Source organism: Misgurnus anguillicaudatus, chromosome 24 (genome assembly GCF_027580225.2).
Source record: "Misgurnus anguillicaudatus chromosome 24, ASM2758022v2, whole genome shotgun sequence".
NCBI classification, from domain to species: Eukaryota; Metazoa; Chordata; class Actinopteri; order Cypriniformes; family Cobitidae; genus Misgurnus; species Misgurnus anguillicaudatus.
The window spans coordinates 36,758,925-36,903,103 of NC_073360.2; the positions used below are offsets into that span (position 1 = coordinate 36,758,925).

Sequence of the window (144,179 nt, forward strand, 5' to 3'; positions counted from 1 at the left end):
TAAGTAAGAAATAATTGACGACGGGCCATTGAATTAAAAGAAAATAATGCACACCCAAGGTGGTAATGTGGCACAACGCGAAGGTTGTTATGCATACCCACGGAATATTTCTCAACCAATCAGAATACAGCATTCAACAGACCCGAGGTATAAGAGGTTTTATAAAACGGCTCGTTCTGGTTCTTCATTCTGATTGGTTGAAACGCGTTCTAAGCCGTGATAAAATACCCCGGTAACGCCACGGTTCAGACCGCATTACAGAAGTATCACTGCGCCACTGTTGCTGCGTACTGATTTATGAAAATAAACACCACAGTATTAAATCATTAGGGCCCGAGCACACCGGGGTGTGAGGACACTATTGTTCTTCAAGGAGTTATTATTATTATTTTTTTTTCCTCCGACTTTAGCGGGACTTTAGAGGGCCTAAACATACTCGAAAACTCATGAAATTTTGCACAGATGTCAAGAGTGATGAAAATTTACATGTGGTGTAGGCTTTAGAATTAGGCGTGGGAAAATGGCTCTATAGCGCCACCTACAAATTTTCAACGAAGCAGCCCTCGGACTATGTTTGACGTACAATTACGAAATTCGGTACGCTTCTGTAGCATGACAAGACCTACAAAAAAGTCTCTTGGAGCGAAGCCGTAAACCAAACAGGAAGTCAGCTATTTTGAATTATTTCTCAGATTTTGGCTCAGTTTTTCTCATTTCCAGCAGTCATACTTTAACTAACTCCTCCTACAATTTTCGTCGGATCATCATCATATTTGGCGAGTTTCATCTTAAGGCCTTTGTGATGCTAAATTTTGAAGGATTTGATTCTATATTAAAATTTGTGTCTGTTTCGGCCAGCCAAAGTTTGATGTTTCGCTATGAAACAGGTTGCTGGAACTCAGGCATACAGTGTCCGATCTGTCCCAAACTTCACATGATTGCTAAGAGTCCTGACCTGAACACATCTACATGTCAATAGTCACTTATGGTTATAGCGCCACCAGCTGGCAACAGGAAGTGACATGTTTACAATGATTATGCAATGTTGATCAATCCCTAACTTCACATGATTAATAAGAGTCCTGGACTGAACACATCTACATGTAAATAGTCACTTATGGTTATAGCGCCACCAGCTGGCAACAGGAAGTGACATGTTTACACTGATTATGCAATGTCCGATCTTTCCCTAACTTCACATGATTAATAAGAGTCCTGGACTGAACACATCTACATGTCAATAGTCACTTATGGTGCCAATAGTCAGTTATGGTCATAGTGCCACCAGCTGGTAACAGGAAGTAACATGTTTACAATGATAATGCAATGTCGGATTTGTCCCAAACTTCACATGATTGATAAGAGTCCTGGACTGAACACATCTACATGCCAATATTTACATGTAGTCACTTACTCACACACACTCACTCACTCACTCTCTCTCTCTCTCTTTCTCTCTCTCTCATGCTATCTTACACGATGCTACCTCGCTGTCATTTGTAATTAGCAACAGGAAATGTGGCACATTATACTACACTTTTAAATGGTTCACCTATGTTTACATGCTTAACTGCTTATTTACTACTGTTCCCTTTAATTCTTATGCCACGGCGTGGCGGTGTCATGTGTGCGAGGGCCCTTCCATCACTGCTTGCAGTTTTAATTTTTTAATTGTTCTACATTTGCACAATTATGGCGATATCCAGATAAATGTCAATAAATATTGTTGAGTCATTTCGTCAATAAAGAGAAAACATTCTCTGAGTTGTTTTTGTCTTAAATTGATATTTCCGCTATTATCCACTAGATGGCAATCTTACCCAACTTAAACACTGACGCATTCACTCGACACAACAGCGTTGTGGTGGATTTAGCGTGACGTGTAAGTTTTGACGGCTCTGAATCTGATCTCTTACAAAAGTTCTTCACAAAAATGGAATTATCTCTGCTTTTAGCTGAAAATTTGAGAGGTGATAAGAGAGCAAATGAAGGTAGGATGAAACTTTTTTGTTGTTGTTGTGGTCTGTTCTTTCATTTGATATTTTATGTTTATTTAAAGAAGATAATTTTTCTGTAAGGCATTAAACTAAAACTGGGTGGAAAAAATGCTGACGGGGAAAGAGTTAAGCATGCTTCCAAGCATATTTGATCATCACTTCAACAGTTGCACGATATAAATATTAAAGCAAAACTATGTAGTTTCCATGTAAAAATTATATGCAAGAAGTATATGTCTCTTAGATCTGTCAATTTCTCAGATAGTAAGTTTTAAGTAGGAACAAAATGTAGATGCAGTAGTAGAAAGAGTTAATTAGATCAACAAAGAATAGATGCAATAGTGAGATTTGTTTTATTAAAAAGATAAAATCAGGCCTGAACAGAGAAACGGGTAAATATCTAGATTTTTGTGGGTGTATTACACACGGCATCCGAATTGCTCCACGAGGTTTATCTTAGGCTGGTGATGGGGCAGTTTTAGTGCTCACACCTCGAGATCTTTGTCTTCATCTAAACCCAGACCAGCAGGACTGTTACTATTCCAGATACTTTACCCCGCTGTCAGAGAAAGCACAATCTTCAACACCTGTGTGCATTGGATCAATGCCTTTCAAACATTACCACAGTTAATCCAACTAAAGCCTTAACTGTGCATGATTATGTCTTTTTTTTCCATTAGCATTGTTTCTGCCTGCTGTCAGCGACCATAACAGAGCAGACGCTGTGAGTTTCAATCTGTCAGAGAAACAGTGTGTTAGTATTGCTGCTTACATCCTGAGACTGATTGAGTTGGCACCCGGATGGTCCGTGTGTGTGTTTTATTCTTTCTTTTTAATTTTCTTATTTGTTATTTGTACTCTTTTCGATCTCATTCATTGTATTTTGTCATCGACTTAGCAGTTCCCAACCTGAGTAGGTCTATAAAGCATGAACTGACTTCAGATCAGCTCTTAAACAAACCTCATCTTGGCTTTATTGAGTGTACCGATGTTTGAACCTGACCAGAAAGCCTCTAAACAGCTTAAGAGATAAACATAATGTGACAAAAAACACTTCATCCTCTACAGAATTTAGGGATAAAGATAGACCTGTGTCATTTAAACCTCAGTGATGAATCCTAATATCCTTCTTTACTGGATTCACCTTGGGATTACATTGTACCCATGTTCTCTAATGAAAGCAAGTCGGGGTCCATGACTTCAGAGCAGTTTAACGTCTCGGAATCAGTGGAGCGTCAGTGAAAGATTAATGTAACATGAAAGACTGGATGTCGGATATTTAGACCTGATAATGAAGACGGGATGTGACAGCGTGGAGCAGAGCTGACAGTTAACACATCAGTATGGTAATGAACAGGTGACGCAATATAATCAGGTTTTCTGGGGTGCCCAATGGGTGTTTGCATAATTTAAGAATGAATATCATTGGACTTGATACAAAATATAAACTATGCAACACAAATGATGCTTAAAACTAACTTTTTTTATTGCAGCTGATGATGCTATTCTCATTTTAAGTTTGTAAAGTCCGTTCATTCATGCATTATGTCTTAACATAGTAGCCACAGGTATAGTTCATTATTATAAATATTAACCAACTATTGGTAAATTGGTGTAAGAAAGGTTTCTGTGTGGAGTTTGCATCATAAACTCTTTTATTATTTTCATTACATATCCGTGCATACATTTGGAGGAATATTAAATTTAATTATACCATGATTCTGTCAAATGCTGTATTCTGATTGGCCGAGAAATGTTCCATGGGTGTCAATTATTTTTCTGTAAACCGCACACCTAACTTGTTAAAAGTCTTAAAAATAAAGCAATGTTTGTGGTGACTGGTATAAGAGAAATAATTGAATCTGGTTCTTTGAATTATTTGAAACATTGCATGCATTATTTTCGTATTATTTAACGGCCCGTCGTCAATTTTTCCTTACATATTAAGTAGATTGTGGTCTCTTCCTGTCTAGCGATGTGTGTTTACAGTATGTTAAAACTAAAACAAACGTTAGTCTTTTCAAAAGTTTCATGAAGTTTATTGATTTGGCTCGATTGAAGGGTTTTAGAAAAGGTTATGTGATTTCCAGTAAGGTAACCTAGGGACCATCAATGCTCACTGTTTTTGCGTTAAATTGTGGTAATTTTTAGGAAACTAATGTTTCAGTGCACCGGACGGATTTTGCGATCGAGACCTTAAAATGTCCGACTCCCTGATCAGTGCCCTGACTACTGAACAAGTGAGCTGATTGAGATGCAGCTAAAGAATAGGGACAATGCATCACTCAATATGGCTGCTTTGGCGATAAAAGTTCCTCCTTCCAGTTAAAATAACCAATTATAAAACAATAAAGACTGACAAGTCTCTGGGGGAGGGGCTTGGCAATTTGTACGTTTTATATGGGCGATACCAGTTATTTTCTTTTCAATCCGATACGAAGTCCTTTAATAATCGCCGATACCAAACAACTTCTACGAAATGTTTTAATGTACGTGATTTTTTTGCTAGCTATCGATTATTAAAGGTATTGGAGGATTTTCTTTTTCTGGGTGGGTCATCAAGACTATTGGTCCTCCTAGTTGTCAATCAGGAGTGTTGCGCAATTGCATTTTTTAAAAAGTGGAGAAGGCGGTTCTTTTCTAAAATTCGAGAAAATCCTCCGCTACACCTTTAAAGGAACAGTATGTAAGAAATGTATATCAATTAATCATAAAATGGCCCAAATATGTCACAAGACATTAAAAAATTATTTTCATTTCAAATATTACTGACAACATTGGTCTGGCCAGGATATTGTCATTTAAAAAGTGGAGTTGCAGCCGTCAACTGATGTTTATGTTGTCATTTTGTGTATTGGCCACCAGTTGTGTGATTGCAATACCAGTTTTGGCCACAATCCTACATACTGTTCCTTTAAATAAAATAGACATGACAACTTTTTGCTACATTTATTATAAATCTCTGATTACTATTACTATTGATGGGCGATACTCCTTTTTTGCAAGCGATATAATGCTGATACTTTTTTATACTTTTAACGATATCAATACTGTTTATTGCATAACCTACCCATCACAGAAAACTTACGTTTTTTAAAAACATAATTTTGTATAATTTATATGGTGCTTCTCTCATGGAGCCCTAAAAATGTCCACAGAAAGTCAAAATTTGATGATATTACTATATTTATTTTGTTGAGACATTTTGGTCCCTACCAGGACACACACACACACACACACACACACACACACACTTTTAAATTTTTTCTAATTTATCTAATGGTAACAACAAAGAGAGGGAATGCAGTTATTAAGTTAACTATGTGCTCTTTGTACTAGTGATAGGACAATATATTGCAGAGGCCAATATATCGACCAATATTTGAAGTTTTTTTATCGGCATCGGCTGGTAAATCTTTTAAATCGGCCAGTAAATTTCTCTATTACTTAAATTTGATGTTTGTAATAAAAGACACTGTCACTCAATGTAAAGCCAAAGTCTGACAGACAGTTAAATAACCATCATTGTTCACTTTTTAACAAGACGTTATGTTGTGTTCACTAGTTCAACACACTTACGGTGGGTTCACACCAGCCGCGTTTGAGGTGTCAAACTCACGTCTACTGCGTCTAGTTTGTCACTTGAACATTTTGAGTTTACTCGCTTCATTCGCGTGTGAAATTCTAGTCATTGAGACATTCACGTGGAAATTCGCATGATGGGAGGGGCTTCTGCGACTCCGCTCGCTTCCTGTAATCACGTCACTACTAGAGAAAGCTCCTGATTGGTTACCGTGGGGCGTTTTTTCCGCCAAAGTTCAAATTTTTCAACTCATGCGTTTGCGGCGGCAACGCTCAATTCGCGGCATTTGCGCAAACTAGACAAACGAATGAGGCAGAATCGCGTCTATTTTGGCCACTCAACCACTATTTTGTACCTGTATAGGGTTTCCCTTCCTAAAACAATCCTGTTAAGGACAGACAGCAACTTGTTTTTGTTCAGCCTCTTTAAATGTTTTAGGGTGTGTTGTTTGAAAAATTTTAAATAGATGCTTGTATTGCATTACCCCTTAACCATTGGTTTAAACAATCAAGCATTTTGGGTTGAAAAACCCAGCATAGGTTAACCTAAACCTAAACCATTGGTTTTGTCCATAGGTGGAAACAACCCGGAATATAGTATGTGGGAAAAGATGATAATTTTTCCTCCTGTATTGAAGATCTTACATCTCCCACACAGTCACAGACACACGAGTTCTTTCACACGTCGTACAAATTAAACTAAAATGCATACAGACAGTGACAAGCACCGCCGCTCTCAAGAGGGTTTCCTACTTTGTGACATCAAAGCGAGGACTCTCTCGCTCAAAAATCAGACGCCCGTTACATAACCCCCTAATGAGCCATGCGCTCAAACTATCAGCCCGTACCCATACAAGCACCCGGCCAACAAGTCACAGCTAGGGTTTCCATGCAGTAAACGCCTCTCTTATTCAATGTGCTGATGTAAAAAATCCTAATCGTTCAAACACCGACCTCACATTGGAATGAATCAAGTAGGCAGGGTGTTATCTGTTGCTGTCGAACCGAATGGATGTGCATCCCCCCAAAATTGAGGCTGCGTGGTGGATGCCATTGCTGGCTTGCAGAGATAAAGCCTCGCGCCAGCTAACATCACCAGTTCTGTTCTGTATCTGAATACAGGAAAAGATATACAACATGTACTTGATTGTAAATACTATTGTGGTGTTGTTCGCATTGTGGCATCCATTAATTAAAATAAGACAATAAAGTATGAGGCCTTGTAGTGGGATTTTTTTTTTAATGCATGTGTCACTTTTAGATAAATTCCACTTTTACTACACTGTAAAAAATTTCTGTAGAAATTACAGTATTACTGGGTATTACTGGCAACTAGCTGCCAGTAACTTACCATAGATTTTACATTTATGTTATTTACTGGCAACATTTTGTTCAAAGTTAAATGAACATGAAACATTTTTAGACTTTATCTTCTACAGTAAGTTACTGGTAACCAGCTGCAAAATTACAGCAATTTTTTTACAGTGTACCCTAATTTTTTAGATATTAATATAAATTAAATGATAAATAATATGTATTTAAATAACTTTATATGCACTGCCCAGACTTGGCACCATTAAGAGTTCATTTGTCTTTCATAATGAGTGCAAAGATTAGATTAAACCACGCAGAGGGAACATTTATTTGGTGAATCTGTGATATGGCTTTATATGAGAATATAGTTCACTTTCTGGAACTTCTTTCCAAGCAGCAAGAAAATATGAAAGGTGAAGCAGGGTTGTGTTAAGCTGGGATAATCTCTCTGACTGTATGTGTATGTATGTCTCAGTGAGTGCCTGGCAGGGCAGATCCTGGCAGACGTGATGCGAAATTGGGGTGGATTGGGCCACCGCTCTGCACAAGGACATAAACCCTGTTCATCTTAAATGAATTATACTTCTCTACCATCTCTCACTTTGGCTCCTATCTGTTTTGCATGATAGAGGTAGGTTAAAGGTCATCCAATGAAATGTCTTGACATGCTAAAAAGGCTATATTTATAATTGCGTAACTTTGTGATTCCCAAACACTTCACTGGTACTGTGTTGGGCCTGTTGGAATGAAATCAGCCTACACATGTTTTATATTGCTGTCTTATGTTTGGTTGGAGGTAAAAGTATTTTAAAATTGAACAGATTGTGAATTACCAAATTATGCACATGAATACCATCTATCACTGCTATATAGTGTATTTTAAATAAAAACAAACCTCTTAATAGTCATAATTAATCATTATAATATTCAATCTCAAAAAAATTTAATTCTTCCACTTACATACAGTTGTGATATTTAATGATTTAAATAAATTAAAGTATATTATTTTACGCTAATAATTACTAGTCTTTGGGTAGTTTAATTACATTTATTTTAGTCAACAAACTGGGGTGTAATCAGTGTAAAAGCTGCGAGACGTTTAAAATCAACCGCGTGATTTATAACAGGACGCCCTCACGTGCACTTGCGCGCTCTCAGAGCAAGTTCAGACGCACGCGGGGGCTCCAAGCGCGAAAGTGCACGGGGCAGCGGTGGCGGGTGCTCGCGCACACACAGGTTTCGGGCTTGTCTGTGACAAGTCCAAGGAGCGCCGTCTCTCCAGCCGCCGTTTAATTTGAGGTGACCGAAAACTCACGCGCACCAGGCGGAAAGCGCGCTCCATCGCGACTCGCGTTGAGGCTCGCTGAGGGAATCGCTTTGAACGGAGGAAAACCCCAAATTACTGACTTGTAAATCATCATATACGTTTAATTTTCTCGTTTAACGGCAGCTCAAACGCACAACAAAAGTAGATGAATTATACACGAGTTATAACGAGTTTTTTAAACGACACTATGGTGTCAAAACCCTGTCATCCCATTCACAAAGATTACGTTCCTTGGGCGTGTATATAAAACCGGATTTGATTCTGTCGCCACCGACACTGAATTAATAAATAAGTAGGTCTGACTTGCTGGGCATACGCGAAATAACGCGTGCACGTTTGACAGGTTTTTTTTTTTGGGGGGGGGGGTCTCTATATATCTGGTAACCGCCGGAGCGTCAATGTGGTGCTGAACGCAAAAGAAGAGGAAGAATTTAAGGAGGAGTAAACGCACACCTGCGCGTTCTTTCAGGTTACCGATCAATGGGAAATACCAGAGCGCACGCCACAGGCACACATAGCTCAGAGGAGCTCGAGACCAGCACGCGCTGTCACCCTGAGTGACTTTGAAGAGCTCGCGACGTGGAGATCTTCATGAGCGGGACCATCATGAAAAAGTTGAATATATGATTCATCAGTCAGAAGAAGAAGAAGAACCGGGCGGGACGTCTGTGTTTTATATGACACGTTTATGGGGAAACAAAACCGGACACCGAGCATCCAAAAGCTGTTTGAGAATATAAGACATGTGGGCTTGTGAGTCGTTAAGGAAGATGATGATGGAAACAGCTCCGTGAGAAAAAAAAACACCGTTCTTCGTTACATGGTGAAGTTTGTTCGACATGCCCGAGAATGTCTCCATCATCAGGAACGGGTCGGATATCGGGGACGGTCGCGCGTGGGGAACCGGAGCGGGCGCGCGGCCGGTGTGGGTCGTCACGGTGCTGGCCAGCGTGCTGATCTTCACGAGCGTAGTGGATGTGCTCGGAAACGTGCTGGTCATCATCTCGGTGCTCAGAAATAGGAAACTGAGAAACGCGGGTGAGTTTACGCGCGCGCGCTATTTTTCCAACTGAAAATAAAGTGCATGATTTTTGCGTTTACAGCTGTGTGCCCATGCGTGTTTGTGCGTTAAAGGGACTGTTCACACAGTAAGGTTATTGGGTTTAAAACAGCTGAACTGAGCGCAACGCAATCAACCACGTTCCAAGACGCGCAAATAGTACTGTATGCTGGGTTGCTTCAACCCATGGCTGGGTCAGATGTGGACAATTATGTGTATAGGCTAAGGTAATGTATGTAACTCATTAATATTTTACCCAACCATTGATTTTAAACAACTCGGAGTGCACTTTTAATTTAGCTAATTACGCGTATTTCTCGAGATCCTATACAAATACGCGCAATGACCAAAGACGCGCGTGGCAGGTTAGACCACCAATGAAAAGTCGGAACTTAAAGCTCATATTAAATAGCCTCTCATATAGTGAATGTTCATCTTTAACAAGCTGGTACAGCTGTGAGACAGGATTTAGCTCGTATGACTCATGCGAGGGTCATTAATAGGCTACTGTTAAACGCTTCACGTGCCAAACTGAGAAATTTAAGAATCGAGTGCAGCTCCATTCACGCCGAATGCGACCATTCACGTGCAATATGACTTGTGCATGAATGACTGGATAAGATCACGAGGCTTTTCAGTACGATATAAAAGTGCCTTAAGTATTTTTAACGTCCAGATGACAAAACTTGGCTATTTGAACACTAATAGGTAGTTAATTCCTAATGAGTCAATTAAACACATGATCATTTTTATAAAAGCTTCTTGAAACTGCTGAACTTACCCTGCACTTTAATATTTTTCTTTTATATGATTTAATCTTTCCTTTTTTACATTTTAGTAACAGTAATGGTTTTGCTTGTTTGTCTTTCTGTGTATCCATTGTTAGGGCTGCATGATATTGAATAAAAATTAAAGTAATTAAATAACTAAACAATGCTTTAAGTTTGTGAAATTAATGTATACTTATTCAAATATTTAAACACTGAAAATCATATAAGAAACACATTTTAAATTCTTTCTGATCATTAATCATCTTTCACATATCAAAGTACAAACAAGCACTCATTATTGCAAACTATTTCGATATGCATATTGCCATATGCACATTTTCGATATTTCACCCATTTCTGTATATTATCCAGCCCTACTCATCGTCAGTGGCGGCCCGTGACTGTTTATACGAGGGGCGCAAATTCAAAATAAGTGTTCGGAGGGTCATGTGTGTTGGTCGTGTTTTCAAAGTATGTGTTTGTTGTGTCATGTTCACTATGTGCATCACGTGTTTTGTCAAAATAAGTGCCTGCTGCACATGCCTCTAGACCGTTTATGATAAAAGAGACGCTCACATTCACAAAATACACGTAAGACACTTACTTAACAGTAAACTCTGATGAGATTATGCGAGCATCTGGCAAACGCGAGCGTCTCTTTTATCATAAACCCCTTAGACGCATCTGCAGCAGGCACTTATTTTGACAAGACACGTGATGCACACAGGATCACTCGACGCGCAGAACACATATTTTGAAATTACGAACCACACACGACGGGCTACATACATGTTGTGACGAACTTCGCATCGAGCGCCCTCAATAAAAGAAGTCACCGCCTGGCACTGCTCATTGTACAAAAAGAGACAAACCCATCCGCTGTGATAAATTAATCCAGAAAATGTTTATATTTGACCAACCCAGCATTTTTTAAAGCTATTTTTATTAGCTTAAGAAACCAGACAAAGCATATTGACATTCATTCATTAATTTATCATTCATTCAAGCAAAACAACAGAGCGTTCAAAGCTTGACCTAAAATAATATATGTTTAATATACACAGTAGGCTTTGACGTTACATAACACACACAGATATCAAAGACAGTCTGCGAGCCGGAGAATAATGATGGGGCACTCCAGGCAAACTGACAGTGATATATTAACAGACATTTGAAGGCAGAAAATATGAACTCGTGAATCACAAAGTATAGACTGTTTATGAAGCATAGTTGTGTGCATGTGTTTGCTCAATTCTATAAGCATTTGTTGTTAAAACGATGTGATGACTGTGGAAATGTTTTTCTGAAATGCAATTGCATGTACTCTTGCCTGTGTGTGTTTGCAATACAAAGCGAAAATGCAAATCAATTCCAGCTTAATCCACTCCGAATAGTGATTTTACTATTTAGCACCTCATTCGATAATATTAAGGGCCATGTGGTTTCGATTTATGAATCTTCATTTGCATTTTTATACCCTGGCAGTGCTTCCATGTTTTAAGTTTATGATGTCTGGCTGGAGTATATAAAGCAGTAATAGAGATTAATTTTAGACACAAAAATAATCTGTGATTTATTCATAAAAGCCGAGACAAGCAAGAAGGTAAGACATAAGTGAAAGAATGAAAAAACAAAATAATGATATAGACAGAGAGATATTACCAAATCCCATTGTTCTTATAAATTGTCTAGAAGTGCTGATAATGTGATGTTGTTCCTGTCTTTTGTGATTTCAAAGACCGACGGGGCAAAAAATTATTAAGGTTGATGGCAGACATGGTGCGAATGCATTTGGTCTGCTGTTCAGTGGAGCACATGAAAAGCTGTCGATGGGGGTAAGACATGAAAGAGATATAGTGAGTAAACATTGATTTGAACGGCAATATCTCTAAACAGACAGGCTGTCAAAGCATTTGTTAGGGCTTTTATATGTCAGAGTTTGATATGTCGGCTATGTACTGTAATAGTCATCAGTAATGTGAAAGTGGATGAATTTCTATGCATGTCATTCTGTCTTTGGAGGTTTTTGACATTTTCTTATCTTGAAACGTGCATGTGGCATCATCCCATTACTGTATTAAAGCCATGGTCATTGCGCTAGTGTGCCTGTTTACAAGCACAACCATGCCCTAATTTAAAACACAGAGATGGCTAAAGACAGATAAAAAAACAAAGGACATTTCTGTCTTTTAATCTTTTTCCTCAAACAAACTCTATCTCCGTTAAAGTCCCAAAACTGCTGTTATATGTAGTTAATGTTAAAATTGAATCTGCTTGTGTGTGTATAACACAAGGTGACATTCAGCATCTTGTATAGAATGATGAGCTTGTGTTGTGTATAGGCATAGATGCTCAAAGGCCATGTGAGAAATGTTGTGTTTTTGTCTCGGTGTGTATATGCGTCTTTCACACTTGACTGCACCTTTCACTTTAACCGGTGGCGATTAATTTTCATTAAGGATACACCGAAGTGTTGGAGTACTGAAGTGATGACATTTTCATTCTTTTATATGCCTGCCGTGAGCTGTGTCCAGATTAACTAAGGGAGCAGATAGCAGGACCTGAAATTTGTCACGGCAGTGCTGACATTACACGCTTTTAATAATTCCTGCAAGTTTCAAGTTTCGTGTTTATGTGAAAATATCCTTTAAACATTTATTTACATGAGAATTGATCCACATTACCAAATCTAATACATACTGTTGTCCAACCCTATATCACGCAAATACGTGACTATTTCACGTATGGACCAACGTGAAAATGTCACGTTTTGCCGGTTTTGAACGTGAGCATGTCACGTTTTCTGTTTGTGTCATTTTCACGTTTTGGTTGCTCAACTTTTTTGTCCTGTTTTCAAACCATTTTCGCTTCGGTTTAGGGTTAGATTTGGTGCTTGTGTTATATGTCACTTTAAGTATTTGTCACTTTAAGTATTGGTTTATAAAAAAAAAGATACAAGACTTATTCTTTTATATTTTCTAAACTTTAACCAATTGTCGCCTGACGTTGGGGTTAGAGTTTGTTTAGGTAAGGATGTCATTTTATGCAAATCTAACCCTAAACCGAAGCGACAATGGTAAGAAATTAGGACAAAAAAGTTGAGTAACCAAAACGTGAAAGTGACACAAACAGAAAACGTGACATGCTCACGTTCAAAACCGGCAAAACGTGTCATTTTCACGTTGGTCCATATGTGAAATAGTCACGTATTTGCGTGATATTGGGTTGTGTTGTCATACTTTCAGATTTTAATTCAGAAGTGAATCAGCATCAGATGTTGACAGTTTTGTTTCACGAAATCAAAGCTCTCATTCGCTGGACTTGATATCTTTATATCTTATATGTAATCTGTTGATATCTTCAATGCATTTTAGAGCTTTAAAATCTCGTGAGAATACGTGTGTATTTTTATTTAAAGTGTGGTTGTACCATACGTACATTTACTTACGTTTTAATTCACACTGAAACATGCTAATTATTACGTATTAACAGCTTTACAGATGTACACATTTTTACATATTCCTATTTATAAATATTAAAGTCAGGGGCATTGGTGACTTTAAGACAGTTTAAGACAGAGGGGCATTAAGACAGTTTAGTCATTTATCGAATGAAATGTTCATGACTTTCAGAGAATTGCATAATATTAAACGAGAAAACACATTAAAACGAAAAAATTAATAACATTTAACCATTTTGTAATATTTTGTTTGTTTGCCATAACACACAAAAGGCGTTTTCTCCTATGCAACAATAATTACACCAAAGCACAACATAAATGTTAAGTTAATTTTATAAAGATATGTGTGTGTGTATGTATATTCATTCGCTATAATCCACATTTAAAAGGGACAGAGAATAAAAAAACATTTTTACCTTGTCTTTGCTGAATAATGGTAGTCTACCCGCATTCACGAGCATACAAAAAGTGCTAGACATGCTAAACATCTCAGTCTCTTAAAAATTCCTCTTTTAGAAATGTCAGCCAGAAACCAGCCCAATCTGAAAAACTGATGCTTATGACATCACAGGCATCTAACTGCCCTTCCACTTTAAAATAATTGGCTACATTTTTTGAGTGGCAGCAAAGTCAGCCAATCAGTAATGAGATTACAAGTAGGGGGAGCCAAATAGGTGCAAAACCACTTGTTTAAAATCGCCCACCCTAATAGAGCTATCTGAGAGAGGTTTTTAGGAAGCTTCTAAGGCATTACAGACCCAAACAAAAAAAATTGTCGACATGTCACATCACAGAACAATGATAAATACCCCGTTCAATCATTCTATGTCACCTTTAAAATTCATATGGTTGCAAGGAACAGATCCAAATTTAGCCCTTTATCCAGCGATCTTGAAGCCTCCAGGGGCCCCATTTATAAAATGCTGCATAGAAACCATCCTACATTTGATCTTGCGATCATTTATCAAAAATGCATACGTGTGATTCATAACGAACGAACGTACGCACAGAAAATGCACATACCCCTTTCTTTCAGATGTGAAACATATAAATCTCAAATGATCTTGAACTTCTGCGCAGCTGAGCAGTTTCAGATCTCCGCCTTTAAATGATGCCTAATTAATGTTACTGACATATAAAAGAGTGTCTGTCAATGTTTAAACCCTTTACGAGCAGCAAGAATGGCAAAAACTTGCAGCAATCGGACAAGCAAAAGTGCGTACGTCTGCTCAGACCCTGATGTGGCGCAAAGCATTTATCCACGTCAAAGACAGTTTTTTTTATAAAAAAAGACTTTACGATCAAATCTGTGCGTATGCAGAATAAGGCCCTAGTTCTCAGCACTGTGGGTCATGTGTGCTATAAAAAAGATGCTATTAAAAATACATTAAATTTTTTACATTTTTGTATAAAAAGGGTTTGGGTTTAGGGTAAGGTTTGGGGCTGGGTGGTAACATTATCGATAAAATGGTTAAAATTGCTGGAAATTATACAGCAATCTTTATGGTATACATTTTGTAGTAATAATGGTAGGATTAAATGTTGCAAATACGTCTACTTTGTACGCTTTAGCATCTATTTAAACATACAAAAATATGTTTTGTGTTTTTGAAAGTTGCGTATTAATACTACGTATTAAAGGGGGGTGCATGATTTTTCGGGCCAAGTACCAAAACACACTTGTAGCCAATCAGTAGTAAGGGGCGTGTCTACTAACCGACATCGTTGCCTGGGTTGCGTATGTGTGGGACAGGCCTATCAAAAGCAGGTCTAGATTCTATTGGGGTAGGGGCGTGTTTGTTTTGGTGATTTCAAATATCAACATTGACTTTCAGAGATCGTGTACCCCGCCTTTAACAGTGAAACCAGGCTGTTGACACAACTACGTTAAACATTAAGAATGGCAAATTCTCATATGTATCGTTTGTAAACCATTTTATAAATTTAAATAGCACAAATCTATCTTCAAGATCTTCGTGTAGAGTATTACATACTGTACAACTTGTTTACTGGAAGATTTGAAAGCATTATTATTTATAAAACAGGTTTGCCTGCGTCCCAAATGGCGCACTTCATTTGGACTTGTGAAAGACTGTAGGGTGTCCGATTTGTTATTTCAGGTTTCAGAAGGGTGCTCATGGGTGCCCCCTTTTCTGTTGATGTGTGCCCTTGATGCACACTTTTAAAAACTTAAACAATGTTTTATGTCTGCAATTTATTAAGAAATCACCAGGACCTTTGTTTATTCTGTGCATGCTACGTCTTTAGCTTGCTACAACATGAAAATGCTTTTAACATTGGGGTCAAAATTTCAGTATTTATCAGTATCTGCAGATGTCATTTTAAGTAATGATGCGGTATTGGCAAAGAAATTTTGTATTGTGCATCTTTAGTATCAACCTTTTATTTTCATAGAATAGCATCAGATGGAGAGGTCAGAGTTCAGAGCTATACGCATTGGGTGGATTCGAAAACCGTAGAGGTCGAAGTGGTAAAGGTCATTCAAAACTGGCATCAGTGTCACTGCAGACTGTCAACGTCAGCAACGCACAATGTAATGTGACCTATAGAGCTGACAAAGACAAAAATTGTCTGTTCTGCATTTGTGTGTATGTGTGAGGCCGGAGTAATTATTTTACCCTTTACACAAACCCACATTCACACCCACTAAAATTTCCTCTGATACAGGATTATTGATGCCAAGAGATTACAAGTCACCTGGGATTTTGTTGCTATAACACGAGGCACTTTATACTCCCATTTATTTATCTTAAACACACACAGTAAGGTAGGTGAAGAAGAGACGTGCTATTGTGGCAGAGCACTCAGTTTTTACCCTATGAAAGAATGATTGAGTTAGTGAAGACCTTGTTAGTGTAGGGTCATTAGAGATTTAATTAGCGCTCATGTTGACTAAGCACTACACTTCATTGCTGTCATTAAGTGTGTGTTGTTGTGCGTGCATGCTTCTTTGTTATGTTACTGTTAATTAAAAGCTTTGTAAGTGTATGGTTTGCATGAGATGGGATGACCCTGAGGAAGACTGTGCTCAGAGGTCCTTTCATAACTCAGGAGACTCGAGATCATGACATGCTTTATAAAGTGATTTCATTGTCTTGGGTCCATTTACAACATTAGTAGTTTTTTGCACAACCAAAACAAAATTTGCACTCAAAAATGCTCTGAATAAAACTTTTTTATAGTATAATCAAATCTAATTTGTCAAAAGACCATTTTTATTACTCATGATCCTTTTAATACAGTTTTCAATTAGGTCTTATTTAACCTTAAGCTGGCCCTTGGCTGGCGTATGTTTTTAATTGTATGCAATAATAGCGCCATGCTTTTCGAAAACGGCAGCAGTCGGCCACTTTTGTCCACGCTTAGTGCCGGCACTCTGCGTTTTTTCCGCGCTCATCGCTGAATGCCAAGAGTTCCAAAAATTTCAACTTTGGGTGAACAGCTTAGCTTGTCAATGTCACTTCACTTCATATCACAGTGGAGGGGCGGGACAAATATCACAACAACCAACCAGCGCATTGTTCAACGATTGATAAACAAAGCAGAAGTACCACAGCACCAAAGCGCTCAGTTAAAAAAGCTGGCAAGGGCCTACAGTTGGCATCTGCCTGCCGCTTTCAGCCGCGTTTAAACGCTTTGGTGTACACGGCCCCTTAAGGGTCAACGACAACCATGGCTGTGCGCTATGTTGGATTTCTTCTCAAAGCAACAGCAGTTACATTTCAAAATACCCCATAATTTATGGTCATACATATGCTGTGTATAGATATAGAGGCGGTTTCCCAGACGGGGCTTAAGTCTAGTCCCGGAAAAATGCATTGTTTTAACTGAAAACAGCTTGCACTGGCATATCTTAAAGAGCCCCTATTGTTCGATTCATGTTTTTACATTTCCTTTGGTGTGTAAGTGTGTATTAGTACATGTTAACGATATGCAGAAGGTACAAACCCAAAAATAAACGATGACGCGAGTTATCATCTCCGACGTAAATCTCTTTTCTTCGAACAAACACATGGATTGTAGTCAACAGTTTACTTCCTGGGATTGGTGATGTAGACAAGACCGACATTATCATAATTCATCGACATTATCATAAATCAGACTCACAGCCTGTAAGTTAAAGGCGCTCTAAGCGAATCTGCGAGACGTCACTTTTTGTTGATGTTTGAACTGTTTTCAAACAAACGGAGCGTAGCAAACTCCTTCCGTGCTTTTATGAACCTGCCCAACCCCCAAATCCTTCTTGTCCTTTACTGGCTGGAACACTTTGTTATGTTTCGTGGCGCTGGGTTTGGCCACTGTGTTTTATTGCAGTTTGTGGAGCCTGGGCTGTCTGAGATCGCATTTTTTTACAGTTTGCAGCAAACAGATAGTGAGGAGATGTTTGCTGTATGTAACAAAAAATGTTTTATGGTCTAAAACGCGTGAATTCGCTTAGAGCACCTTTAACACCTGTATTGCATTGTGAATGAGTCTTTCAAACATGGTAAGGAGCATAATGTTTCCGGCTGAGGTCAGAGTTATTCAGGCCAATCACAACGTACAGATTAGCTGGCCAATCAGGGACACAGAGCTTTTCAAATCCGTGCGTTTCAGGAAGAGAGCGAAATCTGCAGCTACAAAAATGTACGGTACATGGAAAATATGTTTTTTAGCCATAAACCACACAAACACATTGTATTATTCCAAATACAGAAAACAACGTTGTTTTTAGCAATGAAATTGATGCTCTTTAAAATATATCAGTGCCATTGTTTTATCTCAATACACTGTACACATTTTTGCTGTAGTTATGCAGCTGTTTTCCAGTAACTTACATTTACACGGGTCGTAAGCGTTAACGCTTCCCATTTACTTTTAATGGGTGACGTCATGTGTTGCCGAACTGAATTGTGTATCCGTCGAGCCGTGTCAGTGGCGTTGCTTGCGTCAGCTCAACTTTTCAAGCGGCAACGCGTGCGTCAGCTAATCAGATCGCCTTATGCAAATAACCTATGCAGAGCCAGCCAATTACGTTTATGGAAGACCGGAGCATGTGTTGCGGCCACTGTAATTGGCTATGCTTCAGACAAGCCTTCCGTCAAGCGTTAACGCTTTCCCCCCGTGTGAACGTACGTTACTGTAGATATAAATTTACGTTATTTACTGGCAAAAAGTAAAATAAAACAGACTCATGCACAATGTTCTGGGAATCAGAAATCCCCATCAACCTTTTTCTGTTATTTGCATGAGGCTGGTATTTTAGTTTTATTCTGTAAAGATAAAGACTTATTGTTTAATATTCATTTGAATCTATACAGTAAGTTACTGGCTTAATCTAAACCCTGTCCAGGAAACTGCCCCATAAACTTTGGGGCAGTTTTTCTGGACAGGGCTTATTCTAAAAAGCATGTTTTAACTGCCTTAATTTTCAAACATCCTGCACTGATATATCCTAACATATATCAGTGCCATTGTTTTGTGTCAGCTGCGAGGCACACTGCCAAGTCGCAGGAAAGTGAACGGGTATGAAAGTCACAGTGGAGGGCCGCGACTGATGCCACGGGCGTGTGTACAAAACCTGTCATGAGAGAGAGGTACTGTAGTGAAAAACGCACTGTGCAAATCTATTTGTAGCTGTCAATTTTGATATTGTAGCGAGCAATCAAACACTGCATACACAAAGCAGATAGCTACTGTATACAGATATAAATTCAATCCCAAGTTAATTTAAATGCTATGAAATGATGCATGTATTCTAAATACTTTGTGTTTGTTTATTCATTTCAGACGTCTTGCACTTTTGAAACTTGGATGAATAGTCATTAAAAGTTTAACATCACTTGCATGACGACTTCTGCAGTCAGCGTGTCATCTGCCCACGATCTGTTCAACTATGATTTGAAACAAAATAAAAAATGTAACTTGTATCTTGTGTGTGTTGTGGTTTAGATATATATATATGGACTAGTTTCTGATCAATAGATTACACCTAATTTCTCTCTTAATAGGACTTTCGACAATCCAATTAAACGCGTCCAGCTCTAGAGATACTTTACTTTCCTTTTAATCTTCTAGTGAGAAAAGAGTGAAAAGAGGCAAGGTGAAATGAAGTGTAAGCCAGAGGAAAACAGGATCAGAATACGCCTACAGAAATCGACAGCAGACACTGACAGACCCAAAAGACAAAATGAGGAGAGAAATAATTAATGATGGATGAGGAACGTTCATCTTAAATGGTCTTTTATGTGTAGACCTGAATTTTTATTGTATTGAATGCAATTTTCAGCTTAGATGTTTGGGCTGTGTTTTGATGGCTATTAGATGTCTTTAAAATGCAAAATTGCTTGCAGGGTATGTTTCGAGGACTAAATTTACTAAGCAATAAAATGGAAATACAACCTGATTGAACAAACCAACACACAAACACATGCAGACCTAACATGCACTGGTAAACTAGCCACAAACACGCAAGCATATCCTCTGTAGAGGTGAACTCCGGTGTACTACACTCCGTCTAATGGCTTGGAACTTGATGTGAACCCACCGGTGTCCTTACACACAAGTGATGTGAAGACTGCAGTTAATTTTTTCTTTTTTATCATTTATTGGACTCGTGTGTATGTGTGGGCCTTACTGATTTTGCCACATCATTTTTGACCAGCTGACTGATTGGTCAATGATTGGTTGGTTGCTTTTATTTTTAAAAGCAGTAGACCCCGGGGCAAACGTTTCTGTACCGGATTAGCAGACTTCGGACCAGATCAGGGGCCACATTTATAAAATGCTGCCTAGAAAACATCCTAAATTTGATCTTACAATAATTTCTCAAAAGCGCGCATATGTGATATATAAAAACGAATGTACACATAGAAAACATGCGTACGCCTCACTTCAGACGTGAAATCTATAAATCGCAAATGAGCTGGGAATTGCGCACAGCTGAACAGTTGCAGATTTCCACCTTTAAATGACACCTAATTAATGTCATTGACAAAAGACAACGTTTTTATAAATAAGGACTTTGCCGTGGATTTTTGCGTATGCACACCTTACGATCAAATTTGTGCATATGCACACTTTATAAATGAGGCCCCAAATCCGTACCGGAGCTCACGACTTTGGACTAGATCAAGGGCCTCGTTTAGAAAATGCTGTGTAGAAAACGTCCTAAATTGTATCTTACAATCATTTCTAAAAAGCGCACACGTGATTCATTAAACGAATGTACACATAAAAAAAAATGCTCGTACGCCTCACTTTAGACATGAAATCTATAAATCGCAAATGAGCTTGAAATGTGCGCAACTGACCGGTTGCAGATTTCCACCTTTAAATGACGCCTAATTAATGTCATTGACATATAAAAGATCACCTGTCAATGTTTAAATCATTTTCGAGCAGCAAGAATGGCTTATTTCCCAAAAACCTGCAGGAATCGGACAAGCAAAAGTGCGTACGTCTGCCCAGACCCTGACGTGGCGCTAAGCACTTTTCCACGTCAAAAGACGAAGTTTTTATAAATATGGACTTTGCCGTCGATTTCTGCGTACGCATACTTTACGATCAAATTTGTGCGTATGCACTCTTTATAAAGGAGGCCCCAGATCCGTACCGGAGCTGATGACTTCGACCTAGATCAAGGGCCTCGTTTAAAACGTCCTAAATTGTATCTTACAATCATTTCTAAAAAGGGCACACGTGATTCATAAAACGAATGTACGCGTAAAAAAATGCACATACGCCTCACTTCAGACATGAAATCTATAAATCGCAAATGAGCTTAAAATTTTGCGCTGCTGAACAGTTGCAGATTTTCACCTTTAAACGACGCCTAATTAATGTCATTGACAAATAAAAGATCACCTGTCAATGTTTAAATCATTTTCAAGTAGCAAGAATGGCTTATTATCCAAAAACCTGCAGGAATCGGACAAGCAAAAGTGCGTACATCTGCTTAGACCCTGACATGGCGCTAAACACTTTTCCACGTCAAAAGACGAAGGTTTTATAAATATGGACTTTGCCGTGGATTTTTGCGTATGCACACTTTACGATCAAATTTGACGACTACGGACTAGATCAACCCTTGTTTAGAAAATGCTGTGTAGAAAACGTCCTAAACTGTATCTTACAATCATTTCTAAAAAGTGCACACGTGATTTATAAAATGAATGTACAAATAAAAAAATTTGCGTACGCCTCACTTCAGACATGAAATCTATAAATCGCAACTGAGCTTGAAATTGTGCGCAGCTGAACAGTTGCCGATTTCCGCCTTTAAATGACACCTACTGTAATTAATGTCATTGACATATAAAAGATCACCTGTCAATGTTTAAATCATTTTCGAGTAGCAAGAATGGCTTATTTTCCAAAAGTCGGTACATCTGCTCAGACACTGATGTGGCACTAAACACTTTACCACATCAAAGACAGTTTTTATAAATATGGACTTTGCCGTGGATTTCTGCGTACGCACACTTTACGATCAAATCTGTGCGTACACACAATTTATAAATGAGGCCCCAGATCCGTACCGGAGTTGCCGACTTCGGACCGGATCAACGGCCTCATTTATCAAATGCTGCGTAGAAAACGTCCTAAATTTGATCTTACAATCATTCCTCAAAAGCGCGCACGTGTGATTTATAAAATGAATATAAGCATAGAAAACGCGCGTACGCCTCACTTTCAGACATGAAATCTATAAATCGCAAATGAGCTTAAAATTGCGTGCAGCTGAACAGTGGCAGATTTCCGCCTTTAAACGATGCCTAATTAACATATAAAAGAGCATTTGTAAATGTTTAAATCCTTTTCCAGCAGCAAGAACGGCTTATATTTTCAAGAACCTGCAGCAATCGGACGAGCAAAAGTGCGTAGTCTACTCAGACCCTGACGTGGCGCTAAGCATTTTTCCACGATCAAATTTGTGCGTACGCACGCTTTATAAATGAGGCCCCTGCGGTGCAGATCCACCCCGGAGTCTATTGCTATCTTAACTGAAGTCGTGGTAATTTGTGTAAAACTGGAATTGTCAATATCATTTTAATGTGTAATTACGAGTTTGGCAAAGTAACGTTTCTTTCCACTTCAGAAACGTAACATGAATGCACCAAATTATTTATTTTATGCTGTTGTTTGACTTTTCTTTGTGTGTCCTGCAGGTAATGCGTTTGTCGTGAGCCTGGCTTTCGCTGACCTGCTAGTGGTTTGCTATCCATACCCATTGGTTTTGCATGCCATGCTGGATGCTGGCTGGTTGCCGGGGGAAATGGAGTGCAAGGTGAGCGGATTCCTGATGGGAGCGAGCGTCATCGGTTCCATATTCAACATCACCGCGATAGCCATCAACCGCTACTGCTTCATTTGTCAAACCAACACCTACGAGAGAGTCTACGGCCGGGCGGGAACCCTGGCACTGCTGATGCTGGTCTGGGTCTTTACCGCCATTGCGATCCTCCCAAACCTGGCCCTGGGCTCACTGACGTATGACCCTCGCGTTTATTCGTGCACCTTTAGTCAGACGACGAGTGCGAGTTACACTATAGCCGTGGTGACCGTGCATTTTCTGCTTCCCATCGGCGTGGTTACGTTCTGCTATCTGAGGATTTGGGTGCTGGTGCTGCGCGTAAGGAGGCGAGTCACCAGCGACGTCAAGCCGCGGCTGCGTCCGAGTGAGCTGCGACACTTCCTAACCATGTTCGTCGTGTTCGTGCTGTTCGCCGTCTGCTGGGCGCCGTTGAATTTGATCGGCCTGGCTGTAGCGGTGGACCCGCCCCGTGTTGCACCCTTGGTCCCCGATTGGCTGTTTGTGGTGAGTTATTTCATGGCGTATTTTAACTCCTGTCTGAACGCCGTGGTATACGGACTGCTCAATCAGAACTTCCGCAGGGAATACCGCAGAATACTTCTGTCAGTTTGTAGCCCACGCCTCTTCCTGCAGGAGACATCAAGGGGCGGGACTGAGCGCAGCAACAGACATTCACCTGGTGTCAACAACAACAATGACCAGCCTAAGGCTAACACAATATAACTTGGTCACAATGCGTTTAATTGTTAAAATATACGCAAGAATGCTGCAAATGATTTTAAACTTAGTACACTAATGTTTTGAAAATGTTTTTTACTACTCACTTTACATATTACTGTGTGCAAAAAAATACCTCATTTGTTGGAAATCCATAAAATAATAATCCTCAGTGATCGAAAAATTAATTACATCTCATGAGTGTTACAGTCACTTTGAGTTAATGCATGCTAATGGGTGCATCCCAATTCAAAGGCTGGATCCTTCGAAAGTCACAGACTTTGAAGGTGGGAACCGATGCAGCCTCTCAAGTCCACAAAGCGAACTAAAATGAGACTTCTAGCCTTCGTTGGAAGTTACATCACCTGCTGTTCCGGCCCAGCGAGCCTGTCATTGGGACACAACAGCAGAGACGTTTCAAACTTTAAATAATAAATATGAAGCCAAGAAATGTATTCACGCTGCAAGTCTAGCATGGAAACTATGGACCTTTTTTCCCCTGAAATAGGGAACCAATTACAGAACAGGGAGGGGGCAGCAAGACGATGACGACATCTATGCGACACACAGATTGGCTATGAGCTACGTACAGACGCATTTGATAGACATTTGTAGCACCCAATAAACGGCATAGAGAACCAATCACAGAACGGGGAGGGGGCAGCAAGACCATGACGACGTCTATGCGACACACCGATTGGCTATGAGCTACGTACAGACACATTTGATAGACATTCGTAGCACCCAATAAACGGCATAGAGAACCAATCACAGAACGGGGAGGAGGCAGCAAGACGATGACGACGTCTATGCGACACACCGATTGGCTATGAGCTACGTACAGACACATTTGATAGACATTCCTAGCACCCAATAAACGGCATAGAGAACCAATCACAGAACGGGGAGGAGGCAGCAAGACCATGACGACGTCTATGCGACACATCGATTTGCTATGAGCTACCTACAGACGCATTTGATAGACATTTGTAGCGCCCAATAAACTGCTCTGGGCATTCATAAACCACTCCTCAAATACGAGAAAATGAACATGTGGTTCTTCACGTCTTATTCTCTATGAGACTGATCTGGTGTTAGCCAGGCTAGCAGATTAAACTTCCCAACAATATATCAAATTTAACAACCTTAAACTTGTTCGGCACAGTGAATTTATTGGCCTTCGAATACGGCCTTTGGAGGATGCAGCCTTCGAATTGGGATGCATCCAATGATTCAGAGCAATGCAATAAGTCATGACTAGAGGAGAGGTGCTTAAGAAAGATATAATTTTTAACCCACACAGTGCAGAAGATCAGCAGTATTCCTCTCCAAGCATCTACCCTGTAAGACCTGCTCTTCCCTTACCGTCAGAGATAGTTTTCTCAAACCATCCATAAATACACACCTAACAGTTCTCAAGAGAAATTGCAAGTGCTTCCCTAAAGCTAAAACTATGCTTACAGTTTTTCTTTGACCATTTAGCACTGTAAATTATTTCCCAGAGCTCCAATTTCATTAGCACTTTTGGCATTGTAAGTACACTACATCCTTCCCTTGTCCTATGCAACCAATTCATTAAACTCAACAGAGAAATAGCAGGGCTCCCTTAGGTTTGCAGCAAAGGTTTCTCCCAAAACACTGCAGCAACGTTCCTGTGAGACTCCCCTATTGCTATGCAAACTCAATATGAGCACTCCCACAGCTGCACTTAAGAAAACACTGTGGCATTCTTAGTATAACGTTCCCATAACATTCCTCGGAGAGGTCTGCAGGTGCAGCCCCGTGGGAATATGCCAAATTACTACAAGCATACGCATTATTGTCTGTGGGTTTATAAAACACCATATGCTCTGAATGTGCACCAGCAGAACACATCTGTGAATGTGTTGCGACAAACAATTTACTTAAATTATGAAAATTGCAGTAATTTTAGCCTAAACGATTGAATGATGGATGCATGGGTTTAGCATTTGAGCCATAAAAGAGTGAAACTGATTATCACAGATTAATTACATGAAACATTTTCAGTGTCGAGTTTGATATTTTAATGTGAAAATAGACTACATCCTTTCTAAAAAAACAAAAATGCTGGGTTATTTTCAACCCTGTGTTGGGTCAAAAGGGACAAACCCTTTTGGGATGTGATATGTGACCCTGGACCACAAATCCAGTCTTAAGTAGCACAGGTATATTTGTAGTAATAGGCAAAAATACATTGCATGGATCATCACTTTTTCTTTTATGCCAAAAATCATCAGGATATTAAGTACAGATCTTATTTCATGAAGATATTTTGTAAATTTCCGATTGTAATTATATCACAACTCTTATTTTTGTGAGTGGATGCTGGACTTCATTTGAACAACTTTAAAGGGTATTGTTTTAATATTTGGCACCCTCCGATTCCAGATTTTATAAATGTGGCAAAATATTGTACTATCCCAACAAACCATAAATAAATGTATGCTTATTTATTAAGCTTTTAGATGATGTATAATAGTGATCGGGTCGTATGATAACCCACAGGTCCCATGGGTAATTTGCATGTCGGGTTGTGGTGAGGAAAGAAATTGTCACTTTGCGGCGGGTCATTAAAAACTAAATAGGAAGGTATTTATAGGAATACAAACGCTGCTTTGTAAATGTTACAATTTTTATTATTATCCTATATTGTTATGTAGTGCTGCAACGGATCGGAGTTGATCCGTACGGATCACAACCCATGGTTCGGCTCGCATGTGATTCGCAAATTAATACGTAAATTTAAATAGGGAAAGTTTATCATTTGAACGTGTTTCAAAGGTTTAAATTTTAACATTCAAGTGATTTTAAACAATTTACCCACAAAAAGGCGCTAAAATGAGCGGTTTACTTTACGCACAAACGCACGTGCAGTTGAATGTGTCCGGTCCAGCTCCAGTCAGACGTGATTGATGATCCCTATGCCCTTTAAAGATCAGAACTCTTGAAGTGTAAACTTTAGAGAGTTGCGTCACTGTGTATCATACTGTAGTGTATTAAAATACATTTGTCGAATACAGCAATGAAGAACAACGTAACAATTTTATGTGGGACAACTGTTTATGTTGTGCTGTTTGTAATTCACCCTCTGTCTGTGTGTGCGCACGCGTAAGGGCGCTAAGTAGTGCACACACGGAGAGATGCGTTTCAAAAAGCAAGCAAACATAAAATCTTTCTGTTCTTGACAGGGCACATACTAACAAAATGATCTCCAAAGTATGCTTTTTCTAATAAAAACATTTGTTTATGTCTACAGTGTGTGTATAGATTAGAAGCAGAAACCAGTCTGTGCCTATTTGGTCTTAAAGAGACAGTAACCTCAATAAACCTACTCAAGTCTGTGCCATTAATGTTAATCAAACAACCCAAGACAAAGAGAAAATTACTTCTGTAACTCTAAAAATAATAATTATATTTAATTTAAACAATAAAGATTTTAAAGTTATTATTTACCGTGAGTTTTGTGATTCGTTGCACCCCTATTTATTAATATGACATGAGGTTTCTATGGTTTATAGGCGTATGTTTTTGCCAGTGTACAGGATGATGATATCTAATGGTTTCCATGCAGTTTTAGGCTGAAATAAAGCCTGTTTTCATTTACATTACAATAACTAGTATGTCTATTTAATGGGCAGGTGCGGTGGTAAAAATAGATAGAGTGGTGTGGAGTGGCCTGGGTCGTGCCAAATAATTTTATAAAAACAGGACCCGCAGGTTGGAAAAAACCCTGACCTGAGCATCACTAATGTATAAATCTCAATTTCCAAAATGACCGTTATGGTTTTGTGGTCCAGAGTCACATTTAACCCAAATTGAAACATTTACTGGGTTAATTTTAAGAAAATAACCCAGCATTTTGGTCACTTCATTCTGATGTTTAATCATAGATGTTACTTAAATAATATTTTTTTTGTGTTTTTCAAGTGCATAAACAAAGTAATCATTTCTTTTTGTTCTTCCACTGAATGTTATCATACTGTGTGTCTTTAAAATTGGCATCAATGCCTTACTTATTTTCATTTATTTCTGACGTTTTTTTACACCTTCTGCTTTTGTCTGTGCAGGTTAATTCTTTCATAATGAATCTCCACAACCTGTTCTCACCTCAGAAAAACGTTCTTGTTTAATGTTATTCATAGTCGGAAAAGTTTCGAGTTATTTATGTTTTCCCTCATTACAGATGTATTTAACCTTCATTGGACTTATGTGTGTGTGTGCGTGCGTGCGTGTGTGTGCGTTGAACTGTGAGCTTAATAAGCCTCAAATTTAAAAAAAAATCTACAGTCTGCCAAAAAATACAAGGTTTACTTTGATAAACTAAACTCATTTTTCACTTTCTGATCAAATTTAAGTCTTTTAAAACTATGATTTACAGTAGCATAGCGAGATTTTGGTAATATATGAAGAGTTTCGTTGCAAAAGGAGATAACCACCGTTTTTTTAATTGTTCAGAAATCTCGTTTTTTGGTTGTGCATTCCAATTAATTTCAATGCAACTGCAGTTGGTTTGTTTTGATTTAAACCTTCATAACTTAAAAAATACAGCTAAGTAGCACCATAAAACAAAATAATAACATGATAACATAATAATAAACATGTTTTGACAAAAATGTTAAAAAATGGATTTATCTCGTTTGCAAAGAAACTCTTCATATTGTAAACAGGTTTGTGGCTTCTTTACAGAAAGAGCTTCAGTACCGATTGTTTTAATGATGTTTTATCAGGGGCATTTACTGAAGGCTTTTATTCAAATTGTTAGTATAATCATCTAGCATTTTAAGACTCATTGTTTTATTTTCCAATGTGGTGAACTACTGTGAATTAGGCAGTTTGTTAGCTCTTGGCACAAAAAACATTGCTAAAAGATTTTATTATTTTGCATGGTTAAATTGCTGTCCAGTAAAATTTGGACCAATGTTTAAAAAAAAAAAAAACGGTTCAGAATACTCTTAACATGCGCTCAAGTTTACCTGAGTTTGAAGGAACAGTAATCTGGTTTAGCTGTGAATTTGATTGTGAGCCATGTTTAATTTTAGAAACACAAAACACACTAAAGTCACAGAGAGGGACAATTAAAAGCACAATAAAGATGTCGTAAGAGCGAAAGCGGCATACTTGTTTTGTTTACAGCAGTCACAGTGTTATCTTAGTAAAATGGAGTTTAATGTCACTCCATATGTCTCTATGCATTTGAAAATGTCACACGATCAGCCACTTTAATCATCATGTCACATACACTGAAAAAAAACTGATTCATTCAATTTACATTAATCCAATTTGTTTAAGGTAAGTGGTTGCAATCAATTTATTTTAAAATTAGAAATAAAATAAAAAAAAACTTTTGCTTAAATGTAGCTTAAATACATTGATTGCGACCACTTACCTTAAACTTACCTTTTCTCTCATGGGTAACCTGATCTTAGTAATTATACAATGAGAGTAAACAAATCTTAGTAATGAAGTATTTTCATCCGACTTATTACTGTGATGAGATCACATGCTCGGTTCTCTTAGATGACTAATGATGAATAATCTCTGTATTTATGACAATTGCTTGTTTAATAATCTTTTTGTCTTGTTGAACTTGGACAATTTAAACAAGTGTACAGCGGTCTTTTTTGAAAATGTGGGCGAACTGATGTGTTTTTAATTAATGTGAAATGAATGTTATTTTTACGTATTGTTTATTGTATCTATTTACCAGACACTTTATCTAAGTTTCCCAGCATTATATTTGGGTTTAAACACTGCATTTGTACTGTATTGTATTTGACCCCATCTTTTTAACATAATACCAAGAGGACTTTGTTTACACAACTGTTATTAATTGAATTTACGCAAAATAATCATCTTAAAGTTGTTTAATTCCAGTTTAATTTAATTGTGTATCCTTATAAATAATGCAAAGGTATTTTAATAAACGTGAAGAATTAGCAATGCTGCTGTGATGTTCAACATGAACTGATGTACTTGTGTTTTCAAATATTCACATTGAACATTAATGCGGGTCAAACTGTTTCATCTCCAAACACTTGTGATATTTCATACTGCAAATGAATGTGCATGAACGGTGATTGTTTTCCTTTTTTTACTTTTCAAAATATGAGTACTAAGACAGCGATTTTATTCAGACTCTAGAAAAATGACCACATGTGTGATAAATCAACATGTGGACAGATGGGGTGACAGGGGCCAAAAGGGTCCTAAAAATTATGTATTACTGTGACGGTCTGAATTTATTCCATCAGATGGTAAGATTTTTCATGTTAATAAAATTTTTATTTTTAAGAAGTCCATTTTGTGCTTTACTCTGTCTCAGCTGAAGGAATCACACAGGGTCAAAAAGTAAAACTAGCATCAGGACCAGTGGAGCGAAAAATCTGGTGGAGACAATCTTTCCCCCGTTCCTTTCATTTTCTTCTCGCTTTACATCTATCCTCCAGTGGGCTGCTTTTCTTCTGAATTCTTAAATAAAGACCTTGTATGCTTCTGTCCTTTAAACTCCTCCTCTTGGTCTTTTCTTAACATTACTCAGTTATTTTTACAATTACTCACTATCATCTCTTCAACACATGACCAAATACCTTCGCTTCTAATCCGATTAATCCCAGCTTAGGCCATTTAGAAATACTACTTTTTTCTGTGGCAGAATCCGCTAAACACCACATAAATTTTCAGCAAAGTCCTCTAAGTGCATAGAAGATAAATGAATAAATGACGGCGCTAGAAATTACCATGTATCACTTTTAAACTTTGTGTGTACTTAGACCAGAATACAACCTTAAAGGGGCCATGGCACAATACTTTTTTTAGATGTCAAATAAATCTTTGGTGTTCCCAGACCACATATGTGAAGTTTTAACTAAAAATACATCACAGATAATTTATTATAGCATGTTAAAATTGCCACTTTGTAGGTGTGTGCAAAAATTTGCCGTTTTGGGTGTGTCCTTTTAAATGCAAATGAGCGGTTTGTTGCAATTGAAACTCAATTGTGCTGTGAATTATTTTCCCTCTCTCCTTTTCTCTGCACTAAATGGCAGTGCCGTGGTTGGATAGTGCAGATTAAGGGGTAGTATTATTATAGCCATAGTCCACGACCTTCAAGTCCAAAAAAAGTGCGTCCATCCTTCACAAATTAAATCCAAACGGCTCCAGGATGATAAACAAAGGTCTTCTGAGGGTAATCCGTGTGGTGTTGTTGTAGAAATATCCATATTTAAAATTTTATTAACGTAATTAACTAGCTTCCTGTAGCGCCGCCATCTTAGACTCCTCTGTATTCAGGAGAGAGTTTTAGCGTAGTGTACGCACTTTTCTTAGTGACGTATGACAAATTCGGAGGGCGGGGGGACAGAGCAGCAGCAGAGAAACCTCTGTACGCTGCGTAAGCTCTCATCCTGAATGCAGATGGCGGCGCTACCGGAAGGTAGTTAATTACGTTAATAACATTTTAAATATGGATATTTCTACAACAACACCGCACGGATAACCCTCAGAAGACCTTTGTTTATCATCCTGGAGCCGTTTGGATTTAATTTGTGAAGGATGGACGCACTCCCATTGGACTCGAAGGTCGTGGACTATTGCTGGACTCCGTAACTTCACAATTAATCAACTGAAAGATCCAAAACACCTTCCAAAATACCCGAAAATGTGTCTGTCTGAAAAACGATGGCCATACGCAACTCGGACAGCTTGGGGTTGAGTAAATCATGGGTTTAATATCGTTTTTGGCCGAACTATCCCTTTATGTATTAAATTTATATATAATATAGAATATATTAAAATATAATTAAATATATATACATATGTAAAGTTTCTTAAATACATACATGAATGTGTGTGAATTTATATAGACGGTTTCAGCAGTAACAACATAAACAAGCGGCGTTCGTGGTCTACACGTAACTTCCGGTAAAAAATAAATAACAACAAAGAACTTTAAATGTAGTTTATTTATATAACAAGCAAAATAAACAACATGTATATTACCTAGGAAACCAAAACATTTGTTATTTTCGACGGGGTATTTGTTCAAGAGTACAGTCGGACAATTAAAAAAACTGAAACCGGAAGTAAAGTTTGATATACATAATAATTACACACAGCACACACTCATATATTTGTATGCGATTAATCACAATTAATCTTTGCCCAGCACTAATAAAAACATTGAATGACCTCAAGCGTACCTTGGATTTTTTAGATAGACAAAGTTAAATGAATAAATCAGTCCCTTCAGTGCTTAATCTTGGCTTGGTTCCTGCATAATAAGTACTTCAGTTTCCCAAAAATGACAGTATCAACTGTATCCCTCACAGAAGTGTCTAATATTCCCTTTTTAGGAAAAAACATTGCAAGTAAAAAAAATGTTGCAAACAATTTATAGTTAATGCTGTGTTACCATAAAGCATTGTTCCTGTCAATTGAATTTGCGCTGACAGAAAAATTGATCTAAAATGGTCCCAAGCTGTCAGTGGAGCAGCACTCCTACTGTAGGTACAGATAAAACATTTGGTAACAATAAGTACCTTTGAGGTGTACCCTAATTACCCATCACCGCCTAACACACGCAAGCATCTTTCTTTGCAAAACGTAAACGTTTTGGTCCCCTTTTCATCAAACAAATTCAAAATCTGACTGGCTCTCTACTGGCTGCATATGAACAATTGAACGTTTCTCCATTTAAATGAGGCAGAGAAATAAAGAGGCGTGTTGTGATATCCGAGGTGTACAGACAGACAGATTTTAATTCCCAAATAAATCTTTTGATTTCCCCCACACTGATTTAAATGCAAATAAAATCTGTCAACAGTTGATCTCTTTCAATTGAAAACCGTGTGTTTGATGTGTTTGTGTGTGTTGTGTGTTTATGCATAAGAGAGTGAAAGCAAGTGAGAGGAACTCATTGCAATTTTACAAAAAAAAAATAATTTATACTTATTTCAAATAGATGAAGCTTTTTGTTTTTTACAGCCTTTTGTAGGTCACTCAGATTCTCACAAACAGAACATGAAATCCGTTTAGCTCACTATAACTTTATATCTCAAAAACAAATGCATGGCTGATGTTAAATATTAAACTTATCTAGCACTCAGGAAGCTGCTAAATTTCACAATGTACTGCTTATTGATACCAGGGGTCCACTGGACCATACAATAGATATTACAGTGATTTCACCTCATCTCACAAGGGCCCAGGAACATAAAATGCGCTTTTTGAGCGATCTATAATTTCCCCTGATGGAAAATAAAAGGGACAATAAAAATAGACTAACATTGCTTTCACATTGAAGTGAAAAGCTTTTACAATGTCCTAGAAAACACTTACTGTAGCAACTGCGTAGCAATGCATCGACAACCACCCAGAACACTCAGTTCAAATTAAATCAGCATTGTTTTGCAGTACAACTTTGTACAGTACATGCATAATAGTAGCAGGGGTGTCATGCACCCAATTTTTTCAAATTAACTTCATACTGTAATCATAATTATCAACTTTCATTAATAGAACACTGTACAAAAAATGAGTTAAAAACAACTCGTTTTGCAAGTCGATTCAACCTACTATTTTAAGTTTTGGCTTTTAAAAAGTTGACATAACTTATAAAATCAAGTTGATGATGTAACACGGCTGCAGCAAGCATAGTGATATTACGCAGTGCCCGAAAATAGTCCCCTTGGTTACTTTCAATAGCAGGGGACTATTTTCGGGCAGTGCGTAATATTATTACTTCTGCTTCAGCCGTGTTACATCAGCAAAGTCCTTGATTATCACGCCAGTTTGAGAGTATAGTTCCAAGCCATATCAGCCTAAAATCACAAATTTTAATTTTCTGTCGGCCTTAGTACACAATGAAACTACAGAAGAGTCAAGTTCTAAATAGGAATAATATCAAAAATCTTTGGTTATTTTTTTGCGTGATGCTAACGGTCTAATCCGATTCAATGGATTATGCTAAGCTATGCTAAAAGTGGTACCGCCAGGCCCGGAGATCACCTGAATGGATTCCAAAATGGTAAAAATCAAATGTTTAACTTTAGGGGAGCTGGAAAATTAGTATATTTTCAAAAAAAGTGTAATGTCCCTTTAAACGTTACATTGATGCGCTTATCGGTCATGTCTGTAATTGGCTGTAATGAGAGACAACACTTCAAAAACAGGAAATAAAAAGAAACATTTGATGGAACACAAGCAGAGCTTAATGTATTGCTGTAATTTTTCATTTATTTTCACTAGGGATGCTCCAATCGATCGGCCGATGATGCTTGCTATGCTTCTCAATGAATTACGGTGAAATGTTGCTACATCCAAAAGCCAAAGGGCGCTCTCATGCAGAAACTCAATATGCGCTGCAGACGAAGAACCATACACACGCAGCTATGATACGCAGCTCCAAGAAATGGCTTAAGGAAAATTCATATTGCTGTTCTTCAAACCTTTTCAGGTATTTTCATGATAATTAAGAATATGTATAATGATTATGTTTGACGATTTCTGATTTCAGATCGATAAGAACATACTGATCAAAAGCCATAGTACATGAAATAGCTGTGAACAATATCGGCTGTGTGATTCAGAATAGTTAGCTATCGCCGATCGGCCACATAATATTAGTATATATATCGGCATTTTTCGGGCACCCCTAATTTTCACATTTAAATTGAATTGCATTGACAACATGCAGCTTAAAAATCAGATAACAAAATGCAGCACCGGTAGCAACATGTCGGTGACCATCCACAATGATGGCACCAGCGCTGTTCTGTTGCATCTGGATTTGTATAATTCGGTAATTTCATTGCGTCCAGAATGAAACGTAAATGAAACAACGAAAATCTCAGATGAAAAGATGCTTCATTGATTTTGAGGTTGCATGCAAAATCCACTTGGCACAAAAATCCAAGGGGGCACGTGCCCCCTCAGTTTGAATGGGCATGACTCCTCTGATAGTAGCCCTTGCACAGCAAAGTACAAACGGTCACCCACCCACGTAGGTTACTGATAAAACTGTACTGCAGTGTAGGTCACATTGAATAAAATCATCGGCCAAATGCATGAATTTCAAGTAGCACACTCCGTAAAAAGGTACAAGACGGTACAAAAGATGTCACTGGGGCAGGACCCTTTCAAAAAGTAGGTCTAAGAAATCACTGAGAATAAATTAGTACTGGATTAACAAATACTGTCGAATAGTTGTGCATTTCCCTAAAAATGTAAAAAAAAAAACACACACAAGGGTTTCCTGTTTGCAATTCCACAATCCCACCTTCTCTCTGTGTGTGTGTCCTTGTCTGTTTTTGTTTCTCTCTAAACGTTCTGAATTCAACACCGCCTGTAGGTTATCGATTTCAGCGTGTTACCTCCCATAGTCATAATTCAAAGTCAAGCTCTTGACATGTGGCCGTTTACTCTGCGTCAGATGAATGAGATTTATGAATTTCTCTCTCTGAACTCTTTGAGATTATTATGGGGCTAAAAAATGTTTATCGGCTTTCTATCTGTTGCTCAACTCTCTTTCATGTCTCGTGTCGTGTGCGTGTATGAACCTGCTCCTCGAGTGACCTCTGTACCATCATCACAGATGACATGGTTATCATGGGCTGTCTGCTGCATGTGCTGTGAATGATGACGCCATCGCTGCGAAAGCAAAAACGTGTCCTCCGGTCATATTTTCTGATAGACGCTTCAACAGGCTCATGCCCTCATCAAACCCATTTTCTGTCTCTAACACGTAGCGTTGTCAAAATGTGCTCAAAAAGATGAAAGCGATTGTTTTGTCATTCAGTGATGATGTTGTGGTGTAACTGCCTAACTCAGTAATATTACAGAAGCTCAGCTTGTTTTTAAAACAGTAAAGCTTTTCTAGTTAACAAGTAGGCCTTGTGGTATAGACGTTTCATTGGCAATAACATAAATAACAAACATAACATAAACAAAAAGACGTCTGCAAAGAATCAATATCAACAGAGTCCTCCTAGATTAGATTATTTCTGATAACAAGCTAAATAAATTACCTTCATTCAAATCATAGATAAAGTGTATCAACTACTACGCTGAGCTAACGTAACTGTGGATCAAAGTGAAACTAAAGTAATTTTAGGTGTTACCAATTATAGTAATTTTTTAAGTTGATCCAACTTTTCACTTTAACAATGTACAGCTCGAGAAAAAAGTTTTATTAACAGTGGTGGGCGGTGACTTTAAGGGCACAAGAATGGAAAGCTCGACACAACATGGATTTAGCCCGTCGTGTGTGGCTCATCATGTCAAAATATGTTCATCACGTGTGCATCACAAATACATGCATACACTTCGAAGGGGTTTATAAGAACGCATTATATTTTGACATGACGCATGATGCACATATATTCACATGCCGAACACATATTTTGATATGACGAGCCACACATGACACGCCAAACTCATATTTTGACATGACGAGCCACGCATGACACGTCGAATACATATTTTGACATGCCGAGTCACTCACATGACACGCAGAACACATATTTTGACATGACAAGCCACACATGACACGCCAAACTCATATTTTGACATGACGAGCCACGCATGACACGCCGAATACATATTTTGACATGACGAGTCACTGACATGACACGCAGAACACATACTTTGACATGACGAGCAACACATGACACATCGAATACATATTTTGACATGACAAGCGACACACAACATGCCGTACACATATTTTGACATGACGAGCATCACACGACATGCCGAACACATATTTTGACATGACGAGACACTCAACATGTCGAAACACATATTTTGACATGACAAGCCACACACACGACACGCCAAACACATATTTTGACATGACGAGCCACACACGACACGCCAAACACATATTTTGACATGACAAGCCACACACACGACACGCCAAACACATATTTTGACATGACGAGCCACACACGACACGCCGAACCCATATTTTGACATGATGAGCGACACACGACATGCCTAACACATATTTTGACATGACGAGAGACACGCGACACGTCGAAACACATATTTTGACATGACGAGCCACACACGACACGCCGAACCCATATTTTGACATGACAAGCCACACACACGACACGCCAAACACATATTTTGACATGACGAGCCACACACAACACGCCGAACCCATATTTTGACATGACAAGCCACACACGACACGCCGAACACATGTTTTGACATAACGCGCTGCACACGACACACCAAACACATATTTTGAACTTGACGAGCCACAAACATGACACGTCGAACACATATTTTGACATGACGAGCCACAAACATGACACGTCGAACACATATTTTGACATGACGAGCCACACACGATACTCCGATACATATTTTGACATGACGAGCCACACACGATACTTCGAATACATATTTTGACATGACATACCACACATATGACACGCTAAACACATATTTTAAAGTCACCAGCCGCCACTGTTTTTTGTTTTATTTACAAGCGTGTACGGAACCATTAAACATCTTAGTTGCATATTAGCCCAATCATTCACATGACTTTATACAATGTTAAAAATGATATCATGTCAACACATATTTTTGTAACTTTAACTTAACAAATTAAGTTTTCTACTTCAACTTGTGATAAGTTGATATAATTTAGAAAAACAAGTCAAAGCTTAAAAAAAGTTGAGTTAACTTGCATAAGTATGTTTTTTAAACTTCATGCTGCATTTGTTTCCCCAGTTAATGTAAATCATCTAAGGATTTTAACTATGTCCACAGTTTCTTGAAATTCCCTAATTATTTATTTTAAGACAATCATGTGTGAAATTCCATAAAAACGTCTGAACATGGGATCCATCAACAAAACAACTAGAAAGAGAGGCTATGAATTTTGCTTGAAGAAAATGCATAAAGCATCAGGCATTTTTCTATTGTTGCCCTTTAAAGATTTGTTGGATCCACAACGGCTTCAGGTTTAAATAGAATCTCAGGTGAAGTAATTAACTGAACACAAAATGAATGGGCTCTCAGTGCACCCTACACACTTCACCTCCAATATCACTACAAAAAAGTCAATGCGGCTGCTGGGTGAGGCTTTTGCTGTAAGACCTGGGAATTCAGCCTGGTAAAAGACTTTGTAATGATCAATGGTAAAACAATCAAACGCGCATGAATAAGCTTCTATTTCAGAACTCAGGCCTGGTTTCATTTCGATTTCTCACAGGAATTTAATACATTGCATACATAATTTTTGAAATTTACATCTTCTGAAGCAGTGGGACGTGTCCATGCTAAACTTGCTGTTGTGGTGTTACAGTGTGCTAGGGCATTGCTGTGCTGTTTCTATGTTGTTCTGATTGGTTTTTAGCTTGTTACTCATCTTCAATTCAGTAAGATAATTTGGTCTCTAGATAATGGTCAGGTTTTACTCTTAGTACAAGTCAATTGGATTTTTTGCCTTCAGTTGGTCATAAATACTAATCACATACTGCTGAACAAGCAGCCCGATTTGAGATTTGTTTGTTTAAATTCCTTAATATAACACATAAACAGGTAAAAAAAAGCTGTCCTTTGGATGGTACCCTTTAAAAATGTCTTAATATGTACTATTTAGGTACAGATACAGACCCTTTAGGTACAAAAGGTGTACTTTTTAAAAGGGTACCGCCCTGTTTAGACTGTTTTCAACTTGAAGTCCCTGTAAAGTCCAATATTATATGTGTTATACAAATGTGTTATTAACCACCCAACCAAATTTCAATGATGGAAAAGCGCCAAGTAAATGAAAAAAAAATGTAATCTTGGAAATTTTATAATTATGAGATTAAATGCTGCCCTCAAGCTGTGGGGGTTTGTCCACTGTCTGTGCTAAAACCGCACCCACTCGCAAGAAAGCTGCCATCTCTCTCAACTTTCAAATACAGTGCAACCTGAATGGATCAAGCTTGTCGCACAAGCCCTGAAAAGTGAAGCCAAAACCTCTCAATCGCCCCCCAGTGACTGGTCCTAGTATAGGTCATAAACCCACCTCCCCAATGTTATTCAATGGGACTTGAGACCAACTAAACAATTTAATTACACTTCAATGTTCTTTTTTCTATTTTTAGTTTTTAGTATTTAATGCTATAAAAACGGTGGTGTGACGTCATGATTGACAGCTGTGTTATGCCCATTCTCCGAGAGCGAGGGCGGGGCCTTGATTTCGCTGCTTCACTTCCTGCTCACTACTGCGCAGGACTGGTCCCGGAATCGCTAGCCTACTTCGCAGACTCAAGACCCAAGATGTCAGCGCCGTATCGGGACACTGACAGCTTCACTTTTTACCAATGGAAGAGAGCGAACAGGCGTCGTCCATCTTTTTTTACAATCTATGGAATGGATGCTCACCATTGTATTAGGGGCGGGGCCATGCGTGGTGGCTCAAGTGCCCCATACAGCAAAAATATATATTTTTTTTAAATATAATTTTAAATACATTTCAAAATATACAAAAGATGTTCAAAAACTACATTATAATATTATAAAAATAAATATATTTTAAAGCATTTATATTAACATTGCATTGGAAGAAAAACTGTGTATGTAACAAACCTGTAAACATAAAAGGTTTTAAATGATTAAAATGAAATAGATTTATAATATTTATAAAAATATACTTATAATTTATAAATTTTAAACTTTTATAAACTTTTATATTTTGTCCAGGAAAAATAATTTTTTTTACTAATGGGTTGTAAAATTAGAATTGTATTTGTTTTAAATGTGTGTTAAGTTAAAACTAATATAGTTCTAAAATTAAAAAATATATTTAATTAAGCTTTACTTTCTACAAAATGTATTTAACAAATTTTGGGCCAGAGAAATGTATTTTATTGCCGTAGGGAGCGTCATTGAGCCACCCTTTTAACCCTGCCCAAATAGTCCTGAACACAGAAAAGGGGAAAACTGTTTAATGATCCAATTCTGCAATTCAGTACTACATAATTTACAATCTTTGTGGCGTGTTTCAGCAATACATTTTTATTTATAATGTATTTAGGAACAATTTTCAAGATTAACTTTACAGAGACTTTTAACATCTCATTGAACAGGATTTTTTAGCATTGTGTGATTACTGTACAGCTTCTGTTTACAGAGAATACACTGACAGCTCTCGTCATCTACTTTCAATTGAACCAAAGCTTTGGCAAGTCACCTCTGACCGCTACGAGAGATGCAATTGTTGTCATGAATAGAAAAATTGCAGTTGTGAACTTTGATCACATTTGTAATAGAAAGAAGTCGAAGTTATGTGAGTTTGAGAAACGTGAAGACACTGCAGATCTTCAGTTCAGTTCCCTGCAGGCTGCCTCTGGAAAGATCTGTGACTTCCCGAAATAACAGCTGCGTGTTTGAGAGAAAAATTGAGTGCATGGTTTTTATTATAGTATGTGTTTGAAACAGAAATGAATCTGTGGGTGCACATACAGCAGAGTCCACCTTGAAAATGAGATTCGACATCTATCGGAAATAACACAAGTTGTGGGACTGATGATATATAAATGTATATATAATATGTACAATATTTTTAAATCAGTTATCAAATATCATTGTAAGATTGCAATGTAAGCACTAACATTGTTGTCTTTGTTTAGAGATCAGAAGATATATAACAAAGATCATCAGGTTTACTGTCATAGGCTGTGAAGTCAAACAGCAAATCTTAAGAAATATGTTTTTTACTTTTCAGTTCAACTTTTCCCTCAAATTGCAAAGCTGATAATATAATTTTTAATTTATACTTCACATTTCTTTCTCTTTCATCTCAGATTAATCTGCTTCACTAAGGTGTGCAGTTATATGAATTATTACTGGACACCTAAAGAGCCAAAACAGCAAAGATGTTCATCCTTTCATACATTTCATCAGTTCGTTTGATAGTTCAGGTTTTTGAAGTATCTGATGCAACCTCCTGTATATGAAGGACATGGTTAAAGATGAGACTTATTCATAGACGGTAGAGGACAGCAGCGAGAGTCTATTTATAATGTATATCTGTTTAATATACAATATTATAAAAAGAGCTCAGATGCAAAACCTCTACACTGCAAAAAGTGAAAAGTTGGATCAACTAAAAAAATAACTTTAATTGGTAATGCCTAAAAAAATTATTTCACTTTAGGTGAAAAATTTAAGTTGAATAAACTTAACTTTTTAAGCGTTACCAATTGAAGTAATTTTTTAAGTTGATTCAACTTTTCACTTTTGACAGTTTAACTCTTGTTGAATAATCCAACAAATCTGCGTTCAGTGGATTCTGACAACAATGCTTTATTTCTGAATGGCTTTAGACCGGAAATAAGCAGATTTAAAGCAAATGGCTTTTGCATCTGAGCTCTTTATACTGTACACTCACCTAAAGGATTATTAGGAACACCTGTTCAATTTCTCATTAATGCAATTATTTAATCAACCAATCACATGGCAGTTGCTTCAATGCATTTAGGGGTGTGGTCCTGGTCAAGACAATCTCCTGAACTCCAATGGGAAAAAAAGGTGATTTAAGCAATTTGCGCGTGGCATGGTTGTTGGTGCCAGATGGTCTGGTCTGAGTATTTCACAATCTCCTCAGTTACTGGGGTTTTCACGCACAACCATTTCTAGGGTTTACAAAGAATGGTGTGAAAAGGGAAAAACTTCCAGTATGCGGCAGTCCTGGGCGAAAATGGGCCGACTGGTTTAAGCTGAAAGAAGAGCAACTTTGACTGAAATAACCACTCGTTACAACTGATGTATGCAGCAAAGCATTTGTGAAGCCACAACACGCACAACCTTGAGGCGGATGGGCTACAACAGCAGAAGACCCCACCGGGTACCACTCATCTCCACTACAAATAGGAAAAAGAGGCTACAATTTGCACAAGCTTACCAAAATTGGACAGTTGAAGACTGGAAAAATGTTTCCTGGTCTGATGAGTCTTGATTTCTGTTGAGACATTCTGATGGTAGAGTCAGAATTTGGCGTAAACAGAATGAGAACATGGATCCATCATGCCTTGTTACCACTGTGCAGGCTGCTGGTGGTGGTGTAATGGTGTGGGGGATGTTTTCGTGGCACACTTTAGGCACCTTTGTGCCAATTGGGCATCGTTTAAATGCCACGGCCTACCTGAGCATTGTTTCTGACCATGTCCATCCCTTTATGACCACCATGTACCCATCCTCTGATGGCTACTTCCAGCAGGATAATGCACCATGTCACAAAGCTCGAATCATTTCAAATTGGTTTCTTGAACATGACAATGAGTTCACTGTACTAAATTGGCCCCCACCGTCACCTGGGGCCTCATTTATAAACGTTGCGTACGCACAAAAGGCGGCGTACGCCACTCTCTACGCAATAGTTGTTATTTATAAAAAGCAAACTTGACGGGAAAATGTGCGGTCCGTCACGCAAGCTCGGACCCAGGCGTACGCACAAAAACGGGTGAAATGAGAAATGGCGACACCGACGGCAGATGGAAGAAACACGTGAAAGTGAAAGTAAAAATGACAACACTACCTCTCATAAATAACATGAAGACTTCTGTTGTGTCGAAGTCTGTTGCCACTATGTTCCCCCTGTTTTTCCCTTCGGTGTAGTGTTTTTATGGCGTTTTTATCACGTTATAGGTTTTATTATTTATATATTTAAAGTTTTAATGGCTACTGAGATGTATATGTGTGCATTTCTGTAATGTATCTGTATTGTTCTTAATGTTAATTCAATTATTTTTACAGTTTGAATCATATTATATGTATAATATTTATTTAACTATGTATGCAAACATTACATTTTTAAAACGACCAGTAAAGGAAAAAAAAAGAAAAAGACAGACTATATTTTAAAAGAAATACCCTAATAGAAAACTGTCAAATGTATGAAATATTTAATAAATTGTATTATAAAATACATGATATTATGCCTTTTTAGTATAACCAATTAAAATCTTTAATCTTTCTAAATGTAACGTGATGAAAACGCTATAAAGCACACTAAAGGGAAACATAGGGGGAACGGAGTTCGACACAACACTTCACAAAGCAAGTCTTCCAATTAACAGCCTACACGAACACCCGTTTGATCGATCAGCAGTGAAACAAAAAAATAAATCAATCGAAAATTCGAATGAACACATATTTGCTAAAAGAAAAGTGAAATATGTTCTGCAATAATATTGGCATGTTGTTCAATTCATCCTCAAAGAATATCGTTAACAGAACGAAATAACGTACAAAACTGATATTCTTGTCAATGTGTCCGTCTGGCGGAGCATATATAGATGCAATTACATAGACAGATAGATAGATAATTAAGGAGATATATAGTTAGATAGATAGATAAATAAATAGATAGATGTATTAATTGTCCACTGGGGAAAGTTGTTTTCATAGTAAACCATATCTTCATAATCTACGGAATTATGGTATTCATGCATATGCCTTTAGTGTGTTTATTTTTGATAAAACAATGTATGGCGTATGTCTCAACCATTCAGGAAGCAACAAGAAATTACATTTGCGCTGAACAATGTCCCATTTCCACGTCGATTATTACCGACATCTGTAGCTTGTCAGATGCAATTAAATGAATGGAAATAAAATGCCCCATCACAATGCGTAATGCCCACACTGTGCCCTCCAAACAACGTTTTTCCACCTCGCCAACGATAACTTCTACTTCACATTGAGTGAATTTACGTTTTTTTTTATTTCCTCTATGTGTTTGCCATGATTTCGCAATCAATGCATATTAACTTGTGGGCGTTTCACGGACTATTTATGGGCAACTATGGGCGTGTCATGAAGCCGCAAAAGCTGCGCTACATTTAGAATTGATTGTGATTTATTAAGGGAAAAATGCGTAGGATGTGCGTGCGCACGGTTTTATAAATCCGAATATTTCTGTGCGTACGCACGTCCTATGTTTCATCCGTACGCCACTTCTGACGCAAATCCTACGCAAAGTTTTATAAATGAGGCCCCAGATCTCAACCCAATAGAGCATCTTTGAGATGTGGTGGAACGGGAGCTTCGTGCCCTGGATGTGCATTCCACAAATCTCCATCAACGGCAAGATGCTATCCTATTAATATGGGCTAACATTTCTAAAGAATTCTTTCAGCTCCTTGTTGAATCAATGCCACGTAGAATTAAGGCAGTTCTGAAGGCGAAACAGGGTCAAACACAGTATTAGTATGGTGTTCTGTATTAGGATTAGCAAGATTAAGATTAGTGCTATCAAAATTCTTTCATCAAGTAAAATGTTTAAATGAATGTATATACATAAAATACTATGCATGACCATAAAATGGTCCGAATGCCCAAATGCAATGATAGGATGTTCTGCTTGCCTGTCAGACAATCTCCCATTATTAGCAGTGTTGTCAAGTCCGCAAACTTTTGTCAATGAGAATGACAAGTATTTCCGGCTTTCCGCAATACCGCTATTATCCACTGCAATTTATAAAACCCAGAAGTTTCGCCCTAGGGCAAACAGCTGTATGTCCATGTCCATGTGAGGATCGCTCTGCATCTGATCTATATCATAAGTCCTACACAAATATGGAATATCTCAGCAAAATTTTGTGTTTTTTAAGAAACCTACCCATATTTGAGAGGTGATAAAAAGAGAACAAATGAAGGTAGGATGAAATTTTCTGGAAGGCATTAAACTTTTGTGAAAATCATGAAAAATGGCTGGCAACTTCTTTTCAACTTCAACTATGTAGACACTTACTGATGTACTCTTTCACTACTTAACTACAAAAGTTTGCACTTTCCCATCACATAGTTTGAGTGCACAGAAAAGTATGCAAATACGGTATGCAGCTAATGATACTTAGCCTTATACTCTTTGATCACTACAGAGATGAGAAATGATGGGAAATTGTCATGGTACAGAAATACCAAGGCCTTGAAACAGACCGTGAGATATTATAGAAGCACTTGTGATGTCTGCGTGTTTGGATAAGTGTATGGGCTATCATTGCATAAGTGGTCTGAGGGTTTATAATGAAAGTTATGTAATAGGTCTTCTTTTGTGACTCATCTTATCCTTTCATGCACACGCTTAAAGAGTGAACTGCATCCCAGATGTTTTTCCTCGGACTAATTTACACATTCATGGCATTTGCTCGGTACGGCAAACATTTCAAATGTGTCACCAATACTCGACGCTAACGGCTGTCCAAACATGATTTTACACGAAAGATTTGGAGCACATGGAGCACATGGTCGCGTTATAAAGCCAAATCTAAATGTCTTCAAGAATACATTCAAGAAAAGCAATCTGATCACTTAGACCTTGACATTTTTATACTGGCTGAGGAATGTGTTTTATTTTGTTGTCCTGTCTCATCACATCATCACAGAAATCATATAGCACAAAGCATCACAACTTTATGCAAAATGGGAAATTTAGAAAGCAATCTGGTTGACTCAAACACATGAAGTGAAAATACATCAAATAGGTGTTTAGGTCCATATAAAGGAACCCAATAGATGATATAATGCAAGATCATCTGAGCAGAATTCTGAACAGGTTATGATCAGACAAAATGGCGATTTTGCCATTAATGTGAAATTTAGAGGGATATTTATGAGAGATTAATGGATGTAGTAGACATAATGATATTTTCACAGTATAGCGAGACATTAGATTAATAATGGATTTTATGATCCATTTGGTAATTCAGTTACATTTGGTGTGTGTGGGTACGTGCGTGAAAATAAAGGTTTGTTTGTGACATCTATAGTTCAACAAAGAACCTTTTTATCAACGAAGACTTTCTTACTGTACTGTATAATGTTGTTGAGTTAGTTGTATGGCTCTTTGGAGATGAAATAAGAATAGCTTTCTCACATCAGTGTCAGATGGTTGCTCTCGTGGTCTTGAATGGAAAAGGGAAGCAAAGCTTTCTTGGGTTCTTTGAAGCTTCAGTAGTTTTATTTTTTAAAGAAAAGGAATATTCTGGGTTCAACACAAGTTAAACTCTTTTAAACTACAGCACATGTGGACCCCAATTAACACAGATTAATTACCAAAAAAAATATTTTTAACTTTTGATAACTACAATGAGAGAGATATTACCGAACATTACCATACGACAAAAAAAATTCTGGCCAAAAATATGTTTTAAATATATCTGCCCTACAAAGGCTAAGTGCAGTAACTAGGCAAACACTGAAACCGAGAAAAATGCCGTTAAAGTTTTTTAAACCAGCCAGTCAAACAAGTTACTGCAATTTTGGCACACACGTTTCTCTGAAATGGGACAAAATTGAATCAGGAGACTTTGTCACAAGACACAACAGATCTAAGAAAGCCCATTTCAACTCAATTTTGACCAAATGCCTAGTTACTGCGCTTTGGCTTTGTAGGGCAGATATGCTTAATACATTTTGTAGAAAGTAGTTTTTAACCTTTATTAAAATGTATTTAAAAACGTATTTCAATGGCAAGCAAATCAATTTCTAATTGTACAACAGGGGCGGACTTACCCATTATGCAAAGGTTGGCAACTGCCTTTTGGTTATTTTTGTATATTTCGAAAGAGATTTAAAAATATTTTTTTGCCGTTTGGGTTTACTGGGATAAATGTAGAAATTGGGGCTGTCACAATATCAGACTTTCACTACATGATTATTGTGGACCAAATAATTACAATAATACATTATAGCGATCTATAGCTTTTTTACTTTTTGTTTGCTTGTTTATAGTCATTGAATTATACTAAACTTACTAAAACAAGGTACTTGTATGTTTTTTGGTTAGTCAGGAAAGTTTTCTTTATGAAAATAAAATGTTATTTTTACATTTTTTGAAAAAAGCACAATGCAATGTTTTGGGAATGTCATTTTTTGTGTTTGCATAAATTGTTTAAAATTCCATGTAATACTTACTTTAAAAAATTGATATATTTTTTAAGTAAATTCAGCCTTTCTTTTTTTCAATGTATAGAGTATCAGTATATGTTGTAATGAAACTGATACATTATTTAAAAAATTTTTGTATATATAGCATCAAACTATGAAACTCATTATGCACATTCCCATTTACGTTTGTGTTTTTCCTTTTCATAAGCAATTAGTGACAGATAAATCCAGAAACAAATACAAACAAACCCTTAAATCTGCTGTTTTGTGTTTAATAGCTTATTAACCTCCAAATCTCTTTCTCTGTGAAACCAAAGTCATTTTTGTGGGTGTGTGGTTTCTCCGGTAATTGGTTATGATTTATAAACTCCATCTGTTAGAAATATGTAATTTGTGTGTGTGTGTGTGTGTGTGTGTGTGTGTGTGTGTGTGTGTGTGTGTCAGGGTCGCAAACACAGACACACCGTTAGAAGTGTGATGACACCAAATTTGTGTAAATGAAGTGTTTTTGGCATCCTGTTTGTTCGTTCTCACCTAAATGCCATTGAGTTTAAGACCTGTGGAATACATTATTTTGTAAGCAACAAGGCAATTTTCAATTTCCTAATTCTTTAACAGCCTAGCAATGCAATTATAACATTATGTCATTGCCAAAGATCACTGATGCCATGCCATAAAACCACACAGACAAAACCCTAACAATAACATAGAAACCACACATATATCACCCTAACAATCCTATAATAGCCTAACATAACACCCTGCCAACCACACAAAGAACCTTAGCAATGCCATAGCAATCACATAAGTCACCCTAGCAATGCCATAGCAACCACACAGAACACTATAGCAATGCAATAGCACCCACACAGAACACCTTAGCAAATGCCATGGCAACCACAAAGAAAACCCCTGCAATGCTATAGCAACTACACAAACACCTTACCAGTGCCATAGCAACCAGACAGAAAACCCAACAATGCTATAGCAACCAGACAGACATTCCCTACATGTAGCAATACCATAGAAACTACACAGACAATACCCTTTTAATACCATAGTAACTATACAGACAATACCCTAGCAATGCCATAACAAACAGACAGAAAACCTCAACAATGACATAGCAACCACACAGAAATATTCCTAGCAATGCCATAGTAACTACATAGACAAACCCGTAGCAAGCAATGCCATAGCAACCAAACAGAAAACCTCAGCAATGTCATAGCAACCACACAGACAGAACTTTAGCAATGCAATAGCAACCACACAGACAAAACCCTAGCAATGCCATAACAACCAGACAGAAAACTTCAGCAATGCCATAGCAACTACACAGACAAAACCCTAGCAATGCCATAGCAACCAAACAGAAAACTTCAGCAACGCCATAGCAACCACACAGACAGAACCCTAGCAATGCCATAGCAACCAGACCGAAAACCTCAGCAATGCCATAGCAACCACGCAGACAAAACCCTAGCAATGCCATAGCAACCAGACCGAAAACCTCAGCAATGCCATAGCAACCACACAGACAAAACCCTAGCAATGCCATAGCAACCAGACCGAAAACCTCAGCAATGCCATAGCAACCACAAAGACAAAGCCCTAGCAATGCCATAGCAACCAGACCAAAAACCTCAGCAATGCCATAGCAACCACACAGACAAAACCCTAGCAATGCCATAGCAACCAGACCGAAAACCTCAGCAATGCCATAGCAACCACACAGACAAAGCCCTAGCAATGGGATAGCAACCACACACACAGAACCCTAACAATGCCATAGGCAACTAGACCTAAAACCTCAGCAATGGCATAGCAACCACACAGATAGAACCCTAGCAATGCCATAGCAACCAGACAGAAAACATCACCAATGCTATGGTAACCACAGAGAGAAAACCCTAGCAATGCCACAGTGTAGCAACCACACAAAGCACCTAAGCAATGCCATGGCAACCATACAGAACACCCTAACAATGTCCCTGCTCCCATACAAGGCACCTTAGCAATGTCATAGCAACCATACAGAACACCCTTGCAATGTCACGGCTCCCAAACAAGGGTTGTTCAGAAAGCTGTGAACCATATAGCACCGCCTTGATAACCAAATGTGTTATGCTGTTTCGTACCAATCTTCATAGCTAATGTGCAAATACTTTGGGAATATGAGAGATAGAAAGAGTGATCGAGAGATAAACATCAGATAAACAAAAATGTGTGTGTGTGTGTGTGTGTTAGAAAATCATAATGAATTAATGAAACCAAAATGATATCATACTGAGGACAAGGACAATGACTAATAACTTTTCAAAAGATTTGAATCGCAATAATGAGTGAACGATTGTGTCTGACACTAAAGGAGACGTCTGCTCTATAAAACCTCTGGTGTGTGTGCTTCACGTTTACATCTGACTCTCACAGTTCCTCTGTTTCCAACATTATTAATATGTTTAATATTTTTGTTCAAAAGGTTCAGAATGTTTGAAATATATTAAAATGAATGCTGCTAAACACAAATGTGTTGTGTGTGTGCATGACTTTAAAGTGCTTTAATTAATTTGCTTAATTATATTTTAAAGCTTCTAATAAAGTAAGGCAGATTAGCATACACAATAAATCCATCACCCCAAACAGTGACAGACACACACACACACACAGAGAGAGAGAGAGAGAGAGAGAGAGAGAGAGAGAGAGATTAAAAAAAGCTGTATGTCCTCTCTCTTCTTAGTTTTGACCTCATGCATGGGTTCGGTGTAATTAACTGTTATCTGGAAGGACACTGCTGATACTACGCTATATGAACATCTACATACCCCTCGAATCACAAACATCTCCAGTTCACTGTGTCCTCAAATTCACTCTTTTACAGTCCTAAAAATAAAGGTTCCCTAAAGGGTCTTTGTCAGGCTGTACGTTTCCATAAAGAACCTTTAACATACACACAGAACTTTCTTTAGAAGTTAAAAAGGGTTCACACACTTTAAAAATGTGAGAAAGAAATGTTTATTTTATGGCATAACCGTGAAGATGTCTTATTAGGATGCAAATAACCTAGGCAGAGCCAGCCAATTACGTTTACGGAAGACTGGGCATGTGTTGGGGCCACTGTGATTGGCTGTTGGCCACGCTTCAGACAATCCTTCCGTCAAACGTTAACGCTTCCGTCCTGTGTGAATGTACCGTTATTTTCATAGCTATGTATAATAAGGCTAGATGTGTCTCCCGCGCTGCTGGCCAATTGAGTGGAACGTCCGCATTTGGCGGCCATCTTACCACAGGGCGCTCGCTCACTCGTAGCATTGCATTTAATGAAGCACGTACGTTTAAATGACCGTAACTTGCTAAATTTTCTACCGATTTTTAAACGCTTTGGTTTGTAATAAACGTCAGAGATGTACCTATAACACTGCATACTTAAAGGAATAGTCTACTCATTTTCAATATTAAACTATGTTATTACCTTAACTAGGAATTGTTGATACATCCCTCTATCATCTGTGTGCGTGCACGTAAGCGCTGGAGTGCACTGTGACGCTTCGATAGCATTTAGCTTAGCCCCATTCATTCAATGGTACCATTTAGAGATAAAGTTAGAAGTGACCAAACACATCAACGTTTTTCCTATTTAAGACGAGTAGTTATACGAGCAAGTTTGGTGGTACAAAATAAAATGTAGCGCTTTTCTAAGCGGATTTAAAAGAGGAGCTACATTTTATGGCGTAATAGCACTTTTGGGAGTACTTCGACTCGGCGCAGTGAAACCCTCCCTCTCCCATTATGAGAGGGAGAAGGGGAGCGGACTTTTCAGGCGAGTTGAAGTACTCCCAAAAGTGCTATTACGCCATCAAATATAGTTCCTCTTTTAAATCCGCTTAGAAAAGCGCTACGTTTTATTTTGTACCACCAAACTTGCTCGTATAACTACTCGTCTTAAATAGGAAAAACGTTGATGTGTTTGGTCACTTCTAACTTTATCTCTAAATGGTACCATTGAATGAATGGGGCTAAGCTAAATGCTATCGAAGCGTCGCAGCGTGCTCCAGCGCTTACGTGCACGCACACAGATGATAGAGGGATGTATCAACAATTCTTAGTTAAGGTAATAACATAGTTTAATATTGAAAATGAGTAGACTATTCCTTTAATAAATTATTTTCATGGATCATGTTAAAGCATCTAGAATTATAGACACGTTAATAACGTTTGTAAGAAACCAAAACGTTTGAAAATCGGTATAAAAGTTATGGTCATTTAAAAGTACCTGCACCATTAAACACAATGCTACGAGTGAGCGAGCTGTCTGAGGTAAGATGGCTGCCAGGTGATGATGTTAGAGACTCCGCCACAACACATCTAGCCTTTATTATACATATCTATGGTTATTTTAAAGAGTGTGGATTCATAAAAAATATATAAAATTAAAAAATATATATTAAAATATAAAATGTAAAAAAGATATATAAATAACATTTTACCTGAATTCATACATTCATACATTTACTAAGTACAGTTTATTTTGTATGTTATTAATCACGATTAATCTTTTGACAGCCCTACTACATTTATAAAATGTGTCTGAAAGAATAAACAATTGTGCGCTATATAAATGACATTGAATTTGATGTGTGTTTTACATGCTGAACAGCACAGTAACAGATGTGGACTTTTATTGATGGGTCTTACCAGCACAACAAGGAGGACTCATGGGAGATAAGGAAGGTTGTGGATGAACGCTGTTTGTTGTTTCGTTTCCACACAGACTCTCTGCTGAATGCCAACATCGGCCTGCGACAAAAGATGAAACGCAAACAGAGACCGGTAAGCTGTGAAAAATGACACAAATCACTGTACAACCAGAATACATTATCAAAGAAACAACGAGAAAATCGTGAGACTGAAAAAAATTAATAAACAACCACGGACGAAATGCGAAGATGCGTTTACGCCTAATGTAATCTGTTTGTGTAGTGTGATGCTATTCTGGGCAAACCTGCTTAATAAAAATCTGTGCGCTCCATCACAAATCGCCTTTATGTGGTAAACAACTTCATAAATAACTTTTTTTTTACATGAAAAATGTGAAATAAAGTATTAAAGGGGACATTTCACAAGACTTTTTTAAGATGTAGAATAAATCTTTGGTGTCCCCTGAGTGCGTCTGTGAAATTTTAGCTCATAATACCCCACAGATAATTTATTATAGCATGTTAAAATTGACACTTTGTAGGTGTGAGCAATAATGTGCCATTTTTGGGTGTGTTGTTTTAAATGCAAATGAGCTGATCTCTGCACTAAATGGCAGTGCAGTGGTTAAATAGTGCAGATTACGGGGCGGTATTATCCCCTTCTGACATCACAAGGGGAGCCAAATTTCAATGACCTAATTTTTCACATACTAACTAAGTTATTGGGTTTTGCTTTTACACATTTTCTAGGTTGATAGAAGAACTGAGGACTCAATTATAGCACTTTAACATGGAAAAGTCTGATTTTTATGATATGTCCCCTTTAAGTCTTTTTCACATGCAAAAGCGTTCAAATCCTGACAGTAAGGGTGATACGAGATGTTGGTTTTGTGGTTGTTAAAGAAGTTAAAGTGCTATGTACAGTGCATTTAGTAGCATACTTCTATTTTGCATACAAAAGTAAAACAAAAACCTCCATAAAACAAACTCACATTTAACAGCGGCTAATGGTCCTCTCACCTCGACCAATGAGGACATCTGTGACCCACATGCTGACCTGTTGATGACAACAAATGAGTTAATGCATGAAAGCAAAAGCTAAATGAGATGTTGTGTAACCAACTCTTCACCTTTAGTGAAGAAAAACATGCAGCTCATGAATTTAGTGTCGTGTTTGTGTTTATTTCTTTGCATAAGCATTGATAACCACAATCCAGCTAACATAAAGGTCACACAAGTTCATGAAGCGATGTATGGTCATATTCAGATATGTGCATATTTAATCAACCCTGTAATGTTATGCAATGACATTTGCAAGGAACGGCTGATAATAGGCATCTCAAAATCTTCGTTGTACTTAAAGGTGATGTGTGAAAATTTTGATTTTTGATTTTGATTCGCAACCAACAGCTCACCCCTCAATTTCAAAACGCATACGGTAGACAAAATTTAAGGGACACTTCACTTTTTTAAAAATATGCTCATTTTCCAGCTCCCCTAGAGTGAATCATTTGATTTTTACCGTTTTGGAATCCATTCAGCTGATCTCCGGGTCTGTTGCTACCACTTTTAGCATAGCTTAGCATAATCCATTTAATTTGATTAGACAATTAGCATCGCACAAAAAATATACAAAGAGTTTCAATATTTAAAACTTGACTCCTCCGTAGCTACACTGTGTACCAAGACCGACAGAAAATCAAAAGCTGCAATTTTCTAGGCCGATATGGCTGGAACCACACTCTCATTCTGACGTAATAATCAATGACTGATGTAACTGATGTAACATGGCTGCAACAGGCGTAGTGATATTACACACTGCCCGAAAATAGTCCCCATTGGTTACTTTCAATAGCAAGGGACTATTTTCGGGTACTTTGGTCTTTGGTTATATTTTAGTGCGATGCTAATGGTCTAATCAGATTCAATGAACTATGCTAAGCTAATCTAAAAATGGTACCGCCAGACCCGGAGATCAGCTGAATGGATTCCAAAACTGTAAAAATCAAATGAGCTAGAAATGAGCAGATTTTCAAAAAAAGTGGAGTGTCCTTTTAGGTTTATGGCTACTTCCATGCAAGAAGATCTGCGGTGTATGTAGATAAAAACGGCTCACTCTAAGGTAATAAAAACAATACAGTTCATAATGTAAGGTCTTTATACACCATTGATAATATAGTTAGGTATATTATATTGCATTTCTGTCAAAAGGATCCTTCTAAAAGTTACACAATGCACCTTTAATGTAGTGTGAAGTATCAGGCTGATCTCTCGAGAATTTGTACATATTTTACGAGTTGGCTAATTCGTATGAATTCATACAAAGTAAATCGTGCAGAAAAGTACAATTATCATGAAAAAACAACAACGAAACCAAACCCGCACCTAATCCCAACGTCACAGGGGTCAAGGCAAATCATACAAAACTGTACGAATTTGGTCTTATGACTGAATTTGAATTAGCCAACTCATAAAATATGTAGGAATTCTCGTGAGAAAGCGTTGGAAGTAGGGTCGTCACGATTCTCCAAATCCTTCATTCGATTACATTTACGATTCTACGGTCACAATTCGATTCTCGACTTTTACTCTTTTTTTTTGGAAAGCGCAAAAAATGCCATGCCATTTTTATCCTAGACTTTTATGAAATATAATATTTGACCTTGAACCCGGAGATGCCCTGCCATGTTAGTCGTGCTGCCAGTGGAAAAATATGGCACACGCTAGGGGTGGGCGATATGACCAAAATCTTCTATCACGATAGGATTAATTTTATATCATGATAACGAAATGTATCACGGTAGAGGTTTTTTAATGTTTTAATAAGGTTTAAATCTTTAATACCATAGAAATGTTCATACTTCTCACAAAAAACATATACAAGCATAGAAAGAAGATAAAAAGCAAACAAAACTCAAGCTCTCTGAAGATAAACAGTCATATAAGAATGATAATAAATAATTATGCATGTATAATAAGCCTATACATATTTTTATTTAAGGTAGAAAAGTGATTTAATCAGGAGCAGTGAGAGATTTTCTCTCAATGCTGTTTGATTAACACGAGTGACAGACGGGAGCTAAATTAGGTAACTTCCCCTTTAAGACCAACGTCCAGATCCAATACACTGTCACACATGCGCTTTCTGTTTTAGCTGTTTACTTTCTCTTAAGACCTGACTGGTCGTGTTTATGAGGATGCTTGCAAAGACGGGAATTTTGACGCATATGTCTATTTAAGGCCAATAAAGCGGGAAAAATGCTCGCGAGCTTAATGAGCAGCAGTCGCGCGACTTGCCCGTTCCTCACAGACAGAAAAAGCAGCGGCTGCGCGACTTGTCCGCTCCTGACACACAGAAAGAACGCACGCATACAGATCTGTTGTCTGTGTTTCAATGGCTTAAAATAACTTGTTTTAAAACTGCAGTGCTTAAATACGTGTACAAACGTTACGTTTTCGCGATCACGCGCACAGGAGCGTGTCGTGGGCACGTAACCTCGATAGAAACGATAGTCCAAAATCTCTACCGGTTGACAATTTTCTACCGGTTAATTATGTCTACCGGTTTATCGCCCACCCCTAGCACACGCACATACGAAACTTCCTGTCTTCCTTAAAAACGCGCTTTTATTACCGTCAGACGAGATTGTGAGACTATACCCCAATAAGTCATGTTTAAATGCTGTTTTCATAACTCTTAAGCAACTGAAATAAGTTGTTGTGAAACGTAAACAGATCTCAGTTAAGAGAAACGACCGGTCCTGTCACAGACGCCTGCTGTGCACGTGCGCGTGCTCTGATTGAGTTCAGCTGAAGGTGGGATGCGATTGCTGTTTTTTGTTTCCCATGTAAAGAGCAGCTCGCATGGTGTCTCCTGCATCTGCCATGCTATCTTTAAACTAACTGTAGCTAGCTAAGCTAGAGGAGGTTAACTCGCAGCACTCAACATGTGTTTTTTCCGCTTGGCAAGCTGATCGGACGTGACAGGGGGGCGTGGCAGCATCAACGATTCCATTTTTTATGCGAAGTTCGAGGTTGTGACTTAATTTCGATCGATTTCGATTTAAAATTGACATGATTTACTCTGCTCTCTATACATATTATTGTAGGTGACTGTGTAACAGGGTTGAAAAATATATCATATACTGAAAGTATACAGTTAATATGGGAAGCAGGTACTGTAGTGATCTCTCTGGTACTGGAGAGTTATCGCCCTGGTACTTTCATCCTGAGGTAGGAAAGTTACAATTTCATAAAATAATAAAAGACCTGCTAAAATTTTCAAGCTCACACGGCATCATTTCCTATGAATGACCCCCACACATCCTTAAACAGTCGCTAACGGTGCATTGTGTCCGTCTCTAGCCAATACACCAGAAATGCATCTGTCACCAAAGACCAGCAGTCTTTTCTCATTGGAGTTATTTTACAAGGTCTTCCAGATACATTTGGCAGACCCTCAAGAGCATGACAGCACATTCAACCAAGTGTCACAGAAGTGTCACCCAAAAATTCAGTCATCATTTACTTATCCTGACGTTGCCCCAAACCTGTACTCCATGACTTTGACTTTTTGGTGCATACAAGTCTCTTTCGAGAACGAGGATGAATACATTTAATAAAAGTCATTTTGTGTGATTTACTGTTTTCTACATAAATCATCATATTGTAAAAAACATTCTGTATAACCTTGACATCTATTTATTAAGATCATGATCATCAATGAGTAAAACCAAACGCAAAAAAATGTCCTAATCTCATTATTAGAATATGAGATTAGCATGGATCCAGACATGGGTCGCAAATAGTTTTAATAGCCATATAACATGCATACCTGCTATCATTTATTGGACAATCCAGCTTTTAAATCTGGAAAGAAACAGGCATTCTTCATCTGAACTGGACCCTGGAGAGAGATAGAGAGAGAGAGAAGCAGTCAAACAGGTCGATCTTTCAGCTGTCTGAGCTTTAACTGGCATCTCTGCACACACACACAAACACAAACACTGTCAGTAGGGTTCAGTCAGCCATCTGCTGAGACACCCGATTAATTAAGACACATCACCCAGAAAACTATGACATCACTCTTTGTCTGTACAGGTACACACCATGGGCCTGACAAACAACAGTGATGACAGTTTACACAGAATTTGTGCTTATGAATTGTCCTTGGATGTGTTTCCGTACGGAATAAAACATTGGCAAACCAGAAAAAATGTTGCTTTGATGACTTCATGTAAAGCTATTTGGCCTGTTCATTTTATTGAAGAAGACAAATGATGACAAACTAGAACCTAAATGGGTCTGATAAAGTTTCCCTAGCCTAGACAGCAATAAGACTACACTGAGAGCAAAATCACTATTCTTAAATAAAGTTAATTCAACTTTCTAATCCATAATCGAGAAATATGTATAGAATTATGTATATTCATTTGAAAGGGAATTAAGTAAGGGATAATGTATAGGCAGCAGGTTGGTATCGCAGACGCTTCGCCAAGGGTCCTGATCACACTGTCGGGGCTTATTTCACGATAACCAGTCCTTCCAGAAATTTTTTTTGTGATTGTTGCGGGCAAAAATCCTTGATCTTGCAGCGCGTTTTCTTAAAAAATGTGATGGAATTTGCGGGATATTTATGCAATTTTATGCAATGAAAATGCGGGAACTTGCCGAAATTGCGGGAACTTGCCGAAATTGCGGGAACTTGCCGAAATTGCGGGAACTTGCCGAAATTGCGGGAACTTGCCGAAATTGCGGGAACTTGCCGAAATTGCGGGAACTTGCCGAAATTGCGGGAACTTGCCGAAATTGCGGGAACTTGCCGAAATTGCGGGAACTTGCCGAAATTGCGGGAACTTGCCGAAACTGTTTGCAGCTTTTCATTGATGTTCACGTTGCGTAATTACGTCACTTCCTAACATTCCCATGACAACAGGGGACATGGCTGCGCATGTGTGAAATAAATGCAAAATTTTTCAGCTTTCTGCTAAGATATATATTACTTTTTGATACGAAAATGCGGGGATTATGAAATCATGCAAGCCTGCATATTTTGCGAGCAGAAATCTGCAATTTATGCGGCAAAGTGCGGCGCATTTAAAAAAATGTGCAGACTTTGGCTGATCAAGAATTGAATCAAGCGATCGCATAATCGCGTTTTTCTGGAGGGACTGGATAACATCAGGTTGCTTGTACTTTATCCCTCTTATTACACGGCTATTTACCATATAAGTAAAGTAAGGAACATTAAATATTGATTTGAAATATTTTACTTGCTCATTTTTAACGAATGCCGACCTTCCGCAAGAAAAAAAATTTCTTAAAATGTGAGTAAACAAAAGTTTCACAAAATGCTTTCCAGGAAATTTCTTTTAAAAATATATAAACGTATCAAATGAAGGAACAGACCCTCTGCTTTCAAACAAACAATAAACAAACAAACAAAACGGGGAAAAAAAGTTTTTTCCTATCTATATTTTTCTCTGCTTATAAATTTTAATTATGGGTATTTTTCCTTAAAAATAAAATTTTTTTAGCAAAAGCTGAAATAATTGCATTTTTGTGAAGGAATTTCATTTTAGATCAGATTCAGAACGATTACCAAAACATACCAGAGCTTAAAATTAGTTTTTTTTAAATTGCTTACGTTTTTCACGTAATCGCGATATTACAGATGAACATAAACTCATCAGGAACACTTTTTTATGCAAATGTTTTTTTTATTGACGAGATAACTTGGCGGTGAAAGAGTTAAGATAAGACAAGACGTTTAAATGTCACAAACATGGTATTCATTTGTAATGCCATATATGTTTTCAAAAAACATATTTATATTTATTTTTGTATTGTTTAAAACTCTACCTGTAAAAATGATTTGTAGCATTTGGGTTACCATGTTTTATTCGTATTAAGCAGTTGTTATCTGGGAATAACAAACCTGCAAATTGGATAGCTATCCAATTAGAGAAAGCGCATGAAGTGACCAGGTGTAAAAAGGCACTATGATTAATATTTTACCCAGAAACTCGAAATCCATAATGAAGATGCACCTGGGCAGTTCAATGAGAAATTACATAATTACATTTCTCAGAGGATGCTTTACTTGGCTAATAAACAAAAGGTAATTTACTCTGTAATTGTTTTGTTTTTTTACCTAGGTTGATTTAGAAAAACACAGATTATTTAGGTACAATTAGCACATCTTTACCATTTATCTAATCTCTATAGAGAAAAAAAGTGTACTGTCTGAATTGTGCTTAAAGCTTAAACTTGTGCTATAGCTCATTGACAGAGCATTGCGTTAGGTCATGTGTTCAAACCCAGGGAACATATGCTGATAAAAATGTATAGTTTGCAAGTCGCAAGGATAAATGCATCTGCCAAATGCATAAATATAAATACTGTAAGTCAATTAACAGTCAAATATTACAACATCAAGAGTATGCAATACACAGCTCTATACTCTTACAGTATATCAATAATTATATTACATTTAGTTGTGCCGCTTTAATCGGTTTGGACAAGCAGCTGGGCGGACACCTGTCATTTAATTGATATTTAAATTGATATGGCTAAACAAGCTGTCGAAGATATGAAATCTTACTGTTTTGTATGGAAAAAGAAATTTGAAATGAAAAAGATGTTTTGCATATCACAACTAATTAGATTAAAAGACCTCATATGCTGGGCTGAATTTTTAAACAGATGCTAATTGCAAGTTTCAGATGTGGTTTAATTGCCAGCCGGCTGTATTGCTGACGTTTGTGTCTGAGGTCCACACAAAACATCTAACACAGCTCCTCAGCACAGAAATACATTAACTAAACCAATGTATAACGCTAGTTTAAATATCCATACACTGAACCACAGTCCAATGTATAATGTGGATTTAATATAATCCGTCTACATTCTCACAAGAAACTGAGGCCACAAGCGATGTTGCTCGTAAACCAGGACAAAACATATGGTGAGGGAAGAGTTTTTACTGCTCGCCCCAAGACGAAAAAAAACCTTTAACAGATTATCTGAGGACATCAGTGAGATTGAATGCATTGCATTTAAATACAACTAAAAGAAAGAGATGTGCAGAGATGTTAAATACACAGATGGGTTTTTAGAGCAAACTATTTTGGAGCGACTCCGATCTGGAGGGACAAATCTGCAGCCACTAAATTCTGTGTTTTACTTTTAAAGTGTCTTTAGAAGACACCATTAGAGGTTAAATTGTATTTTTAGTGGTTCTGGCATCTTCTGTGCATATCTTAGCAATAACATCGCACATTCTCAGCAACTTCTGCCGGTAAGTGCCATGATTTATCTGATAACTGCACCTAATTTGAAAGTTGCTTTGCTTTAGAAATGCACCAGCTAAAAAAACATAAATGATTCTGTAAATTACAGTACCTGACCTTCACTGTATTGCAATTACGGTAACAATAGCACTTAATTTGTTAACATTAGTTAGGTGTTTGGTATTACGGTCTATAATTATGAGCTGCATTTTTATCCATCTCAGTTAATGTCAGTTTAGAAATACACTTTAACTCTCTGTTAATTCACATTTGATTATTATACAGAGAGAAGATTTCATACAACGTATGTGAAATGTGTGAAATAACGTAACATTATAGAGGGACGAACCCCTGTTGGGTTGTAAATAACCAAGCATTTCTAAAGTATTTACTTATGTTATCGAGTTAAACGTGATTGTAAAGTGTTACTGCAATTATTGTGGCTCACCTAAAGTAACAATTTGCTCAAATATGATTTTTATCCTAAATCAAAATTAATGTTGTTTTCAGCACAAGCCTGCGAGTTGTCTTGAAAATGTTACTATTTCACAGTAGTTTTGAATAATTACATCTGTTGTTATTATAAACAAATGAATTATTTGTATAAAGGAGGCGAGTAAAATCTGGACAAATATTAAATCTGTTAGCATTCCCACCACCTTTTCTACATAAACATTTCATGCTAACCAGTCAATCAAAAAGTTAGCCAAGTAAATTTTGGTTAAAGGGATAGTTCACCCTAAAATGTTTCCCAATGTTTCTCACTCTTTTTCAAAATCCAAACTTTTTTACATGTGTTTTTTTTTTGATACTATAGTATATAGACCTCAATCACCATCCACTCCCATTGTAACCAGAAAACCCTTCAAGCTTCAAAATGACCCAAAAATGTTAAATAAATAACTCCACTCGACTTGTGTCATATATATATACTACTCAACATTTATAGTGGATCAAACTCTTATTATAAAAGTTGTCTTAATATTTTGAACAATAGCCGGGGCCATTCCACTGAATCGGTGCCATTTCCGTCCCCAGGACATATAAAAATGCAAGAAAACTAACTTTAAAGTACATTTTATTAATCAGCAAAGTATCCTGCATTTAAAACATTTATAAAAACTACACAGAACACTAAAAAAACAGCTTTTTTTATTCATCTCTGCTCTTTATCTCTATACTTTACCTTTAAATATAAAGCATAAAATTCTTCAGATATCTTTATTTGCATTTTTGTCCGAGTCCAAATCCCATCTTCGCTTTAAATTTTTTTTTAACATTGAAAAAGTTATAACAGATAAAAAGCACATTGTAGTCATGTCCCCGATTTCACTCAGTCCTGTTACCCATAAAATTTGGAAGGGGGATACAGCCTAAATCTCGATGGAATCAGTACAGCCTAAATCCCGTGAGATGTTGGATTTAGGTTTAGGTTTGGGGTAGGATTAGGATCAAATAGCACTCATCTGACAGGATTTCAGGACATTTTGCTGTTTGCTGTATTGTTTTGACATCTTGTTTGGTTCTGTGTGATATTGACAACATCAAGTTATGCCCCTGTATCAAGTTACACCCTGTCCTGTTACCCTCCTGTCCTGCCGTCTACAGACAGACCCATCTCACACATTCACCCCTCTGAAAATCTAGGAATATTCCACAAGTCACATTTTTAAGGAAGTCACATTTTCAGGAAGTTACATCATCTGAATCTTCTGAAGGCCACGTAAAGAACAAAAGTCACTTTTCTCATTTTTTATTCTGTATATTTTATGATATCGATGCTATGACTGTGAATGTCTTTATGTTCAGTCCTATTTCCTATATATATTTTTTTGATGTTATCGCTTTATTTTAAAATAAAATTGGTAAATTACTAAATTTTACTCAATGTCTTCATGTTTTAGCACATATGTAATGCAGAACATTAATTTTATGTAATATATGCTTAAAAATCAGTCCTGTTACCAAAATGCTTCCATCCACCATTTAGTAACTATGTTAAAGAGCACCAATGGTCCGATTCACGATTTTCCATTTCTTTTGGTGTGATAAGTGTGTATTAGTACATGTTAACGAGGCAAAAGGTACAAACCCCAAGGTAAACGATGACGCAAGTAATCTCTTTTCTTGGACTACAACAAACACACGGATTGTAGGCAACAGTTTACTTTCTGGGATTGATGATGTAGTTAAGACCGAAATTATCATAATTCCTCCCGCTTCGGACTCAAAGCCTGTAAGTTAACTCTTGTTAGCAACCAAATCTTTCAAACATGACAAGGAGCGTCACATTTCCGGCTGATGTCAGAGGTATTCAGACCAATCACAATGTACAGATTAGCTGGCCAATCAGGGACAGTTTTGTACAAAATTTGTGCGTTTCAGAGAAAGGGCAATCTGAACCATAAACCACGCGCAAACACCAAATCCCCAAATAACGCTGTTGTTTTTTAGCATTGAAATAGGTGCTCTTTAAAAATTAAACTAGTTACCTGAGATTGACCAATACTAATTTTGAAAGTAAAATGTGTGTGCTATTAGATTTAGTGTTAAAAAAAGATTTTAAAAAATGAACTTCAATATTGACAAAATTGCAAATAGCACCAATTCAGTGGAATAGTCTTTGGACAATTGTTTTGATCCACATGTTGACTATATTTTAAGTGTCCTGAAGACATGTAGTCCTCTCTACTTCCTAGATATCGCTTCGCTTTTGTTACACATATTTTAAAAGTAAACATCCACAAACTGCCTTAACAACAGACAGTTCAGATGCAAAAAAGTGCACGAAAAGAGAGACGAGACTAAATATGTTCGTCACTGACTTCTTTTTCCATGACTAAGACAAGACGATGACGAGACTGCACAGATGTCCAAAAACGCTGACTAAAACTAAATTAACATGCTTTATTGTTGACGAAAAAAGACGAAACTAAAATGTTTCGAAGCTGCCACACGAAACTACATCCAGCAAGAACGCAACCCCCATAGATAGCGAACAAGAGCTGACATCATTCGTGAATGTGTCTCTTAAATTATAATTAATTTGTTACATTTATATAGTGTTATTTTCTCAGTACTCAAAGCGCTTTACATATGAATGGGGGAATCTCCTCAACCACCACCAATGTGCAGCATCCACCTGGATGATGCGACGGCAGCCATATTGCGGCAGAACACCCACCACACACCAGCTCATAAGTGGAGAGGAGACAGTAGTATGAGGGATATAGCCAATTAGTATGAGGGATGATTAGTAGGCCAATGGGCAAGTTTGGCCAGGATGCCGGGGCACACCCCTACTCTTTTTGGAATGACATCCTGGGATTTTTAATGACCACAGAGAGTCAGGACCTCGGTTTAACGTCTCATCTGAATGACGGTGCTTTTTTGACAGTATAGTGTCCCTGTCACTATACTGGGGTGTTAGGACCCACACAGACCACCTGCTGGTCTCACTAACACCTCTACCAGCAGCAACCTGGTTTTCCCAGGTGGTCTCCCATCCAAGTACTGACCAGGCTCAGCCCTGCTTAGCTTCAGTGGGCAAGATGTCTGGGGCTACAGGGTGATATGGCCGCCCCAGAAAACCACACATTTAACAAAGTTGCATTCAACAAAAAATATTCAGCAAGTGTATTTTGTCAGGTGATTATGACATTTAACCAATATTTGAGATGTGTGAAACACTATTTGACTGAAATGGTTATCAGAAATAATTTATTTAAAAAAAGACAAAATTGTTTTAACGAAAACTTGATTAAGATATACTGTGTTTTCTTTTGACTAAAACTAGACTAAAATAACGAGACTTTTAGTTGACTAAAACTTGACTAAGATACCTTGAGTTGTCTTTTGACTAAAACTACACTAAAATGATAAGACTTTTAGTCGACTAAAACTTGACTAAAGGGGGTTGCATACTGGCCGCACAGCTCAGCACGGCCCCGTTCTAAAAAACTCAAACACATTGCTTTCTAGTATACGCACACTGGCGCCGACAGGTGGCGCCTGTCCGCACCGCCCAGCTACGACTCAGGAACCTGCTCAAATCCGTCGCGCCACAGAGCGCCACTCACGTAGTTTAACATTAAATAACATCAATTTTGTCCGAAATCATTAACGATTAACATTGCCTGCTAACTTATATTTTGCATTTTGAAGTAGACGCTATCTGACAAAGCTCGCGCTATGTAATGTGCACTTCCGGTTTACAATACCTCCGAGTTGTCCAAGACGCGACTCTACGCGGCACGCCGCTGAGCTGCGCGGCAGGTGTGCGACCCCCTTAAGATATATTGAGTTTTCTTTTGACTAAAACTTTTTTTTTTGAGACTTTTAGTCGACTAAAACTTGACTAACAAAAAAAGTGAAATATGTGAATGACGGAATATGACTAAAACCAACAAGGACATTTGGCTCAAGATTAAGACTAAATTAAAAATAGGTGACAAAATTAACACTCATTTTGCAACAAAAATCTGCATTTGGGTTCTGAAGGACAAGGACAAACATTGGGTGTGCAAACAACATAATGGTGAGTAAACAATAACAACATTTCCAAGTCTATACACTCAAAAAAGGTGCTAAATGGAATTAAAAGCTTGTATGTAGAACACAGGTTCTACATAGGTGATGTTTAGCACAAACGGTGCATTCACACAGGGCTTGACGGAAGGCTTGTCTAAAGCGTGGCCAACAGCCAATCACAGGGGCCGCAGCACATGCTCTGCCTAGGTTATTTGCATAAGGTGATTGGCTGACGCTCGCTTTGCCGCTTGAAAAGTTGAGAAATGTTCAAATTCTGCCGACGGATCCACAATTCAGTTCGCCAACACTTGACGTCACCCATTAAAAGTGAATGGGAAGCGTCAACGCTTACGCCCCGTGTTAATGCGCCGTAAAAATGGTTCCGAGCTAGCGACCACTTTTAGTGCTATTTAGCACCATTTGTTTTAAAGTGTAAGCTTAGGTTATTGATTTCTGCATATGGTTTATAGATATGGATTACAGTTCTGTCATTTCAGACATGACTTAAATTCCTTAGTCTTTTCCTTTCAACATTATCTAAAATTTGACTTAAGAGCTGTGAGGGCTTGATATCTCAGGAAAATATTTTACTGATCAAGCATTTACATTCCTTATCTCAATGCTATTAAATTAATAGAACCTCAAATACTTAGATATTGTAAGGTGAACAGGTTTTCAGTGTTTTTTCCTACCATTTGTAATGATGACACATCTGGCAGTCACAGCCGACCTGTCCATCACCACAGGCTGTGTGTCTCTGCGTGTTTAGATAGACTCGTCTCTGTCCATCCATTACTCTGAACTTTAAGCAAGCCTGCAGATCATTTATTACTGATCACTGTGTAAACACATCTGTCTCACTCAATCACCTGTAAACACACAATCACACACAAAAACTTAAAAACTTCTTAAACAACAAAAAATAAGTAAAATGTGCATTCAGCATGTATGCTCACCATGCCCGCATACACACCCTACTGGCAAAAATATTGATTAACTGTTGGTAATGAGAAATGCATTGGTTTACAATGCAAACTATAAATGTCTCTGTGGGTCTGTAATGTGTTGAGTTTTATGGGTACGATGTTATCTGGCAGCGGGGAACCAGCAGACATCTTTAAATCCTCCTGGAATGAGTCCCAGAACATAATAGGCTATATATTGGAATTTTATAAAGATTTTCATGTTTATATTGGTATTTTTAATTGAAACCATTTGTCTTTTTACTCAGCATGGCACCTACAGCAAACACACGTGTCAGACACAGCGACGTTAGAAAGAAACTCTAAATAAACTTTTGGCACGCGGCACCTATAAATAAATACATCTCACGTCAGGAGTCTTTAAATAATGCACGTTTTTAAAGTGAGTCCTACTGCTCTCATTTGATTGGTAGACGTTCGATTTCACGAGCTCGTGGCTGTGGGGGCGCGCAGCTTCTGCGATCTATCCCAAAAGAGCGCACGAGTCCTTTCTATCTCCATCTCTCCGGCTCTGTGATCCGCGCTCTATATTTAGCTCACAGAAGTCTATTTCGGTCCTCACGTGCCAGACAGAATCTCCTCGCCCTCGTGCCAAATCCTCCACCTCCGCATTTACTTCTCTCTCTCCTTCTATGCCTCGCTCGCTCCACACTACACCCCCCTCTATTTCCAGGCTTCAGCTTTCTTGCGTTTTGCTTTTCATATTCTCTCTCTCTCTCTCTCTCTCTCTCTCTCTCTCTCTCTCTCTCTCTCTCTCTGACTTTCTCTCGCGCGCGCTCACATGCCAGTTGTCAGGTGTCCAGCTTTCTGTAGCGAGAAGTGCAAGCATGAGGAGAATACAAACAGGACCCCACTAATGAGCCAAAGCTGGAGATAGAGAGCGACCAGGGCCGTGCACAGGGGGATGGCCCGGTGGCTAGAGCCACTGCCCCTCTGCCCTAATTGGCTTAGGTGCCCCTCTCACCAACCGCCAACCCCGGTCAAATTCTGTTACCGCTCCACTGTTTCTAGTAATCCACTTCGTGATTTCCCGCCCGCTCCGCAGCATCTCTCACAATCTGTGTCCACTCTTGGCGGAGAGGACAGTTTGTTGTATTGACAGATAGATTCATTACATTTCCTCAGTTGTTGAGCTGCTGAATAAGTATTTTGGTAGTTTGAAGCCGAGAGAGTTCGTGTACTATATTTATTTTTGCTTGCTTGTGTTCTCGTGATCACGACTTACTTTTCTCGTTATCTCAAGACAACAGTTGTTTTCTACTGATCTCGACATAACAAAAGTTGTATTCTTGTATTGTGATTAAAGTTACGTGTACTCAATAGTATGTATTTTGTTTGTAGACAGCAAAATCATATTTTGCTAAATTAGCGTGGATGAACAAATAAGATTTTACTTTGATAAGGAATTTGCTAAAAAAAAACAGATTTGTCAATAATTGACAATTTTATAGTGGTGAATTTAGGGAGCGTCTTTAAAGTAACTAATATATACGTTTCTACTTTAACATGCATTTAAATTGAATGACTTAAAGTCAACAATCAGTCACAAAACCAACTGTAAAGTGTTCATGTTGTTGTCAACTATAATGCACACTTTAACATTTTTGATATTAATTTAAAATAAACTGTTAAATACTATTAAATATAGAAACGTGTACATTATTACTTTAGAGCTGGTCCCTAAATTCACGAGCATCAAACATCCAACTTCATTTATTTATTAGGTTTATCGGCAATTAGCTACACGTGTAGTAACGGCAAAGACCCAAACTCTGCATCAGCAGTCCACTTTAAAATAAACAAAATATTATGGACAGGAAGTTACATTATGGCCTTTGGTTTATCATGTCAGGATAACGAGAAGACAGCTTTTGTTGTCTCGAGATCATGAGAAAATTAGTCGTGATCACGGGAAAACAAGCAAGCAAAAATAAAAATATCGATGACCTCTCGGCTTTCGTAGCCTATGTTTTTGTATTTCTGTCGGTAATGATTTGCTCTCAGTCTTCTAAAAGTGCTAATAACTTAGCAAGTAAGTAACAACAAAATATGCACATTCTTAGAATAACAGTTCTTGTCTAATCAAAGAAATGTACCCGATGAGATCTAATATAAATAACACAAAATTTGCTAAAAAAGACACAAATAAAAAAACTATGTTTTCACAAAAAAACTGAGTCGAAATGGAGGCTGCAAACGCAGTTCAACATTGCAAACATGAATTCAAAGCTTCAGCACGTAAATCACATAGAATATTAAGCAGTTTTGTCACCCTTAAATTCTTGTTATTAATTATATTTTCCATTAAAACTTCTCTTATTTGATACTAATCTGTAAAACATCATATTTATAATTTTTTGTTAAAACATTATAAATGGTGCCCCCTTTTTGGTTTGAGCCACTGCCCCTCCAAATGTCTGTGCACGGCCCTGAGAGCGACAGAGTAAGAGAAAGACAGACCGACCTTTATTGTCATTTGTTCTTTTTTTGTTTATTCCTCTCAAGAATGATATGATAGATGGACATAGATCCAATAAATTGCAAAGACAGAGGAGAAATGAGAGAGAGAGAGAGAGAGATACAGAGGAGGGAGGGTGTTTGTTTGGTGTCAAATAATTGGAGCCCATTAAAATTCATTCATTTGGATGTGTCCAGAAATGTCTATTTCAAGTTATCTCATTAAATTTAATACTGTGTTATCTGGCAATTTTCAGTTCTCTGGCCATGCTGACAAAGATATAGATGACCACCGAAATAATAACGGCCCATCAAAACAACAAGTGTTATGCCAATTAGGAAGAGTCATCTCATCCTTCTAAATATCCCTGCTGAAAAATCCAGCATTAAACCAGCATGGGAGTTATGCTGGTCTATGCTGGTTTGATGCTGGTTTAGCGTGGTCACCAGCATACCAGCACCAAAACACAACATATGCTGTATCTTGCTGGTATAACCAGCATGGGATGCTGGTGCTAATGCTGGTTTGGTGCTGATTTAGCTGATGCTAATACTGATGCTGGTCTTGCTGGTATGCTGTTTTTTTCAGCAGGGATTGCTCATCGAGTCAACATAAAATCAAAATGTTTCCTACACACGCACCTTCTCTTAAGTTTGCTCTCTCTCAACATAACGCCAAATGTGACGCTAGTCGACATAAAATAAAATTGGTAAATTACTAAAATTTACTCAATGTCTTCATGTTTTTAGCACATATGTAATGCAGAACATTAATTTTATGTAATATATGCTTAAAAATCAGTCCTGTTACCAAAATGCTTCCATCCTCCATTTAGAAACTATATGTTAAAGAACACCAATAGTCAGATTCACGGTTTTACTTTTCATTTGGTGTGTAAGTGTGTATTTGTACATGTTAACGAGGCAAAAGGTACAAACCCCAAGGTAAACGATGACGCAAGTAATCTCTTTTCTTGGACTTCAACAAACACGCGGATTGTAGGCAACAGTCACACATTTATTAAGCTAAAACAAAGTTGTGACTGCTGAGTTAGCACTATATGCTAGTTAATGCTATATACTAACATTTGGTCTGAAGTTCTACTATTGACATTACAGTTACGTTTTGCAGGTAAACAAACACAAACTTACCACTCAGAAACGTCCATTAACAATCTCCAAACAATTGATAATTCCTTAAAGGAATAGTCTACTCATTTTCAATATTAAAATGTGTTATTACCTTAACTAAGAATTGTTGATACATCCCTCTATCATCTGTGTGCGTGCACGTAAGTTCTGGAGCGCGCTGCGACGGTTCAATAGCATTTAGCTTAGCCCCATTCATTCAATGGTACCATTTAGAGATAAAGTTAGAAGTGACCAAACACATCAACGTTTTTCCTATTTAAGACGAGTAGTTATACGAGCAAGTTTGGTGGTACAAAATAAAACGTAACGCTTTTCTAAGCGGATTTATAAGAGGAGCTATATTTTTTGGCGTAATAGCACTTTTGGGAGTACTTCGACTCGGCGCAGTAACACCCTCCCTCTCCCATTATGAGAGTGAGAAGGGGAGCGGACTTTTCAGGCGAGTCGAAGTACTCCCAAAAGTGCTATTACGCCATAAAATATAGTTCTTCTTTTAAATCCGCTTAGAAAAGTGCTACGTTTTATTTTTTTACCACCAAACTTGCTCGTCTTAAATAGGAAAAACGTTGATGTGTTTGGTCACTTCTAACTTTATCTCTGTTTGATACCATTGAATGAATGGGGCTAAGCTAAATGCTATCGAAGCATCGCAGCGCGCTCCAGCACCCACGCGCACGCACACAGATGATAGAGGGATGTATCAACAATTCTTAGTTAAGGTAATAACATATTTTAATATTGAAAATGAGTAGACTATTCCTTTAAAGCAACACTTAAGAGTTTTTGCTCGTTGCTCCCCCTACAGGTTAGAAGCGTAATTGTCTATTACCACTGTCATAAATAATTTAGCCTACTGCAGCAAAGCTGGCTTTGATTGGATTGTAGGTCTGCCGTAAAGCAAGTTTTTGTAGTTTTCACTCGAACTACAGGACCCTACGTTTGGAAACTTCTTTAGTGCGGTTTTGGCCGATAGAGGGCTGCAAAGCGAATGTGAAAGTGCCGTTCACCCTGTTTCGAGTGGATGAACGACTGAAACTTTTTTGGAAACGTTATTTTAAGGTAAAAAAAACTCTTTGGTGTTGCTTTAAGATGTAAAATAAGTATTTGGTCTTCTCAGAGTGCATAACGTTTTAGCTCAAAAATACTCCACAGATAATTTATTATAACATGTTAAAATTGCCACTTTGTAGGCCTGAGCAAAAATGCGCCTTTTTGGGTGTGTCCTTTAAAATGCAAATGAGCGTATGAAATGCAAACACTGATCACAATGATAGTGGTTCATTGCAATTGAACCTCAATTGTGCTGTCAATTATTTTTTCTCTCTCTGTTTCTCTCTGCACTAAATGGCCGTGCCGTGGTTGGATAGTGCAGATTAAGTGGCGGTATTATTGTAATTCGCCTAGCTACCTACCTCACAAAACAGGCGAAATCTGAGTGACCTAATTTTTCAAATGCTTCAGAGAATGGTTCACCAAAACTGAGTTACTGGGTGGGTCTTTTTTACATTTTCTGGGTTGATAGAAGCAATGGGGACCCAATTATAGCACGTACAGTAAACATGGAAAAGTCAGATTTTCTCGCCATGACCCCTTTAAAAGAAAGCATGAATCCTGTCATTTCCACAGTGTATACAGTAATATGGCTACATTAGAAGTAGGCAAGGCATTGAACAATTATAAATAAAATCATTAATCTATTATATCCAATTTTTTGGTTCCTGTCACAGCCACCGACACCATTTGGTCATAAAATGGTCCCAAGCTGTCACCGGGGCGGTACCCTTTAAAAGGTAATATGTGCCATTTAGGTGCAGATACATTATGTAGGTACCAATATGACCTTTGTAGGTGCAAAAGGTGTAGCTTTGAAAAGGGTACCGCCCCAGTGACAGCTCGAGAGAGAGAGAGAGAGACCCCATTTCTTTTCTGATAGTGCACAGAGGAAAAAAACACAGATGTTATGTTAATGACATACAACTAAAAGCACATCTGTTTGGAACTGCAGTCACCCATATAAAATGGCAATTTAGACAACTTCTCTGTTTAAATAAACTATCACACTATCAGAAAACGTACACAAGCTGAGATGGTATTTAGGTACAAAGGTGTACTTTTGAAAGGGTGAGAAGGTACAAAAGGTTTTCACTGGGGCGTAGGGTTGTGCCGATAGACGATATCATCGTCCATCGTGATGGTTGACTGACATCACGATGGAGAGACACCATCGTGATGCCACGCCCCCTCCCCACTCCGCTGCGAGTCGACATATTACTCTCTTCTATATAGACTATAGTTAACCTAATATCTTTGCGTGAATTGCTCTATAAATTAAATAGAAAATATAACTAATGCATATATGCTATTTTAAATACTGTAGTCTATGCCTGAGACGTGACGTGTGTTAGTCTGTGAAAATATCCTGTCAGGCATTTGATCTTGACTAGGGATGGGCACGGATATTCGAATATTCGAATGGCAATAATAATTCGAATTTAAAAAATGCTATTCGAATGTTTGTTTGTTTTTAATGTGCCACCAAAGGGTAACAACTTATTTAATGCTTTTTCACTTCATCTATACTGTCTTTTACAGACTTAAATGTAAAATATACATGAACATTAATTTTTATGTATTTCTGATTGTTTGGCAATGCAGATTGCAGACGAATTTAAGTTTTTCCTTTTATCTCCGGGTTTGTCCGTGCCGCGCCGTATTTGGCCACTGGCTTACGTGAGGGCTCACGTGTTATTAAACGTGCTTCTCCGCCGCCCGACTCAACACATCACGAGAGATTTGTAAGCTTTCTGTTATAAAGTCTACTTTATTTTGTTAATAAGGAGACAGACACGGAGAACGAAATGAAACGGAGAACATTTATTATATGCGGTGCTCTTTTGAAAATGAACCGGATAACCATCATCAGGAAGAGTTTTCTCCGCAGCACCGGCATTATTGTATCTAGGCAGAAGAACGGGCTTTCACCGAAGCAGGTAGGGTAAAGATGGTTTCTTTATTCACAAATACATGTCAAACTAGAAGATATTTATATGTTGACTGAGCAGTCGGTTATGTAGATGTGTTTTTTCATTTGCTCCGGGCTCTTGGTGTTTTGAGTCTGTTTAAATGATGATAGCCTACTTTGTCAAGTCCTCAAACTTTAAACTTCGCAAGTCCTCAAACTTCGCTTAGATTTGGGGTTAGTGTATAATATTTGGTATAATATAATGTATGTAAGATCAAACAGTAATGAATTAATACTAACGACCGACTTGAAACTAAGGATTTGACTAGACTTCGCTCCGCATTCAGTTTTAACGCATTTTTTTCTGTAGGATATTTTTTAAGAAGAAATTATATATATATATATATATATATATATATATATATATATATATATATATATATATATATATATATATATATATATATATATATATATATATATTTATTTTTTACAATGTTTTCAACTTAAAAATACATACATATATATATACATACAGAATATAAGTTTAGCTTGTTGTGGATATTTCCTAATTATAAGCCTTCTGTGAAATTATGACAAAATGAAAAATACAAAACACGCATGTCTTAATTAACATAATTTAAATAAACGAATATTCGTTCTTTAAGAGCTTAAATATTCGAAAAATTAAATATTAAAAGTAATAGTAAATTACTGTTAATAGTAAGTTACTGGAAAATGCCCATCCCTAATCTTGACATTGCTAGAATCTTGTCTTTTTACATGTTGTACATTTATCTTAAAATAATTAATTTTGTACAAGAAAACAGCCCATATTAATCATTTATTAGTAGCCTATTGTAGTGTCTCGGGAGATCGTGCTCATTGTTACATTGAGGCTATACTGCACTGAAGCGGCAGATTAGGATATAAACCCAGAATTCAGCAAACGTCAAGAACAAGAAAACGGGAACAACACTCCGACCGAAACGCGGGATTTACATACACAGACCATGTTTAAATTTCGATGTGTCTGGCCCTGTTCACTTTGTCTAGTTTTAATAAGCTGCGGATTGAAGTGCTGGCTGCTCCCCGCGGTGCTGAAGACCCGCTCTCTGACGGAGTACTTGTGGCACATATGCACAGATATTTACGTGCAAAATTTGGAAAGCGCGGAGGAGTCGTTGGGTTAGTAAAATAACGAAATTATAGCTTTTAAATAGAAAAAAATATTTATGTAAAGAGATTAAAAAGTGCTTAAAAGTGCACAACTCTTCTTCAGTGGATTAAAGCTACGTTTCCCCCTTATGTGCAACCTATAGGAAAGAGACATTAGTTGGGATAGTAAAATAACAAAATTATAGATTTTAAGTACAGAATAGTATTTATGTAAAATATATATTAAAATAAAAAGTGCAAAACTCTTCTTAAGTGGAAGTAATAAAGTAAAATAACGAATAATAATTATATAATAAAGAAAAATTAAAATACCCCCCCCCACCTAACGATATCATCGTCCATCGCGATGGTTTACGTAACCATCGTCAACTGCCAATATATGGGGACATCGCCCAACCCTACTGGGGCGGTACCTTTTCAAAGACCTAAAAGATGCATATCGGTACCTCAAATGTACAAATCTGTACCAAAATGGCACATATTAGGACTTTTTTAAAGGTACCGTCCGATGACAACTTTAAACCGGAGTTGTATACATGCTTTGCCAAACGGACATCCATTGTATGTCCATTACTGTAAATATCATTTTTGTTTGTTTTAACAAATTGATGGACAAGTTCAAATGAATGTTAATCAACAAAACATGCATCCAATAAAAGCTTCATATGTTTTAAAGCCACAACAATCTTTAAAATATAAATGCTTTATTTAATTTGAACAGGTTTAACATTTAAATAGGTTTTATTATTTTTAAAAAAAATATTCTTTAAAAAATTATCACAAACTTCACAAGTCTCCAGAGAAAATATTAGTTTATTAATAACTCTGAAGTCAGCAAATATATGTACATTCTTCAGGGTCTATATTATAGTGTGCAATATTTCTCTCCCGTTCTCCCATAATGCTCCTAGAGAGTCATGGAAAGTCCGTATGCCTGCGTTGAGAAAATATTTCCCACGCACGCCATCATTCACTTAACCACGTATGCAATTCAACGCACCTGTCGTGTTTGTCGAATAAAAATAATTGAGCGATAAAAAAGGCTCAACCTCTATAGGACACGGACAGGCTGTTGGTCCTAAACCTCAAATCATACACTTCCTACAGGATGTGTGTTTGTGCACCACTGTTACACGCCTATAGTGTTCAAAGTGATCCTCAAATGTTGGATTGGTCCTCCGTTTATGGTCATTAGGGCAGTAAGGTAGTGAGTGTGGTCCAGTTCCCATCATCACGGAGATGGGCCTGTCCTTGATCGTCTGGATAAATGAGCTCCTCCATCGTCACGTAGGTTCCTGTCAGGAAGCCGATAAAGCCCAAGGCAGCGATGGAGAGATCTTTGAGGAGGAGAAAAGGAGGAGGGGGTTGGCTGGGGAACGCGATGAGCTCCACCAGGGGAGGGAAGACGAGCGCCAGCGCCGAGCTGCTCACTGCACCCACCAATGAGATCACAAGGTCTAACCGAGGTATCAGGACGGCTGTTACACCTGAGAGAGAGAGAGAATGAAAGATAAATGAGATGGAAATTATTCCTTTTTTAAATTATTTGAAGTTTGCTAATGCTAAACTCAAAGCCACTACGCAAACTCACAACCCTACAGTGTTGTGCATTTTTGCCAAGGCATTTCCATGCTGTTGCTAAGTGTGTTGCCAGGTCATTTCTATTCAGCTGTCTAGGGTTTGTGGATGCTTGCCAGGACATTTTTATCCAGTTTTAAAGGTGGTGTGTGTTGTTGCCAGGTCATTTCTATGCACTTCCTAAGTGTGTTGTGAGTGTTTGCCAGGGTATTTATATGCAGTTATTAAGTGTGTTGCAAGTGGTTGCCTGGTCATTTCTTTGCAGTTGCTAAGGTGTTGTGAGTGGTTGCCAGGGTGTTTCTGTGCAGTCGCTCAGGGTTTCTGTATGATTGCTAGGGCATTTTTATCCAATTGTTAAGGTGTTGTGAGTGGTTGCAAGGGCATTTCTATGCAGCTGTTTGTTTAGGGTTTGTAGGTGGTTGCCAAGTAATTTCTATAAAGTTGCTAAGGTTCTGTGATTGGTTGCCAGGGCATTTCTTTGTGACTGTTTAGGGTTTGTGTGTGAATAACAGTGCGATATAATGCCGTTTGTTAAGGTGCTGTGTAGTTCTATGCAGTTGCTAAGGTTTTGTCCATGGTTTCCAGGGCAGTGTTATATTGTTGCTGTGTTCAAAAGACACCCAAATTTACACCCAAATATCTAAAATATTTTTGTTTGTAAACATGGGTGTGTTCCTTCCAGCAATGCAGGTCAGTTTTTTCTTACACTAGGTAAAAAAGTACATCTGATTAATTAAAAGTAAATAATAAAATCACAGCTGTACTCAATAAACGCATACTTTAAGGTGTCATTAATTTCCAGTGTATTACTTGGATAAGGTTTAAATAACAACATTTCCAGCCTGATGTATTAGCTATAAATCAAGTCTTGCATGCTTCCCCACAATTCATCAAGCTATAGCATGCATATTCCCTCTCATGTAACTGGTTTAGTGGTTTATGGATAAGTGTAGGCAGAGAACCGGATGAAAGACTAAATCAAAAATCAATATAAATTTTTTTGCTGACGTGGATGATTAAAAGCTTGTCCTCAGCCAGAAAACAAAGCCTAAACAATGTTTATCCACACTCACGCAAAGCTTTCAATGGAAAGACTCCAAACCTTACCCACAACGTTTTATATAAAGCACAAACACACACACGCTGAGGCGGTACACATATGTTTAATTCATGAGACTCAAGTGTGAAGTGTCACACACCTGCTCTCCTCTTCGTCTCGCTCGCTTACTCGCTCTGGCAGAGTGAACCAGTATAACACACGACAAGTCTCACAAACATGCATGAACGCTTCAGTTTCTTCACCCTGTGTGCTGCTGCCACCCTCTGGATAAAAGGTTTGACATTTCAAACTAAATGTGTGAAGCAGAACGTGATGGGAAGACAAAATACAAACAGATCCCATGTCAAGTCCAAGTCCAGAAACAATGTTTTCACTTATGAAAAATAAGTATGGTTTTAATACATATGTATTAAATGTTTCCGCAGTAAAACTGTTGTTTTATAAATATCTTAATACACCAAAAAACATGGTTACTACTCTATTCAAAAATCCAAAACCTGTGAATTGTTATCACGAACAGAAATTTAAGTTCAATAGAAATCCTTCCCTACTACACACCTACCTTGCATCTACACAACACCAGATTTCCCCGAAATCACTCCGTATTTACAGACACATTTGTAATCAGCCTCGAATCTTAACCACCACATCATCTCTAACAAAGCGAAGGGTTTGACATCTTCATGTCACCCAATTACCCTTCAGAAGAAAAAAACTACTGAGGAAGGCTTCATAATAAATCACAGTCATGGGCCTCAGCATGGAGCTGCACGATAAGCCCCATCACGGAGCTCCGCGACAGGCCTCAATGGAAAGCTCACCAACAGGCTGGTCTCAGTAGGGCGTGCAAGTAATAACTCACAGAGCCTCAGGTAGAAGAAGATAAATGACCGGACACTGAATGAGTCCCTTAAGTCAGCCCAAGCTATCAAACACAATGAAGACATATATAGCAGCAAAAACACACTACAGAATAACACAAGATGCACACACATCGATATATATGAAACTCATACTAATCTATCACAGCATGTAGTTGGGTGATGGCCCTGGACCAGGAAACGAGAGATGGAGCGAAAGAGCCAAGAGAGAAATAAAGAGAGCGCAGATGAGTGACAGAATAAGAACTTCATTGTTAGAGAAGTGTGGGTACCTTCATTAGCCCTCTGTTCCTCCAGCCTCTTCTACAACTTTCTCGAAACTTTTTAGTATAATATGACAGATCTGCAAAATCTGCTTGATGTGTCGACTCTACATGATACTTTGAGACTGAATAAAGCATTCAAGGTATGGTGTTCCTGTAGTTCAGTTGGTAGAGCATTGCAATCGATTAAAGGGATAGTTCACCCAAAAATGAAAATTACTCCATGATTTACTCATCCCCAAACTATCAGAGATGTAAATGACTATGGTTGGTATGGCATGACCTGACTCTTCCAAGCTTTATACTTCTCGACTGGCTTGGAGTAATTTTCATTTTTGGGTTAACTTTTTCTATTAAGGAGCACCTATAGTCCGAGTCACGCTTATAAATTTCCTTTGGTGTGTAGGTGTGTATTAGTACATGTTAATGATATGCAAAAGGTACAAACCCTGAAGTAAACGATGACGCGAGTTATCGTCTCCAACATAAATCTCTTTTCTTGGACTACAACAAACACTTCTTGGTATTGGTGATGTAGACAAGACCGACATTATCATAATTCTTCCCGCTTGGACTCACAGCCTATAAGTTAACTCCTGTGAGTGAATCTTTCAAACATGGTAGGGATCGTCACATTTCCGGCTGATGTATTCAGACCAATCACAACGTACAGATTAGCTGGCCAATCAGGGACACATAGCTTTTCAAATCACTGCATTTTAGAAAGAGAGTGAAATCTGGAGCTACAAAAATGTACGGTACGTGGAAAATAATGTGTTTTTTAACCATAAACCACGCAAACACATTGTATTATACCTAATACACAAAATAACATTGTTAACAATAAAAAAGGTGCACTTTAATATACCCAGGGTGTGATTTGCTGGGGGGATGGGGGGATTTACCCCCTCTGGTCTTTATATTCCTGCCTCTGATGAATTCCCCCCCATTGTGATTAATGATCATCAAACAGCCTAAAATAAAAATAACATAATATAAATAAAAATGCTGCCACGCAATAGTGCAAACAATAATAATCCATTCCTGAATTTATTTATGTCAGCACTTCCACTCTTGTGGAAAAAGGTGACAGCACGTCATGATCCTTTATTAATCCATGCCCAGATTTTCTAAATGCTGGCAAGCACCAATAGTGTATTTCAGCACGAAAACAGACAGTTAATAAATGAAAAGGATTCCAAGCAGCATATTATCATCGTATTTTACAGGACCGCCACAAAACAAAAAACAAAACAAAAGAGCAGAAGCTACCGTCGTTAAGATCGATGGAAACTACCAGGATGACTCAGGAAAGCAAAAATCTGGTGAAAAGTTTGTCATCAAAGCAGATTATTTTCTAAGTCTGACGTCTTTTTTAAACATATTTTATTTCAACAGTTACAAGAAATAGCTTAATACACTATGGGGCGGTTTCACGGACAGGGCTCAAGTCTAGTTACTAGTCCCAGACTAAAATGCTGTTTTGAGCTGTCTTAGTTGAAAACAGCTTGCACTGACATATTTTGACATATATCAGTGCCATGTTTTGTCTCAAGATACACAACAGCTGTGTTTTTTTGTAAGGTATGTTTGTAAAAGCTACTTAAATGGGTGATTCTCGCGAAATTAGACTTATGAGGTGTCATGAAACACATTTGATAAAAAAGTAAATGCAAAGTAAGAGTATCAAAATAAGAAGCATACAGATACAAACATCTCTTCATGTACTATTTTGCACATGATTTAAAATGACATACAAACCAATTTTGTTGTTTTTTTACACATTAAAGAGGAAAATTATCATTACTGCAACGTGTCCATTACTGGATTTGGGTTCTTAGACATGGAAATATTTATAATTAAAATAATCTAAAAAAATAAAAAGCTTCAGTGCATGTTATACCATAAACATTTACAGTAAAGAAACATGTGGTATTTGGTGATTATTGGTAAATGAAGAGACTATAATAAGGAATATAAATGTGTCCAAGAAAAATTTTCTCATCCTCCGCAACAATTTTCAATCATTGTTTAAGCCCTCAAGGAACTAACATTTTCAAAAAAAATAAAAATTAGCGGAAGGGACATAATTGACTGTGACACTCAAGATGGCTACCAGGTAAGCAGTTCTCCAGATAAAAGTTGAAATTTTGTTTGTCATAGTACCTAGACAACTTTCTAGTTCTCATTAACGAAACATGAGCTTGTAAATGCATATATTTAATGTAATATCAAGTTGCGGTGATGATGATTTTTGATAATGATAATCTAAAAAATTTAAATAGTTCTATAGGAAATATTTTAAATCCTCTAAAAATAATGGTTAAAGTAAGTTCAGACCTTAATCTTATATGTGCAAAAAAAGGCTTCAAGGGCTTTTTAAAAAAATCTGATGCTGGACACCTTCTAAGTCTGGATTTCGTGAGGATCACCCAAATGTCCAATTATAATTATTCTAAACCCGGTACAGGAAACTGACCCTAAATAATCAAATTTCTGTGGCTCGTAATTTATTTACGTGAATAAAAATATTTGAAAAACATCCCCCAAATGTTTTTCAAACGTCTAACCAACTTTTAGTTTAATTAAAACTATTTACTTAAACCATAAGGGGCCATTTACACAACAACATAAATAGGATACGCGTTATACAATGTATTTAGTCATCTTTGCAGATCCATTTAAACAGCATTGCTGTCTTGACAGCATTGTCGTGTATATGTGAAATGTTTTAAAAATGGAAATGAAAAACCCTACCGTTTGTTACTACTAATCATGTAAATGTAGCCTGAAACTGATGACAGGCTTGTGTTCCTGGCCAAAAAATCTTTAAAATGCAAAACAATCATTGGGGATAAATGATTCTTCGGCACATCATTTACAAACTGACAAAAGTCTTCCACAGCGTTCTAACCAGACACGATGTCATATGATTCCACTGATAGTCATCAGTTTGTAAATACTGAATGAAAAAAAGAGGTGTGACATGATCCAATCAATCACAAAACCCAGCCAATCAGAACCGTTTTTCTCCATTTGTGCATCCTCTCAAACCTTGTCCTAACTAGATGCGACACAATATGTTTTGGCCATAGGCAATTTGTCTGTCCAAACCTAATGCGATTATAGGGCGTAGTGCCACGCAATCAATCACAAAACACAGCCAATAAGAACAGTTTTTTCTGTGAACCTTCTCGCACTGAAGCTGAAGAGCGCACGCACATAAATAAATGCATACCTCAGCATTTTATGGCTTTCCTTGCGCAACTTGAGGTATTTGTTATATATTTCTGCTTTTAATCGTCGAATCAGTCTCTCCTTATCCATGTTTGGTGATTAATATTCATATGGCGCACAACCTTTATTGAATGAGATCTCTGTGTAGGCGAAATAAAAAACGTTTCTAAAATAAAATTCACAGACGCTCTGGATTGCGTTGTAGCTGGTTAGGACAAATAAGATACCTTTTATAGCGTGTCACAGCATTGCGCGTCATCCAAAATCTTCCAAAAGCGTAAATGTAAACATTTTAAAGTCCCGCATACCTAGAAAAGTTGGACTATAGAAACTTTCGCATTTTTTGATAGACAGGCAATATTATAACCAGAATGATATAAATAGCTAGATCCCTAGACAGCTAAAACAATAGACAAAGCCTCCAATATACAGCTGGAACAATTGCTAGAACCGACAGATGCTTGATCTCCTTTCTTGCATTAGTAACTTTTTCGCAGTCTCGCACTATTTTTCTCAGTTTCAAAGTCAAAACACACTGTTCTTACTGACTCTGCTCTTACTCTTACCGTCTCATCCTCTCTCTCTCTATCGTAGTAACACTCATTCATACATGCATGAGTGACCGCGTTAAACAAATATTTTGTTTTAGGTCTATGGGTGGTTTGCGGTTCAGTAGCGGATTCGATTTATCCAAAGATAAAAAACATACATCAAAATAATCCAAAAACCTTCAGGTGTCCCATCCTTAATAGGATTCATCCATCATGAGGTAAAAACTCACCTCTCATCTCGAATGAATGCTAGATAAGGAGGAAAAGAAGATGGAAAGAAATGAGGTGTGTGTAGACTCACATGTGAGGCAGACAAGCAGCGCACGAAGACCGAGATCAACCGCCCGTCTCCAGGTCTTTCTGACCCGCTCGCACACGGGTGGAATCAGAATTTCAGCTGGCACGAAAAACTGCACCGCGTAACTCACGAACACACCGAATGAGTACAAGATCTTCACCAGCTGATTGGACCTGTAACATATACACAATGCACACATGAGTACTACAACAAAACTTTAAAAAGACTTTTAAACTGGAAGTAGCGATCAACTTTACTTGTTGTGATGCATTTCAGAGTGAAACCGAATATTACAAAATAAAAATAGTGGATGGGGCTTATTTTCTCCATTGTGCTTTGATTGGATATAAAAAAGGAGTCGTGTCATTCCTAAATGGAACTGGCAGCAGACTGACTATGGGTTCACACCACCACCGGCGAGAGCGGCAAAGTGGCCTGAAGTCATTCATTGTCATTGAGAGCCGGCGACGAGCTCTGGCGAGCAGCGGCACATCATGTATGGTGTGAAACGTTTGTGTCAACCAACAGGAAAGAAGAAACGTTCGGCGCCTGCCAACCGGAAGGCGGAAACGTTCGGCGCCTGCCAACCGGAAGGCGGAAACGTTCGGCGCCTGCCAACCGGAAGGCAGAAACGTTCGGCGCCTGCCAACCGGAAGGTGGAAGCGTTCGGCGCCTGCCAACCTGGAAGGCGGAAACGTTCGGCGCCTGCCAACCGGAAGGCAGAAACGTTCGGCGCCTGCCAACCTGGAAGGCGGAAACGTTCGGCGCCTGCCAACCGGAAGGCGGAAACGTTCGGCGCCTGCCAACCGGAAAATGAAACCCTCCGCTTGAGAGAATTACAGAGAATGCATTCAAGCGTCAGAGCATCCACTACACTTTTTCTACAGCGTCATTGGCAGAGCTTTTTTTGACGCCCTCACCGGTGGTGGTATGAACGCACAGTAACAGTTGGAGGGGGCGGAGTTAACAGATGCTCCCGCCCAAGCCATCTACTTTACAATAACTTTGTATTTGTTAACATTAGTAAATGCATTTGCAAGCATTAACTTCAATGAGAAATATATTTTTTATCATTTGTTAATCTTTGTTAATGTCAGTTAATGCCAATACAATTGTTCATGTTAGTTCATTGTGCATTAACTGATGTTAAAGCAACACTAAATAGTTTTTGCTCTTTGCTCCCCCTACATGTTGGAAGCGGAATTGTCCATTTCCAGTGTCATAAATAATTTAGCCTACTGCAGCAAAGCTGGCTCTGATTGGATTGTAGGTCTGCCGTAAAGCAAGTTTTTGTAGTTTTCACTCAAACTACAGGACCGCGACCCGACGATTGGAAACTCCTTTAGTGCGGTTTTGGCCGATAGAGGGCTGCAAAGCGAATGTGAACCTTGTTTCGAGTGGATGAACGACTGAAACTTTTTTGGAAACGTTATTTTCAGGTAAAAAAAAAACTATTTGGTGTTGCTTTAACAGTTACAACTTTTTATCAACAAATGCCCAAAATAACATTTTGCCAAAAAAGTTTCAGTCCTGTCACATACTGTAAAGCTACTCGTCAATTTATATCAACTTCCCAGCTGCTGAATTAATCCCGAGTTTAAGAGGCCAGTTGTTCCTGGCTCACTGGATGTCAAAAAGATTTAGGAAGAAAGTCTGTTACAAATAAAACTCTGATAAATGTTAACTGGGCAGGAGCTAAACTTCTGAACATCTGCTTTTTATTTCTCACTTATTTCATGTAGTTCGCAGTTGTGATCAATCACAAAGTCATTCCTGACAGTGACAGGTGAGAGACGATGCATCAAAGACTTCGATGCAGGATTTAATATCGCTTCCCAAAATTTAACTCCACTACGGCTGGAAGCTCTAATAAATAACCGCAATAAATAAATTAACTGATGTAAAACACTCATATTTAAAGGATGGGAGCTTTGCATTTTATTTTTGCGATTTTGCCTCATTTTATTTTTAGGCAGCAGATAGGAAAATGAGCTGGAAACAAGACAATTTAAATACAGCATGTGCACTAACCCAAGACTAAATTAAAAGGTTGGGCTCATGTACCCTGTTTGGCATCTTCCCGCCCCTAAACATTAAAACAAAAACCTGGGCCGTGTCAGATCACCACAGTTCATTGATGGGGTGAAGGAGAGATGCTGCAAAAAACTGTGACGGGACAGCGGTGAGGGACAGCCATGTACAGAGACCTCTGTGTGCTGATTGGTTGGATTACATGACCATGCTCCTCCCGAACTTAGTCAAATAAAATTCATGTCTGTGTGCGGTCATAGTTACCAAGAGCCGTGTGGAAGGTTAAGCGTGATGCTTCCTTTGATCTCATCTCCAAACCGAAGATACCCCATCGTCGCCAGGGTTACATACAAAACTATCATCACAGCCGTGCCAATGTTGAGAGCTTGCGGGAAGCGTTTTGGATCCTTCATTTGATTTTCTAAAGGAAGAACCTACACACCAAGAAAGAGAGATTTAATGCTTAAGAATTAGTGCTGGGAAAAGATTAATCGCGATTAATCACATACAAAATAAAAGTGATTTTTTTTGCATAATATATGTGTAGGTGCTGTGTGTAATTATTATGTATGTATTTAAGAAACATTTACATTTACGTGTGTGTGTGTGTGTGTGTGTATAAATTTATATATATATATATATATATATATATATATATATATATATATATATATATATATATATATATATATATATATATATATATATATATATATATATATATATATATATATATATATATATATATATATACATACAGTGGGGCAAAAAAGTATTTAGTCAGCTACCAATTGTTCAAGTTCTCACACCCAAAAAGATGAGAGAGGCCTGCAATTCCCGCCAAAGGCACACGTCAACCACGAGAGACAAAATGAGAAAAAAAAATCCAGAAAATCACATTGTCTGATTTTTTAAGAATTTATTTGTAAATTATGGTGAAAATAAGTATTTGGTCAATAACAAAAGTTTATGTCAATACTTTGTTATATACCCTTTGTTGGCAATGACAGAGATCAAACGTTTTCTGTAAGTCTCCACAAGGTTTTTACATATTGTTGCTGGTAGTTTGGCCCATTCCTCCATGCAGATCTCCTCTAGAGCAGTAATGTTTTAGGGCTGTCGCTGGGCAACTCAGATTTTCAACTCCCTCCAAAGATTTTCTATGGGGTTGAGATCTGGAGACTGGCTAGGCCACTCCAGGACCTTGAAATTATTCTTACCAAACCACTCCTTCTTTGCCCGGGCGGTATGTTTGGGATCACTGCCATACTGAAAGATCCAGCCACGTTTCATCTTCAATGCCCTTGCTGACGAAAGGAGGTTTTGAGTCAAAATCTCACGATACATGGCCCCATTCATTCTTTCCTTAACTCGGATCAGTTGTCCTGGTCCCTTTGCAAAAAAACAGACCCAAAGCATGAGGTTTCCACCCCCATGCTTCACAGTAGGTATGGTGTTCTTTGAATGCAACTCAGCATCTTTCTCCTCCAAACACAAGAAGTTGAGTTTCTACCTAAAAGTTATGTTTTGGTTTCATCTGACCATATGACATTCTCCCAATCTTCTTCTGGATCATCCAAATGCTCTCTAGCAAACTTCAGACGGGTCCGAACATGTACTGGCTTAAGCAGGTGGACACATCTGGCACTGCAGGAATTGAGTCCCTGGCTGCATAGTGTGTTACTGATGGTAGCCTTTGTTACTTTGGTCCCAGCTCTCTGCAGGTCATTCACTAGGTTCCCCCATGTGGTTCTGGGATTTTTGCTCACCATTCTGGTGATAATTTTTACCCTACGGGATGAGATCTTGCGTGGAGCCCCAGATCGAGGGACATTATCAGTGTTCTTGTATGTCTTTCATTTTCTAATAATTGCTCTCACAGTTGATTTCTGCTTACCTATTGCAGATTCAGTCTTCCCAGCCTGGTGCAGGTCTACAATTTTGTTTCTGGTGTCCTTTGACAGCTCTTTGGTCTTGGCCATAGTTGAGTTTGCATTCTGACTGTTTTAGGTTGTGGACAGGTGTCTTTTATACTGCTAACAAGTTCAAACAGGTGCCATTAATACAGGTAACAAGTGGAGGACAGAGGATCCTCTTAAAGAAAAAGTTACAGGTCTGTGAGAGAAAGAAATCTTGCTTTTTTGTTATTGACCAAATACTTATTTTCCACCATAAATTGCAAATAAATTCTTAAAAAATCAGACAATGTGATTTTCTGGATTTTTTTCCTCATTTTGTCTCTCATAGTTGAAGTGTACCTATGATGAAAATTACAGGCCTCTCTCATCTTTTTAAGTGGGAGAACTTGCACAATTGGTGGTTGACTAAATACTTTTTTGCCCCACTGTATATATATATATATATATATACACACACACACACACATATATATAAATTAAAATTTGTACACACACATATATTATGCAAAAAATCACTTTTATTTTGTATGTGATAAATCGCGATTAATCTTTGCCCAGCACTATAAAAAAATAAAGCAAAACTTAGTGAGATCTCCATGTTGACAGCATTTTACACAACAGTCTCCATTATATAAAAACTAGGGCTGCAACTAACGATTATAAGCGATTAATCGGGCGATTATTTTTTTGATTAATCGACTTATCGGATTAAAACATAAATATTACTCAATTAGATTTTTCACATACTATAGCTAAATAAGGCACTAAATTCACTACTTCAGAGTTTTACTAATATGATCGTTTTGATATTTTAAGCCTAAAATAAAAAAGTTTGTGCAGTTTATGAAAAGTAAAACATCACTGAATGTCAAAATATAAATAAACAAAACGAAGGGAGTCTTCAGGGATGTGCTGGGGAGGACATTTTGGCAAAGATATAAACTTATTTTAATCTTCAACTTCAGACCTTGATGAAAATGAACATTATTCATTACTAACAAAATAAATATGCCATGATTATGATATGAAAGTGTCATAATAAAGCAGACGCATGTCCGTGCTGTATGGCGGTGGTACAGGACCATGTGACATCACAGACCAACTAATTGATAATTAACTATCGATTAGTTGTTGCACCCCTACATAAAACACTCACCACTCCAATTCCCTCAAAAGCAAAGATGGCCGTTCCAAAGAAGAAAGGATATTTCCGCCACGTGGAAGCGTACGGCAGTTGTCTGGGATCGGTTAAGTCCTACAGAGAGAAAAGATGAAAAACAGACTACAATTTAAATAGACTACATTATAATTTCGCTCCATTTTTCACAATTGCCATCCAAACAATCAAGACGACAGAAAAAGTACATTAATCTGATAAATACTGCACATGGATATCACATTTTTGTGAGATGAATAAAGAAGTAAAGAACACACTTACATTAAGGATGTTTGTGAAGATCAGAAAGATGCTGACCGCCATGCACAGGTTGGCTATGGCGGAGAGAGCGGCCATGTTCCTCAGGTCTCTGATGAAGGTCAGGACGATGATGAACGGAAGGAGGAAGACCATATATAGCCGCAGGTCCAGCCCCATCACCATGGCGACAGAAGGTGGATCCGAAGAGATGGCGCCCTCCTCAGAGCTATTGGAGTATAACATCACAGTCTCCATGGATGTGTTTGAACTAGCACCTTCAATCACCTAGACAAAAAACACACAAGAAACTGATTGGTTGTTGTGTTTGGAGCAGAATTCTGATTGGCTGGTGTTTGCTGTACTTTACCTGTTTGATATTTTCTGCCAGGAACACAAAGTATACGCTACAGAAGCCCAGCTGAGTCAAAACCAGGAAGAAATTCACTAACTGTCTAGAAAGAAAAATGACAAACTATGATTATAACATAACCTTAATATCTAAATGATAATTTGGGTAACAATTGGTGGTAAAAAAAAAATCTTGTTTTTGAGGGTTTTTTTTATCCCAAATTCAAACATAATCTTAAATAGACACAGGGGAAAAAAAGAAAAAATCTCTATTAAAATGCAATGAAGTGGTTTTATAAATGGGAAAATAGTTTTGTGCAACATAATGAGCTGCTCGAATCAGATATATAGACACTATCATCGGGATCATAGGGCCCCCCAAAAAATGGCTAAATCAAAAATGTCTTATTGAAGTGATCTATTATTATTTATGCAGATTATGAAGCAAACATTTCCCAGTGAGACTCTTTAAGGATTCAGGTCATGAGGTCTCCACACATTATCCCGTGTCTGTGCATACTGATGAATATATTCAACATGCCCTCCTGCCACATACATAAACACGGGTGAGTGCTCCTGTCATGCCAATGAACTACATGATGGGATAGCTCACCTTCCAAAATGAGCACCTTTCCTCAGGCACTGGGACGAACTCATCTCCATAGCAACAGCGACTGTGTCACTATAACCGAGAGGAGGACGTTTAAACCTGTGAGAGTGAGAAAACAGGCAAATATTCCCCATGAGCAAAGGAGTCCAAAATGTTTTTACCAAGTAAAAAAACTAAAGGAAATAAAAAAAGACCACACAAAATGACAAATCTTCAGTGGCTTTCTTTTTCTTTTATAAACGCAAGTTTTCTTGCTTTTGTCGAGGGTTTGTTTAGAAACATTGTGAACATCATGAAACCTCTGAAGAGCGTGACTTGGTAATTTCATCTCAAAATCGAAAGAGAAAACATGTTTTTGCTTAAAAGGAGATTACTTTTAAGAAACATTGGGTGGGAAATGTGCTCAAATGTCTTGACAAAATAAAATTGTATTTGCCTTAAAGGCACAGTATATTATTTTCGGCACTAGAGGTCACTAAAAAACAGCGGCCGCAGCTTGATGACGCTGTGAAAAAGTGTGGAACGATGGGAGTTGTAGACTTCACTTAACTGTCAACAGGAATTGATCTGACAGGACTCATAAATCATGTTCATGGATGATGTAACATTGCACATACCCATCTATGGTTTCTATTGCAGAAAAAGCGAGGATAACCCAGACATGATGCAAAGGGTAAAAATTCAGAACTTTCTGGATTCAAACACTGTTGAATAAATTTCAAATAGTTACACTCTAAAAATGGCTGGGTTATTTTTGACCCATAATGGGTAAATATTGGACAGAACACAACAGAACATTGGGTATTTGTTAACCCAGCACGTGTTCTGTCCAATATTTACGGGTCATTGTGGGTCAAAAATAACCCAGACATTTTTAGAGTGTAGTACACCTGTGAACAAAATAAAACATATTGTCCCCAATATCCTGATGATTTCATTTTTATGGATATCCCTCTCAATAAACAATGTCATCTTATTTTTGAGTTCTAGACAATAGACCTTTTGCGAGTCGACATCACAGTTACGTCACGCGCCCAATGTGGTGGCAGAAAAACAGTGGAAATTAAACGAACAATATAACTCACTAGAAAATGTCTTGTTGTGCTGTTGAGTGTCGGAATAGGAATGCCAAAATAGATGACCTTCATTTTTATAGTATACCGTCGTCGAAGACACCATTTGAAGATAAATGTAGGTGTAGCAATAAGCCCTCAACCGGACAGACTAAACTGATGAAATCATTTGGAAATCTTTTAATAATTAGAATAGAAAATAATTATAGAAGATTTCCGGTGTTCTGTCGAAGTCTGATCCCTCTATGTGTCTCTTATAGCGTTTTCATTACGTTACGTTTATAATTTATTTAGAAAGATTAAAGATTTGAATGAGTTCATAATATCAGTAATATTACCATTTATTAAAGTTTTCATTTTTTTTTGTTTTCTATTACTTCTTTTTACATTCTATCTTAGCCTATGTCTTCTTCCTGTTTGTTCTAATTATGGTGTTAATAAATATAGAAATATAGCACACACACACACGCCCCTACCCCAATAGAATCTTGACCTTCATTTGATAGACCCGCCCCACACATACGCACCCCAGGGAACAATGTTGGTTAGTAGACACACCCCTTACTGCTGATTGGCTACAAGTGCGTTTTGGTACTCGGCCCGACTCCCTTTTCCAAAGGGTTTTTAAAAAATCATGCAGCCCGCCTTTAGGCTATGTGTGTATTTCACAGTGAGATGGACAGAATAGGCCAATTGTTATTAAAGGCGCTCTAAGCGAATCTATGTGATGTCACTTTTTGTTGATGTTTGAACTGTTTTCAAACAAATGGAGCGTAGCTAACTCCTCCCCCTCCCTTCCGTGCTTTCATGAACGCCCCCAACCCGCACCCCCAAATCCTTCTTGTCGTTTATTGGCTGGAACACTTTGTTATGTTTCGTGGTGCTAGGTTTGGCCACTGTGTTGTTATTGCTGTTTGTGGAGCCTGGGCTGTCTACAGAGATCGCCTTTTTTACAGTTTGATCAGCGGACAGGCAGTAAGCAGATAGTGAGGAGATGTTTTTGTATTAATTTATGTATTAATTTGTCCAAGTTGAGGCAAAAACACAGCAAAATAAAAAAAAAACGGTGGTGTATACATCAGGTGTTAAATGTTATCTTTATATATTTTTACATGCTTTATATACTGTAGACCTCTACTGCTTATATGTACTCATTTACATGGGGATGAATATGCCCACACACAAACACACACACACACACACACACGCGAGTGATGCACTATCCTCCTGTTTTCTTCAGTCAGACCTGAGGGAGTGTCCTTTGATCGTGTTTGAAGAGGCAATGAATGCAGCTCATTTTAAAGTGTGAACTCGCATACAAATTCCCAGATGAGAAACTACTGCGTTCAGAATACAGAATGTGTGCTCAAACTGACAAACAAACCAAAATTTTGGCTGCAAAAGTTTATCAGATTTTTTTAATTGCACATTTCATTCTAAACCATATGCATAACAAGATCAGTTTTCCAAGCTTCCCATCAGGAATAGTCCTCTCATCTGAAGAATATTTCAAATGCCACACATGGTTATGAGTCCCTTTCTTCAGGGAACATGTTCAAAGTCTGTCTGCGACAGTCTGTACATTTGCTTTGCTGTCTTTGAAATGAGCCGGGTAGGAAGGTGGCTTCAGAATTCCAGATTTGTTTCAAAGAGAGCAAAATTTCTCCTCCATGTGGCTACAGTCATTTGAAACTTGAGTAACATTCATTTAAAATACAAACCAACTCCAAGCGTAAAATGAGAGCAGACGTTGTTACGTTTTTATTTGACACCGTAAACTGTGTCAGGGTTTTACACTAACGAAATTATTTCACAAAAAAACACTTAAAGCCACATTCATGCCTCTTTAACTCTTTCCCCGCCATTGATGAGTTATCGAGTCAATTAAGAGAAAACGCTTCCCTGCCAATGACAAGTTTTTGTGGCAATCCATATTTCCACTATTATCCACTAGGTGGTGCTCTTACCCAACTTATAAAACACTGAAGCATCCACTGATCCAAAAACAGGGAAAACTGTGTATGTTTTTATCCTCGTTCTGAATCTAATCTCTAACAAAAGTCTTTTACAAAATTGCAATTATGTCAGTTTTGTGCTCAAAATTTTTTAAGAAACCTACCCATATTTGATTGGTGATAAAAAGAAAAAAGGGTCTGTTGTTTCATTTGATATTTTTTATGATTAAATATTTAATTTCCTGGAAGGCATAAAACTTTTGTGAAAATCATAAAAAAGCTAGTGCTGACTGGCAACTTTTTAAAAAAATGCTGGTAGGGAATAGGGCTGTCACAATGATTCAATAATAGTCTCATCGCAATGATTTCAGATCACCGCAATGATTGCACATCTCTCTAAAAAACACAAGGGGGAGCTGCAGCCAATTTTTTTTTTTGCAACCACTACAGACATGTGGTCCAGTACTAATATGACCTTGGTAGGATTGGCTACTATTTAAGGCCTGTTCTGGAATAGTCAGTTTACTTTGATTGCATTTTTATTTTCAGTTATTTTTCAGAAACTTTATTGTGTTTATTTCTCAGGAATTAATCAGGAATTTTTAAAATATATATTTATTAAATAATTACTTTTAAATATTTGTTATGTGAATTAATATTTACTGCCAGGTAAACCTTGCAAAATATTTCATTTAAATAATTGCAACAATGTGTAAAAAAATTCATGAACAAAAATTTGTATGAGAATTAAATGTCAAAGCAATAAAACAGACAATTAATCATCAAAACATTAAAACAGACAACAAATTGTCATAACAGTCACAATTTATTAGGCAATTTACCGTCAGCCAAATTTCATAATCGTGACAGCCCTGGCAGGGAAAGAGTTAATGTTTTATTAACCAACTAGATACCCTTGTGGAAAATGTTAGGATTTAAACCTCTACATTCATGTTTGCTACCTGCACTTTTACATGCATCACATCAGGGCTGTGTGTATTTACTAAACAACTGAAACGTGATTGGCTGAGGAGATTGCCCCAGCTCGCTATTCGTTAAATCTTACCGTTCGCTGAGCTGATGGCTGCAAGTGACCAGGATGTGCATGCAGTGAACACAAACCACACCCATCAACACCAGACTAACCGGACCGAGCTTGAAAAAAAGAAATACAGACAGAAATAATGTCAAATCTGCAGGTTTTTTTACACTCAATGTTACATTAATCTTTTCAGACGTGTAAACGCCACATAATTCACGTGCAAGAGTTTTTGTTTGTTTCTAAAGCAATACTCTCTCACCGTGACCTTTGCTTACAAATGAGGGCTTTATCACAGCTCAAGAGTGAACACAATTAAAGTTTGTTAGCCTGGCACACTTACAAACCAAATAACAATTACCCTGTTAGCACACAATACAGCATATATAAACATACAGCATACAAACTAAACATACAGAGCAAACATTTATTCATCAACCAGTCTGACTTATTTACAGACCTGTTAAGGAATATGGGAAACTGTTCTAATAACAAAATGTTAGATTTGTTTTTTTTTTTAGAAAGATAAGTTTACACTGTAAAAAATATTTGTTGGTTCAATTTTCAGTTCATTTCAATTTATATAGCTCGTTTCACAATTGTTTCATTGTTTCAAAGCAGCTTTACATTAATAGATGCAGGAGAAAAAACAGAACAATCGTAAACATAAGCAGAATACAGCGGTTAATATTAACCGCTCTAGCGAGCATAGTAATAATGTAACGTATATGAGAGGCTGCTAAGGTAAGCAAATGTCAGCAGACGCCCCATGGGTTGAAAAAACCCTAGGAGAAAAAAAACCTTGGGAGAGAGCCAGACATAGCTGATTCTATAGCTGGTTTAAAAGTAAGTTACCTTGGTTGCCTTAAAATTTGTAAGTTTATTTAACTTTTAAAAATTGTGTAAAAAATATTTCGCTGAATTTTAAAGGAACATGCCCACATTTTGGGATTTTAGCTTATTCACGGTATCCCCAAGAGTTAGATAAGTCCATACATACCTTTCTCATCTCTGTGCGTGCTGTTGCTCTGTCTGACGCAGCCCCCGCTAGCTTAGCTTAGCATAAAGACTGGAAGTGAATGGCTCCAGCTATCATACTGCTCCCAATAAGTGACAAAATAACGCAAACATTTTCCTATTTATGTGTTGTGATTTGTATAGTCAAATAACAAGGTCATATGAGATACAGCCATCTTTTACAGTATACATACTGGGAACTATATTCTCAGAAGGCGAAGCACTGCTACTGGGCGGAGTGATTTGCTCACAGCACCCGAGAAGCCCCGTGGTCAGGAGCAGAGAGTTCGGTCAGAGTTGTGCAAATCACTCCGGCCCCCATCACTTATTGGGAGCAGTTTGCTAGCTGGAGCCATTCACTTTCAGTCTTTGTGCTAAGCTAAGCTAGCCGGGGCTGCGTCAGACAGAGTTACAGGACACACGGAAATGAGAAATGTATGTATAGACTTATCTAACTCTGGGGGATATGATGAATAAGCTAAATTCCCAAAATGTGGGCGTGTTCCTTTAAGGCAACCAAGTAACTTACTTTTGATATTTGAACCAACTTTATTTTACAATAAAAGGCATATAGTATTTAACATTTAATAGTCTTATATTAAAAAGTTGCTTGAGGTACTTATACTTAAAATACCTCAGTGGCCTTTGTTTTGCTTCAAAATGCACACAAGTAATGTTTTAGTAAGGCATATTTGTTAAAATATGGTTATATTTGGTTATATTTCCCAATTAAACTAAGGCCAAGTCCTTTAAGGGGAAAACCCCCTTAAACCTACCTCAAGAAGCCTACCTAGTTTTCATATTACATAGTGATATTACGCACTGCCCGAAAATAGTCCCCTGCCATTGAAAGTTACTAAGGGGACTATTTTCGGCTGCTGCGTAATATCATTGCACCTCCTGCAGTCATGTTACAGCAGCAAAGTCCTTGATTATTACGCCAGAATGAGAGTATGGTCCTAGCCAGATCTGCCTAGAAAATCGCAACTTTAAATTTTCTATGTAACTACAGAAGAGTCAAGTTTTAAATAGGAAAAATATCCAAACTCTTATTTTTAATGGTCTTATCAGTTTCAATGGATTGTGCTAAGCTATGCTAAAAGTTCTAGCGACAGACCCGGAGATCAGCTGAATGTATTCCAAAAAGGTAAAAATCAAATATTTAACTCTAGGGTAGCTGGAAAATGAGAATATTTTCAAAAAAGTGGAGTGTCCCTTTAAGATGTTACGCACCACTATGCCAGCATTCTTCACTGCTAAGGGAAGACCGAGCAGCCCAGTGCCGATATTCCCCTTTAGAAGATGCAGCAAAGTCTGAGTAAACGTGAAGAACAAAGAAACAAATGATTAGAAAGCAAGAGAATTTGAGTTGATAAATGTGATGTTTTTAAGGCAGATATTTTAATATGTAGCACTTTATCTGAATCACTCTGTTTGCATTTGTTGCACCAAAGTTATATATTGACAAAGTATAAGTCAACAAAATGCCATAAATATAAAACTTCGCACTCCACAAATGGCATTTTTCATCAGAAAGAAAACTGAACTGACATGTTATTTTACAGTCAATACATCAGTTGTGGTCAGATACTCAAACGCTGTCTTTGTGCAGCTCAAGGTTTTATTAACACTTCTCTATCAACGTTTACAACACTTTTATGTTTTTTATTCCAGGGTCACTTGTAGTATTAAATGTACCTTATCTTCGGTCAAAACAAAACTACTCAATGCTTTTGCTGTCTTGACTGTTTGTATTTATCGATCTGTAGAAGAATGCGTATGTGTGCAGGCTTGCACTGTTTCTTTACAAAGTAACATCGCCATCTAGTGGCCTTGCACGCGTAATACAGCGTATTTAGTCATCCTTGCAGATCTGTGTAAAAGCTAATCTTTTTGACAGCATAGTTGTGTGCATGTGAACATTTTCATACTGCTAAGGCAATAGGAAAAACTTTTCACTGTCGTATAAACACAGCCTTGAATGTAGAAAGGTTGCTCAGTTATGTGCTCAGTAATGGCCAGGAATTGGTGAGGAGGTTGCAAAGTGGGGATTTTCATCAGTAAAAAGTATCAGTGAAGTATTGGTAGCTTCATTTATTTTCTATGAATGTGAGAAATTTGGTCTAAAAGAGACGCAAGCGAGACTCACGTGATGCCTTGTGACTTTTGCTTGTGATCGTCATCTTCGTCCTCTTCCTCACTGCCTGCCTCCTCCATCAGAGGGGTCATGAGCTCCATATCTGCTCAATGTCATATTTGAAATAAAATGAATTATCAACTCAAAGCTCAAATGGCTAGAAATACATCAGCAAGATCTAATTTTAAATCAGATTAATGGCCTCAATAAAATGGCCCCAATTCAAGTATTAAATATAGGTCTGCCAAAAAAGTGTCGACTGATGCTTCATAAAAAGACCTGAACAACCCAAATTAGTCTCTGAGGTGTGCCGTGTGCGTACCGTATTTGTTTTATAACACATCCAAGGATTAAAATAAGGCCAGTCAACATTAAAAAAGAGATAATGACTATCTAAATTTAATAGAAATCTACCTCCAAATAGCTCTTTGATGTCTGACCTTAGGGACTGAGCATCTTCTGTAAACAGTGTTTTCAACCCATACTTTTTTTATGTGAAATTTAACATACTATTTAATGAGGGGAAAATAATGTTTCTTCATCAGGGACCGAATGCATCATGAAATTGTGTCTCTGAATAGGGCAGTTGTTTCAGAAGTTTGGTAATACACAAGACAAAAATTTGCTATAGGCTGAAGAATATCCTTAAAGCTCAAAAAAGTACTTCTGTCGTACCACGGTAAAGATATGAGAGAGAGAGAGAGAGAGAGAGAGAGAGAGAGAGAGAGAGAGAGAAAGAGAGAGAGAGAGAGAGAGAGAGAGAGAGATTCAGTGTTGTAATGCTGGATTAAAGCAGACATTATTACTGTACCTAGTTGTTCAGGTGAGGTCATGTCTGGTTATCTTACGGGTGTGTCGCACTCTGATGAGTTGGCACTCCAGGATTAGCTGTCGAATGCAAGACGACATTCATTACAACACGGCACAAGACAAACAGGAAACAAAATCCGTTTACCAATGTTGCACATAAATGCAGCTTTATAAAATGAAGAAGTATAGACACACTTAGTCACACTTTCAGTTCAAAATGAAAGTATGTGAAATATGCAGCAGCCTATCAAAACAACATATTTTGGATTCTTTAACATAAACATCCTTTGTGTGAATTACGGCTCTGAACATTGTGGTCAGTCTTTCTTCATGATGTGCATCTTGAGATAAGGCCCCAATAAAAAGGCCCCCCCCCCTGGACACCTGTTGGTTGCTACCCTTCACTATCCAGTGCAAACAAAACAAAAAAAATGTGAAAGATTGCAAAGACATTCAAATGTAGCCCAAGAAATACCTAAAAAATTCATACAATAAGAAATATAGGCTCAGTGTGTGCAAACGTTTGACTGCTGATGTGCATAAGTGAACGTGGTATATACTTTATTGAATGCATTATAAAAAACGTAATACAAAAACGTATTATTAAACATTACACTAATGAATGATACTATGTAACAGCAACGTAAGCATAATACGTAAGCAAAGCAGCTTTACAGAAAGAGCAGTAGAGGCATACGAAAAAACAGTATTAAAAAGAATAATTGAATGATAGAAAACAGAAAAAATATATATATAACAATTAACACAATAAACGACATGAAATATGTATAAATGAACAAACACGTACTTTCATAACGTAGCAAAAGTAACTGTAAAAACTGTTGTCTGTGGGATTGTCGACATCGGGCTGCTATAACAACTACCGTGTTATTCAGCGTATGTGTATCGAATCTTCAGTAAGTTTAATTCGACCACAATATAAACAAAATAAAGTGATGATGTGGATGTGTTTACCGCACGAGCGCATAAATCATAGCCGCTCCTCCGGTTCTCTATGTGCGACCATCACCGGGCGCGTGCTGGAGCAAATATCCGCCACAAACAACCCGCACGCTCAGGAACCGAGTTTATAACGATGACATTCCATTAGAAAAGATCCACGTGAGTATAAAAGTGAGTCCGTGTCTAAATTCAAACCGGATCACAGCAGAAAATGGTTAATACATACACGGAGAACATCATCTCTGATTCACGCCGTATAATATGAGAAGAACGTCACCGCCTTCATGACGGAGCGGCTCTTAAAGGGACCGCGACACTCAAAATAGCCATTGCCTCGAGCTAATTTTTCACAAAAGAAACTGTACTGTAGCCTACATATATATCTCGCATATGTCAGCACACACATCTAACTGTTTAAATAAGGCTTTTAGTGTAGTTTGTTTATGTAAGTGCATTTGCCTAAAACCATTTAAATACCCAATTAAATCAAAGGTGGAGTTTTGTGGAATTTTGTGTTAGTTAGGTCCATTTTAAAAAATATTAATAACTCGTCATCCCGCAATTCACAGAGTTTTGTCCAATAAAATGGTTTCTAGAATTAGCGTCTCCAATTGACAAGTAAGTTAGGTTAACTTGCCTGGGTATTTATAATAGGGTAAAAATTGTATATCTTGTCCAAACACAGACATCATAAAACAAGACATATCAAATAAATTAAAGAGATAGTTCACCCAGACGTTTAAAATATTAAAGGGATATGTAAGGTAAAAATTAAAGTCACACAAATTGTCTGACTAACACACTTTCACAATTTTTTCAATTTTTTTTTCATTAAAGAAATAGTTAATGTTCATCCCCCCCAAAAAAAGAAAATTTCCCCCGTCATGTACTTCCATAGTAGGAAAAAAGAATACTATAGAAGTAAATGGGGTCCACAAATGGCTTGGTTACAAACATTTCTCAAAATATTTTTCTTTGTGTTCATCAGAACAGCAAAATGTATACAGCTTTGTAACACAATAAGACTAAGAGTGAATTTTCTTTAAGTGTGTGAAAGTGTGTTAGTCAGACAATTTGTGTGACTTTAATTTTTACCTTACATATCCCCTTAATATTTTAAACCTCTCTTATAAAGGAATAATGGAAATAAAGTAGGAATTAAGACTAATTTTACCAAATGGTTTTGTGTGGTGTGTATAAAGTGAAGACTAGACAAGTTATGTCCATTAGAGGGCGCTAAATAACCTCATTTTGTGCAGCTTTGCTTTTATACTAAAGTTGTCAGGTTTTGATGCAAATTTACTCGTCTTCTAAACAGCAGATTTGCCTACAGTTTTGTGTAAGGTAATGTACCATGTCTGTAAATGCTGCTTGTGAGCAGGATAAGGGCACAGCATTCAACATGATTTTACTAATGAGGTTGTTCCAGGATCATTAGTAATGTTGGTCCTGGAACAATTCTATAAACCAATCAGATTTCAGAATTAGGTTTATGAGTCAATGTTGGGTATAGGATTGGGCTTGTGTACCATTCTGATCAACTTTATCAAGCAGTTCCCCGACAGGGTATGGATTAAAGCCCCCTATCCTAGAAAATGCTATGTGTTTATATCAGAAAATGAGTCGCCATTGTGTGTGCAGAAACATCCTGAAATTATACAAATCCATCTATTCTTATTTGTATAATCTCCTTTAAACCGCAGCAGTCACACAAAACGATCTGTTGGGGATTCGCCATCAATGTGATGTCACATTGATTACACCACACCCATGACCACTCACAGACTGTGCCTTATGAGCGTGTAGTTCAATCTACTGCCAGAGACACACGTTTTGATGTAGTCCAAAGTACACGTGTAAGCCCTCTACCCCCTACTTTGCATAAGGGGAGGGGAACAGAAACTTTCTTTGCATTTAAAGAGACACACACACACAAAAAGCACATTTTTCATTTTTTTGTTAAAGTGTACCTATTCCATTGCTAAAAACGTTATTTTGTGTATTTCGTGTAATACAGTGTGTTCGGGTGGTTTATGGTTAAAAAACACTTTATTTTCCACAAACCTTACATTTTTGATGCTCCAGATGTCACTCTCTTCCTGAAACGCACTGATTTATGTACAAAACTCATCGATGTCCCTGATTGGCCAGCTAATTGGCCTGAATACCTCTGACGCAATGGTGGCCGGTGACTTCTTTTTTCGAGGACGCTCGATGTTTTTGAGAAACACTTTGGAAAAGGGAGTCAGGCCGAGTACCAAAACACACTTGTAGCCAATCAGCAGTAAGGGGCGTGTCTACTAACCAACATTGTTGCCTGGGCTGGTATGTTTGGGGGTCCAGATTCTATTGGGGTAGGGGCGTGATTGTTTAGGTGATATCAAATGTCAACATTGGCTTTCAGAGATCATGCACCCCGCCTTTAAAGGAATAGTTAACCCAAAAATGAAAATTTGTCATCATTTACTCACTAAGAAATCTGAAAGAAACTTGATGGTGAATAAATGACATCATTTTTATTTTGAGGTGAACTATCCCTTGAAGCCCTGTCTGGAAAACCATTCCTGAATCCTGATTTTAGGTTAGGTTAGTTTTTCTTTGAGAGGAATGTTGATCCTTGCTGACCGGGACACTGCAGTGAGTATCAGAGTAAATGTGTTCATAGACAAGCATTAAAACACCTTAATTTAGTTTACAGTTGAATATTGGATCAGCCGACTTAATTCTGATGATATATTGTGTGTAAATCCCACAAGGTGCATTGTTAAGTGTATTATAATAAAATCATCAGATGTAGCCACAAGCAGAGTAGCTCTTAACAGAGCCTAGCAACAAGCTCAGGCTATGAATAGTTGTTTTTATGAATTGTCCAAAATTAATACAGCCTGAAAACATGGCGAACAGCCCAAATGTAATCTAAGCTCAAACCTCCTTAAACTAAAGCCTTATGAGAATATTTCTGGCAAGCAGTGTTTATAACATAATAATAACACAGAACATATACTCATTTAAAGCAGTCAACATGGCTGTCTGTTTCTTTATTAATACTTTAACAACTGCACATCACTTAAAGTTTTAAGGCACATATTAAAATCCAAGTCCTGCTGGGAAACATTTTTAAGTAGTGTACATTTGTTAATGGGATTGTATATCACAGATTTGTCATATGAACATGTTTGCACACACACACACACAACGTTTGACCAAAACAAAGCAACTGACTTTCAGTATATGAGCATTCAGAAATATACATTCATTTCTGTCTTCAATGGTTATATCAATGTTAATTTGTGATGCATTAACAGACATGTGTATGAATGTGTGTGCATGCTACAGGCATGTGCAATATTACAGTCATTGTGAAATTCTGAGTACAGAGGTATCAGGTCCGGCCCCGTTTCTGGGTCAGTCCGAGTCTGCTGCATCTCAGGTGCTTTGGCATGAAACTGCAACCCTGTAAATCCATGGCGCCCACAGACCACGGGCACAAATGCTGCTGGCTGGGAAAGGCGCTCTGACCCGAGCCAAAATGGAAGACTCTTTCAAAATACTCCATACGTGGCACGGTAAATCTCTAGCTCATAAATCAATCTGTTCATTCTTTTGATTGTGTCCAAATTTTTTCACCCAGCACGGCTTTGGGAAAGTACAGGCAAAAAAGGGGAATCAGAGTTTGTTACTCAATGGCTCCAGGTCTAGTCGCCACATAAACAAGGAGGACGATAAGGAGGACGAGAACGGCGAGTGTCGGCAGGACGACGGTCGTGACCTGCTCTCGCGCCTCCTGCATGGCCTGTTTCCTCTCCTTCTTATCTTTCCACGACTCCTTCTTCGGCTTGCCCTTCAACTGCCGCATGGCTCACACGCTCTGGGAGACCGTTCTCAAACACGGGAGTTACCGTTATCCCACAGGCAAAGCTGATAGACGCCCTTTCCTGTAATAAGACAAACACTTGAGAAACAAGACACGTTTGCATTTCATTTACATTTATCCAAAGACACTTTTTTATCACTACGAGGCTTCCCTGAAATTTAGCAGACGCTTTTTTACGCTTTTATACTTTCGCTCAACCAACTGAGCTATAGGAACATCATATAAGAAGGACTATATGAACAGTTATATATTACAATTTACATAAATGTCTTTGTAATATCTATCTTTAAATGGAGTGCAGCACGCCACAATGCAGGACCCCGCTGTCCCTGGTGCAGTTATATAACACACTTAAAATATTTCTCCATCTGTGGCTTTACACCTGTAGTAACTTTTTCCACCCGTAGCCATGGCAACTGAGCAAAGGCCAGCGCTAAGAAAGCTCAGTGAGAAAACTGCACAGCAGCAGTACACACACACACACACATACAGAATGAATGCAGAACAGCATTCTGGGACACAATTCCCACTAAGGAAAACAGGAACTGGGTGTTATATCCTGCATCTTAGATTGTATGATTTTGGATACTTGTTAATCATCTTACATAAAAGACCACCAATCACACCACACAGTTATAGACATAACAAACCAAGAATTTTAGTGTAACAGTGGGACACCTAGGCTGTGATGTGTACAATGCAGTCTTTAAAGGGGACATTTCACAAGACTTTTTTATGATGCAACATAAATCTTTGGTGTCCTCAAAGAAAGTATGTGAAGTTATAGCATGTTAAAATTGACACTTTGTAGGTGCGAGCAAAAATGTGTCGTTTTTGGGTGTGTCCTTTTAAATGCAAATGAGCTGATGTAGGTCTAATGCAAACACTGATCACCATAATGGTGGTTTGTTGAAATTAAAACTCAATTGTGCTGTCAATTATTTTTTCTAACTCTCTCTGAACTAAATGGCAGTGCCACGGTTGGATAGTGCTGATTAAGGGGCGGTATTAATGTTATAAGATCCCCTTCTGACGTCACAAAGGGAGCCACATTTCAATGACTTGTTTTCACATGCTTGCAGATAATGGTTTACCAAAACTAAGTTACTGAGTTGTTCTTTATCACATTTTCTAGGTTGATAAACGCACTTGTGACCAATTATAGCACTAAACATGAAAAAAGTCTGATTTTCATGATATGTCCCCTTTAAACTTTAAGTAAATCTATTTAAAGAAATTCAAGCTGTGCTGTTATATGACAAAATCTGGTCTGAGATGTTGGTGTGTAAACATTGACCATCACAAGTACAAAAATATCCAATATTTTACTCAAAACATCAAAAACATGTACACAACAACTTAATCACAACCACCACAATATCGTAAAGATGACGTAAACACGCTGTTTTCAATGATGGCGCATGTCAGTATACGTTCTTTGATGTCATCAATATGACATGTGGGTGTGACGTCGTCTATCGTGTTGTTAAAGTAAATGAAAACAAAAGTTACATCAGTTTAACGTCAACTTAGAGTTGTATGCAATGTTCAAAACGCAACAAACTTCTCTTTGAGTCACGCGCAAGCTACATACTAGAAATCTACGTGACAGTTTCCATTCTGCATCAAAGTTACAATGTATCAAAGTTGCTTGTTTACAACGGCGCGAGTTGTTACAATGTATCAAACCGACAACAAATCAAAGACCTGTTGCGTTCAAAACATTTCAAAAGTATCCGTCAGCACTCCACGCACGCGGACCCCGCTGTTGCGTTCACGTGCCCTGTAAAACCCACTCAATCCGGACTCGGTCTCGAGCAGGGGTGCCGCGCGCGTGGGGACACTTTCACGCACTTTTTGCTTACCGCCGCAGTCCGTGTGTTCCGCGCGCACCGCCCGCAGGGGCTTCCGTACGTTCGGTTGTAACTCCCCGCAGTCGCTGTCAAGGTTTCCGAAGCTTCTGCTCGCCGCGAGCGAGGCTCGACCGAGATTACGTGGCAATACGCGCACGAGGAGGCCGAGGAGGAGGTGCGAGCACGCGCGTGCTCTCTCCTTCCCTGCGGGGCACGAGCGAAGGGAAGGAGGTGAAGAAATAAAACGAAAACAGCTGGAGTGATACTGACCTCTAATGGCCGACAGGGGGCAACAGCGAGACGATATCTCAACATCAAGCTTTTTAAATTAAGAAAACGAACATTTATCTCAAGGTTTAGCATTTTTTTAATGCTTGTTTTGTAATATTTTTATAACTTGAGACACCTTTCAGGTCCGTAGCCAGCCTATTGAAAGGGGGGGTTCTTTTTTTTTCAAAAAGTGGACCTTTTTTGCAGTTTTTCCTCCTCCATTTGTATTTAATTATGAGCAGGGCCGTACGCACGATTTTATAAATACCGAGGTCCATAAATGTTTTTTTTCTAGGTCATGCACCACAGGAAAAAATCTTATTTCTCTGCTCTACATATATGAATTTAAAAAAAAAATCTGAAAACCAAAGAATCAAATAACTATAGATTTCAAACCATGTCAGTATGCAGAAGATTTGTGTTGTTCATTAGGAATGCATTGTAATAACTATTTTACCATGGGCACACTGGGATATGTCCGTAAGATAAACATAGGCTTACTGAATATAGGATCATTTTAGTGAATTAACTAAAGGCTATCAATAATTAATTTATTAAATTAATTCAAAATATACACACCCTATTATTATACACTTTATATGCTTAAATACAACATCAGTAATGCAGGGAACTTGAATTTTATAAATGGGTCGGCCGAGGCTCCTTTAGGGGGTCCATATCCCATGAAAGAAAACTGTGATTATTAAAAAAGCATAAATGAATCTACGCTTACTTCACATTACCACATTAGATAAATATTATTCTTGCCCTGCATGCATTTTACTAACTGTGTAAGATGTAAACATAATGCAAGCCTTAATTTTAAACTTCACACATACTGTCTGTTAATTAAGAAAAAGGCTTCTTGTTAACTGCAGTAACTTTAGTAAAAGTTGTTCAGAAAATTAAAATTCCATGATAAACCTTAAACTTACTTTTAATAGCAGAGCTCAACGGCTCAACACTACAGGAAGAAGTTACAAGTAAGTTATTTACTGGGCTTTAAGACCGAATGCAATAAAATGTTTAAGCCAAAAGATGAACGTGCGCCCATTTAAACTCCGTGCACGCGCATTACCGGTGGATGAAGCGTTGTACCGCGCACGTGAAGCGTCGCGTTTTCCGTTTTCAAGTTCAACAGTGAATCTAATCATACAGTAAAAAAGATATCTTAAAGAATTAAAGAGTGGCATTGAATTTTGTTAATAAACGCGCTGAATAACGGGAAGTAAATTACTGGAGGGAGTTAAAGCAGCGCATTAAATTTGGACATTTATGTGGCTCAGCTGCAGTAATGTTTCTTGTCTTGTCACCTTGACAATCACTGGGTTTCATATTTCTCGTCATTAAACGGCTGTTTAAGTCAGCGTTTGATTACTTACATCTTTCTTGCGCTTCCACTAAAGGCGCATCTGACCCCTGTGTTGCACCTTTGTCTGCCTGGTTTGATTGGTCATCTCGGAATAATTTTGACTTTACCTTACTTAATGGGGTGCAGCTTAGACCTGTTGGCATGTGACATCACACTACCGCGAGATCTATTTAAAAAGCATACTGAGTCTTTTACTATTGAATCGGTCTCGCGGTGCTAAGACGTCACATGCCGATCGGTCTGCGCAGTGCAGCCAGAAGTCAAACGAGCACTGAGCATTGAGTCAAATAAAACGAGCGTCAGAAAATGACCGAAATCTGGACCTCGTGGACCTCAATGGTGAGTACGGTCATGCGTCCAGCTTCAATAATGTGTCAGGAACACAGAATATTTGTCAGAAGCATTGATTAAAACAATGATGACAATAATCACGCGAAAAAACAACTTAAATTCTGGACCTTTTGGCAGTGAGGGGGGGTTCGTTCGAACCACCCGAACCCCCCCTGCCTACGGGCTTGCCTTTAAGTGTATTAAAGCTCGCCAAACCCTGGTTGAAAAACACTGATGTGGAGGAAATTATCAATATGGTTTCAACCACACATTTGAGTCTTTGTCAAAGGAGTCAAGAGTTAAAAAATATTTAACAATATAGTATATACGATTTTTAGATAAAACAAAAATATGATAGTCATTTATTTATCATTTTAAACCCAACAAATGTCTTTCTGTGTAATGTTTTTGCTTGAAAAGCATATTTGTGCTATCTTTAACCCTTTAACTGTTACATCCTTTTGAGTGTGGAGGTAAAAATGTGATGTTCACCTTCACATTAATATAATCAGGCATTACTTGGTCTAGAAGCGAAATCTTGGTTTCTTTTAAAAGAAAATGTTTTAGTGTTTGAAGCTGTGTAAATGTATTTGAAAAAGAAATAATAAAATAATGCAATAAAGTATGTTTTTTAAATTTAAAAGCATAAAAAAATTAATGTTTTACCCCAAAACACTACAAATAATAGAAAATAAATAAATAAAGCCTCAAGTCTCAACTAGTTCTGATCCAAATTTCAAGTTAAAATCAGTTTGTCACCATTTTAGTGGTTTTACCAACAATGGCCACTACGTGTCAACGGTTTGCTGCATAATTGTCACTAATTAATAAATTACTGTCACTGCAGTATTATTAAAGCTCACGTAACACACGCTGTTTCTGCATTTCTGATGTTAATCTGGAGTACCTATAGAGTAGTATGACATCCTTTATATCTCCGAAGAGTCTTTAATTTAATCAGATTTATAAAAGAAAGATTAGCTTCACCGAATCTTTCCGATAACGTACGAAAAAATGAAGAAGGAGGAGTTACTACCGCGGGTGGAGCGAGTACGAGTCATGCAACAATATACAACACTTATAACTTATGATTCACTCCATGTTCGTGTCATTTATATAATATGCACGCGCATATTTCCAACATAAGACAGAAGTCTTACTTACCGCATGCAACTCATGACCCGGTTGGGAAAATTCAGTGCATCAAACACACACACAAAACTCAGCTGCTACCCCGGATAATAAACTATATCCATTGTTTTCATAAGGCTGGATTTCTTCTCCTTACATCCAAAAACACACTTCTTCATTCATGCCATTGTTGAGTCTGAAATTAAACAAAGCTGTCGCGTGATGTGAATGTTTGTAAGCTCTAGCGTCTCCCGCTAATTGACGGGTGGGCGGGGTTTTCCGGTGGAAGCCCATATAAAGAAGTGATACGTATAGAAAACCCCTGAAACGTCAGTTGGAACTGTAATCGAAAAAAAACTTTCCGAAACTTGTACGAACCCTGGCGAAGTGCATTCGGCACAGAAATACTCTGTAACACTCCCAACTGCTATTTTCACACTTTGCCTACGTTTAGCATGAGGAAACAACTCTATAACTGTGTTAATAAGTCAGAATGCTTGAAATACCATTAAACCCCCCCTTTAAAGTCGCCATGAAACGGAAGTAGCGATTGCCTTATTTTCCCCGTGGTGACATATATCCGAATGAAACGGCTTCTGAAATGAAATAAGGCATGGCTGGATTTGAACTTGTCCATCGAGATCTGATTGGATCGTCTGAAGTTGGGTCGTGTTGCTAATTGCTAATCGCTGCGATCTTCTCCCAGACCCCGCCCACCTGCCATACCATATGAGCGGAAGTAAAGAGAAAACGTTTTGAGGAGGGGAGGAGATTTGCATTTTTTATTAAAGATTATGAGTACACACACATTTTTTAAAAATAATGAAGCTCACAGATAAGTCATTTGTTAATAAAACCACAATATAATATATATATTTTTTTCATTTCAATTTCATTGCGACTTTAATGCAAAAAAGTTTTGATATGAAAACTACATTCCTAGAGCTTTCCAATGATATACTGTATAGGTTGTCAAGATTTTATAGATTTATTTTAAAGATATTAGAATTATGATATGAATATATAATAATTAAAATGTATTTCTCTGGGTTTAGATGCATTAAACAAAATGACTGTCACTAAATGAATTCTATCATCAAATGGCCTTGATATATGAAAACCACATTCTTAAAACTTTTCAACAATATATATTTTGTCAAGATTATGTCACGTTTATAAGATATGTAACACGCTAAAAACAAATGGTGCTAAATAGCACTAAAAGTGGTTCTTGGTTCGTAATCATAGAGGAACCATTTGAAGTGCCATATAGCACCATATTGTAGAACCATATTGTGCTATGTAGAACCATATGTGGTGCTATAGTGGTGCTATATGACCCCCGTATGGTTCTTCATAGGTGCTACATAGCACTAAAAACGGCCCCCCCCCGATCACGAGCCAAGAACCACCATTTGTTTTTAGAATGTTATAAATATGTAACAACTCCTTGGGCCAACCTAGTGGCCCGTAACGTTTTAGAAAATAACTATTACGTAATTTTTTTAACAATGGTGATGCTATATGAAAACCCCAATCTGAGAGCTTTCCAACGATATATAGCTTGTCAAGATTAGTGTAGGTTTAGACGAAGAAATTATTGTTTTATATATGTAATGTCAAACGTCCCACCAGTGTGACAGAAAATTGCCATGTTTGATATTATGCTTTTTGTACAGTGTGACTTAAGTATCCAAATAGTGTCTTGGGAAATACACCAAAGAATTGTATTATAAAAGCATGCTTTATTGGCATTATCAAAAGCTCCCAAATAAACATTATATATATACAAACACTGGCAAATGTACATAAAATAGATGTTTACTTTTAAGCAATTAAAAATGTCAGTTACATACACTAATAAAAGCCACAAAATGCTTAATATTTGCTTACATGCTTGGTGTTTTCTGTACTTTACACATTTCTTCATGGTATACGTGAGCTGAATTGTGTAATTTGGTGGTGTTTTGTGTGCACATGGGTCTTGTGGGTTTGGAACCGCTGGCAATGCTGTTTTTCTTGATCTCCCAGCGCTGTAACGTGAAGGCCCAGGGCTCCAGTTCAGGGTCAACAATGCAAACTTGTGTCTATAGAGTTATAAACTGCCATTAGACAACTGAAAACATGTAACATAACACAAATGAGGATTATTTAACTAAGTTTGGGATTAGCAAGGTCATGTAATGCAACCGATCAGCTCGAAGCGGTGTCTATATATAGCCTCACTCTCAGCTGGTATATCTATCCCAGTTAAGGAGGAGGGGGGTACTCCAGTATTTTCGTACCAGTTAAACAGATGTCTGAACTTTAGACTGCACACTTTCAATTTGAGTTTTGATGGAGATGGAATTAATATTTTGTAAATGAAGCGTTTGTGTAAAGTGTAAACAGAGATTCTTGTTATATGTCAGTGTAAAAGATAAGCACCTTATTGCTTTTATCCTGAGCTGGAGTGGATGAAGTGCAGTCTTTTTCTGTGGTCCATAAGTTATCTCTGAGTTTCTGTGGCTTGAACTCATCCTCAAAGCTCTCAGATGTACAGCAGAAATCTCTGTGGTCCTCATCTGTGATCTGATGAATAAAGAAAAAAGAAATGAAGGAATTAAAGACATGAATGAGAAAGCTTCATCCTCTGGAGAGATCATGTGATTTTAACACTGCCTATGATCAGAGGAGGTGGTGTCAACCTAAAATAAGACAATTTCAGAATCAATTTCATAATCCAAAGTCTTATAAAACTCTAATTGAGTTACAGAACACAAACTCTTACATGTTCAAAGCAAGTCAAGGATTGGTCAATGATTACTGAATTTTTATGCGAATTGTTCCTTTCAAGCAGCTTCACTTTTGCTAATGCTCACACTTAAACTACAAAAAGTGACTTTCTTACTTAGTATTTTTGTCTTGTTTTCAGTAAAAAGATCTAAAAATCTAAGTATTGATGAGCAAAATGACCTAGGAAAAAAAGTCTATTTTTTAATCAAAAATATCAACTTTAAGTAAATTAGTGCTTAAAACAAGCAAAAAATCTGCCAATGCAATGGAACAAGAAAAATGTTCTTGAAACAAGTTTACTTTTTTCATAAACACTTAATTCAAGAATTTTTGTTCATTCCACTGCAGATATTTTTGCCTGTTTTAAGCACAAATTCACATAAATTTTATATTTTTTGTCTAAAAACTAGACACTTATTGTCCTAGGTCATTTTGGTCATCAAGAAAAAGCATCTTAATTTAAGATTTTTTTTATATTTGTACTTAAAACAAGACAAAAATACTAAGTAAGAAAGTCATTTTTGCAGTGCAGATTAAACTGTAAAGTGTAAGCACTTAACTTTTGGCACATATCCCGTTCTGCATGTTTAATGTTGTTGGAACAATAGTTTAACATAGATACTATGCAGAATAAAATCGATTCGTGAGGTCATACACTGTAAAAAATACTTTGCTGCCTTAAAATGTTTTGTTAAATCAACTCAGATTTACAAGTCATGCAACAGAGATGAGTTGTCACAACTTATAAAATATAGTTGAGAAAAGTCTACTTAATTTTATAAGTTATGACAACTCACCTGTAGTTATAACAACTCATCTCTAGTCAAGATAAATAATAGTAAGTTGAAATGACTTGTAAATCCGAGTTGATTCAACAAAACATTTTATTTATACAAATTCATATCTTGGGTAATTTTCAAATGACTGTCTGTATACAGTAAATATCTCGGTATTTAATACGTACTTACATACTAGTTAAAGCTCCATGTGTGATGTCACACAGTCACCTTTATTAAAACAGTGTATGATGAAAATAAAATCCAAATACAGGTGTTTCCTCCCTGTTTGAAAATGTACAGCTGCACAACATGCAAGCTGATTGTAGAGCATACATCCATGAACATCCCTCTTGGGCTTAACTTAGCACCCTCTTCTTTACGTTACATTAGCAATACGCACGCTTATAATGTTAATTCATAGCCGCATCTAATTTAGCTGCTTGTGCTATCGTGTATTATGTTGTGCTATCTGTCGTTTTTCTGTGCTTTCCACTGCTTCTATTAATGTAAAGCTGCTTTGAAACAATCACCAATTGTGAAAAGCGCTATATAAATAAAATTGAATTGAATTGAATTGAATTGAACATTTTTAATAGAGCTTTCGTTGCAGACGTATCAGACTATAGCGATTTAGACAGTAGATCTCATCCTTTATCCCGCTGGGGAATAAATACTTGTTTGTTTACCTTCCTGTGTCTCACTTCTGCCTCATCTCCTTCGTCCTGGAGCCATTTTAAACTCTCTTCCAGATGCTACACACACACACACACACACACACACACACACAGGGACAATAGCTCTATTCAGCACAAAGCTCCTGATTATTCATTTACATAATGGCATTTCTCCAACACTTTGTTGGTATTGCAATATTGATGCCCTGCAGGGCATAACAGACAGAAGGGAGTCTAGACTGCTGATGCTGCACAGAGGACATAAAAGGCAAGGAGAATCATAAGCAGATATTGACAATAAACATAAAATATGACAGAACAGATATGTGGTAACGACCCAAATGATGCGCTCAGCACTAGAATGTAAATCATAGACTGTAAAAAAAGATGGACGACGCCCGTTTGCTCTCTTCCATTGGTGAAAAGTGAAGCCGCCATTACGTGATGTCGCGCTGGTGTGTCACAGGACCGGAGGAAGAAGAGAAGTTGTGGTTTAAAAGTGTATATTTTTTATTTTTCTTGCTAAAAATGACAATCGTTTCGCAAGATAAGACCCTTATGCCTCGTTGGGATCATTTAGAGTCCTTTGAAACTGCAATTTTAAACTGCATTAAAACTGTTAAGTGTTGGGGTCATTTAAAGTCCATTAAAATGAGAAAAATTCTGGAATGTTTTCCTTAAAAAACATAATTTCTTCTCGACTGAACAAAGAAAGACATCAACATTTTGGATGACATGGTGGTGAGAAAATTATCTGGATTTTTTTAAAGAAAATGGACTAATCCTTTAATGTAAACCTGCTTTGGAACAATTAAACAATTGTGAAAAGTGCTATGTAAATAAAATTGATTGAATTGAATTTAAGTAACACACCTTGATTCTAAGTGAGCTGTTTTGAGGTATTCTGGTGTACAGATGAGACATCTGGCTGGACACGAGCTTCTCCAGTGCAGCCACCTTCTGTTGAAGCTTATGATTGGCTTGTGTAAGATCACGTGACTCTGCTGATGCAACATCCATTGCTTTTTTCAACTGTGGAAAAAAAATAACTGAAGAAGATTCTTTGAATGCTTAAGCCATTCACCCTCCCTTTGAAGTTACCTTTCGTGTTGACTTCCTCCCAGAGTCTTTTTCCATTTTGAGCAGTTTCTTTAAGGAATTTACATGTTCTGTCAATTGACAAATCTCTGCCCTTGCTTCTTTAAGCTCCTCCTCTCTGATGACATAATCATGCCAACCAATTCACATCGCATTTGCATAACACAAACAAAACATTTACATTAGTGAAATAAAAACAATGCATTAAGTGAACAAATATATGAGGTTATATTCTCACCTCTGGCTCAGTGTATTTAGTTTCTCCTGTGCTTCGTGGTTGTCCTGTAGGATCTGCTTTAAACTCAGGGCAAGTTTTTTGTTGTCCAACTGAGCTTCATCAAGTGCTTTTTGCAAAGACTCAACCTTCAATATGTAAACTGTTAGCCTAACTTTTTATATACTTAATATGTATTTTGTTAGCTTAGCTAAAGTTTTATTAAAGGAATATTTCATTTTCTTAAAAGAAAAATCCAGATAATTTACTCACCACCATGTCATCCAAAATGTTGATGTCTTGTTCAGTCGAGAGGAAATTATGTTTTTTGAGGAAAACATTGAAGGATTTTTCTTATTTTAATGGACTTTAATAGACACCAACAATTAATACTTAACACTTAACAGTTTTTTTCAACAGAGTTTCAAAGGACTATAAACGATCCCAAATGAGGCATAAGGGTCTTATCTAGCAAAACGACTGTCACTTTTGACAAAAAAAACAACAAATATACACCTCCAAAGCACAACTTCTCGTCTAGATCCGGTCGTGATGCGCCAGCGCGACCCCACGCAATACGCCATGACGTCAAGAGGTCACAGAGGACGAACGCGAAACTCCGCCCCAGTGTTTACAAGTGTGTTGAAAGAGGACCGTTCCGACGTTGTTGTATGTCAACTGATACTAATTCATGTCTTTGTGTCAGTTTATTGTTTAAAATGGTCCGCAAACGTGGTTTTATATATGTAACACGTGACCTCCCAACGTCACTACGCATTTACGTTAGGTCGCGCTGGACCGGATCTAGACGAGAAGTTGTGCTTTAAAAGTGTATATTTGTTATTTTTATTGTCAAAAATGACAATCGTTTTGCTAAATAAGACCCTTGTGCCTCGTTTGGGATTGTTTATAGTCCTTTGAAACTCCGTTGAAAAAAACTGTTATGTGTTGAGTTAAGTGTTAAGTGTTGGGCTTTATTAAAGTACATTAAAATTAGAAAAATCCTGCAATGTTTTCCTCAAAAAACATAATTTCTTCTCGACTGAACAAAGAAAGACATCAACATTTTGGATGACATGGTGGTGAGTAAATTATCTGGATTTTTCTTTTAAGAAAATGGAATATTCTTTTAAGATGTTTCAGCAACATGCCATGTTTACTGGTAAGAGGGCGGCCATTCATGCCAGTTCCGCCGGACACGTCCCGAACATGTTTTCGGGTTCGTTCTCCGGAAGTCGCGTTGGTCGACCGCATACGTCATCAAGGTTTAATATTTCGGGTTTAATTTCAGAAAAGCAACCGTTACATTTCAAGGTAAGAATGAAACTACAATGATTGTATGTCTTAAAAGAAATAAATCTTAATTTTCTAATGTATTTTAACTGAAATGTGAGAACCTCGATGACCAAGGCCGCCTTAATGCACGGGCTTACCTGGGCTGAAGCCCAGGGGCCTCCGAAGTTCAAGGGCCTCCCATGTTCACGTTCATGATGAGCTGAAAATGTCATTTTGTTTTGTAACTTGTCAGGTTTTCTGTCAATCACTGTAATTGCACGTACATGTCTGCTGATTGGTCCGTTGTAACTTACCGTGAAATAAAATGTCAGACGTAACAGTCAGATTTTTCTATTCCGCGTAATGTAATTAAGTGCGCGTTGTCAACTTGACATTCCTGCACGTTAGACTGAGTGTGACAGAGAAACGGGAAATAATCCACCAACAAATGAAAGAGTAATTTATGAAATTTCATAATAAGCACCAGTGAGATGCAGGTCTCTCTCTCTCTTTCGTGCGCGTGCTCGCTCTCTCTCTCTTTCGCGCGCGTGCTCGCTTTCAGTGTTGCCAGATTGGGCGGGTTCCCGCCCAATTGGGCGGTTTTGAATTTGATTGTGCGGGTAAAAATTGGCTTGGGCGGTTGTGCAAAAATTGGGCTGGTTTGGGATCAGTTGGGCGGGTTTGAAACGTGCATTTTATAGGCTAATTATTTAACAAAAAACCCAAATGTGCATGTATTTCATGACGTTACTAAATACACGCCCACTGCATGTGTTTGTGTTGACGCCACGCCGATGATGAGTCCGCGTTTAGCCAATCACAAGTGATAGCAGCCAGCCAGCTCTCTCAGCGGGAAATCAAGATGAATACAGATAGGAGTTGGAGAGTGACCCGGGCCTGAAGCAAATGGATAATGCCTTTTAAATCGGAAAATAGCACTGCAAATTCTGCAGCACGGACTCCGGATTGCAACGTATACGTTGCTTGTCACACATCGGCCGTGTCTCAATGTGAATGCTGCAGCCTCTGGAGGTCGCATTTCTAGGCTCCATATACGTCATCGACTGTCTTGTTTTAGAATATTAACAGTTATAAAGTTGACTTTTATTCTTAGTTAATAGTAAATTGTTGTAATATGCTTATACCTTGCGAATGTAATGGTCAGTTAACTAAAATAAACCAGGCTTGATGACGTATGCACCTTGCATACGCGACATCCGCAGGCTGCAGCTGGAGTGAGAAACGGACATCAATTACACGTGTTTGAGCCGTGGATGAATTATCGGAGCATTTCAGGTGAACAGAACCAAATGTTCGGCTGTCATTTAGTCAATTGTGGAACCATGAACTTCAGCCAGACTGTATATAGTTCTGAAAAGTTCAGATGTTCACAGTGTTCTTCAGCTTCCTTGCAAGTTAACGCACAACCAACAGCCTATTATTATTGTTCTGCATTTACTGCTTAAGGTAAGCCTATTTACGATCTCTCTCTCACACACACCTATTTATCAAGAGTAAAAATACATTATTAATAATAATATAAATAGATAAAAAACGTTATTAACGAATTGGGTATTTGAATAATCATAAAACACTTAAATATACGCTGTAAAAGTGCATTGTGCGTGTGGGCGAGGGAGCATAATGTAGCTGTTGTGAACAAGTTATGTCATTTTGCTAGTGTGGTTCTGTTCTGGTGTCGCTAGCTATAGTATGTTGCATTAATTGTGTAAGTTAAAATAACTAAATGCTAATCAAATTAAACCAAAATGTTGATTTAAATATTTTGGGCGGTTTTTTGTGCGTTTGGGCGGGTTTTGGAACACTTTTGGGCTGGAAACCATCAACTCTATCTGGCAACACTGCTCGCTTTCTCTGTGCTTGTGACGTGCAGCTGAGTGAGTCTCCTGCATGCAGAAGTCTCTCCAAGCGTGCGCAAGAAACTCTGCCGCCAAATAAAGAAAAGAGTTCCCGCACATAATGCTGTTAGTTGTTATAAAGTTTAAGTTTACTCGCGTTTATATCAGTGACGCGTGCGCAGCTGGAGCGATGTAGTTTGACGCGACGTTAGCTCACAGTACACACATCTGTTGGTTTAGATTAGAAAAATGACATAGAGACACAACAGTAAAGGTGCAAGGCTTAAAGTAAAGAGCGACAAGACCATCTCAAATGATCATCCCCTGATAGCACCATTCATATTTATAATCTCCTTATCTAAAGATCTTATACAGGTATGTTCCTTGTCTGTTTTGTGCATATTCATGCTTGTTCGTTTATGTACAGGTATGCATACTAAATACAATGCATACTATATCTTCAATAGCCTACAAAATAAATATCTTTAACTTATTATATTTTTAAAACTGTGCTGAGCATTTGGTTAGTGAATGGCAATGAATTTTCAGCAAATTTGTATATTCCAAAAACTATATAAACATAAAGCTTATAAACATATATACTTTCACACATTTTGGTTTTATTATCACCACAAGTTGCTGTGTGTGGTTGTTAAATAAAGTGTCTTGTGTTTATGCTCAAGTAGGCTCAGTGATATGTTAATAATGATATTATGGTGTTTTCTGGGTCAAAGAGGGAAAACTCACTGTTGTATGTCTCGAAAGAAACTAATGCATTTTGTAATGTAGATCAGTGGTTCTCAAACTGGGGGCCGCGAGATGGTGCCAGGGGGGGCCCAGTTTTATGACATTTTATAAAATAAATTAATTTATCATGAATTTTGTGCAATTAAACCTAAAAAAAATAAGTATACTAACCAACAGCACTACTTTGTATAATTCAATATGTTTTGTTTAATTAAAATTGAGTTTTAGAACAGTTTTTTGCCATAAATTTTCTTTGGAGGGGCCGCGAAGGAATGTGCCGTACACAAGGGGGGCCGCACGCTGAAAAAGTTTGAGAACCACTGATGTAGATTACCTAGATATTACACTTAAAAAAAGAGACTATAAATCGAGGGTATGGGGGGCCTACAAAACCTCTCAGCCCCAGGGCCTCACATTAGGTTAAGGCGGCCCTGTCGATGACGTATGCAGTCGAGCAACGCGACCTCCGGAGAACGCACCCGAAAACATGCCCGGGACGCGTCCGGCGGAACCGGCACGAACGGCCACCCCAACTGGTAAGTATTTAGAGACAAATAAAATGGCACTGGCATATTTTAAGATCTGTCAGTGAAAGTCAAGGCAGCTCAAATATGTGTTTTACTATAGTACTACTCTTAAGCCTTGACTACTGAATAATCCAGCTAAAACCAGCATAAGCTGGTGAGCTGGTCTGCCAGCTTGGTTTTGCTGATGTAGAAAGCTGGTCTAGCTGTGTTTTGATCACTTTTTAAGCTGGTGTAGCTGGACTTAGCTGGTCAGACTGAAAGACCAGCTGACTCACCATCTTGACCAGCTTTGCCAGGCTGGGAGGACCAGCTAATGCCACCCTAAACCAGCCTAAACCAGCTACCAGCTGATGCTGGTCTTAGCTGACTTTTTGAGTAGTGTGGGAAACCGGGGGTTCGTGTTTTACCTTAGTGCTGGTAGTGTGTGTCAACTTTTGTAGATGCTCCACTTCAGCCTTAAGCTTTTGAATCTCTTTTATAGCCTGCAGTCTAAAACACAAACACATACACACACAAAGTGACATTTCAATTCATGCATTCTGCTTTATAAACATGGTTGAAAAGTTGGATTCCTCATGCTAAACATGGGCAAAGGTTTAAAGTACCATTTGGACGTATGATGGAGTATTTCTGTGCCAAATGCACTTTGTCTGGGTTTCTACCGCATGGAAGTCCTTATATGGGCACTTCACCCCAGATAGCGCACACACACACACCAACCAAGAGCTGACAAGAAATCAACGTCACCAAAAAGTGCGTTTATGTGGGAAATTTAAGCTTGTTCATCTTCCCAGCATTTTGGAAACATTGGATATTGTTTGTTATATCGGGGGTAGAAGCAAAGCTGAGCAAGTGTGTTTGTTTAATGCTGGATTTCATTGAAATGGGGTGGTCCCAAACGTGTCATGACTCGCAGGCGGTAAGTAAAACTGCATCAAATGTCTGTGTTTTTTTCTTGGGTTCTTTAAGAATGATGCTAAAACGGTCCGCTCCATTATCAAATAATACATTAGACTTTAAAGGGACATTTCACAAGACTTTTTTAAGATGTAAAATAAATCTTTGGGGTCTCCAGAGTACATATGTGAAGTTTTAGCTTAAAATATCATATAGATAATTAACATGTTAAAATTGACACTTTGTAGGTGTGAGCAAAAATTTGCCATTTTGGGTGTGTCCTTTTAAATGCAAATGAGTTGATCTCTGCACTAAATGGCAGTGCCGTGGTTGGATAGTGCAGATTAAGGGGCGGCATTTTCCCCTTTTGACAACACAAGGGGAGCCAAAATTTCAATGACCTATTTTTTCCACATGCTTGAAGTTACTGGATTGATCTTGTTCACATTTTCTAGGTTAATAGTAGCACTGGGAACCCAATTATAGCACTTAAAGATGGAAAAGTCAGATTTTCATGATATGTCTCCTTTAATGTCTGACATAAAGTCCTGCAGACACAACTGCAAAACCAACCAGCGTCTATCTCTCGTGTCCAGCTATTTAAGGCTAGTTTGCACCTGTAACTTTTTATTATATTATTATGTCCTTTTGTCCCTTAATTCAATCAGGATATTCTTCCAGTGGGTCTTATGATCATTACATTAAACCTCATTGGTTCTGGTTTTAAACAGGATGTTTTGGTGGGGCTTTAATGCCTCATTACCTCAAAATCATATGTAAAAGTTCATTATGTAGACAATCATCATCACAAGACCATCATTATCACAAGACCAGACCCTATGTAAAGATCATTATGTAGACAATGGTCCATTCTTCACAGGCTTAAAGTACACAGCTAATATATGCACAGGAAAACTCTAATACATAATGGTAAATAATTTGTACAAATAAATGGTTATATTCACATTATACTTGATTTCATTTATATTTTGATTAATTAAATCTTCTTTACAAGCGACACTTAAGTGCATTTAATGTAAAAAACACAAACGTAGTAAATCGTTAAATTAAAAAAATTATGGCATGATGGGTTTTTGTATATGTTGCGTGCTTTTGAGTCGCTTTGCCCGCGGTATGGCTCCAGGAGCTCAGGTTTATTTGGAAAGTAAGCAGTAGAGCTGATCTGTCTTTTATAAATCTGATAAAACTAAAGACTCTTTTGAGTACCAACATACATGTTGGTACTCAAAATTAACAAAAGATTAGCAGTAACAGCGTGTGTTATGTGAACGTAAAAAAGCTTTTTGTATAAGACAAATTATAATTACTTTATATAAACTTTATTTAGAGACATCTTTATTTTATGTACAATTAAGGACACAAACACTCACTTCTCTCTCCTGTGTATCTGTAATTCCTGAGTTCTGTCTTGCATCTCTGCCTGTAATGTCTGTGTGTTGTGCTGCAGAACAGCGTGAGATGACAGGACTTTCTCCAACGTCTCTACAACTTCATTCTGTTACACACAGAAATAAACATAATGTAGCATCCAAATTTATCCGAATTCCAGCTTAAGCACCACTACATCTGCGTACACATACTGTGTCTCTGTGGTGTTGCTGTAGTATGAGAAGATGCTCTTTAATTGTGTGGTTCTCTCTCTGTATCTGTAAATGAGAGAGAAAGAGAGAGGTAATGTTAAGTATGCAGTAGTAAACTTGATCGAATCGAAAAGATTTGTCTGTTTGAGCTTTTCTAGATTTATATAGACTCAAATTATTTCCAATAACAAATCTAATGTTTCATACTACATATTCAGTTTCATAAGCCTGAGCTCTGAGCTCATCTAAGCGTTAAGCCTGGAGTATAGTCTGTTTTAATAACGTGAACGTGGTACACACATGATCAAGTATAGTTTATTTGAGTCGTGCATGTATACAGTTGTTCAACGCATGCACATTGCGACAAAATGCAATGCATCTCCTGGGCTACATCTTATAATCTCCAATAGGCGCATACGCGACCTACATGTAAAATATACGCAGCGTTTCAAATATCTGGCGGTGCACGTACAGTATGCGCGCACTCTGCTGATCACGAAAACTGTGTGACACACGCACTGTGTGTGGACCCTCGCATACACATAAAAATATACTATTCTTCGGCCTTTAGACACAGGGTTTTTTCAAGTTTGATGGCAATGCACACTCTATAAAATACATACTATACTATCACAATGTAAGCAACACTCGCACTTCCTTAAAAGGGACACAAATATGCTCATTCTCCATCTCCCCTAGAGTTAAACATTTGACTCTTAACGTTTTAGAATCTATTCAGCTGATCTCCGGTTCTGGCGGTACGACTTTTAGCATAGCTTAGCACAATCTATTGAATCTGATTAGACCATTAGCATCGCGCTAAAAAATAACCAAAGAGTTTCAATATTTTTTCTATTTAAAACTTGACTCTTCTGTAGTTACATCGTGTATAGTTCCTAGCATATCTGCGTAGAAAATCGCAACTTTTAATTTTCTGTCGGTCTTAGTACACAATGTAACTAAAGAAAGAGTCAAGTTTTAAATAGGAAAAATATTGAAACTCTTTGGTTATTTTTTAGCGCGATGCTAATGGTCTAATCAGATTCAATGGGTTGTGCTAAGCTATGCTAAAAGTGCTAGCGCCAGACCCAGAGATCAGCTGACTGGATTGCAAAACTGTAAGATTCAAATGTTTAACTCTAGGGGATAATTTCAAAAAAAGTGGAATGTCCCTTTAAAGGGGAATTTTCCATGTTTAAGTGCTATAATTGGGTCCCCAGTGCTTGTATCAACCTATAAAATGTGAAAAAGATCAACACAGTAACTTAGTTTTAGTAAACCATTCTCTGCAAGCACGTGAAAAAATAGGTCATGAAATTTGGCTCCCTGTGTGATGTCAGAAGGGGATAACACCGCCCCTTAATCTGCGCTATCCAACCACAGCACTGCCATTTAGTGCAGAGATGAACTCATTTGCATTTTAAAGGACACACCCAAAACGACACATTTTGCTCACAACTACAAAGTGGCAATTTTAATATGTTATAATAAAGTATCTATATGGTATTTTGAGCTAAAACTTCCCATAGATACTCTGGGGACACCTAAGATTTATTTGACATCTTAAAAAAATCTTGTGAAATGTCACCTTTAAACAATATCAGCTGTAAACCGTACTATATACTGGATATAACACTATAAACAAAACTATACTTTAATCACTAATCAAACTATGTATCAAGTGACTAATCCAATAAAAACATGCAAAAAGTAAAGTTTTAAAGAGAGGGGTGTGTTTACCTGTGTGTAACTGTTCTGTAGTGTAATATTGATCTGACAGTGTTGAGCACATTCAGCATTCAATGTTTTCAGGTCTTCTCCCATCTGCTGCACTTGCGCCTGTACAAACACACAATGTGGTTTCTGTGCGTTTCTGCAATATGTGCACATACAAACGAAACACGCTGTGTTTAGTAGATGACTGCCATTGTGTGTCACACTGTATAATGAGTGTAATAAACACCCTTAACACACATACATAATAAAAACACAATGTGTGTATGTGAGTGCAAGAGACCTGCAGCTTGCCCTTTTTATAAGCCAGTTTGTTCTTGCTGTCTGTCAACTCCCAAAGCATCTGTTCTACCTGACGGTGAGTTACCTGAGAGAGACAGAAAGAGGTCACGTGCACACTTATCTTCTGACAGGGACTCTATGATCTATTTGATCTTAAACCTGCTGATGCTGCATGACTGCCAAGCTCTCCATCAGTGCCCTGTTCTCCTTTTCTTGTCTTTGCAGAGCTGACTTCAATGTGGTCGACTCAACCTGTCAATCACAGGAATAAAATAATGATGCTTATTATGGCTGATATTACCATTATATAACCGACAGAACTGAAGGATACATTTTCATCAGGCAAACACAAAGGGTAAAGCTTTATGTAGGATTGATGTGAAATTAAATCTTTTGGATGTGGTCACTAGTACCTTCATGTCTGACAGCTGTGTTTCTAAAAGATTCTTCTGCTTTTCCAGCAAAACCATTTCTGAGCTCATCTGAGAAATAAAAGCGAAAATGTATTATTGAAGCATTTATATACGGCTTTTTAAAATGCATGTTTAATATGTGACCTTGGACCACAAAACCAGTCTTAAGTAGCATGGGTATATTTGTAGCAATAGAAATGTGTCTAAAATATTGATTTTTATTTTAGCCCAAAATCATGAGGATATTATGTAAACATCATGTTCCATGTAGATATTTTGTAAATTTCCTACTGTAAAAAATATTAATACTTTCATTTTTGTGAGTGTATGCAGTGCTAGGGACTTCATTTCTTTAACTCATTCCCCGCCAGCCATTTTTTAAAAAGTTGCCCGCCGGCATTTTTTTTTCACAAAATGCCTTCCAGGAAAATTTTCTTCTAAAAATATATAAACATACAAATATATCAAATGAAAGAACAGACCATCATCTTTCAAACAAACAATAAACAAACAAACATTTCCTAACTATATTTTTTCTCTGTTTATAAACTCTTAAATATGGGTATTTTTTTAACTACAAAATTTTTTTTTTAGGAAAATTGCATTTTTGTGAAGAAATTTTGTTAGAGATCAGATTCAGAACGATCATCAAAACATACACAGATTTTAAAGCAACACTATGTAGTTTATTTACCTTTAAATAATGTCTCTAAAATTATTTCAATGATAGAACAACTTTTAACTGGACAAATGGTACTGTTGCTGCAACCTGAGCAGCCTCCTAGCTGCTACAAGCACACTCTGAAACACAGCCCCGCCCCTCCCCCTGCCTGCAGAAGAGTGTCTGATACCAGGCACTGTTGCACTTTTCAACCACATGGGGGAGCTGTAAGTCATTTTTACATGGAAACTACATAGTGTTGCTTTAACATTAGTAAATAACATTTTGGCGTTTTTCATAAATTGGGTAAGTGTGCCATCTAGTGGATAATCGCGGATTTGCAGATTAACAGAAAAATTTATCAGGAACATGTTTTCATGCAAAAAAATTATCTTATTTGACGAAATAACACGTCAGTGGCGGGGAAATTTTCTCAATATTCAGATTCCAGATGTTCAAATAGTTGTATCTCAACCAAATATTGTCTTATCCTAACATCATAACCATACATCAATAGAAAGCTTATTTAGTCCGCTTTCAGATAATGTATAAATCTCAGTTGACTGGTTTTGTGGTCCATGGTCACATTAATTGTGTTTAAACCTTTTTATTAAAACTTACAAAAGTGTTTACATCAACACAAATGAATTATTTACTGTAACAACACTTAACTTACCTCACTCTTTATCTGATCTCTCTCTTTCCTTCTGGTTTCTTCTTCTCTAAGTGCACAGCTGAGCTCCTCCTGAAGCCTTGCAATGGTTTTTCCCAGGATCTGTTGATGATTGACAGCTCTCTGCTGAGCGAGAGATGAACTCTGCTGCAGTTTGGCATGATCCTCTTTCAAGACCTCCCTTATAGGGAAAACAGAAGAGCCCACCAGGTTTATAAAAATGACCAATTATTTTCATGCTCTGGAGGATAGAGCAATGGATGTCTTGCAGTAAGCAGTCTATTCATACTGTGACTTTATGAAAATAAGATTTTGATTATGTATTCTTAGTTTTATTACTGTAAGAGTTAATTTACTTATATTTTAAATCTTCTCTGGAATTTTCAAACCTATAATTCTGTTGTAAACCCCAAGAACAATCAATGATTATTTAATATATTTAAATGTTTTTATAGAGATTTTTTGTAATGATGCAGAAAATGCTGCTGAAGCAATGATGAGATGTGATATAAAACACAAATAAGTAGAGGTGTGATGAGATCTTGTGAGATTAAATATGTATCGCGAAATTAATTGTCAAGAAATAGGTGAAATGTTGGTCGTTTCTCAAACAAAAGGTTGCATCCTTTGGAGGTATGTAGACAGCATACATAATATAGACGGTCTTATTACATAATAATAACAATTATAAAGTTTACTATTATATTTAGTTAATCCTAAATTGTTGTAATATGCTTATGACTTGCGTATGTAATGCTCAGTTAACTGAAATAAACCAAGCTTGATGACGTATGCATCCTGCATATATGACCCTTCGGAGGATGCAGCTTACTGTTTGAGAAACGGCCACTGTCCTAATATCAGCATAAAGTTAAACGGGTCCTTTTGCACCCCCTCCAGGAATTTGTTATAATATATAATGCTGATTTTGTTACAAAGGCTACTTGTAATAAACTTGTAATAGACTTGTTTTGATAGTTTATTTGAACCAATTATTATTGCATCGTCAATATTATGTCATTTTAAAGGTTATTACGGACTTGGGTTTATATTTATTACAAAAAAATAACTTCATTATCAATTAGCAAAATAAATGTTAGGGACAGTCCTAAATTATTTAAAACATTTTAAAATAATGTGATTTCAGATTTTTATTTTATCATTGAGGATTTCTTAAAAAGTGTAAAAATCTTGTCTCGTCTCGTCGGTTTTTTTTATAATCATCCAAACACATGCCAGTAGACAAGGCTTAACAAGGCAAATTTGGGCTGTCAGTGAAAATTGTATAGATATCTAACAACAGCACAAAATAAAAAAATAAAAATGAAACCAAACACCTGTAATCTCTGCTGACTTTGCTTACATGATGGAATATCATACATCCCATACAAGTTTTTTTATTTTATTTTTTACAAAACGACAAATTTATTTGGACTAGAAGAGGGTTACTCATAGCTGGACTATATTTGGTCTATAGTTAACCTAGAAAATGAAATGACAGCGATTGCTTTCGGGGTTAGTGAGTGTGTGACTTACAGTTGTTTCTCTAGGGTGAGTTTCTCTGATATTGTGCTCTGTAGTTCAACCTGGACGTTTCTTCTGGCTGTGTCTAATAGCAGATCTTGTTCTTTCATGTGTTTAGACACACAATCTCGCTCTGCCTGAAACAACAACACAAATACAGCAGTGTGTTTGTGTGTAAGAAGAGTATACAGTATCTATAAGCACATTTTTATTCATCCTATTATTGACTCTATTAGATATATTTTCTCTCATGATCCTGTCAGCCCTGCATGTCTTTTGTCTTGTTTTATGTGACAGGTCTTTATTGTTGTCTTATTTTTGTGTGGAGAGTCACATGGCCTAAGTTCTGTGTGCCTCGTGTTAAGTCTTGACCGACCCTTTGTTTCCTTATTAATTGTTTATTATTACACCCTACACCTGTCTGCCCTCACTCCCTAGTTTTAGTTCTCCCCTTTTTAATGCCCTTGTGTCTGCTGTCTTGTTCTGGATCGTTGTGTATCGTTGGATGCTGTTGTGTGTCATGTCTTGCCCTCCCATGTTTATTGTTTGATTTTATTGTCCTTGTTTGCCCCTCGAGGGTATTTTCTGTTTTAATAAAGTCTTTTGTTATGAACTGTCTGCAATTGGGTTCGGTCCTCCGCACATTTTGACAATATTTAACATCATCTCATTTATTACTTTTGTTAAAATTTTCATTTCATTCTTATTTTACTTTACTCATTTCACTTCTTCTTAGTATTAAATGTTGTTTTCTTTCTTATTGAAAATGTACACAAATTTCATTCTGGCAGTATGAATGTAGAGTTGTTTTTCATGTTAGTAAATCAGGTAAAACTAACACTGTGGTGCATTGTATTACCTTAATGTTGTTTTGATATTCTGTCTGTAACCGAGTGTTTTCGTGTATTAATGACTGTACTGTAGCATTCAGCCCTGAACACTGAACCTCTAACTTATTATTCAACACCTGAGACGCAAAGAGAGACAAAGGTTAGTACGTTTTATACATCTACATAATATACCACTAAAGTTTAATGAATGGATGCTCAACATTCCTAAAACAGACTCTTGTTTGAATGTTGAGGGACACATATGCACTCTCAGAGAAAGGGGGGGGAAAGTACACATTTGTATCTAAAGAGTGCATATAAGTACCTCAAAACTACTGGTACCGAATGCATACATACCTGTACTTAAACAGTACATATTAAAACCTTTTTAAAGCACCTTTTCCATTGCATAGTACCCCACGATTTGGTTTGGGTCGGGTCAACTTACTTTTGGGGGCTTTTCCACTGGGTGCATGTAGTATCCAATACTTTTTTTAGTACCACCTCGAGGTCGTGGTTTCAAGCGACCCGAGCTGATACCATAACGTGACGCGCAAACACTGTAGCTCACTGATTGGTCTGAGAGAATCATCACTACGTCACTAAGATTAGCTTTTTTCTTCATGCTAGCTTGCGCTGTCTCGAGTAAACCTGTTGTCATCTGTGCTTTGCTGTAAGTTCCCAAACTCTCTTTTAGCAATGTTGTGAATCAGGAACACCAGTTTTTTCCAGACTTGCAGTTTGTGGCGGCACATTCGCGATGCGCATGTCCGCATATATGCTTAAATACAACTTCAATGAGGCTCAGCGGAGCGTGTCGACTGACGCCACAGGTGTTTGAACAGAAACTGTCACGTGAGACGGAGGTAGTGATAAACGCGATGTGCAAACATCTATGTGTGGTGGTCAATTTTAATTTTGTGGCAGACTGAGAAATAAATGAATGTATGGGAATGTACAATGACGCTCTCACTTGTATGATGTCACAGCAGTAGGCAGCACAAATATAACGACACGCCTATAATCCCTCCCACTCCGAAGTGATACTAAACTCAATGGAAAAGCTAACCAAGCCAAAGCTGACCCAAACCAAACCGTGGGGTACTATGCAATGGAAAAGCACCGTAACAGGTACCTTTATCATATAGTGTATGGTGTATAAAGCGCTGAGTACCTGAACTTCATCTGCAGCTGCTCTGAGATCTCGTCCATCTCTCACGAGTCTGCTGTTCTCCTGATTTTGTTTCTGCAGAGACATCTTCAAACTCTAAACACACATACATGCAATGAGTTGGCTTCATGATTTATATGCCATTACAGTCAATGTTTCTTACGTTTTCGTACCTTTATCTCTTTGCTCAGCTCTGATATCAGAGTCTCTTTCACACCTGAGAGGAAACAACACACTTAGGTTTTATTAGCAACAAACAATTTCATGTATCATAATTCACTGTTTCTGACCGAAATGATCTTTGAGCTGTTGACACTCTCTCTCCAGGCTCAAAATTTGCTCCTTCTTCTGTTTTAGCTCCGTCTTGTTTGCTTGTCTTTCAACTCGTAGGGCGTGACAGTCTGCTTCAAGAGCCTTTACCTAATATATGACACAATCAAATAACCAACGGACAGTTTTGATTGGGTATCATCTGATTTATCAAAGAAAGCCAGTGCACTTTGTAGATGCTGTGTGGTTGCTATTTTCATTTGTGATGTCACGGTACACAAGGACATACTTTAAATAGTAATTTCTTGTTTATTTACCTGTCCACTTTTCTTCTCTACCCCTTTCTCCATCTCCTTCACTTTAAGTAGCAGTGCATTGTGGGATTGCTCAGCCTCCAGATGTGCTGCAGTTTCCCGTGCTTCTCGTTCCTTCATCTGTGAACAGCGAGGTGGTACCAAAGCAAGCTGAAATAACTATTTGATTGACTTGATTGACACTCTCCTTAAAGGTGCAGTGTGTAAATTTTAGCAGCATCTAATGGTGAGGTTGCAAATTGAAACCAACAGCTCAGTTCACAGCTCACCCCTTGCTTTTGAAACGCATAGAGAAGCTACAGTAGCCGACGCAGGACAAACATGTCATCATTGGAGACAACTTAATAAAAAAGTTAAGAGCTTCTGTAGAAACATGGCGGCACAAAATGGCGACTTCCATGTAAGGGGACCCTCGGTGTATGTAGATAAAAACGTCTCATTTTAAGGTAATAAAAAACATAACAGTTCATTATGAAAGGTCTTTATAGACGGTTTCAGCAGTAACAACATAAACACGCGACTTTCGTGGTCATCACATAACTTCAGGTAAACTCTGCGAAGAATAAATAACAACAAAGTCCTTTTAAAGTAGTTTATTTATATAACAAGCACAACATGTAGATTACATAGGAAACCAAAACATTTGTTATTTTTGACGAGGTATTTGTTTAGGAGTTCAGTTTCAGCAACTTGTCAGACCATTAAAGCGTAACTAAACCCCTCTTTAGAGCCTGACTCCATCCACTGGCAATATTTGAAAAATGCGAGAAAAGTGGGCAGATCCAAACGGAGATAGAGGGGACGAACTAAGCTCGTACCAAGTGTGTGGTGAGATTGTAACAAGGGCGTGGTAAGCTTGAAACTGCTTACGTCACGAGTTTTTTTTTGGACCCAACATCCAATAGAAAAATTCAACTGCAGTAGCCACCGTTCAACCTGAAGAGGGCAGCACTCAGACTTTTTAGACCATATATTGTAGTATTGAAACACTTTATATCCAAATGTCAAAAAACTTACTAAAATCAATGAACAGCACTAATAAAGTATCATTCTTACAGATCATTAACTAAAAAAAGTTGGTTTACGGTTTAGTTACTCTTTAAACAAACAGAAACCGGAAGTAAAGTTTGGACCAGATCGCGCCAACGCACATGCGCCCGATAAAACGGTCTATACACCCCTGATAATAATTTTGTATTATTTTGCATTTCTGTCAAGAGATCCTTCTAAAAATTACACACTGCACCTTTAAAATTTTCCCTAGACTAAAAAATCTACTAATTTAGGAGGACATTTTACCTTAGTGTACATGGTGCTCTCCAGCGCCTTCCTGAGTCTGAGCACCTCCTGTTGCGCCTCCTTTCTCTCTTCACAGGCCTGCTGCAATCGATCCTGTATCTGCAGCATCTCTCTCTGTGAGGAGCGCTGCTCTTCCTCATACTGACACTGCAGGGTGTTTAACTGCTCCTGTAGACGCGCTGCACACAGGGGAAATTATTGTGTTGATATACCTTGGGAATCGAACCCTTGACCTTTGTTCTACCAACTGAGCTACAGGAACAAACAGTGTACTGAAGGTGCATTATTGTTTTTTCAGATTCGCACACATAGGCACAACTGTAAAGAAACTGTTTTGGGGAAGAGCACTGACCCGTGTGGGACGGATTAAGCTCTCTGTCCGTTTCCAAGCGGAAGGTGGCGAGTTTGAGAGCGTGCAAAAGGCTCTCCAATCGGCACACACGGGAGACAAGCGTTTCACATCCACATCGTCTACATAGCAACCCATCTCCACCAGCACCAAGGGGCCGATGGATGTTCACCGGACTGTCCGGGTGCTTGGAGAAGCTCTCGGCTGAAGTGTTCAGGGGAAGATGATCTGCAGACACTCCCAAAAAACCCAGACCCTTCACTAACTCCTCGGACTGCTGCTCGGCTGCCTGAAGACGCCTCTGTAAGCTGAAGAGGGACTCAGGGGCAGTGGAGCCCACATTCTGAGCACCTATTACTGACCTGGACATTACTGGAGAGAGAGATAGAGAGAGACAGACAGACAGACAGATATATATTCCATGTATTTGGTTAGCTAAAGAAACTTAGCGACAGGCCAATATATTGCAGAGGCCGATATTTAGATTATTTTCACACACAACAACACACTTGTTCAACACACTTATTCAAACAGTACAGTGAGATGTCAGATCCACATTTATTATGTAGATATGTTATACCGGTAAGTAATTTAAAAGGGTATATTTATAAATGTAATGCATAACTAATGTTTTTTTAGTTTTACAAATTTTCTGTTTGTCTCTTATTTAAAGGTGCAGTGTGTAAATTTTAGTGGCATCTAGTGGTGAGGTTGCGAATTACCCCTCGCTTTTGAAACACATAGAGAAGCTACGGTAGCCGCCACCGGATAAACATGTCATCGTCGGAGACAACTAAGTAAAAAATTTCTTTAAGGGCTTCTGTAGAAAAATGGCAGCACAAAATTGCGACTTCCATGTAAGGGGACCCTCTGTGTATGTAGATAAAAAGCTCTCGTTCTAAGTTAAAGGCGGAGTCCACGATGTTTGAAAAACGCTTTGGAAAATTAGACGGGCCGTCTACCTAAACACACTTATAGCCAATCAAATCAAATCAAATGCCGGGTTGCGTATGTGTGGGGCGGGTCTATCAACAGAAGGTCCAGATTCTATTGGGGTAGGGGCGTGTTTGTTTAGGTGATTTCAAATATCAACATTGGCTTTCAAACATCATGGACTCTGCCTTTAATAAACACATAATGGTTCATTATGAAAGGTCTTTATACACCCCTGATAATATAGTTTTGTATATTATTTTGCATTTCTGTCAAAAGATCCTTCTAAAAATTACACACTGCACCTTTAATGCGTAATAACATTTGTGTTATATCGGCCATACAGCTTTCTTAATATCGGTATCAGCTATAAAAAAAAAATTTGGTCGACCACTAAACTTAATAAAAATTATTTAATAAATTGTTCAAACTTTTATCTATACCTTCTTTTAAAAGTACTGTGGTTGTTTTATGGTACAGTGATGGTAACAGGTAGTATGGTACTTTGGTATAAAACCATGACTACCATATTCCAATTCCTATCGAAAATTAACCATGGTGGTAAAAGTGTAGTAACCATGTTTTTGTGTGTATTGATTACATTAGCAAAACCATGTTTTTTCAAAGGTAACCATTGTCTATTTGTTTTAATTGCAATGAAACCATGGTTGAAAAAGGGATAACGTGGTATTTAAAAGTTACCTCAAAATCTTTTGAAGATCATGAAGCAATTAATGCAATAACATGCTTTTATATATACAAAAAAATCTAAGTGATTGTCCACCGTCCATTTTGCTTCATTTTATGAAGCAGAAACCAACAAATCAGTGCAAATCTCATATAACGAATGCCAAACACTCTCAATTTGACTGCGAGACATTAAATACATATATTTATATTGAATACTTATACTATATATTTGCATTTGCCCGAAGGTAGATGTAATTGGTTGATTTCTGTTATTGTTGCTTACCTTGAGAGAGTCTGCACTTCCGGCTTAGATCGTTACCATAGCGACTGTTTACTGTTGCGTTCTAAACTCCCGCCACAGATAAACGGTATATTATAAACGGGCGGGGCTTAGCGGCTTTTGGAGTTGTCTTAAATATCTAAGATTTTACAAAATCATTTTAACTCTTATTTAACGTAATGCATTATATAAAGTTTCCCACATCCGTAAACTACTGCCCAGACAGCTGCTGAATCATGAACAGATTGATGGTCTGGTGACGTGATACGTGGTACTTTTCTTAGCGCAGGTAAGGCTCAACCAATCACAGTCGTTTGCTTTTACTTCGCATGTTAATCAGAGATTGTAGTGTCAGATTTTAAATCAAGTAACAATCGTTAAATTTTTGTGATTTTAAAAGATATCACTTTTTGCTGACAAAGTCTCCTCCTGAGATTTTAACGAGATTTAAAGTATCACATATTCTGCATTCTGAGCCATCAAGCGCCCCCTTGAGGAAGATGATGTTATGTTTCATCCCCACCTGCTCTTCTGCTTCTGTGATTTGAATCATAGAGATTTGAATGAACAACTTTTGTCAAGGAATATAACCTCGTTTTAAAAGTTTTTCATTTTATTGCATTTTATACATGATAAAATCTCCATGTAATTTGTAATGCATCTCACAATGAATTCATGCTGCATGAAGATAACATGATGATACTGAGCACATGTAGTTATTTATTGCAAGATAAAATTGTTCTTCAGACTTTAAAATATATATATAATGTAAAAGGATGACGGTCAAAAAAATGTAAAAATACATTTAGCCATGTCACCCCCCACAAAATTTTTTATTATATTTTGGATCATTAAGATCACCCAACATTACAGTAATGAGGTGTAAATGTGCTTTATTGGCATGAAATTAATTTTAAAGTGAAACATGATCTCAATATGACTGTCAGTCTTGGCCGCAGAGTTGTGCTTAAAGAGAAACCCCACACAAAACCACATTTCTAGATGCGAGAAAAAACAATTCATTGGTTTCACTTTAACATTACCGTTGATATTTATATCATTATTCTTTTGTAAATTAATTGCATGTGAATCGTTTCATAAAATTACAATTGTTTCCGAGGATCAGCAGCTTATTATACTAAGAAAATAAAACATGATGCTCGTACAACTTCAAGTCTTCAGTTGTTTAAAACAGGATTTCATAGCAGCAGTGATCTGTGAGCTGGAATGAAGATCCAGCAGCCCTTTGTTTTGACCAAACAGTTCGACACGTTATTATGAGATCCTTTCGTAAAACAGGAGGTAGGCTTGAGAACTCTGAACTTTGGCCTCTGTAACCGGATGGACGCTGCTGTCGCTTACGTGGAACCATGTTCCTTTCCTGGACTCAACATCACCTGCTAATAGGAAAGAAATTATATCAAACACAGCCTTACTGTTTTATGTCATCTTTATGAAACAGCAAAGTCACCAAAATGTTAACCGGCACTGATACTCACAACCACTTGAGCCGTTTTCAACGGAGTTGTGTGTGGAAGTTCGGGATTTAACGTAAGCCGTGTAGTGTCCTGACCGCATGGTACCACTGTGTTCCACAATGCCGTAAAGGCTATACAGCACTCGCGTCTCGTCCTCCTTCACTCCCTTCAACACCAGACACAGAGTTACCAGTATCTGAACTGATCCTAGACCAGTTTAACATCAATATAAGAATGGTATGGATGCTTTTCCTGGAACAGGGAGGTGAGGTTGGGAATTTTGCTGACCTTGCAGTTCAAGGAGCAGAACGGTGCAATATCCAGGATTTGAGGGAACTGAACTTGACGGTTTACCTTACAAACACTGTATGAAACCTTGAGAGGAAGAAAGCAAATAGTAAAAAGGTCAAATGATGACAGATTACTGTGAAATTATCTGTTTGATGAAAGTTTACCTGTTGAAATCTCTTCAGGTGAAGTGTGAGTACTGGGGGAGGAGAGGAGATCAGCATCTGCTTGAGTGCGTCTCTGTAAACACCTTTCTTACCACCTGAAGCGACAACCAAAAATAAATAGAGTTCACACCAGTTTCTCATTGCAAGTGTGCACCACCATCTGTCTTGGCTGACTGTGTTTGAATCAACAGAGACTATACGGTTATAAAAAGTGAACACAGTACCTTCCAAGGCTTTCGGTCCGGACTGACGTTTTGTACAGGTAACGCACATCAGCCTGTTGTTGTCCGTGAGGTGTTCAACCTCTGTAAACTGATAAAGGCAGGACTCCACTGAACAATCCTGTTTCCCTGGCGCCGCCCTGGTGGCCAATGTATGAAACGCAAGCTCGGGGTCCTGATTAACCACCGTGTATTCTTTCTCTTGTACCGACACATCATCCCCATTCTCCATCTCACTTTCCAGTCCTGAGGTTGGGTTCAGGGACATAGTATTTATTTCTTCTACTAGATGATCTTCTTCAGCACCGTCTTCCTCCATAACTTCATTTATTTCTCCTTCCACAGAGATTTCTTCCGAATTCTGCTCTTCTGATAAGGCAGTGAAGCGGTTGTTGACAGAAGTAGCAGATTCTTGTTCAGGTTCCTCATCATCTTCATCTTTTTGGGATGATGTTAGAGATGAGGTATTACTGTCTGCTGATTGGCCCACATGCTCTTGGGTACTTTCACCCGTTTCCATATCAGTACTTCCATTGGCATCACTCTGAGGTGGTACCTCCTCTGTGCTGCTGGCTGCGTTTTGATTGGTCAGCGCATCTACAGTGACTTTACTCCCCAGTTTCTGCTGTCGCCGCTGAGTCTGTAAATGCAAAGTTTTAAACGCCTAATTATCTATAATGTGCATGGTCTGGATTGTCTTAAACTGAAATGTGTGATGTCTACACCAAAATGTTTTTGAAGGATTTTTTTATTTACATCAAAGGTGATTTTACTCAACCTGGCGTATTAACTACAGTTTGAATTTACCTTGGCTTGTTTTTTGGCCTGTTTCTTGGCTTTCTTCTGCTGATATTTGCTTCCTGCTCCTGTAGGCATGTCGTCATTCCCATTGACCATTCTGGTTGTGTCATCACCATCCTCACTGACACTGCTACGATATTGTACGGTCTTCTTCTGATTCTTCTTCCTATAGGCCTGAAGGAGAAATACATTAAGTTTACACCCCTGGAACACGCTTTTGGTAACATATCATTATAGCCAAACAAATATATTGTCAATATGAGGCCGATATAACAAATGCAGTTATAGTACATGAGAGAGAAACAGAAATGTTTATAATATATCCTCTCAAGTACTTGAAAAATAGGGAGTTATGGCTGAAGCTACCGAAGTGTTGTGTGTGACACAATTTTAAGTCACAATAAAAAACGAATAATTATTGGTCATTTTATTGTCTGTCGGATGTTGGCCGACAGTGTCCTTTCATAAGGAACAACTAATTTAAGGAACAGGAAGATTTGTCAGTCGATTAAAAATATTTCTTGGTCAACAGTGATGATAAATATTGGGCGATATATCACCAACTGCAATATATTGGTCTATCACTTCTAAAATCATTCTGTTTAAGTAATTATACTTAATTTTAAGAAAATGTTACTACATTTACTTAATTTGTCAGCAGAGTGAAAAGATTTATTGGCAAACGGTGATAAAATATCCCCAAAAACAATATATTGGTCTATCACTTTAAAAGTAATTCTGTTTATGGAATATTACTTAATTTTAACAAAATGTTACTAAATATACTTAATTTGCCGGCAGAGTGAAAAAATTTATTGGCCAACGGTGAAAATAAAATATTGGACGATACATCAACAACGGCGAAATATATTGGTCTATCACTTTAAAAGTCATTCTGTTTATGTAATTTTAATTAATTTTAATGATTTTACTACATTTACTTAATTTGTCAATTGAAAAGATTTATTGGCCAACGGTGATGATAAAATATTGTCCAATATATCGGCAACGACAATGAGCAATACAAACACTTCTAAAATCATTCTGTTCATGTAATTTTAATTAATTTTAATAATATAATATTTTACTACATTTACTTAATTTGTCAGCCAGTTGAAAATATTTATTAACCAATGGTGATGATAAAATATTGACCGATATATCGGCAACTGCAATATATTGGTCTTTCACTTCTAAAATCATTCTGTTTACGTAATTTTACTTCATTTTAACAATATTTTAAACATTTATTGGCCAACGGTGATGATAAATATTGACCAATATATCGGCAACTGCAGTATATTGGTATATCACTTCTAAAATCATTTTCGTTTACGTAATTTTACTTCATTTTAACAATATTTTAAACATTTATTTGCCAACGGTGATGATAAAATATTGACCGATATATTGGCGACAGCAATATATTTGTCTATCACTTCAAAAAGCATTCTGTTTATTTAATTTTACTTAATTTTAAATATAATTTACTACATTTACTTAATTTGTCAGCTAATTGAAAATATTTACTGGGCAACGGTGATGATAAAATATTGCCCGATATATCGGCAACTGCAATATATTGGTCTATCACTTCAAAAGTCATTCTGTTTATGTAACTTTACTTAATTTTAACAAAATGTTACTAAATTTGGTTAATTTGTTGGCCGAGTAAAAAGATTTATTGGGCAACGGTGATGATAAAATACTACCCAATTTATCGTCAACCACAATATTTTGGTTGATTACGTGTATTCTGTTAACTTTTTTAACAATGTCTAAAAAGCAAACAGGTTACCTCATCAGCTACAGGAAGAGAAAGATCTAGAAACATCTCGGTCACCAGAGACACAGTTCTGCATTCCTTACACATCACCGTGCTGCTCAACTCCCCACCAAACACTCGCTCCACAAAGTTCCTGGGTGCGCCATTTTTCTCGTACTCTGTACAAATTTATGCAAAACGCAGAGATTTTCAATTTTAAATAGTTATTCAAAGTAGAAATGATTAACATGTTAAGACTCTGCGGTTAAACAGCAAATTTCAATTGTATGCATCAGACCCGTTTTTGGGTTTAAATTGTGATTAGACCCTAAAACAGCTCTTATGCCATGTTAAATCAGATCATTTGTAAATAACAAAAATTTATTGTTAAATAAACGGGTACCTTTTATAACTTTTTTTGCCTGCTCGGCTTCCAAGTGCTTCCCAGAGTTTTTCAAAGCATCCAGAATTCCAGAACTCACTCTCTGAAAAATACAGGAAAATTAAATTCAAAGATAACACACATTCAGGTAATCAGCTTATAAAGTAGATTCAGTTTGTGTTGTGCATTTATTTTCTGCTTGAGGCGCATACAGTACTTTGACTTCCTCTGCCCTCATGCCGTCCAGAAGATATCGCAGAAGCTCCTGACTGTCCTGCTGCTGGAAACCTTTGAACCGTGAGGCTCTGTGAAGACCGTGAGAGTCAAACCATTTAGAGAGAGACCACTGAACAAATTAAACTAAATAATATTTTGAAAGCTTTCATAATAAACCACAGACTAATATCTAACCAAGAGACACTAGATTTGACAACAAGTAATCTGAAAATTCATTTTGTCGCATTAAATTAATATTTTATTCTAGTTCAGGAATAGTTTTTAATGGATGAATGAAAAGTACTTTGCACTTTCTCCTGATCCTTACTTTTTACACACTTGAGCAAATAGTTCCTTCGGGGTCACAACACCTTTCTTCGTGTCCTGAATTTCATTCAGTAGCTGACACATGGCCAGCGTGAGTGAGCCGGGTTTTTCCAGCTGGATCTGGAGAGGCTCCTAAAAAAAAAACACATGATAGTGATGAGAACGGCACCAATTAGGACAGAGATGGATCGGCTGAGGGTGTTGTAAAGTACCAGCTGTGAGGACGGTGCAGGTGTGATGGTTAGGCTGCTCTTGCCATCTGTCATCTCCTTCAGTAGGTCTCTCAACAGGTGAGTCTGCGACAAATTCTGACATGCAGATGGAGGCAGACATGAACATCATATCTACATTTCTGCAGACCATATTATTGTTAAACAATATATTCCTGAGTCTTTACCTGCACGACTGCATTGAAGAAACACGTGTTGCCCAGATTACTGAGACCCCTGACAGATACTGCACTAGAGACGCCTGCGGACGCTTTCTGGGTTTTGGAGGTGTCAGGGTGTTTTGAATTGAGCTTCTGGTTCTCCTTGATCTCTTCTTTCTCTTCGCCTCGAGTCTGCTCGACAGGGTTCTCCACTACGCTCTCATCCTTCTTGCTTTCTGCAAAATACACATTATTATTTGATTCATCATTCATACAATGTTTTAACAGAAATAAGTACCTTTACTAAACGTTACTAGGTCATAGATAAAGTGCCTAAATATTAGGAGTAAAGTTACAAAAAAATTAAATCCTTTTTAGGCTTAATGGCTCCACTTTATCCTTTCATTCACTTAAATGTATCTTTTAGGAGTATGATCCAGAAAGCCTTCTGTGCCTATATTTCAGTATATTGATAATATATGAGTTTAAAGGGACACTCCACTTTTTGTTTAAATATGCTAATTTTCCAGCCCCTCTAGAGTAAACATTTGATTTTTACCGCTTTGGAATCCATTCAGCTGATTTCCGGGTCTGGCGCTAGCACTTTTAGCTTAGCTTAGCATAATCCATTGAATCTGATTAGACCATTAGCATTGTGCTCAAAAATGAATGACCAAAGAATTTCAATATTTTTCCTATTTGGGGTTTGACTCTTCAGTAGTTACGTCGTGTACTGGGACCGACGGAAAATTGAAGGTTGCGATTTTCTGGGCAGATATGGCTAGGAACTATACTATCATTCTGGCGTAATAATCAAGGACTTTGTTGCTGTAACATGGTTGTAGCAGGCGCAATAATATTACGCCATGCCTGAAAATAGTTTTGTAACCCTTTCAAAAGCCCTTTTTGTAACTTTTAGTAGCAGGGGACAATTTTTTTCGGGCACTGCATAATATCATTAATAAAATATAAGAACTATTTGGTCATTTTTGAGCGTGATGCTAATGGTCTAATCTTATTCAATGGATTATGCTAAGCTATGCTAAAAGTGCTAGCGCCAGACCCAGAGATCAGCTGAATAGATTTCAAAACGCTAGAAATCAAATGTGTCCCTTTAAACTGCTATAGTGCTTACTCCAATTAACAGCAGCGCCTCCTTGTGTCTGTTTCAAAATCAATCCAGTATATTTTGTAAATATGAAATTTTGTGCAAATGTTGTATAGATAAAATATTGACTATCAAATCAATAAATAAACAATATAATCGTACACATTTGCATTATATCAGCCAGCCTGCGCTTTCTACCCAGCAAGCATTTTTGCGTTCATCGCCCAAATACAGCCCTGACGTCTAGGCTAAAAAAGCCCAAATTTGGGCTGTCAGGTAAAATTCTATAGACATATAACCATATCCCAAAAACACATTCAATTAAATAAATAAGTAAACCAAACACATTTGACTATCACTGTTGACACTGCTTGAAATTATTTTATCTTGGCAAAACCGACATTCAAGTTTATTTTTCCTAAGTGTGTTACTCATAGCCAGACTATATCGGGTCTATAGTTAACATAGACGGTGAAATGAAGGCTATTGCTTGCTGGGTAGATAAACATCAAGCACTCCTGACAGTTTAAATGTGCATCGCATTTACATGCATTTGATTTGACAAAAACAAACATCTACAGTATTTAAAAATAAATATGGGAAATTTATACAAATTCAAAGACAAAAAATAAAAATGCAAACATCAAAACAAACAATTACAAAGAGTGTCACCTACTCCTGTTAGTGGTTTTCTTGCCCGGTTCTGCCAGCACTTGTTTTCGTATATTTGTTACAAGCTGCCCCAGCGGCCCTGTGCTGGAATACTGGACTTCTTCATCGCAGATGTAACACCTTTGTGACACATCAGATCAAAGAATGAGCAGACAAACCCGAAAATATTTCAGTGAAGATGTATCTGTGTGTCACGTCACATACCAGACGCTCCAAACCTCCAAACTGAGCACCAAGCAGTGGGGTTCTGATCGAGGGGTCTCATAGTGTTTGATGGCATGCTGATTATCAGAAAATCTCCCACAACCCTGACAAAGATCACCACAAGTTATTTATAAAGAGCTTTGTGACCAACAGCAATGGGCAAACTGTGCAGAGGTAATACAAGTAAAAGGGGTCTTCCTATTAAATTTTACATGTATTACATATTAGCTATTTCTGCAACTGTCCAAAACAAGTAAAACCTAGCCTTGTGTGATTAAAATGTGGCAAAACCTAGTTACTTACTCTGTGACCACATTTAAGACACATCCACACCACTGGAGTTTCTCTGTGATCTTCTGCCATCTCATTGTCTGCAGGACTTTCGGTCTGATCTTCATCTTTTGCTCTCTGACTGTCAGCCGGCTTTACTGTCTCACAGTCTTGACACCGGATCCAGTGATCTTTCAAGCTGATTCTCTTCAGTAAACTGCGCTCTATTCCTTTACGAATGTGACTACAGGAAATACCTTAAAGGGTAATAATAGATAATGTGTTAGATTTAGAAGTCAAAGCAGCTATTTCAAATATTGAACAGAGAGGGTCATGCGTGTACCTAATGTATCAGTGCTGTCATCATTAGCATCAGCACTTCTGTCTTTCCCTTTCTTTTTACCCATTGTGGTCTATTAAGATAAGCACCTGCTGGGTTTAAACATGACATGAATATTAACTGGACATTTAATAAAAATAACATCCCACTTGAATTTAATTTTAACATTTTCATGTCAACACTTTCAAACAAATCAACACTACTGATCATTAAATGTAAAAGGAGGTCGTTATTATGGCTGTTTCTCAATTCCAAGAACGCAAAGAACGGACTTGCGTCCTCGTGGAGATCGGTCTTGCCAGGCGACCTTGGAAGAACGAACTCGGAAGTTTTGCCGCAATGACTTCTGGGGCGTAAAGCGATTTCAGCAAGTCTGCACTCGATGCATCCTCGATATCAAGAACACATCCGGGTATTTTCATGCGTCCTCTGTCCTTGCGTTCTTGAGAATTGGAATGAACGTCGACCGTTAATGATGACGTAGAGCGAGGACACGAGGACGCAAGATCGCTGAAGAACGCATATTGAGAAACAGCCTATGAGTGTGCAAAACACAAACCGCTGATACAGCAATACACGTAACAGAGAAGAGAGGTTAGCAAATAAACATTTAACACTATTTAGAGTTTCTCATTAAATAACAAAAACAAACAAAACACATCGGGTTTAAATTAACTTACGATGCCTGCACAACCATTTAAAAATATGTGAAGTTATTAACGTCCATCTGAAGTTTTCAAATTATATGTAGTGAAAATATAAAGATTAACAATCAGTGCGTACAGCATGTTCTTCTAGTGGAGTATTTCCGGGCAAGGTTCCGTTATTTCAAAATAAAAGTCCCTGGGAGGCGTTTTAAAATTGTAATTAGGTATTATGGAAACAGTTATTTTTGTGAATCGCAAACTAATATTGTTTGAAAGACTTAAAGAATATTCTGTCTTTTCTTGTCAAAATAACTAATATATGAAATATGAAAACAAATTAACATGTAGTGTTAAACATGTCAGTTATCAGCCTAATATTTCCCATAGGTCTATTTGACTTCATTTTAAGTCGCATTGGATGAAAACGTCTGCTAAATTAATACATGTGATGTATGTATCGTTACATTAGAGCCGTCTCCACCAGGAAAAAAATAATCAAGGAAAAAATCTTGACAAGCGTGAATTTTAACATTTCCTTACGATAACATTTGTACTCCATGCAGATTGTAAATAATTGAAATCGTTGGGAATTGTAACCATTGTTGTTGAGATTGTAAAAAAATATTTAAAAGGGCACTCTTGCCCGGACCAACGTGGAGGCGCTGGTGACGTTCGATACAGTGGCCTAGGTCTAGGTATCTGTATGTTTATGATGTATTGAGCAGTCACAAACACAAAGTGAAAGTATAATTTAGCTTTTGCGTTCTCTTATTTCACAGTCATAGTCGGTGAAGAATGGTTACATAAGGATCGATTAATCTAGGTAATTGTTTGATATTTTTATCTTAACATATCCTTTGTTGTTTGTTGTGTAATGTTTATTGTGGTTTGTACTTGTCAAATAACTCTGTTAACTGTGTTGAATGAGAAAAATACTGCTGCGGTCAGGAGGAAGCGACACATAGAAATTCAAACCTTATAAAACTCACTCCAGGGGGACAGTTGGGACATTTTACAGTACACACACGCAAATTCTTGGTCTTTTCAGGTTCAAACACTTGACATACTTTCCTACTTTAGAGATAGGCCTAACTGGTTATGTCGTTGTTGCGCATCCCTCCCGAGCAACAACACGAAAACAACAACATATATTTACACGACATATCAGGCCTTTTCTTTCATCTTTCCACTGGGTTATAAATGGCGGATGTAGTAAATATTTACTATAACTGTTTTTAATCATGTTTTGTGCGTGCGTCCATGGCAAGGCAAGCGTATGTATAGCACATTTCATACTCAGAGGTCATTCAAAGTGCTTTACATAGAAATGAGAAAACAATATAAGAGAAAAAAAAGTAAAAATAAGAAAAATAAAAATTCACAATAAAAACTATTTAATAGATAAATAATAATTTAAAATGTGATTGTAATAAAAACAATTTAAAACAGGATAAAAAGAAAAAAAAAACAGGAGTAAAAGTGACTTGAATTTAAAAGCGCAGTCAGTGTGAAGCTGCACACAAATCTCTAAAATTTTTTATTTTGAGGCAGCATTCCAGAGCAAAGCGTCAAGGCACATCCGAATCCAATGTTTGGCTTCCTGAGATACCTTCAGTCCTGGCGCAGGGGGACGTGCATTTTAAAAAGCACACAATCTCTCTGGGCTTCACAGGACACATACACACAAAATGATTTTGAAATACTACAGTCAGTATTTCCATTAAAACAGTCAGTTTTAATGGAAATACCAAGACAGAAATGAGGTGTGTATCAGTAAATGGATCCATGCTTATCCGGTCTTAAAGTGGCAGTACCCTGTTTGTGTCATGTTAATCAAACAACAGAAGACAAAAAGAAAAATCACTTCTGTGAAGATTAATTATATTTAATTAATTTATAGAATAAAGAAGAAGATTCATTTGATTCAGTTCCTAAATATTACTAGTGTTATACTCACTGATCTATATAAATGAGTTAATTTATTTAGTTTTATTATTTAATTTTTTTTAAATAATTTATTTATTATTTATGTAACTTGAGTTATTTATGCCTGTCGGCAGTGTACAAAGTTGCTTTGTGCTCCATTTTGTATGGAAGTCTATGGGAAGTCTATATTTTCCATTTATACACCTTGTGATTGCTTTTCTAGCGTAAAATTTGTATTGTAGTTTTCAAATATGCGATTAGTTATCACAAAGGCGCTATGTGTTGTGCTGCAGTTTTTCTAACTATCAAAATCTAAATATTAGGCTTGTTCGTCTTCATGCAGTGCTGCAAGAATCAGCCATGCAGATTCCTCCATGTGATTTTTTTTTAAATTGCTCTCGCTGTGCTTTCATCTGGCTGTCGGTTCTTGCGGCGCCGCATAAAGTCGAATAAGCTTATTGTTCTAGGAACCAGTTGTGATACAATGCCATAGGTTTTAAAAATAAATGTGTTAAAAGATGCCTGAAAATCTTGTTCTATGAATCAGTAAAAAAACACAACTCTTGATGATGACATGTCAATCTGACATGTTGACAGGTGCATTTTTTTTATGAATTCATTTAAATTTCTGAATTTAAAACAACTGCATTAAGTTACTCTTTGATGTTAAACTGCACAATATTTTCAAGGCTTTGCAAGATTTTTCTCAGTTTTTTTGCATATTAATAACTTTTGATGTGCTACAGTAGGGGTGGGGAACCCTGAGTCCTGGAGGGCCACTGTTCTGCAAAGTTTAGTTCCAACCCTATTTAAACTCACCTACATTTAATTCCAAGTAATGCTGAAGATTTTGATTAGATTTATCAGGTGTGTTTGATTATGGTTGGAACTAAACTTTCCAGGACAGTGGCAATCCAGGGCCCAGGGTGCCCCACCCCTGTGCTACAGTTTTGTGAATACAACCTATATCAAATCTATCAGTTACAATACCTCAAGGCAGATAAAAACAGATTTGTGTCCAACATTGTGTGAAACAGTTAAAACCACAGTATGTTTTTTTTGTCATTTTACTTAATTGTTAATGATTTATTGAAGATTTCTGAGGCTAAATATCTGACATATGTCAAACGTCAAATATCGAACCAACTTTATCCGGGACCCATTTAAATCTAAAGATCTAATCTGTTTTTCAACACATCAGATTGTCCAGATTCACCTTTGCAGCTCCATTATGGACCACACACAACCATATAAAGATGGAGATTTTTCTCTAGGATGCAGGTAATTTATATATAAAACACTAATAAATACCTTTATAGTTTCCCACGGTTGAAATAACAAAGTTAAAAAGTATTGGTTTGTACTGTAATCAGCTATAGCTGTAGATTTACATTATTTTAATGTTGATGACTTCATTAGATTTTTTTTAAGTTAAGTGTTATCATAGAGGAGAAATCTGTTCAGAAAGAATGTGAATTGTGTTTATAGGTTTTTAATCATTTTGATATCTTTTTGAAATGTAATTGATTCTTATAGAGAGGCACTTTGGTTAAAGCCCTAAGTCCAATTTACTGTTTGTGTTTTAGTGTAAATGAGAATAAAAAATAAATAATAGTGTCAATGAAAATCAATATGAAATTTGTTCACACATACAATAGAAACACATTTATGAAATTTATTTTTTTGAACACAGTGAAACACATAATTTGTTGTAAATGTATTAACACATTGTAAATGAAAAGATCATATGGTGTTTTAATAATAAATAAATGTTATTTGTTGAATATAGGAAATAATTACCTTAACTGTAATATGCTGCTCTTATAGTTCAGTTCATCAGAGAGGAAGAGATCCAGAGTCCAGCTGTGTGTCTATGAAGAGTAATCAGTCTATGATTCAACCAATATCATTTAAGAGGTGATCTGAACAAAAGAAAACATTTATATAAATTATAGTATTAGAATGTGACATTTTTATATTTGGGGTTTAAAGGTATTTTGTTCAAATGATGAGACATAAATTATGCTCTGGGTAATGTAATTGATTCACACATATTAATTTATTTTATGTATTAACATACTGTAAAGAATATCATATGTTGTTTTACAAAATAATAATTAGTTGACAAAATAATGTTATTTGTGGAAAAGTAATTCACAGGATTAACTGTAATCTGTTGTGTGTTATAGTTTAGGTCATGAGAAGGGAACAGATCCAGAGCCCACCTGTGTGTCTATGAAGAGTGATCAGTCTATGATTCAACCAATATCATTTAAGAGGTGGCCTAAACAAAAGTATAACATTAATTGAAACTATGATTAGAATTTGAAATTTGGTGTATTTTGTTAAAATGATGGAATGTTTTTTTTTTCTGAAAGAAACCATGAAGGTTCCTTAAAGTATTTTTTTATCTGAGTAATGTATGTGATTCACACAGCAACAAACATCTGTGAGAGCTCTTCAATTTATGTATTAACATACTGTGAAGAAGATCATAAGTTGTTTAAATGACAAATTAATGTTATTTGTTAAAACAGTAATTCACAAAATACTGTAATCTGTTGTGTGTTATAGTTCAGTTCATCAGAAGGGAAGAGATCCAGAGCCCAGCTGTGTGTCCATAAAGAGTGACCAGTCTATGATTCAACCAATATCATTAAAGAGGCGATCTGAACAAAAGTATAACATTTATAGAAATTATATGATTAGAATTAGAATTTTCGTTTTAGGGTGTATTTTGTTAACAATGTTTAAGAGGTGATCTGAACAAAAGAATAACATTTAGATGTTCCTTTTGCACATCAGTTAAAATAAAATAAATATCATCTAAGAAATGTAATTAATTATTCACTTCTGTTTTCCTGATGTCCAGACCAGTAACAGAACCCATCCTTAAAAAGATGACGTTTGAGCAGTCTGTGAATCAACCACAAAACGTTAATCCTGATTTCAGGTGAATTGTTGGATTTTATTTTGTTTGTTTTAGGATCTACATGTATGTCAGGTTATAAAAGAATATTTTTAAATCTTTGTTCTGAATTTTACAGCAACAACTCAAAATTGGCTGAGGTGCTCAACAAATTTCAAAAAGACCTGCAGAAGAGGTTTAAGTGTTTGTATGAGGGAACATTAAATGAGGGAAACCCAACACTACTGAATGAGATCTACACAGAGCTCTACATCACAGAGAGTGAAAGTGGAGAGATCAGTAATGAACATGAGGTGAGACAGATTGAGAGACAATCCAGAAGAACAACAACAGAGGAGACACCAATCAAATGTAATGACATCTTTAAACCTTTACCTGAACAACACAAACACATCAGAAGTGTGCTGACAAAGGGAGTCGCTGGCATTGGAAAAACAGTCTCTGTACAGAAGTTCATTCTGGACTGGGCTGAAGAGAAAGAGAATCAGGACGTCCACCTCATATTTCCACTTCCTTTCAGAGAGATCAATTTGATGAAGGACAAAACACTCAGTCTTTTAGATCTTCTTCATCTTTTCTTCCCAGAGACAAAAGAAATGGAAATCTTCAGTGATGAATATAAAGTGTTGTTCATCTTTGATGGTTTGGATGAGTGTCGTCTGTCTCTGGATTTTCACAGCAGTGTGAGGTTGTGTGATGTACGTAAATCAACCTCAGTGGACGTGATGCTGACAAACCTCATCAAGGGGAATCTGTTTCCCTCTGCTCTCATCTGGATCACCTCCAGACCAGCAGCAGCTGATCTCATCCCCTCTGAGTGTGTTGATCGAGTCACAGAGGTACGAGGCTTCAGTGATCCACAGAAGGAGGAATACTTCAGGAAGAGAATCAGTGATGAGAGTCTGTCTGATCAAATCATCTCACACCTGAAGTCATCCAGGAGTCTCTACATCATGTGTCACATCCCAGTCTTCTGCTGGATTTCAGTCACTGTTCTAGAGAGAATATTGAGTGAAGCAAAAAGAAGAGAGATCCCCAAGACTCTCACTCAAATGTACACACACTTCCTGATCATTCAGACAAACATCAAACATCAGAAGGACTATGAGATTAAAGTAAATGATAAAGACATGATCTATAAACTGGGTAAACTGGCTTTTGAGCAGCTTGTGAAAGGCAATGTGATCTTCTATGAGGAAGACCTGAGAGAGTGTGGCATTGATGTAGCAGAAGCATCAGTGTACTCAGGATTGTGTACTCAGATCTTCAGAGAGGAGTTTGGTTTGTATCATGGGAAAGTTTACTGCTTTGTTCATCTGAGGATTCAGGAACATCTAGCAGCTCTATATATGCACCTCTCCTTTATAAACGATTGGACAAAAAACACTTTCTTGCAGTTAACTTTATCTGAACTGCATCAGAAGGTTGTGGATAGGGCTTTAAACAGTGAAAATGGACATTATGATCTTTT

The 144,179-nt window shown here is 37.5% G+C and overlaps 5 protein-coding genes and 1 long non-coding RNA gene across 17 annotated transcripts in view; 2 read left to right on the forward strand and 4 right to left on the reverse strand.

Moving 5' to 3' along the window:
• The first annotated feature begins 8,001 nt into the window (after positions 1–8,001).
• Positions 8,002–26,139, forward strand: mtnr1ba (melatonin receptor type 1Ba). The gene is made up of 2 exons (XM_055197307.2): positions 8,002–9,258; positions 22,681–26,139. The coding sequence occupies exons 1-2, from the start codon at positions 9,060–9,062 to the stop codon at positions 23,547–23,549; spliced, it is 1,068 nt and encodes a 355-aa protein (XP_055053282.1). The 5' UTR covers positions 8,002–9,059; the 3' UTR covers positions 23,550–26,139.
• LOC129438545 (uncharacterized) lies at positions 23,324–68,783 on the reverse strand. Of its 4 annotated transcripts, none has more exons than XR_008642640.2 (6): positions 68,662–68,783; positions 64,671–64,847; positions 55,992–56,063; positions 52,150–52,214; positions 51,156–51,257; positions 23,324–23,453 (listed from the first exon to the last, which is right to left on the reverse strand). It is a non-coding gene; the product is annotated as an uncharacterized lncRNA (long non-coding RNA). The 4 variants fall into 4 exon arrangements; XR_012367772.1 differs by lacking the exon at positions 23,324–23,453 and adding an exon at positions 49,516–49,638; XR_008642638.2 differs by lacking the exon at positions 23,324–23,453 and having other exon boundaries at positions 51,000–51,257.
• A 4,723-nt stretch (positions 68,784–73,506) lies between these two features.
• slc36a4 (solute carrier family 36 member 4) lies at positions 73,507–96,193 on the reverse strand. 3 transcript variants are annotated; one of them, XM_073863450.1, is made up of 12 exons: positions 96,125–96,193; positions 94,937–95,013; positions 94,136–94,228; positions 93,222–93,310; positions 90,999–91,087; positions 86,908–87,003; positions 86,314–86,398; positions 85,968–86,231; positions 85,686–85,784; positions 82,875–83,044; positions 80,583–80,752; positions 73,507–74,198 (listed from the first exon to the last, which is right to left on the reverse strand). In XM_073863450.1, exons 2-12 carry the CDS (start codon positions 94,956–94,958, stop codon positions 73,903–73,905), a joined length of 1,473 nt encoding a protein of 490 aa, XP_073719551.1. In that variant the 5' UTR covers positions 94,959–95,013; positions 96,125–96,193; the 3' UTR covers positions 73,507–73,902. The 3 variants fall into 3 exon arrangements, with proteins under 3 accessions (XP_073719551.1, XP_073719549.1, XP_073719550.1); XM_073863448.1 differs by having other exon boundaries at positions 95,911–96,176; XM_073863449.1 differs by lacking the exon at positions 96,125–96,193 and adding an exon at positions 95,744–95,902.
• A 3,465-nt stretch (positions 96,194–99,658) lies between these two features.
• Positions 99,659–127,102, reverse strand: ccdc150 (coiled-coil domain containing 150). 2 transcript variants are annotated; one of them, XM_055197312.2, is made up of 23 exons: positions 126,698–127,101; positions 126,346–126,524; positions 125,050–125,166; positions 124,753–124,882; positions 124,636–124,679; positions 124,466–124,558; positions 123,321–123,428; positions 122,474–122,598; positions 120,941–121,118; positions 119,604–119,672; positions 119,350–119,442; positions 119,192–119,275; positions 118,915–119,013; positions 117,175–117,240; positions 116,965–117,089; positions 115,084–115,165; positions 110,293–110,417; positions 110,058–110,172; positions 109,830–109,988; positions 108,969–109,034; positions 107,156–107,299; positions 106,622–106,815; positions 99,659–99,833 (listed from the first exon to the last, which is right to left on the reverse strand). In XM_055197312.2, the coding sequence occupies exons 1-23, from the start codon at positions 127,062–127,064 to the stop codon at positions 99,800–99,802; spliced, it is 2,796 nt and encodes a 931-aa protein (XP_055053287.2). In that variant the 5' UTR covers positions 127,065–127,101; the 3' UTR covers positions 99,659–99,799. The 2 variants fall into 2 exon arrangements, with proteins under 2 accessions (XP_055053287.2, XP_073719548.1); XM_073863447.1 differs by lacking the exon at positions 123,321–123,428 and having other exon boundaries at positions 126,698–127,102.
• A 2,089-nt stretch (positions 127,103–129,191) lies between these two features.
• usp16 (ubiquitin specific peptidase 16) lies at positions 129,192–138,030 on the reverse strand. 5 transcript variants are annotated; one of them, XM_055197315.2, is made up of 17 exons: positions 137,990–138,030; positions 137,210–137,295; positions 136,900–137,123; positions 136,597–136,700; positions 136,397–136,512; positions 134,640–134,848; positions 134,455–134,550; positions 134,244–134,374; positions 133,917–134,004; positions 133,721–133,802; positions 133,351–133,496; positions 131,559–131,726; positions 130,755–131,391; positions 130,531–130,625; positions 130,364–130,450; positions 130,097–130,241; positions 129,192–129,997 (listed from the first exon to the last, which is right to left on the reverse strand). In XM_055197315.2, exons 2-17 carry the CDS (start codon positions 137,271–137,273, stop codon positions 129,873–129,875), a joined length of 2,517 nt encoding a protein of 838 aa, XP_055053290.2. In that variant the 5' UTR covers positions 137,274–137,295; positions 137,990–138,030; the 3' UTR covers positions 129,192–129,872. The 5 variants fall into 5 exon arrangements, with proteins under 5 accessions (XP_055053290.2, XP_055053289.2, XP_055053292.2 ...); XM_055197314.2 differs by having other exon boundaries at positions 137,887–138,024; XM_055197317.2 differs by having other exon boundaries at positions 129,192–129,994; positions 137,210–137,298; positions 137,887–138,024.
• A 505-nt stretch (positions 138,031–138,535) lies between these two features.
• The window catches only part of LOC141361487 (protein NLRC3-like), an 18,641-nt gene continuing 12,997 nt past the window's right edge, over positions 138,536–144,179 (forward strand). For both annotated transcript variants that reach the window (XM_073862922.1, XM_073862923.1), the window contains exons 1-7: positions 138,536–138,676; positions 140,981–141,060; positions 141,607–141,696; positions 141,969–142,058; positions 142,354–142,458; positions 142,652–142,732; positions 142,827–144,179. The exon at positions 142,827–144,179 is cut by the window's right edge and continues 408 nt beyond it. In XM_073862922.1, coding sequence (XP_073719023.1) covers positions 141,011–141,060; positions 141,607–141,696; positions 141,969–142,058; positions 142,354–142,458; positions 142,652–142,732; positions 142,827–144,179 — 1,769 coding nt within the window. In that variant the 5' untranslated portion in view covers positions 138,536–138,676; positions 140,981–141,010. The remainder of the gene's footprint in view (positions 138,677–140,980; positions 141,061–141,606; positions 141,697–141,968; positions 142,059–142,353; positions 142,459–142,651; positions 142,733–142,826) is intronic.

What these genes read in the sequence shown, in the direction of transcription:
- mtnr1ba (XM_055197307.2), top strand. Translation starts at nt 9,060, where the DNA reads ATGCCCGAGAATGTCTCCATCATCAGGAACGGGTCGGATATCGGGGAC. An exon ending in TAGGAAACTGAGAAACGCGG is followed by an intron (nt 9,259 to 22,680) that starts GTGAGTTTACGC and finishes TGTGTCCTGCAG; the next exon opens with GTAATGCGTTTGTCGTGAGC.
- slc36a4 (XM_073863450.1), bottom strand. Translation starts at nt 94,958, where the DNA reads ATGACCTCACCTGAACAACTAG. An exon ending in AAAGTCACAAGGCATCACGT is followed by an intron (nt 93,311 to 94,135) that starts GAGTCTCGCTTG and finishes TGTTCTTCACGT; the next exon opens with TTACTCAGACTTTGCTGCAT. An exon ending in TGAAGAATGCTGGCATAGTG is followed by an intron (nt 91,088 to 93,221) that starts GTGCGTAACATC and finishes CTTTTTTTCAAG; the next exon opens with CTCGGTCCGGTTAGTCTGGT.
- ccdc150 (XM_055197312.2), bottom strand. Translation starts at nt 127,064, where the DNA reads ATGTCCAGGTCAGTAATAGGTGCTCAGAATGTGGGCTCCACTGCCCCT. An exon ending in AGAGCACCATGTACACTAAG is followed by an intron (nt 125,167 to 126,345) that starts GTAAAATGTCCT and finishes CGCTGTTCACAG; the next exon opens with ATGAAGGAACGAGAAGCACG. An exon ending in AGCAACACCACAGAGACACA is followed by an intron (nt 117,090 to 117,174) that starts GTATGTGTACGC and finishes TGTGTGTAACAG; the next exon opens with AATGAAGTTGTAGAGACGTT.
- usp16 (XM_055197315.2), bottom strand. Translation starts at nt 137,273, where the DNA reads ATGGGTAAAAAGAAAGGGAAAGACAGAAGTGCTGATGCTAATGATGAC. An exon ending in AGGCCAAAAAACAAGCCAAG is followed by an intron (nt 131,392 to 131,558) that starts GTAAATTCAAAC and finishes TTGCATTTACAG; the next exon opens with ACTCAGCGGCGACAGCAGAA. An exon ending in TGAAAACGGCTCAAGTGGTT is followed by an intron (nt 129,998 to 130,096) that starts GTGAGTATCAGT and finishes CTTTCCTATTAG; the next exon opens with CAGGTGATGTTGAGTCCAGG.